Source organism: Coregonus clupeaformis, chromosome 27, assembly GCF_020615455.1.
Source record: "Coregonus clupeaformis isolate EN_2021a chromosome 27, ASM2061545v1, whole genome shotgun sequence".
Lineage (NCBI taxonomy): Eukaryota > Metazoa > Chordata > Actinopteri > Salmoniformes > Salmonidae > Coregonus > Coregonus clupeaformis.
Window position 1 is genome coordinate 38,543,499 of NC_059218.1, and position 141,877 is coordinate 38,685,375.

The following is a 141,877-nucleotide window of genomic DNA, read 5'->3' on the forward strand; positions in this document are numbered from 1 at the left end:
GGTAGGGGAGGGAATGGCTGGCAGGGATGTAGCTCAGTTGATAGTGGGTTCGATTCCCACAGGGGGTATGAAAAAATAAATAATGTATGCACTAACTAACTGTAAATCGCTTTGGATAAGAGCGTCTGCTAAATGACTAAAATGTAAAATGTAAATGTAAGTGTTGCAAAGCAATCACTAGCCTGCTATTCAGTGGAGTGGGTGTGTGGTCCAAGGTTTAAGGGTCTCTTTTCCAAGCATAAAAGGATAAACACTCAACACCATGGGCCAGAAAAGTTTGAATACATTGGCCATGCTGTCAATCCAGTATGACTAAAGTAAATTCAAGACATCTGGGAACTCGGAAAAAACGAGCTCCGACTGGGAAAATACGTTTTGAATGGTCATCTAACTCATAATTCCAAGTCTGGAACTCGGGCCTCTTTCTAGAGCTCCGACCTGAAGATCACTGATGTCATGATTCGACCTTGTGTTTTTCCGAGTTCCCAGTTGTCTTGAAAGCGCCATAAATCCAGAGAATGCCAGACTTTGATGACAAAGTTTGATAACAAAATTTGCCAACAAGGACCGCCGTGCCACCTTTCTGTTCAAGTGAGTACAGCACAACAAGGTGAGTCCAAAAATGTATTGTATGTTACTGCATAAATTATGTAATATACCAGAGAGATATGTATACTGTAGCTAAGAAAGTAATACTAAGTGTATGTTGTGTAGTAAACTGTTAGTAGCCCATGTGCCTCACCCTAATAATTTGGTCCCTTTCCCCCTCATAACTTAGCCTACTGTTCTGACTTGGTGGTGCACATGTAGCCTATAGCCTGTTTTAGAGAAATGTAATCAGCGAATATTGTAAGAGCTTTCATTGTCTGCTTATATGCCCCCTTTATTTATCCTACAGTTCTGACTTGGTGTACAGGGAGAATACTGTAAGAATGGCCCATTTTCTGAATTCTGTCGCTGTACATTTCAAAAGTGCTGAACAAATAGTTATATTGACGACGTCCGTCCTAGCTCGCTCATGAATGTCTTAATCTAAATTACGGATTGCCTCTTATCCGCTCGTCATACCCTTATGCCATAGTTTGTACATCTCAATTGTCAGTAAAAAAAACACATTTGTTTAGGCAAGTCAGCCATATCAGCTATGTTTTTTTTTTAAGGCAGTAAATGAGGCTGAATGAACTATTTCGCTGTCAGACAAGGCTCTGCTGATAGCCAGGTGTAGCAGTTGTAACGATTCACTCCATGGTGCTGAAAAGAAAGCTCTGCTGTTGGGACAGCTTTATGTAGGCCCTAACACAGGGGTGTCAAACGTACGGCCCGCGGGCCGGATCAGGCCCGCAAACGGGTTTAATCCGGCCCGCGAGATGATTAAAAATAAAAAATATTTTTCTATAAAATAAACTGCTGTTCCAATTGCGTCCACTGGATGGCGCAATAGCAATTGTGATAAGCAAGCAAACTGTTTATACCGGGGCAGAGCAAGTAGGTCAAGCACGTGCAGCCAATGAGCTACTTTGTTTTGCCCGCGATATTTATTACGGCTTCTACTTTTAACATTATGTGCTTTGGCACCCTCATTGCCCCAATATGTCTCTGTCAAAAAAGAGAAACGTGGACGCAGAGTGTTCCAAGAAAAATGGTCATCCTATTTAATCACGGAATTGAATGGGAAAGCTGTATGTTTGGTGTGTTCAGAGCATGTTGCAGTGCTGAAAGAATATAACCTTCGTCGCCACTATGTGAGTCTTCATGCCGACAAATATGACAACTTTCAAGGACAGCGGAGATGAGAGAAGGTGAATGAACTGTTGGCGGGTCTGAAGAAACAGCAGTCTGTGTTTACTCACAGCCGAGACATCAGTGACGCTGCAGTGAAAGCTAGCTACCTCATTGCTAATGAAATCGCAGTGGCTTCAAAACCATTTAGTGAGGGTGAATTTGTAAAAACATGCATGATGAAGGCAGCGGAGATTGTGTGCCCTGAAAAGCGGCAGGCTTTTTGCAAATATCAGCCTGACAAGAAACACAGTTGCAGACAGGATTTCCGATCTTTCAGTGGATTTGGACAGCCAGTTGAAGCAAAAAGTAAAGTCATTTATTGCGTTTGGTTGCAATTGATGAAAGCACGGACATTACAGATGTTGCACAACTGGCCATTTTTTCATCCGCGGAGTTGATGACACATTGACCGTCACCGAGGAGTTCGTGGAGTTGGTGCCGATGACAGATACAACGACAGCAGCTGATATTTTTACCGCACTCGTCGGCGCGCTGGACAGGGTCGGAGTGGACTGGTCCCGCGCTGTCAGCCTGGCTACAGATGGTGCGCCCTCAATGATCTGGAAAAAAGCAGGCGTTGTGACAAAGTTCAGAGAGAAAGTGCAATCTGCAAATGGAGGACGTGATTTTTTTACTTTTCACTGTATTTTGCACCAGGAGGCTTTGTGTTGCAAGTCATTAAAGCTGGATAACGTCATGAAGGTGGTCATCCAAACTGTTAATTTCATCCGATCCAGAAGCCTGAATCACCGTCAGTTTGACAGCCTTCTCAGAGAGAAAGACCACATCTATGGCCTGCCATACCACACTGAGGTAAGATGGTTAAGCCGAGGTGCTGTGCTGAGGCGTTTCTTTGATTTACGAAAGAAATTGAACAGTTCATGGAAGAAAAGGGCAAACCAGTGTTAGAATTTCATTCCGCAGAATGGATGCCGGACCTTGCATTTATGGTGGATGTTACAGAGCACCTGAATAACTTGAACAAACAGCTGCAAGGGCGCAACAAAGTTGTCACGCAGTATTATGACAGCATACGTTCTTTCAAGTTGAAGCTGTCATTGTGGGAGACGCAACTTGCCGGTGGTGATGCAGCTCACTTCCCCTGTCTGAAAAATGTTTGCGCGACCCAACATGTGGCAGACATGAAGCGGTTCAAAGATAAAATAACGGGACTGTTACGGGAGTTTGAGCAACGCTTTCAGATTTATGTTTATATGTTTTTATGTTGATGTGCTATTGTTTTTAATTGATTTTATTTTATTTGTATATTTAACCTATTCTTGACTCTGTGGTTCTTGCACTTGTTTGGGGAACAGGATTTCATTATTTTTATCTACATTTCTGCCTGAGAAATGACACCCTGATATAGTTCTGTGATCTGTGAAACAGTTCTGTTAATCACTGAGGCATTGTGTGTTTGTGTGTTCTTTTTCTTCAGAATTTTCAAATAAACTTGACATGTTTTATGATTAATAGTGATGTTGTGCTTGTACTATTTTGGACACACTGTCCTCGGGCTCCAGCTTTATGTTGTATGTTGATCGTATTAAAACAAAGAAAACAATCTGAAGTTGTTGTTTTTAAGTTATATATACCATGATTTTTCCGGTCCGGCCCACTTGGGAATAGATTTTCCTCCCTGTGGCCCCTGAGCTAAAATGAGTTTGACACCCCTGCCCTAACAGTTTGTGGGCACCGTTTGTCACCGCTATAGTGCAATTAATGTATTGTTTAGTGTTGTGTAGTGGCTTTGCTGGCATCTTACATTTTTGAGGGGAGTTTGCCCCACCAAGATTTACATGCTAAAATCGCCACTGGTGGTAAGTAGGCATAGTAGAGTTCAGGGAAAAACCTGGGGGAATTCATGTTCAAAGAGACCAGAAGAAGATAAGTCATTAATTATGAACATGGATGGTCATGATTAGAGTTGGGCGTTATTTTTCGAGTCATGGGTAACTGCATAAACGGAGTGTGTCTGAAAGTGGCCGTGTCAGTAGATGTGGGAGGATCAAGAGAAGTGGGTGTATGGAAAGCGAATCAGCTAATTGGGCAGATTTGTTGCCACTCAAGACCGTTTTGCGTGTCTGATTGGGCTGCAATTCTAATCAATTGTTGAAAACTGTAGCATGTTTTGCAAATCCTGACCTTAAACTCATTATCCTAACCTACCGCCTTAATTATCCTAACCTGCTACGTTAGTTCTTAACCTGCTATGTAAACATTAAGCTACCAATCGCTGTTGATCCACCCACTTCTTTTGCAACGCCCACTTTCAGACACACTCCAAGCAAAGATTTTTTATAACTAACCTCATTGTTCAATCTGTGCTCCAAGTATCCTGTTACCCATACTTGTCAATTTCAGCAGATCTGGGCCACGAGCGCTGACTGCGCACTACGCAGCATTGATGTACTCGAACATGGCAGCTGTGGGGCACGCGCTTTTACGACAGCATACGACAGATTTGACTCCCATACGGCATTTACATTGCACGTGTGTTTCTAGCTAGTTTATAGTCAAAATGGCTAAGTCAAAAACTGCACGAAAGAGTGGAGAAACTATGAAGATGACAAGGTTTGTGCACTGAACTCACCTTTTCAATAACTCGGGTCTCAATTTATATTCTTTACAGTGCGACTAATTACTTGAAATGGAAGGTCGAGAGCCACAGATGGTGCCACATACACCAAATTACGTTAGCTAGCTAACATTAGCGGTCAAGCTAGCTACCTAGCTGACCAAAGTAATCGTGACTTATTTCTTACGTTACATGACCAAAAGTATGTGGAGACCTGCACGTCGAACATCTCATTCCAAAATCATGGTCGTTAATGTGGAGTTGGTCCCCTTGCTGCTATAACAGCCTCCACTCTTATGGGAAGACTTTCCACTAGATGTTGGAATATTGCTGCGGGTGTTTCCATTAAGCCAATGAGCATTTGTGAAGTCGGGCGATTAGGCCCGGCTCGCAGTCGGCGTTCCACTTCATCACAAATGTGTTTGATGGGGTTGATGTCAGGGCTCTGTGCAGACCGGTCAAGTTCTTCCACACCGATCTCGACAAATCATTTCTGGATGGACCTCGCTTTGTGCACAATGGCATTGTCATGCTGAAACAGGAAAGGGCCTTCCCCAAACTGTTGCCACAAAGTTGGAAGCACAGAATCATCTAGAATGTTATTGTATGCTGTAGCGTTAAGATTTCCCTTCACTGGAACTAAGGGGCGAAGCCCGAACCATTATTCTTCCTCCACCAAACTTTACAGTTGGTACTATGCATTGGGGCAGGTAGCGTTTTCCTGGCATCCACCAAACCCAGATTAGTCAGTTGGACTGCCAGATGGTGAAAGGTGATTCTCTACCAGCTGAGCTACAGAGGACCGGGGCACCCATACACAAAAATGCAGGGCAGAAATTTTACTGAATTGTTGTAAAGGTGGCATCATATGACAGTGCCACGTTGAAAGTCACAGAGCTCTTCAGTAAGGCCGTTCTACTGCCAATGTTTGACTATGGAGATTTGCGTGGCTGTGTGGTCGATTTTATACACGTGTCCGGAACGGGTATGGCTGAAATAGCCACATCCACTAATTTAAAGGGGTGTCCACATACTTTTGTGTGTGTATATGTATCTAGAGTGGGGAGAACAAGTATTTGATACACTGCCGATTTTGCAGGTTGTCCTACTTACAAAGCATGTAGAGGTCTGTCATTTTTATCATAGGTACACTTCAACTGTGAGAGACTGAATCTAAAACAAAAATCCAGAAAATCACATTGTATGATTTTTAAGTAATTAATTTGCATTTTATTGCATGACATAAGTATTTGATACATCAGAAAAGCAGAACTTAAGATTTGGTACAGAAACCTTTGTTTGCAATTACAGAGATCATACGTTTCCTGTAGGTCTTGACCAGGTTTGCACACACTGCAGCAGGGATTTTGGCCCACTCCTCTATACAGACCTTCTCCAGATCCTTCAGGTTTCGGGGCTGTCGCTGGGCAATACGGAATTTCAGCTCCCTCCAAAGATTTTCTATTGGGTTCAGGTCTGGAGACTGGCTAGGCCACTCCAGGACCTTGAGATGCTTCTTACGGAGCCACTCCTTAGTTGCCCTGGCTGTGTGTTTCGGGTCGTTGTCATGCTGGAAGACCCAGCCACGACCCATCTTCAATGCTCTTACTGAGGGAAGGAGGTTGTTGGCCAAGATCTCGCGATACATGGCCCCATCCATCCTCCCCTCAATACGGTGCAGTCGTCCTGTCCCCTTTGCAGAAAAGCATCCCCAAAGAGTGATGTTTCCACCTCCATGCTTCACGGTTGGGATGGTGTTCTTGGGGTTGTACTCATCCTTCTTCTTCCTCCGAACACGGCGAGTGGAGTTTAGACCAAAAAGCTATATTTTTGTCTCATCAGACCACATGACCATCTCCCATTCATCCTCTGGATCATCCAGATGGTCATTGGCAAACTTCAGACGGGCCTGGACATGCGCTGGCTTGAGCAGGGGGACCTTGCGTGCGCTGCAGGATTTTAATCCATGACGGCGTAGTGTGTTACTAATGGTTTTCTTTGAGACTGTGGTCCCAGCTCTCTTCAGGTCATTGACCAGGTCCTGCCGTGTAGTTCTGGGCTGATCCCTCACCTTCCTCATGATCATTGATGCCCCACGAGGTGAGATCTTGCATGGAGCCCCAGGCCGAGGGTGATTGACCGTCATCTTGAACTTATTCCATTTTCTAATAATTGCGCCAACAGTTGTTGCCTTCTCACCAAGCTGTTTGCCTATTGTCCTGTAGCCCATCCCAGCCTTGTGCAGGTCTACAATTTTATCCCTGATGTCCTTACACAGCTCTCTGGTCTTGGCCATTGTGGAGAGGTTGGAGTCTGTTTGATTGAGTGTGTGGACAGGTGTCTTTTATACAGGTAACGAGTTCAAACGGGTGCAGTTAATACAGATAATGAGTGGAGAACAGGAGGGCTTCTTAAAGAAAAACTAACAGGTCTGTGAGAGCCGGAATTCTTACTGGTTGGTAGGTGATCAAATACTTATGTCATGCAATAAAATGCAAATTAATTACTTAAAAATCATACAATGTGATTTTCTGGATTTTTGTTTCAGATTCCGTCTCTCACAGTTGAAGTGTACCTATGATAAAAATTACAGACCTCTACATGCTTTGCCGATTTTGCAGGTTTTCCTACTTACAGTGTATCAAATACTTGTTCTCCCCACTGTGTGTGTATGTGTGTATGTATGTATATATATATATATATGACAGTTGGCCAACTAGCTAACTACTACACGTTGCACAGAACTCCAGGGCTAATGTTGATGGAATAAAAGGTAACTAAGTGCAAAGTAACAGGAAGCTCTTTTGTCCCCCACTCCAGTTCCCGTGAGACGGTGGTCCAGGGGATGGATGACGAGGATGAAGTGGAGCTTCATCAAGCACTGGCTGATGACAATATTAGTGCTAGTGAGGATGAGGTGGGATACACACACACGTGCAGTAATTATCTTGAGCAATAATAAGACGGTAGCATATCTGTCTATTTGGAATTTTAGAAACATGCAGGAGGCGGTCACTATATTGAGAATCTGTATGAGCTGACTTCTCAAAGCACATTCATTACGGATTGTTTTTACACGTGTGCGTCCAGGTAATTTTTCTAGACGCACTGGTGCTCCTAAATACAAATTCCAGGTCGCACAGCAAAATATTTAGGCTCATATGCGAGTAAAATGGATGCACTGTAGAGCCCTGATGTGTGTTTTGTCTGATACAGGGAGGCAGCGATGACGAGAGGAAACACTGCAAACTGCTGGAGGCCATCAGCTCGCTCGGGGGGAAGAAGAGGTGAGAGATGTAGCAACATTGCTCCTATAGTACCTTCCTAGATGAGTGGGGCTTCTGGAGTTATACAGGAGAAATGAGGACTGGAGAACTTGGCCCACCAATTCATTTTATTCACCAGTATTTAATGTTACATTTTTACTTGTTGCTTTTGTGGTCATGTATGTTTGATCTGTTTTTTGTCAATGTGCATTATTCTAACGATCAGGAAGAAGCTTACTGAACGGTCTGAAGCAAGCATTCAGGTGTCAGAATTCACAGTCAATGCAGAAGGTAAATGATGCTAAATGTACCTGATTTACTCCTATGAAAATGCCTTGTGCTTTTATCAAGATATTTTGCCAGTTAATTAGTGAAAAGTGTTGCTAAATGTCTGTAATGACAGGATCCAGGAACAGTGATGGAAATCCAAAATGTGATTTGACAATAAGCTGAGTCTGAACTGTATGTCTGTCTGCGTGTCATGACTGACAGGTGAAGGAGACAAAATAAATATGTCTGACCTCATTGGAACCTTGGATAAGACCCCCAGTGCCTTAATGAAGATGAAAAAGCAGCTGAAGAACCTTCAACATAACCAGAGCACCCTGGAGACACCCCTGACCAGGAAGGAGACAGAAAGGGTAAGAACACCGACGGGGGCAGGATGTCTAGTCAGGCCACTGTTCACGACTCAAGAGGATTTAACAAATTTCCTTTTACAGATCCAAAGAGAAGTGGCTTTTGAGAAAACGTCAAAAGAGGTGTCTCGCTGGCAGAGTGTGGTCCTACAGAACCAGAAGGCGGAGCAGCTGGTCTTCCCACTGAACCAGGAGCCCTCTGGACCCAAACGCATGGAGCAGGTGGTAGCTGGATGGAAGGTGGGTGTAAAAAGATCCTTTGGATTTTTCTGTGTGTTCCACGATTATAAACTAATTTCAGATGCATATTTTATGTTCAAGGCTCAAACCCCCCTAGAACAGGAGATATTCAGCCTCCTACGCATGAACAAGCAGCCTCTCCATGACCCTGTCCTGACACCCACTGAGGAGGCCTCTCTGAGGGCCATGAGTCTGGAGGAGGTGAGTCCCCGCCTCAAGCATGACATCCGGCATGTGGTGAAATGCATAAAATAAGCTGAATATGGTGTGTTAGTGCTGGGCAAGGACACAGGCCTGCACACACTACTGGTCTTGACTTCATTCTGTATGTGGACAAAAAGGACAATGTACAAATTGGGGAGTTTTTCTAAATGTTTCTTGGTTGACTCGCATATCTACAATCAATATATAATACATTATTATTAAATTTTTTTGCAGGCCAAGATCCGTCGTGCAGAACTTCAAAAAGCCAGAGTACTACAGTCTTATTATGAAGCGAAAGCCAAAAGGGAAAGAAAAATAAAAAGCAAGAAGTGAGTGTTTGATATCCTTACAATATAGTTCCCTATATTAAGGAGGGTTTGAGATATCCTTACAATATACAGTGGGGAAAAAAAGTATTTAGTCAGCCACCAATTGTGCAAGTTCTCCCACTTAAAAAGTTGAGAGAGGCCTGTAATTTTCATCATAGGTACACATCAATTATGACAGACAAATTGGAAGAAAAAAATTCCAGAAAATCACATTGTAGGATTTTTTATGAATTTATTTGCAGATTATGGTGGAAAATAAGTATTTGGTCACCTACAAACAAGCAAGATTTCTGGCTCTCACAGACCTGTAACTTCTTTTTTAAGAGGCTCCTCTGTCCTCCACTCGTTACCTTTATTAATGGCACCTGTTTGAACTTGTTATCAGTATAAAAGACACCTGTCCACATCCTCAAACAGTCACACTCCAAACTCCACTATGGCCAAGACCAAAGAGCTGTCAAAGGACACCAGAAACAAAATTGTAGACCTGCACCAGGCTGGGAAGACTGAATCTGCAATCGGTAAGCAGCTTGGTTTGAAGAAATCAACTGTGGGAGCAATTATTAGGAAATGGAAGACATAAAAGACCACTGATAATCTCCCTCGATCTGGGGCTCCACGCAAGATCTCACCCCGTGGGGTCAAAATGATCACAAGAACGGTGAGCAAAAATCCCAGAACCACACAGGGGGACCTAGTGAATGACCTGCAGAGAGCTGGGACCAAAGCAACAAAGCCTACCATCAGTAACACACTACGCCGCCAGGGACTCAAATCCTGCAGTGCAAGACGTGTCCCCCTGCTTAAGCCAGTACATGTCCAGGCCCGTCTGAAGTTTGCTAGAGTGCATTTGGATGATCCAGAAGAGGATTGGGAGAATGTCATATGGTCAGATGAAACCAAAATCTAACTTTTTGTTAAAAACTCAACTCGTCGTGTTTGGAGGACAAAGAATGCTGAGTTGCATCCAAAGAACACCATACCTACTGTGAAGCATGGGGGTGGAAACATCATGCTTTGGGGCTGTTTTTCTGCAAAGGGACCAGGACGACTGATCCGTGTAAAGGAAAGAATGAATGGGGCCATGTATTGTGAGATTTTGAGTGAAAACCTCCTTCCATCAGCAAGGGCATTGAAGATGAAACGTGGCTGGGTCTTTCAGCATGACAATGATCCCAAACACACCGCCCGGGCAACGAAGGAGTGGCTTCATAAGAAGCATTTCAAGGTCCTGGAGTGGCCTAGCCAGTCTCCAGATCTCAACCCCATAGAAAATCTTTGGAGGGAGTTGAAAGTCTGTGTTGCCCAGCGACAGCCCCAAAACATCACTGCTCTAGAGGAGATCTGCATGGAGGAATGGGCCAAAATACCAGCAACAGTGTGTGAAAACCTTGTGAAAACTTACAGAAAACGTTTGACCTGTGTCATTGCCAACAAAGGGTATATAACAAAGTATTGAGAAACTTGTGTTATTGACCAAATACTTATTTTCCACCATAATTTGCAAATAAATTAATAAAACATCCTACAATGTGATTTTCTGGATTTTTTTTTCTAATTTTGTCTGTCATAGTTGACGTGTACCTATGATGAAAATTACAGGCCTCTCTCATCTTTTTAAGTGGGAGAACTTGCACAATTGGTGGCTGACTAAATACTTTTTTCCCCCACTGTAGTTCCCTATATTAAGGAGGGTTTGAGATATCTTTACAATATAGTTCCCTATATTAAGGCGGGTTTGAGATATCCTTACAATATAGTTCCCTATATTAAGGCGGGTTTGAGATATCCTTACAATATAGTTCCCTATATTAAGGCGGGTTTGAGATATCCTTACAATATAGTTCCCTATATTAAGGCGGGTTTGAGATATCCTTACAATATAGTTCCCTATATTAAGGCGGGTTTGAGATATCCTTACAATATAGTTCCCTATATTAAGGCGGGTTTGAGATATCCTTACAATATAGTTCCCTATATTAAGGCGGGTTTGAGATATACTTACAATATAGTTCCCTATATTAAGGCGGGTTTGAGATATCCTTACAATATAGTTCCCTATATTAAGGCGGGTTTGAGATATCCTTACAATATAGTTCCTTATATTAAGGAGGGTTTGAGATATCCTTACAATATAGTTCCCTATATTAAGGAGGGTTTGATACTTATTTGACACTTTATTTATTTTGCACTACAAAAATGAACTGTTGTATTGATATTCCTCAAGTTTGCGGTGAGAAGAAATTCCTGACTTGTGTAGCTGTAAATTCTGCTGGAGGATGAGTAATGCAAAGTAAAAGGAAATTCGATGATCCAGGAGGAGGTTGATTAACTGAGATGGTGGAAGGAAGGTGGCATGTGAATGGTGTAACATCACTGCAAGGAAACATCAGAGGCACTACTTGATGAATAACATTCCCATTTCTTCCCCAGATACCACAGGGTACAGAAGAAAGTGATGCGTAAGGAGTATCTGAAACAGTTTGATGAAATGGTTAAGACAGACCCTGCTGCTGCCTTGGAGGAACTGAAGAAGATGGAACTGTCAAGAATGAAGGTAATAGGCTTTGTGAGACCTTTACATGAAAGGAGAGATTGATAGAAACAACTTGAAAGAACCTAAGAATAAATTGTGATTATTAGCATTAAACCTGCTTATTTTTTCTGTTTCATCTCTATTCCCACAGGAACGAATGTCTCTGAAGCACCAGAACAGTGGCAAATGGGCCAAGTCCAAGGCCATCATGGCAAAATATGATGATGGGGTAATGTGCTTTTTAACTGTTTTTAGATGTTGTTTGTTTTAAAGGATATTAAGCTACCAGTCACAATAATTTATGTGCAAATATATTTGAAATGTATTGGCCTGGCAGTTTGAGAGAACCAGTGTTTTCAGAAAAGAGAGCGGTATCATATGGAGATAGAAATCTATCAATGTTTAAAATATATAAGTAGTGAGTCACGAAGATACCAATATTTTTTTAAAGACTAAAATAAATTACAATCTGCAAATGATAATGCAAAGTTGGTGTACATGTAAATGTGATGACTATGGTCTGAATCCAAAATATAAAATGGTAATACTGTTTATACTACTCTTTATCAGTCTTACATAATGTAATCAGTCACCAAGGTTGATGTCAATTTAATTTCTAGTTTAAAATGATGTCGTTTTTTTAATTAAGAAGTGGGACCCTGTGTGTGTGAGGGCTGACCTGTCAAAGATGGAGCCCACTCCACCGCTGTGGACACTGCTTTAGCCAGGAGGATCCCACCTGAGGAAGCCCTAATATGGATGCCGTGCTTTTAATCTGCACAAAATGAGCCGTAAAATGCAATTCACAAATATGGGATGGCAGTCGAATGTAATGCAAGGCACAAATATGTATAATGCAGGTGACAAAATTAATCTGTGGAGTCACAAATGTCACATTCACAAAAACATATTAGACCGCTTGTCTTTGCAAAGTAAGAAATATGTTGGCAAAATGTGCTGTGTTAACCAGAAAAAAACAATCATCTGTTTTCGTTAATGATGACTCCTTTGCTTTTGGATCATGACATACTGTATGTTTTTGAAACTACACTGAACAAAAATATAAACACAACATGTAAAGTGTTGGTCCCATGTTTCATGGGCTAAAATAAAAGATAGCTTAGTGGTTAAGAGCGTTGTGCCAGTAACCGAAAGGTCGCTGGTTCTAATCCCCGAGCCGACTAGGTGAAAAATCTGTCGATGTGCCCTTGAGCAAGGCACTTAACCCTAATTGCTCATGTAAGTCGCTCTGGATAAGAGCGTCTGCTAAATGACTAAAAAAGAAATTAATTTTTTATTTTTTTATAAATATAAAAGTATAATTTATATTTAGTATAATTTATATTTTTCATACACACACAAAGCTTAATTTTCTCAAATGGTGTGCGCAAATTAATTTACATCCCTGTTTGTGAGTATTTCTCCATTGCCAAGATAATCCATCCACCTGATAGGTGTGGCATATCAAGAAGCTGATTAAACAGCATGATCATTACACAGGTGCACCTTGAGCTGGGGACAATTAAAGGCCACTCTAAACACAATACGACAGATGTTTTAAGGGAGCATGCAATTGGCATGGTGACTGCAGGAATGTCCACCAGAGCTGTTAAAGTTGCCTCCAACGTCGTTTTATAGAATTGAGTAGAATGTCCAACCGGCCTCACAACCGCAGACCACGTGTATGGCGTTGTGTGGGCGAGCGGTTTGCTAATTTCAACATTGTGAACAAAGTGCCCCATGATGGCGGTGGGGTTATGGTATGGGCAGGCATAAGCTACGGACAACGAACACAATTGCATTATATCGATGGCAATTTGAATGCACAGCAATACCGTGACGAGATCCTGAGGCCCATTGTCATGCCATTCATCCGCCGCCATCACCTCTTGTTTCAGCATAATAATGCACGGCCCCATATCGCAAGGATCTGTACACAATTCCTGAAAACTGAAAATGTCCCAGTTCTTCCATGGCCTGCATGCTCACCAGACATGTCACCCATTGAACATGTTTGGGATGCTCTGGATCTACGTGTACGACAGCGTGTTCCAGTTCCCACCAATATCCAGCAATATCGCACAGCCATTGAAGAGGAGTGGGACAACATTCCACAGGCCACAATATCTTGTTTCAAAAAAGTATAAAAAATAAATAACTGAGAAGTGGTGCGTGCATATGTATTCACCCCCTTTGCTATAAAGCCGCTAAATAAGATCTGGTGCAACCAATTACCTTCAGAAGTCACATAATTAGTTAGATTGCACACAGTTGGACATTATTTAAGTGTCACATGATCTCAGTGTATATATACACCTGTTCTGAAAGGCCCCAGAGTCTGCAACACCACTAAGCAAGGTGTACCACCAAGCAATCGGCACCATGAAGACCAAGGAGCTCTCCAAACAGGTCAGGGACAAAGTTGTGGAGAAGTACAGATCAGGGTTGGGTTATAAAAAAATATCAGAAACTTTGAACATCCCACGGAGCACCATTTTAAAATCCATTATTAAAAAATGGAAAGAATATAGCACCACAACAAACATGCCAAGAGAGGGCCGCCCACCAAAACTCACGGACCAGGCAAGGAGGGCATTAATCAGAGGCAACAAAGAGACCAAATAACCCTGAAGGAGCTGCAAAGCTCTACAGCGTAGATTGGAGTATCTGTCCGTAGGACCACATTAAGCTGGACACTCCACAGAGCTGGCCTTTACGGAAGAGTGGCCAGAAAAAAGATATTGCTTAATGAAAAAAATAAGCAAACACGTTTGGTGTTCGCCAAAAGGCATGTGGGAGACTCCCCAAACATATGGAAGAAGGTACTCTGGTCAGGTGAGACTAAAATTGAGCATTTTGGCCATCAAGGAAAACGCTATGTCTGGTGCAAACCCAACACCTCTCATCACCCCGAGAACACCATCCCCACAGTGAAGCATGGTGGTGGCAGCGTCATGCTGTGGGGATGTTTTTCATTAGCAGGGACTGGGAAACTGGTCAGAATTGAAGGAATGGTGGATGGCGCTAAATACAAGGAAATTCATGGTTTAAGGGGAAGCATTTAAATGTCTTGGAATGGCCTAGTCAAAGCCCAGACCTCAATCCAATTGAGAATCTGTGGTATGACTTAAAGATTGCTGTACATCAGCCGAACCCATCCAACTTGAAGGAGCTGGAGCAGTTTTGCCTTGAAGAATGGACAAAAATCCCAGTGGCTAGATGTGCCAAGCTTATAGAGACATACCCCAAAAGACTTGCAGCTGTAATTGCTGCAAAAGGTGGCTCTACAAAGTATTGACTTTGGGGGGGGTGAATAGTTATGCACACTCAGGTTTTCCGTTTTTTTGTCTTATTTCTTGTTTGTTTCACAATAAAAAAATATGTTGCGTGTTCAAAGTGGTAGGCATGTTGTGTAAATCAAATGATACATATCCCCAAAAAAATCCATTTTAATTTCAGGTTGTAAGGCAACAAAATAGGAAAAATGCCAAGGGGGTGAATACTTTCACAAGCCACTGTACATTTGCACAACACTTTTTTGTTTGTGACTCGCTACATACATTTCTATCAAATGTTTCAAATATATCGCCATAGGTATGTGTCATGAGACCCCATGCCTGAAATAAATTGATGGAGACTAATTTGGTTTCTCTTGGTCCCCAGGCTCGCAAAGCCATGCAGACGCAGCTGGAAGTGAACAAAGATCTGACCCAGAAGTTGGTAATACCTGCTGACGAAGATGAGGAGGAGGATGAAGAGGATTCAGCAGAGACCTTGCCAGACTTTGTGAATGACGCAGAGCCCATACTGGACCAGGTGAATCCATGGATGAGAGGCAAGCTTTCTACAGAGCCTACGGTGCAGGAGGAAAGCAGCTGTATACAGTCTCCTGTTGTTGGTCACGGAGAAGTGGGAAAACCAGGAGAAGGACAGGATGACCAAGAGGAGGATGAGGACCAGATGGAGGAAACCGAAGAAGATGCACTTTTAAGAGGGTTTGAGGAGAGGCGGAAATTGCGTCAAACTGAAGATGTTGAGGTTGCACCCATGTCTATGGTGGAGAATGACGGTAAGATCAAGATATTGATGTAGGGTCACGTCTTTGCAGATTAGTTTCATACTCATGATCAGGAGTGAAATGTAAAGTTCCCAGTTTTGTGTTTGTGTTGTCTCTCACAAAGTACAACAACTCCTTTTCCACTCAAACTCCAGATGGGAAGAAAGCTGAGACTGGAGAGATCTCTGACGATGATGAGGAGGCTGGGCTCTCAGAGTTCACCAGCCTGTTCCATGGGCTAGTGAAGAACCACGTGGAGCCTCCAGCTGACCAACCCAAGGCAGCGGCAGGTGTAGGCCAGGGGGAGAGCCCTGCCCTGCTGGAGGAGGGCCTGGTGCGGGTTAGGACCCTGGAGGATGTGGAGCTGCTCAGTCAGGACGTCTCTGCCAATGACCCAGCACCTCTAATCACCCAGACTCCAAGCACAGAGGAAACAGACCCTCAGTCTGCAACTCAACAGACAAAGAGAAAGAGAAAGAGAGTGATTGATCCAAATGAGGTTCTGACCAAGGAGGCGAAGGTCATCAAAGTGCCGTTGGCTCCAACAGCTGTCGAGGATGTTGAGGTAAGGGACACAGTACAAGACAAATACATGTATTTTTCAAGGCGCATCTGAAACGAGTGCCCTTTAATCTGCAGGAGGCTTCAATGCGCCAATCAGCACACCTGCCTGCAAAAAGATCTTTATGTATTCTATGCTGTTATCTGGGAAATTAAACTCTGCCTTTTCTGTCATGTAATGTATGGCCATCTCAGGACAAGGAGGAACAGAGGGTCATCATTAAAGAGGCCTTTGCAGGGGATGATGTCATCTCCGACTTCCTGAAGGACAAAAGGAAACAGGAGGAAGCAGGAAGGCCGAAGGTTATTGACCTGACTTTGCCTGGATGGGGAGAGTGGGGAGGCCTCGGTCTCCAACCCTCTCGTAGCAAACGCAAGAGGTAGGTAGATGGCAATGGCATCGAATTGTGGTCATTTGACAAACTGCTCTAAGTAGTATCATGCAGGTTTAGTGGAGGTATTTTTGAGTTTGTGCCCCTAATATGGTTTGCTTTTTTGTCTTACTGAAGATTCCGGGTAAAAGTTGCTCCTCCTCCACCAAGGCAAGACCAAAAGCTCCCTAACATCATCATCTCAGAGAAGCGGGATTCCTCCATTGCTGCACACCAGGTGACCTAGCTCAGTGACTTGCATACTATTTTACTAGAAAGATATGACTTTGTCATATGGGGGTGGAGGTGGAGGAAGCCCCCCCACCCCAAAAAAAGAAACAAGTATGACATTGTGTTATGGTTTGACTTCTTCTTTCTTCATCTCTTGCAGGTGAGTCAGTTACCATTCCCATTTGAGAACCCCACACAGTTTGAGCGCACCATCCGTTCTCCTGTTGGCCGCACCTGGAACACCCAAAACACAGTGCAGAAGATCACGGCGCCAAAGGTCGTCACCCAGTTAGGTGCCATCATTGAGCCAATTGCTCGGGAGGACTTAATAAAGGACAACAGACAGGCAGTCACAGGGAAAGGGCCCAATATAAACCTGGAGTCAGACCAAGGCGCTCAGAAGAAAAGACGCTCGCAGCAAAAGAAGAAACACAAACACAAAAAGAACTGATGGTCCTACGGGTTGTCATCACTGAAATGTCTGAGACTGTTGATAAGAACTCTTTCTGTTCATTAGGTTAGGGGCTCGATACAATCCGTATCCCTGAAGTTCAGCGCTATTGTGCGATTAAATATAAAGGTAATTTCCGATTTGAGCTGACGTATGCAGCATTTCCAGTGAATGCCGTCTCCGCGAACGCAGAAACATTGCCTTTTAAATGTCAAGCACGCTGTAACGCTGATATTCAGCGCTACAGATTGAATCGAGCCCTCCGGTTGTATTTCAGTGTTGAGGGTTCTGTGTCTACTGGTTGTCTGTCTATTTTAGTGACTGATTCAGATGAGAGGAAACCAAGCTGTGTGCTTTCTGGGCAATTGTGACTATTTACCATTACCTGCCTCTGTAAGGATTGTCAGTTGGCCTGTTGGTTCTTAGGGAGTTGTGCACTCCTGATTTAAAATAGAAGCTCAAATGAGACCATGACCTCATGAAATTATATTGTGAATCTTTGATGATATGTCAACAAAAATCAGGTAATCAGAGGATATAAAAGTAAACTTTCATGTAAATGTATTTTTATGTAATTGTTTTGTTGGTTTCAAGTGCTTAATAAAACAAATGAAACCTAATAAACCTCACTGTCTGGCACCTTCAGGACTATTCTGTATGAGGTGCTGTTTTCTTTTTTTTACTGTTATGCTTAACGTTTTGCTACGTGGAGTGCTTTTGCTGGAAAGAGTTGATTCTTGAGAAATATTTCACTAGTAGGAATATTATTTTTCTACTCATCCAGAGCAATGGTCAGTAATCCATAGATTAGAGCCTTTCCTCATCATGGTGTAAATGCTTGCTGTTGATGACATGACTTGGAGATAAAACATTGCACAATAACTTTCCATTGCAGTTCGGAGAATCTGACATCAAGGCACGAGTCTGGTGAGAATAATTGTCATTTTTCACGGCTGTGTGTGGAGAAGAAAGAGTTGCATTGTTTTGCCATGAAACGGCAAGAGGATAAACATATTTTGGGGGAAATGGAACAGGGGACTGTTGCTTGCGCATGGTAAAGGGTTCACCTGACACCCCTGTTGGTGCACGGGCATGTGCACGAGTCTGGTGAGAATAATTGTAATTTTTCACAGCTGTGTGGATAAAGAGTTGCTTTGTTTTGCCATAAAAAGAGAAGAGGGAGAATAGAATATGGGGACTTGCTCTTGCGCATGTCAAGGGCTCACCCTTGTTAGTGCACAGGCATGTGCATGAGTGACTCAGCAGTAATTTGCTTCAAAAGACCCTCTTCATTCAAGGCTCCCATTTCACTCTTCCCCCACCTGCCCTCTGTACATAGTGCTGCTGTGCTGGATTATTTTGATTTGACCTGATGGAGCTGTTGTTTGGTTTGGTCCTACTACAAGTGCTCTCTCCCTGCTTTGGCTTTCCCAATGGTGCACCCACCTCTGCCTGTGATGACATGGTCCCTCGCCACTCTGGGGTGCAGCCACAGCCCACCCCAGCACCCTACACCATCCTTACCAGCACCAGGACCCTTCAGACTGGCCAGCCCATTACAGGTAAGATGTTGGACATCCTACCCACACCTTACAGCTTTGGACATGTCCAAGGAACTAGGTGTGTTTTCTGATTTGATCGGACCAGTAACACTTGTCTGCTGACGTTATGAAATAACCCTAACAAATAGTTCACAAATTAGAAAAATGTGTTGTCTTAAAAATACAGTTCATAATTCATAGTGGCAGGCCAATGACGGCCACAACTAGGCACTTTTCGGTGTGTCTGAGGCCTCTTACATTTTCTGTTTTACCATGCCTTAGCATTGATTCAAGATACTACCTTTCTGCAGATGAAGGGGAACGCAATGGCACATCTGTATCACCCTGTACTGTTTGTTGGTGTATTTCCCCATAAGTGACCATAACTGGAGCAAACTACAGAGGCGTGCTTCTGGAGGCCCGATCAGCAGCCAGCACTAATGCTTTAGGAAGTTGGCAACTTCCTCCTCCAGATACCAAATTCCTGCAGGTATGTTCCTAGCTTCCCATCCTTAACCTAATTGGGGTTTGGCATGCACCCAAGGGTCAGAATTCCAAGAGTAAACTAAACATTTTAGAAAGAGGCTGACAACTATGATTGTGTCTCCAAGTGCTCAGGAAATGCACAAGGTGCCATCACCCATGCCAATACTAACTTGAAAGACGGCACTACTGTGTTTACCTGGATGCCACCCAACAACACCAGCACTATCTACTTCATGTAAGAACGTGAACGTCAAGGGCTCTATTCAATCTGTATAGCCACCAATCTGTATCGCTATGGGCGGGCCATAGGGGGCCGGGCCCGCCCCCAAAAATGCTTGTGCCCCCCCACTTGACGGAATTTATTATTAAATATATGTACTGTAGGCTAATAACAATTGTGCCCTGCCCTCCCATGCATTTCATATGCCCCCCTTAAGACTGAGGTCTGGCGACGGGTCTGTGTATAGCTGAAGTTCAGCTTTACGTAATTGATACAATTTAGAGCCTCATTACCCTTACTACACTTTTCGTAAAAATACAGTCGACTACACACATTACTCAAATGTAAACTTGCGTATTTGCTACGTCTCGACCGCTACCTCCAGAGGCAATGTTAAAAGCAATGTTCCGGCGTTAGCGAAGACTGCATTCACGGGAAACACTGCATATGTATGCTCAATCGGGAATAAGCTTTACATTTCCAGTGCGCAATCTTTAGGCTTCAGCGATACAGATTGACTAGAGCCCCAAATCTAATCTTGAACCCTTTGTGAGTCTATAAAACTAGATTATCAATTTTCCTCCGCACGTATTACACAAATTATATGACAATGTTAACTAATGTAATGTATTATAAGAATTCTAAGAATAAAGGTACATTTACCATTAAATTCTAATGATGTGCCAATTTAAGTTAAAAGTCAGCAAAAAAAATATGTTTCCCTCACACAGCTTGAATAACAGCACTTTGACAGGCAAGCTTTCATTAATCTGCATTGCACTTTTTTTCAGGGCCACTGTAGCCCAACAGCGCACTGTCTACTGGTTGAATATCAGGTCAGGAATTTTGACCAAAGGTGGGTGTGAATGTACTATGGTAAATTAGATTATGACCCATCTCACTTTCTCTGCGCTGAGCTCTTTCTATTGTGTCTTGTGTCTCAGGATCAGAGGGCATTGGTCTGGCTGCAGGTGGAAATCCAGGGATGGCCAGTAAAGGATTTCTGCTGCTTCTTGCCCCATGTCTGCTGGTTTCACAGATGCTCCCAAGATAGTAGTTACATTCCATTTTGATACTACCGAAGCAGCTGGCAACACCCGCTTTCATTGGGAAAAATATTTTGATTGCATAATTAACACATTGTATTAGAAAAAAGTACTTTTCATATAGTTTTACTGATTAATAAAAGGTACAGTATCATGCAGCTATTTGTGATACATTTGTTTTGCCCTGATTCAATTTGGCCACTAAATCCATCCTAATTATTTTACCTCAATATAGCCTCGTTTATACGTGCTGCTAACATGCGTTCTTTGTCCTGATCTTGTCCAAATTCTGATTGTGCCCATATTTTCAGAAATGTCTACACTTTATTAAAATGTAATATCTGTCCACTGACACATTGACCAGTTTTCCTGGTTCCTCCCTGTATGCAAATTATTTGACAGCTATTTATTTTAAGACACATTGATGCCATAAGCCAATGGTGCCACCAGTCAATCACTTGTTTTAAGGCAGATAATTATTTAAATGGTTTACTGTCCAGATCAGTCTACACAATGACTGACTAGCTACGGAAGATCTGATCAATGTCTTTTAATCGTCTACACCAGTCTAAAAATGTGAGCACACAATGTGGACAAGATCAGGACAAAGGACACGGAACCAGGTATAAATGGGGCTTAATTGGAAACTGGACAATGTAGGAGTTTGTGTTTACTCTGACAACTAGAGGGCATACTTTGTCTACCATAAGTAGGCCAACTACACCAGATTTCCCACCAGTGTAGACTACTCCATTAGAACTGAAGAAAAGTATCCCATAAAATGTAGACAGGAGTTCAACTACATTCCAACTGTAGAAAAAAAAAAAAATGGGAGCTGTGTGAGCTGTCACAAGCCAAAATGGAATGTGCTGGGATCATATAACACGCCTATGGCAAGACTAGCCAACAAGGCATCTGACACCATTGGCACGAAGTAAATATTATGTTAAGACTGTTCAAACTTGTCAGCAACTATATTTCACTTCTTGGATCATTACGCCATAACTCAACCCAGAACAGTTTATTACATGCTAAAATGATAAATTGTAGTAGACTACAACCATAACCGTGGCCACAATGCAGAGGCTAAGTAGGAGATTAGCACATGTAAATATAGCAGTAAGTGGTGTAATCCACTTCATGCATTTGATTATCCAATCAGTGCTCATTTCCCAAAATCTCTGAATCCCAGACATTCAACAAACCTGCATACCAATAGTACAGTTTATTTAACAGCCCCCACAAAAAGAAAACACCATTGACAACCTTCCAGGGTAGGTTTGTCCATTATAATGAATTTATTCAAGTGGTGGTTAGAAACATACCCGCTGGAGGACAGGAGTAGTATTTGAGGTTTCTTATACAGGAATGACATTGGTAAATGAGAATGGAACGTTTGAATGATAAAATGCACAACTTACAGCAGCCGCCGCCCTCAACTAGTAGAATACCACTAGCTGGTTCACATAAATAAGGCAGAATGCAGGATCCATAGGAGTGGAAAGTAAAGTTACATTTAGCCATTTAATGTAAATTCAACAGTGATGTTAAAAAATAATAATTTAAAGGACTTTCTTTAGCTCATCGTACAAGACCAGCACAAAGGCACCACCCATGCCTCGGAGAACATTGGACCAGGCTCCCTTGAAGAAGGCCTTGCCACCCTCATCACGAGCGATCTTCTTCCAGCAGTCAATGGTCCCAGAGTACATGATATCAGCTGGAGAAAAAGGTCACGCAAGTTAGGACGTAATGCCAATTTAGTATTTGGAATAGCATGTTGCTACTACAGTCTTCCAGATGTGCAATTTCTCCCTAATCATTTAAACGTGATAACACTAAATGGTTTGGGAGACAGGAAAAACTCACCTCCTTTACGGCCAGACTGCATCATCATACGACGACGGACAGTGTCGAAGGGGTAGGAGGTCAGGCCGGCCACAGCAGTTACAGACTGAGCGATTGCCCAGCTCACTAAGATGGAAGACTTCTGGGAGTCTGGCAGCATACCTGTTACATACCACACAGAATATTACATATGCATATCCACAAATGTCCAGAAACCAACAGCTTTCAGTGAAAATGTTATCAGTGTTTAAAAAAGAATATACCTTTAGCTGTGTCATAAATGCCGAAGTAGGAAGCTCTGTAGATGATGATGCCCTGGACAGACACTGCGAAGCCCTGGTACAGACCCCTCATACCGTCAGACCTGAACGTCTTCGCCAAGCAGTCTGCCAGACCATTGTACTCTCTCGCGCCAGCCTTTCCGACATCAGCTCCCAGACGGGTTCTGGCGAAATCAAGAGGGTAGACAAAGCAAAGGGAGGTGGCTCCTGCAGCACCGCCAGAGGCCAGGTTGCCAGCGAAGTACCTCCAGAACTGCTTGCGCTTGTCTACGCCGTCAAGGAAGATATTCTTGTACTTGTCTTTGAAGGCAAAGTTGAGGGCCTGGGTGGGGAAGTATCTTATGACATTGGCCAGGTTACCTCTCCAGAAGGCAAGGAAGCCCTGCTCCTTGGGAATGCGGGTAACACAATCTATGATACCCTTGTACTGCATTTCTTTGCTGATCTGCTTGCTGGCATGTTGGACCTGTGAAGAATAGGAGAAAACTTGAATAACATTTATCAGTTGATAAACTATATAAACCCTTAAATGGCAAGCTGGTACAACTGACGTAAGCCCTTCAGCCATCCCTGAGCTCTGCTCGTCTCGACCTTGCCACCTGCTTAAATCCGGTCTTTCTGATTGCTATCGATTTTCATCAACTATCTAATTGAACAAGACAGACCAATACTTGGTGGGTAATGTTTGCCGGTCAAATTACCCTGCAGACTTTCAATGCCAACCAGGTAGCTAGTTTAACCTCAGTTCTACCACCGTGGCTACCTACCTAACAGCTCGATTGTTCAATTCGTGATAATGGACATTTCACCGGTATGATTTACTACTAAACCAAGCTAGTTAGTTGAGTAACGTAGCTAAATTGTTACGACATGTTAGTGAGTTGTGTAGCTAACTATATCAGGTGCCAGACAGAAAGATGAATTGCCCAATGTCATAGACTGGCCCTGGCTTTGTTAGCTAGCTAACGTTAGCATTGTGTGGCCGAGCTAGCCAACCTGTTCTAATGATGACTGCGTTAGCCAACCGGCTAGCTCGGCTCGTGTGTAGGTCATTTGAAACATCTCATGACCTCGAATTATGGCAACCAACAGAAGATGCTAAACACCCATCCTGCGTTTATTAAACAGATATCAATATAACAGTCTTAATACACTGAAAAGAAAACATAGCTAGCTACACTTAAGTTACCGCAAGGGTGATAATAAGCAGCGTACATTTCTCTAGCCAGTAAAAACAGCTAGCTTGCTAAGTTAGCTAGCTGATGCTTCGCATGTAGCAGCGGCGGCATAACGTTAGCTAGCTATGGACCAATAGCTACCTGAAGGAGAAGCTTGACTCTCTCGATGGGAGCAACCGCCGTTTTGGAGATGGCAGCAGAGATGCCACCAGCCAAGAAATCCTTGGCAAATGAAACTGCGGTCTCATTCATTGTGCGAAGTTGTAAATTGACTTGCAGACAGAAGAACACAGCGATAACCCCACTTGCCCTGCAACAGCGGATGGCCTACCACGAAATGGCCGATTTTATAGACGTGTAGGAATTTTATGAATTCAGAAGATCGCGAGACACAGCGGGAACTCATATTTCATTGTCATCTGACGATAGGGGCAGGGGAGAAGTTATCCGCAATCACAGATCTAGGGTCGTCGCTAGTTACCACAAGCACAAAGTCATAATGATGTCTTAAAATCTGATTTTAAACCTAACCACGCTGCTAACTTTATGCCTAACCCTGACCTTAAATTAAGACCAAAAAGCAACATTTTGTTTTCATGAATTTTTACGATTTTTACAACTTTGTGGCTGTGGTAACTGGTGACAACCCAGATCTAGGATCAGATCATCATACCCATCCTTAATCTCAACAATCAACGGGACCCAGAATATATCTGACCGACACTGTATCAGTGGAAGTTACAACTTCTTCCTACTCTGAATGCCTATGTAATAAGGGGTTTATTCAGTGGGGCGCAAGCATTTTAAACGTTGCAGATAAAATGCAACATGTTTTCCTATTATAATCTAAACCCCATAAAATAAAATTGAATATGCCTAGTCAACATTGTCATAGTGCCCTTCAAAATGTAACAAATGTCAAATGAGAAGTCTATCATGACCTGATGGTTCATCACCACCACTTCACATGCAATTGTTGGACATAGCCAAAATTTGAATTTAGATTATTGCTGCATTTTTATTGGCTGGTCCTCACTACATGTTCGTCGTCAAACCCACTGGCTCCAGGCCATCTATAAATCACTGCTAGGCAAATCCCCGCCTTATCTTAGCTCATTGGTCATCATAGCAGCACCCACCCGTAGTCTGCGCTCCAGCAGGTATATCTCACTGGTCATTGCCAAAGCCGACACCTCCTTTGGCCGCCATTCCTTCCAGTTCTCTGCTGCCAAAGACTGGAACGAATTGCAAAAATCTCTGAAGCTGGAGACTCTTATCTCCCTCAATAACTTTAAGCATCCGTTGTCAGAGCACCTTACCGATCACTGCACCTGTACACAGCCCATCTGAAATTATCCCACCCAACTACCTCATCCCTATATTGTTATTTACTTTGCTCTTTTGCACCCCAGTATCTCTATTTGCACATAATATCTTGCACATCTAGCATTCCAGTGTTAATACTATTGTAATTATTTTGCACTATAGCCTATTTATTGCCTTACCTCCATAACTTGCTACATTTGCACACACTGTATATATATTTTCTGTTGTATTTTTGACATTATGTTTTTTACCCCATATGTAACTCTGTGTTGTTTTTATTGCACTGCTTTGCTTTATCTTGGCCAGGTCGCAGTTGTAAATGAGAACCTGTTCTCAACTGGCTTACCTGGTTAAATAAAGGTAAAAAATAAAAATAAAAAAAGAAAAAAATAAAATAAAGTGCATTGTCAGAAAAAAATTCAGCGTAATAAAGCAAGGCCTCAAACACTGCTGTGATTACAAACTACGCTACGCATAGTCAAAATGGTTGATGGTCACAGATTACAAAAAAATAGTAGAGCCCAGGTCAGGATTTAGTTTAATGTAAAGAGAGGTGATAGTATACAGCATTATATTATATTATACCTTGCTACTCTGTGCCAGAATGTCAGAAGATAGTTTGAATCTAATCTACATGATGACATATTTGTATCAAGTCATATTTTTAATAGAAAAAGTGGTATCAACACAGTGTTTGAAATGGCTTCTGGCAAAGAAATGACATTCTATATATTTACAATATGACAAAGCAAGATGGGGCCTGTCCTAACGCTGACAATTATGGGGAATCTGGACAATGGAATGATGCAATTGAGAATGTCCATGATCAATGCATGAGTAAAAATCATCATTCTAGTGTGATTACATTTGTATTTTAGGCTACACACCATTGAAACAACTTAAGAAGCAGTTAGATTGGAATCTCTGTCTTGATTCCAATCACTTCACTTGAAATGGACATTTCATATCCAATTTTTCCTTACAAGAAATCAAAGTTGTCTAGCCATGGTCATTTTCTTTTTACAAAAAGTAAGAACTAGCCATGGAGCCGCAGTGTTCTGTTTTTTTCAGTCCTTGTGCTCTTCCCCACGCCCCACCATATCCTCTGGGTCATCCTTGTCCTCTTTACTGCGTTTGCTTTTCTTGTGCTTGTGTCTGCGATGCACCTCCCCCTCATCATCATGCTGCTTGCTGTAAGGAAATTAATAATATAATATAATTCTGTTTTTATTTTTTGTAAGTGTTTATCTTAAGTCTTAAAGTGAGTAACCACACGTTGCTAGTTTATAAGAACCACAAGCTCATCAATGGAGCTTATGTCCATCAATCTCATAAATGTAGGCCAGTAAAGTAAAAACTAACCAGTGTGCACAATATATTTGCATTAAATCACAAATTGTCTGTCCTACTGTATTTTCCTTTTTCTCAATCTGACAATACTAACTTTCCCTCACCGTTTGGAAGACTTGTGTTTACCACTCTCCTCCTTGTCACGATGGCGTCTGTCTCGCTGATGCTCCTCCCTCTCCCTGCTACGTTCACCGCTGCTGTCGTGAACATGAAGGTAACTGCGCTCAAATTCTCGCTCACTCTCTCGATCATGGCTGTAGTAGTGGTAACGGTCATCCTCACTAGGCCAGATATCAGGACAGATGGGAGAAAGTTAAGGCATGCGAAAGGTTAAAGTTCCCACAAAACATCATAAGCAAATGGATCAGTATCTACACTGTTTAACATTTTATTTGTTTTGTTTACACACTTATATTCGCTGGTGGTTGGAGTATGATCTCTCTCTTGATCCCTCTCTCTGTCTCTTTCTCTATGACCTCCTTGGTACTCCCAATGCCCTCGCCCTCCGTCTTCCCCACCCCCCTTCTCCAGCACAGAGCCCCACGGCATGTGTGATGATGAGACTGGAGGGTAGTTAATGAAGCTTGGCTCTGAAAGAAAATACACTGCATTAACTGCAATACAAGGGGAAGTTATTTGATGTGTGGAGCATAAGGCATGACAATTGTATTTTTAACCTGCAAGGTAACCACCATACATACCTCCACTGTTGTATCCGAAAGGAAGAGGGGCTCTACTGCTGTAATTCAGGGAAGAAATTATGAAACAGAAGTTCTCTGAGTCTGATGCCTCCCTGCAGTCAGCAGGAAGATGTTTGGGGGTGGGGGTGCTGCAATTTGTTTCTGAAATATTTTTTAGCTTGCGCTACAGACTGCTATATTGGTCTGCTAATACAGGACTATTAAAGGCCCAGTGCACTACTTTTGTGAGACATTTTTTTTCAGGTGGTGCTGCAGCACCCTCAGCACCCCTACTTCCTGCAGCTATGGTTGATAGCACAGCAGAGGTACCTGATCTATCATCAAAAGAGTGGCCAGGCAAACCGGTTTGTGGACATTTTTGAGTTGGGCGTGACTTTAGAGCAGCGTCTGAACATATTGCCTTATTAATGCGTTAGTACATTTTAATTAGTCTATTGACTCTCACGTACCTATCCACTGGTGGCATCATCAAGGTAGGGGGAGGAGCAAGGGGAGGTGGGAACAGGCCTAGGGGAAAAGCAGTATGTAATCATCACTAACAACAAATATTTGTATAACTATGTAACATACAAATTCAGATTACAATTCTAGATTCATGGTTATGTATGTTTACAGCCATTTCAAAGCATGTTGTATAATATTATCATACTACAATTAAATGCATTTCTCTTGCATCCTCTGAGAAACTAAGGATTACACAGAGTTCTATATCGTGGAGCTCCGCCCCATAGGGGAGCTCTGCTCCTAGTGGTTTACCCTCTGCCCTAAGGCAGCAACAGCCTGAGACAAAATTATGCACACACCTGCAGCCAATAGGAGCACAGGTGTCCCTATAAGAGGGGATGCCTCCCCTCAATCAGCCTCCCTTTTTCTTCAGCGACTGGATGACTAGACTGAAGAGCCAAGAAAAGACGAAGCACGAAGACTCAGGACGAAAACGCCGTTGATATTCCAGTCATCAACGTCGTCTAAATGAGCACACCGGGAGATTTCCCACCCCCAAAAGCTCTTTTCAGAGCTCAGTGCAGATGCACTTCTATGGCGGCCGGTGACCACCACGACCTGTGTTTCGTGTGTTTGGGATCCCAGCATGCCAAGGAAGGCGTCTGCAGTCTCCCGAATTGCGCCTCCTGCGCCCTCCTTTCTTTAAAGGAGAGGAAGCAGCGTTGGGCGTTTTTTAGGGAGGACATCCCCCTTGAGGACGTGCTGTCGATACTAGCCTCTGCTTCAGAGGCGTCGTCCGACGGCGCAGACTCGGGGTAGGATAGGGATTTTGAGGAGGAGTCCGGCGTTCCGATGGAACAGTCAGACCCCATCCCTCATATTTTCAAGCCCCCCTTTCCCTTGGAAAGCGAGAGGGCTTGTAGTCCCTATAGCGAAGGGGACACAAGCTCTGAGAGATCAGAAGCCCTGTCCTTCGCTGCAGCCTCTCTGAGAGCGGATTTTCCGGGTCTTATTGAGAGAGCTGCGCAACGTCTGGAGATAAGGCTGCCCCCTCTTCCCTCCGCACCGGAGGTTGATATGATGGAGGGCGGTCCTTATTCCAGGCCGAGAAGGTGGCAGAGCCAGTGGCTCCTGCCATGCCTTCTTTGGCCAGGTACGTTGAGGGCTTGTGGGAGGCACCTTTAGCGGCGCGTTCGCCAGTGAAAGCGTACCTCCCATTCACGAGAGTGGAAGGAAGGTTCCAGGGCAAGGGAATCCCCAGGTTAGAGAGCGCCATGGCGGCGTATCTTGTACCGGGTTCGAGCCCTTGGCCCTCTTCCAAGAAGGCCACATTGCCATCCCAGAAGGACCGACTCACAGCGTCGCTGTTAGAGAAGTCCTTTGGGGTTGGGAGCCCAAGCTGTAGCAGCAGCTAATAACATTGGCCTCTTGGCGGCCGCTCTGTCCCGTTTAACCACGGGCAAGACAGAGCTGGCACCGGAGGAGGTGGAGGAGGCGTCCAGAATTTCTGGCGCCATACTCCACCTAACACAGGCGTCCGCAGTCTGCGCGGGGAGGTCCATGGCCACTTCGGTGGTCGGGGAGCGACACCTCTGGTTGTCATTGACTTCCATGAAAGAGGCAGACAGGACGTCTCTCTTGAACGCCCCCCTCTCTGACGACGGCCTCTTTGGGGTCGCAGTCAAGGAGGCGACGGAGCGTTTTTCCAAACTGGAGGAGGAGAAGAAACAGCTGGCCAAGCACCTGCCGTTGGCAGGACGACTCGGCCCCGCTCCGTCCCAGAGGCCATCTACCTTGGCCCCTCAAAGTAGACCGGGGTCTACAGCGAGGCGGCGTAATCGGCGTCATCCGGCGGCAGCGAGCAGCAAGGGAACGGGCCCCGCCCTTCCAGCAGCTACAGTAGCCCCACTTCAGCCGGCGAGGGAGGTGACGAGGACGCCGACCTGGCCCTCCAAGGGAGGCAAAAGGAGGCGTACGTGACGGGACGCGGGGGAGTGGATGGAGGACGCGTCGATGGTGTCGAACGTGCCCACTGTTCCCCCCCACCCTTCGGTTGAAGGGATGGGTGTTGATGTAAATGCCTTTGTTGATGTGTTTAATAAAGAGTTGGCTCCACCTGACTTTGTCAAAAAGAGCCTCTTTTCCATAATACGTCCGAGAGCGTTCAAATCTCACCCTCTCTTCCTTACCACTCTAAGAGCCGTTCAGCCCACCGAGGTGCGTTGCTGAACAGGCACTTAGAGTAGGTATCCATAAGACCTCAATCAGGTCGTCACATCACACTTCACGTATAAGAAGTGCTTTACATAGCAGGCAGCAGTCTCTGTCAGATTCTGACATGAGGACGCAGCCGCTATTTGGGGATGGCGCACTAGCACAGACTAAGGTCTCTGCTAGTACGAGCCAGACCCATGCTGCGTTCACGGAGGGCCCGATTACCGCGGTCACGAAGGTGTCCAGAGTATCGGCGCCCCCAGGCATTGTAACACAGCAGCTATCTGGGGACGGCGCATTATCGCAGACCAAGGTCTCGGTTAATGCGATTCAGAACCATGCTACGTTCACGGAGGGCCGGATTACTAGGGTTATGGGTATAACCAACGTATCGGCTCCCCTGACAGAACGAGCTAGTACTCACCACACTGAGTGTGAATCAACCCACCAGGGGTGCAGAGTTGAACACACACAGAAGGTGAAAGTTAAGAAGGTATCAAGGCGCCGCCTTGTTTTACCTCATAGAGACCTCATACTACAGACTTCTATGAGTACTGTAGTGAAGGGCTCTGATAGCGAATTGCAGTCACCTAAGATGATGCAATCGCTTGCTGGGGATGGTGCCCTGCCGCAGGCTGTGACCTCGGTCAGCGCAATTCAGACCCGCGATGCGTTCAAGGAGGGCAGGAATACGACGGTTACGAGTTTAACCGACGTCCCTGCTCCTCTTTCTCTCTCAGAACGCATTGATGGTTCCACACCCTTTCACGGGAGGCCCACCTTGGGCTGTTCCACCACTTCAATGTTGGGGAACAGTGGCGGTAAGGGCCATAGAGGAATACAGGTCCTTCCTACTGGATGCACCACAGCTTCGTGCTCAGCCGCTTTCTCTGCATTGCTGGCAGTGGCGAAGAAGCTGCACCCTCTCACGCTGGCTAGAACAGACGTTGCAGAAGGGTTATGCTCTCCAATTCCACCGGACCCCACCCCCGTTCAGGGGAGTGGTGGAGACGGTGATGAAAACGCCAGACAAAGTGGCCGCTCTGATGACAGAGATTACGGAACTTTTGGCGAAGGAGGCGGTGACAGTAGTTCCCCGGGAGCAAAGGAACAAAGGGCTATATTCGCCTTATTTCCTAGTGCCCAAAAAGACAGGGGGAGTGAGGCCGATTTTGGACTTACGCATTCTCAACGAGAGCATAACCAAACGGCCCTTCCGAATGCTAACGACAAAACGCCTGCTGGAATGTGTCCAGAGAAGGGACTTTTGTACGAGCATAGACCTAAAGGACGCGTACTTTCATGTGCCGGTTCAGCCGCGTCACAGGAAGTTTCTGCGGTTCGCCTTTCAAGGGGTGGCGTACGAATACACGAGGATGCCATTTGGATACGCCCTGGCACCTCGCACATTTTCCAAGTGTGTGGAGGCGGCATTGGAACCGTTGCGTCGTCAGGGAATACGGCTACTAGCCTACCTGGACGATCTACTGGTTCTCGCCCCGTCAGCAGAGCTGGCGATCACTCACACAACACAGACAGTGATGCATCTCACAAGTCTGGGGTTTGCTGTGAATTGGAAAAAGAGCGCGCCCTGGCCCACTCATCAGATTGACTACCTGGGGATACAGCTAGACACTGTGAGGATGAGGGCTCGAATTTCGGACCCCCGAAAGGTAGCCTTGTTGCTAGCCCTGAGGAAGTGTCGTCCGAATCACACGGTGACGGCGCTGTCGATCATGTCACTTTTGGGTCTCATGTCGTCAGCCCACTCTGTGGTTCCGCTGGGACTCCTGCATATGCGCAGGATGCAGCGATGGTTCGCCCAACTAAGACTAGACCCATTGCATCAACGTCATCGGTTGGTGGTGGTTCCCCTCTCGCTCAGTGCAGATCTGAACTATTGGAGAAACCCGCGCATTCTCACGCATGGAGTCCCGATAGGAAAGGTGTCCTCTCACATCCCAGTATTCACGGATGCGTCCCTGACGGGATGGGGAGGGACATGTCAGACCCAAGCGATAGGAGGTGTGTGGCCTCAATCAGGTCGTCATATCAACCTCTTGGAGTTGGAAACGGTTAGACTGGTTCTGACCCACTTCGCGTCTACCCTTCGGGGTCGCGATGTGCTGGTCTGGTCAGACAACCGGACCACAGTAGCTCACATAAATCGCCAGGGAGGAGTCAGGTCTCCTGCTCTCCATCGGGCGGCAGAGGAATTGTGGCTGTGGGCTTACGAGCACCTTCACTCATTGAGAGCAGCACACATTCCGGGCTACTTGAACGTAGGAGCAGACCTCATGTCAAGAGGGGGTCCTCGAGACGACGAGTGGTGTCTGCATCCGGACATTGTTCTTCAGATTTGGGAACAATTCGGGAGAGCCGAGGTGGACCTATTCGCGTCACGCGTGAACGCGCAATGTCCTCTGTGGTTCTCTCTGAGGGAACAGGACGAACCGCCACTGGGAAGGGACGCCTTTGCGCACCAACCGTGGCCGAGAGTTCTCCTGTATGCATTCCCTCCGCTGTCCTGCATTCTCCCACTGCTAGCCAGGGTGAGGTCAGGGGGGCTGTCAGTGATACTGAGAGCGCCCGATCGCCTGGGGGCTCCTTGGTTTGCGGAGATGAGTCAGATGTTGATTGCGCCACCTTGGCCAATTCCACATCGACGGGACGCGTTGTCTCAGGCGGGAGGCACGATAGGGAAATTGCCCATAATCGGCCAACCACTGAAGGCCTGGCTGCTGAGAGGGACAGGCTAGAGCGCCGTGGGTTATCTGATGCAGTGATCAGGACCATACAGGGTTCACGTGCCAGTTCCACTTCTAAGATGTATGCCAGTAGATGGAACGTGTTTTCACGATGGTGTGTCACACAAGGTGTAGACCCCATGAGCTGTCAGGTGGAGAGTATTCTCTCTTTTCTACAGCTCATGTTTGATAAGCAAAAATCGCCTGCCACTATTAGGGTGTTTGCAGCAGCGATTTCAGCTTGTCATGAGGGGTTTGGCAGAGACAATGTCTTTAGCCACCCTCTAGTGAAACGCTTCCTATTAGGAACGCGGCGACTTAGGCCAACACCTAGACTCACGCTTCCTCAGTGGGATTTGGCTTTGGTACTCGAAGCGCTATGTAAGTCGCCGTTCGAGCCATTGAATCAAATGCCCCTCAAGATGCTGTCTATTAAGACAGCACTGTTGCTCGCTTTGACTACAGCTAAGCGGGTCAGTGATTTGTGTGCTCTTTCGACGAGACCTGACTGCCTGGCCATCAATGGTGACCTGAGCAGAGCAGTGTTACGTCCTAACCCGGCATTTGTGCCGAAGGTTATTAAGAGTTCATATAGGTCACAGACCGTGGAGCTGTGGGCTTTTTCTCCTCCTCCTCATTGAGAGAGGAGTGAGGAAAAGCTCCATCGCCTGTGCCCGGTACGCTCTTTGGCGTGTTACGTCGAGCGCACAGCAGCGATTAGGTCATCGCCTCAGTTGTTTGTGTGTCACGGTGCGGCTGCACTAGGTAGACCACTTTCAAAACAGCGGTTGTCTCACTGGCTTTGTGAAGGCATTGAGACAGCTTATGAGGCAGCGGGCGGCAATTGCCTCAGGGTATCAGAGCTCACTCCACTCGTGGAGTAGCGGCTTCTACTGCCCTTTTCAGAGGAACAGGGGTAGAGGATATCTGTAGAGCAGCATCCTGGTCGACGCCGTCTCCATTTATCTGTTTCTATCTCTTAGATATGTCTTCTAACTCTCTGGCTCGATCTGTACTCAGCATGGCTGAAGGGAGATCTTGAGCAAGAAAGAGAGGAGAAGCAGGACTGTGGACACAGGTTTCCATCAGGTCCGCTTTGGTTAGGAAGACGTGTTTTTGACAGATGTGTTTTCTAACTCTTTGGCTCGGTCTGTACTCAGCATAACTGAAGGGAGATCTTGAGCTAGGAAGAGAGGAAAAAGCAGGACTATGGACAAGGTTTCCATCAGGTCCGCTTTGGATAAGAAAACATATTTTGTGGCATGACTCCTGACTGACAGGTACAGTACAGTAGAGGCATGTGTTGATTGACAGAATGTGAGGTAATCTATCTGCTTGTTCAGTTTAGTATGACCCATGTTTTGTTCCTGCCCACTAATCTCTGGGATTCCATTGAGTGAGTGAGGCGGTCTACCGCGTTCACAATGTAGAGTGACACTTGGTGTCATTCCATTAGTGGTCGGTAGTGTTTTCACAGGATATTGAGGCACATCTATCTGCTAGTACAGATTAGTATGGCTTCTATTCTGGTGATCTGCCCACTAGTCATTGGCATTGCCATTGGACTAGGTGGGGCGGGTCTTTAACCGATGACGCGGTATATTGTGACGCCCGTAGGGGTTTTTAGTTGCAGTACTGCAGGACTTGGTTGCAGCCATTGCTAGGCCTGACCTTTTCGTTTCGATGGGAAGTGTTAGGCTCGGCAGGGAGTACATTTTGGAGCGCTACGCTCCGCCTTAAACCACTAGGAGCAGAGCTCCCCTATGGGGCGGAGCTCCACGATATAGAACGATTAGTTACCGGAGTGTAACTCCAGTTCTATGAGTGGAGCGGAGCCCCATAGGACAAGGCCCCTGCCGACCCTCTCTAGTCTCGCTGAAGATAAATATCTCGGGAGGCTGATTGAGGGGAGGCATCCCCTCTTATAGGGACACCTGTGCTCCTATTGGCTGCAGGTGTGTGCATAATTTTGTCTCAGGCTGTTGCTGCCTTAGGGCAGAGGGTAAACCACTAGGAGCAGAGCTCCCCTATGGGGCTCCGCTCCACTCATAGAACTGGAGTTACACTCCGGTAACTAATCGTTTTGTGGTCCAGCTATAAATACTTACCTGTAATGGAAGGTGGGGGTATACCTGAGAATGAGACCAAACATGTAAAGGTATTATAAACATTATGTTATAGTCAGTTTCTCCTGGCTCTCCTTATCATATCTCAAGACTATGCATTTGGTATGCTTTCATTCATGGTGTGGATAAAGGATGATACCTTACCTGGGGGGTGAAGAGGTGGGGGCATACCAGATACTGGTGGAGGAGGATGCAGGAAGTGTGGGGGGGGCATACCCATTGGAAGAGGAAGAGGAGGGGGAGGTCCTGCTGGTGGAACCAAGGGTTGTATCTTGTTACCATGGTCTCCAAGCACCTGCAGAGTTGTTGAGAACATTGAATGATGCAGAACAATAGGTGTGTGTTTTACACTCCTTAGCCTGCAGCCTGACTTCATCAAATAAAATCACTGAATGTGTGAACAGATTAACCTGGATGGGATTCTGTTCCTGCATTTCCCTCCTTCGACCTTCAACCCGGCGAATGGCTCCTGTCTGTCCACCAATCACATCAATAGTTCCACCCAATTTCCTACAGAAAGAGATGACAGCCATCTGTACTCTCACTGCAGTCAGGAGCCATTTAGAGCCGCCAATTGATAGCTTCACATGCTTTCTCTACCAAGTGTAAAATAAGTATTTAAAAAACGTAACTAATTACAATCCAGTTCTTTTGAGGGAAATGTTGTACCAGATCTGAGTTAGTCTCGGAAATCCCAGACCTAGGGCAGCAACAGCTCTTGGTCTGGGATTAATGACGGATGACAAAAAAAAAAAAAAGCCAACAAATCACGAGGCAGGTATGCCAGAACGTCGCCATTCGAAACCAATGTTTGCAGGCAAAACCTTTGCAGTGGTTTTAGTGAAGGTAGTTGATGCAAACTATCCACTTGCGAAATGCACTCATTAAAAATAACCTCTGTGATCTCCATCTTGCTAGCTACTATTTTGTGTCCGGGAATGTTTATGCTAGGGCAACAAGTGGATAAGGCAATGATGTAAGAAAACCGGATGTCCCAACTCCTCTATGCCAAACTGACATTGTATACGTACAGACATGTTAAGCTGGAACATTGTAACATTGTGGGAGACAAGACTGAGTTGGTGTGATGCTTGAACAGGTAAAAAGGTTATTACTTCCATATTTAAGCATACCTTTATTCACAGGTATTCTTAATCCCTCTTACATGTTTACCTGTTAGGTGGGGGTCCTGCCTTTAGTCTGTTGGCGGCGAGGGCCAGGACTGAAGCAGGGGGAAAGTCTGGCTTGTAATCAGGCTTGATGGAAGACGGTTCTGTATCCTTTTCTAAAGTGGTTACCCTTCCCTGCTGAACCTCGAAAATAAAACAATTATCCAATTATTTCCCACCCGCAAAATATCACTGTTAATATAATTGAATCTATGTTAGTACTGTATCACATTTAGAGATAAGATAAACCATTATTTTATATGAACATTTATAATAGTATTATCAATGGAATTATTAATGTATTATTTGACTTGGGGCCAAATCCAGAGAGGTCTGGCCTTGATTTAAGTGTGGAATGAGAAATCTGACACAGGAAAAAGCAGCTTTTCCTTGTCTGTGGCCAGTCTATATTATTTCAGTTCACATAAATAAACGTTGTCAATTTCCTGTCTCTCTAATATGGTATGATTTGGTCAAAAGTTTTAGAACACCTACTCATTCAAGGGTTTTTCATTGTTTTAAAAATGTTCTAATAGTGAAGACATCAAAACTATTAAATAACACATATGAAATCATGTAGTAACCAAAAAAGTGTTAAACAAATTTAAATATATTTTATATTTGAGATTCTTCAAATAGCCACCCTTTGCCTTGGTGACAGCTTAGCACACTCTTTCTTCAAGTGCAGTCGCAACCATCAAGGCTATGATGAAACTGGCTCTCATGAGGACCGCCACAGGAATGGAAGACCCAGAGTTACCTCTGCTGCAGAGGATAAGTTCATTAGCATATCAGAAGCTTCTAAAGCCATGACATCATTTTCTGGATTTTTCCAAGCTGTTTAAAGGCACAGTCAATTTAGTGTATGTAAACTTCTGACCCACTGGAATTGTGATACAGTGAATTATAAGGAAAATGATCTGTCTGTAAACAATTGTTGGAAAAATTGCACAAAGTAGATGTCCTAACCGACTTGCCAAAACTATAGTTTGTTAATGAGAAATTTGTGGAGTGGTTGAAAAATGAGTTTTAATGACTCCAACCTAAGTGTATGTAAACTTCCGACTTCAACTGTACGTCAGAATACTGTTCATTGGCTATAGCTCATCTGTCACGCTCTGGCTCCGGGACTGTGTAGTTTGAGCCAGGGTGTATTCATTTGGTTGTGTTGGGTATAGGGTGTGTTCATTTGGTTGTGTTTGGTTTTGGTTGTAGTGTCTTGTCTCGTCATGTGACTCCCAATCGGAGGTAACGAGTGTCAGCTGTCGGCTCGTTATCTCTGATTGGGAGCCATATTTAAACTGTCAGTGTTCACCTTAGGGTTGTGGGTTTTTGTTCCGTGTTCCTTGTCAGTCTTTATCACTGAGGACTTCATGATCGTTGTTTATTGTTTTGTGTCGTGTTCAGTACGAATAAAGTATGTACGCTTATCACGCTGCGCCTTGGTCCGCTTCCTCTATTAACGACGATCGTGACAGAAAAACCCACCGTACCAGGACCAAGCAGCGTGTCCAGGAGCCAAGGGTCTGGACATGGGAGGAGATTTTGGAAGGTAAAGGGTCTTGGACTTGGGAGGAAATCCTGGATGGGATGGATCGACGGCCATGGAGTGAAACAGTGGAGAGGCGACTGAGAGAGGAGCAACGGCGTCAGCAGGGCCATCGTCGGAGGGACGAGAGGCAACCCCCAAAAATTTTTTGGGGGGGGCACATGGCTTGGGCGGCTGGGCAGCAGGAGGCTGCCACACGGAGACGTGGAGAGAGGGCTACCGGATTACGGGAGCCATTGGCGAGTAGAGGGAGGGAAGTAGTTGAGGCACGGCGTAAGAGACTGAGGTGTGTTACCAGTCCGGTCCGGCCCGTTCCTGATCCCCGGTTAAGGCCAGTGGTGTGTGTTCCCAGTACGGACCGGCCTGTTCCTACTCCACGCATCAAGCCCACGGTGTGCGTCGCCAGTCCAGCCCGGCCGGTTCCTGTTCCACGTACAAAGCCTACGGTGTGCGTGGCCAGCCCAGCCCGGCCTGTTCCTGCTCAACGCACAAAGCCTACGGTGTGCGTCGCCAGCCCAGCCCGGCCTGTTCCTGCTCAACACACAAAGCCTATGGTGTGCGTCGCCAGCCCAGCCCGGCCTGTTCCTGCTCCACGCACAAAACCTACGGTGTGCGTCGCCAGCCCAGCCCGGCCTGTTCCTGCTCAACGCACAAAACCTACGGTGTGCGTCGCCAGCCCAGCCCGGCCTGTTCCTGCTCCACGTACCAAGTCTACGGTGCGCGTCGTCAGCCCGACCCGGCCTGTTCCTGCCACTCGCACCAAACCTACGGTGCGTGTCGCCAGCCCGGTCCGGCCTGTTCCTGCCACCCGCACCAAGTCTACGGTGCGCGTCGCCAGCCCGACCCGGCCTGTTCCTGCCACTCGCACCAAACCTACGGTGCGCGTCGCCAGCCCGGTCCGGCCTGTTCCTGCCACCCGCACCAAGTCTACGGTGCGCGTCGCCAGCCCAGCCCGGCCTGTTCCTGCTCCACGTACGAAGCCTACGGTGTGCATCGCCAGCCCAGTCCGGCCCATTCCTGCTCCCCGCATCAAGTCTGTGGTGCGTCTCGTCAGTCCGGCACGGCCCGTGCCTGCTCTCCGCACCAAGTCTATGGTGCGTTTCGTCAGCCCTGTCCGGCCCGTTCCTGCTACTCGCACCAAGCCAAGGGTGCGAGTCGTCAGCCTGGTCCAGCCCGTTCCTGCTACTCGCACCAAGCCAGGGGTACGAGTCGTCGGCCTGGTCCAGCCCGTTCCTGCTACTCGCACCAAGCCAGGGTACGAGTCGTCGGCCTGGTCCAGCCGTTCCTGCTACTCGCACCAAGCCAAGGGTGCGAGTCGTCAGCCTGGTTCAGCTCGTCCCTGCTACTCGCACCAAGCCAAGGGTGCGAGCCGTCAGCCTGATCCAGCCCATTCCTGCTACTCGCACCAAGCCAGGGATGCGAGTTTTCAGCCTGGTGAGGCCTGTTCCGGCTCCACGCACCAGGCAAAGGGGTGCGTATCGTCTGCCAGTTCCGGGTCCATTCCTACCTCACGCGCCAAGCCAGGGGGTGCGCGTCGGAGGTCCTAATCCAGCAAGCTGGGTCAGATCGGACCGGGGCACTACAGGGGAGTGAAGTGGGGTGGTGGTCAAGCCCGAGCCGGAGCCGCCTCCGAGGAGCAACACCCACCCAGCCCTCCCCTATTTTGGGGGTGTAGGCGCGGTCGGAGTCCGCGCCTTTAGGGGGGTACTGTCACGCTCTGGCTCCGGGACTGTGTAGTTTGAGCCAGGGTGTATTCATTTGGTTGTGTTGGGTATAGGGTGTGTTCATTTGGTTGTGTTTGGTTTTGGTTGTAGTGTCTTGTCTCGTCATGTGACTCCCAATCGGAGGTAACGAGTGTCAGCTGTCGGCTCGTTATCTCTGATTGGGAGCCATATTTAAACTGTCAGTGTTCACCTTAGGGTTGTGGGTTTTTGTTCCGTGTTCCTTGTCAGTCTTTATCACTGAGGACTTCATGATCGTTGTTTATTGTTTTGTGTCGTGTTCAGTACGAATAAAGTATGTACGCTTATCACGCTGCGCCTTGGTCCGCTTCCTCTATTAACGACGATCGTGACATCATCCTTCAACACCATAGTACCCTCCGAGCTCATCATTAAGCTTGGGGCCCTGGGTCTGAACCCCACCCTGTGCAACTGGGTCCTGGACTTCCTGACAGGCTGCCCCCAGGTGGAGAAGGTAGGAAACAACACCTCCACTTCGCTGATTCTCAACACAGGGGCCCCACAAGGGTGCGTGCTCAGCCCTCTCCTGGCCACGCACGCCTCCAACTCAATCATCAAGTTTGCAGACGACACAACAGTAGTAGGCCTGACTACCAACAATGACGAGACAGCCTACAGGGAGGAGGTGAGGGCCCTGGTGGAGTGGTGCCAGGAAAATAACATCTCCCTCAACGTCAAAAAACAAAGGAGCTGATCGTGGACTTCAGGAAACAGCAGAGGGAGCACGCCCCTATCCACATAAATGGAACCGCAGTGGAGAAGGTGGAAAGCTTCAAGTTCCTCGGCGTACACATCACTGACAATCTGAAATGGTCCACCCACATAGACAGTGTGGTGAAGAAGGCGCAACAGTGCCTCTTCAACTTCAGGAGGCAGAAGAAATTCGGCTTGGCCCCTAAGACCCTCAGAAACTTTTACAGATGCACAATTGAGAGCATCCTGTCGGGCTGTATCACCGCCTGGTACGCCAACTGCACCGCCCGCAACCGCAGGGCTCTCCAGTGGGTGGTACAGTCTGCCCAACGCATCACCGGGGGCACACTGCCTGCCCTCTAGGACACCTACAGCACCCGATGTCACAGGAAGGCCAAAAAGATCATCAAGGACATCAACCACCTGAGCCACGGCCTGTTCACCCCGCTATCATCCAGAAGGCGAGGTCAGTACAGGTGCATCAAAGCTGGGACCGAGAGACTGAAAAGCAGCTTCTATCTCAAGGCCATCAGACTGTTAAATAGCCATCACTAGCCGGCTACCACCCGGTTACTCAACCCTGCACCTTAGAGGCTGCTGCCCTATATACAGTGGGGAGAACAAGTATTTGATACACTGCCGATTTTGCAGGTTTTCCTACTTACAAAGCATGTAGAGGTCTGTAATTTTTATCATAGGTACACTTCAACTGTGAGAGACGGAATCTAAAACAAAAATCCAGAAAATCACATTGTATGATTTTTAAGTAATTAATTTGCATTTTATTGCATGACATAAGTATTTGATACATCAGAAAAGCAGAACTTAATATTTGGTACAGAAACCTTTGTTTGCAATTACAGAGATCATACGTTTCCTGTAGGTCTTGACCAGGTTTGCACACACTGCAGCAGGGATTTTGGCCCACTCCTCCATACAGACCTTCTCCAGATCCTTCAGGTTTTGGGGTTGTCGCTGGGCAATACGGACTTTCAGCTCCCTCCAAAGATTTTCTATTGGGTTCAGGTCAGGAGACTGGCTAGGCCACTCCAGGACCTTGAGATGCTTCTTACGGAGCCACTCCTTAGTTGACCTGGCTGTGTGTTTCGGGTCGTTGTCATGCTGGAAGACCCAGCCACGACCCATCTTCAATGCTCTTACTGACGGAAGGAGGTTGTAGGCCAAGATCTTGCGATACATGGCCCCATCCATCCTCCCCTCAATACGGTGCAGTCGTCCTGTCCCCTTTGCAGAAAAGCATCCCCAAAGAATGATGTTTCCACCTCCATGCTTCACGGTTGGGATGGTGTTCTTGGGGTTGTACTCATCCTTCTTCTTCCTCCAAACACGGCGAGTGGAGTTTAGACCAAAAAGCTCTATTTTTGTCTCATCAGACCACATGACCTTCTCCCATTCCTCTTCTGGATCATCCAGATGGTCATTGGCAAACTTCAGATGGGCCTGGACATGCGCTGGCTTGAGCAGGGGGACCTTGCGTGCGCTGCAGGATTGTAATCCATGACGGCGTAGTGTGTTACTAATGGTTTTCTTTGAGACTGTGGTCCCAGCTCTCTTCAGGTCATTGACCAGGTCCTGCCGTGTAGTTCTGGGCTGATCCCTCACCTTCCTCATGATCATTGATGCCCCACGAGGTGAGATCTTGCATGGAGCCCCAGACCGAGGGTGATTGACCGTCATCTTGAACTTCTTCCATTTTCTAATAATTGCTCCAACAGTTGTTGCCTTCTCACCAAGCTGCTTGCCTATTGTCCTGTAGCCCATCCCAGCCTTGTGCAGGTCTACAATTGTATCCCTGATGTCCTTACACAACTCTCTGGTCTTGGCCATTGTGGAGAGGTTGGAGTCTGTTTGATTGAGTGTGTGGGCAAGTGTCTTTTATACAGGTAACGAGTTCAAACAGGTGCAGTTAATACAGGTGATGAGTGGAGAACAGGAGGGCTTCTTAAAGAAAAACTAACAGGTCTGTGAGAGCCTGGAATTCGTACTGGTTGGTAGGTGATCAAATACTTATGTCATGCAATAAAATGCAAATTAATTACTTAAAAATCATACAATGTGATTTTCTGGATTTTTGTTTTAGATTCCATCTCTCACAGTTGAAGTGTACCTATGATAAAAATTACAGACCTCTACATGCTTTGTAAGTAGGAAAACCTGCAAAATCGGCAGTGTATCAAATACTTGTTCTCCCCACTGTATATATATATATATATATATATATATATATATACACATACATATACACATATATACATATAAATACATATATATACATATCCTTAAAAAATATATATTTCCCTTTATTACTTTCCAACCCCTTCCCTAATTGGAGTAAACTAGTGAACAACAATGCTTAGGCCTCTACTTCCAGATTATACATACTATATACATTTTATGGAGACAGTCAGTTTTACAATAATTCTATTTTGTTTGTTTTTACTCCTGAACTTCCTCTACCCTCAACCTCTCCGATCATTTTCATGATGTCCATCCGGTTTGCCATATCTTTCTAACTGTGCTCTTTCACAAAAGCTCTCAACCTATTACCTATATACTTATTATGGACACAGTATGCTTTACATTAGTTATCTTGTTGTTATTAGTTGTTGTTAGTTGTTATTAGTCCCATCCTTCAACTACATTCAACACCACCCATCTATCTCTTAACACCATCCATATTGGATTTCTACTTGCCATATATTTTCAACTGTACTGTGATGTTTTACAAAAGTTCTGAACAGTTCTAGTATCATTGTTTCTACAGATTGTAAATTGAAAATAAACATTTTTGCTAAAAGTATTATTATATTATTGATCGATTGACTATGACTTTTCAGATCACCCAGTAGTGCTATCTGCAGGGTTAGCTCCAGGTAAATATTGCAATCTTTTAGCCATTCCTGGACCTGTGTCCAAAAACAAGCTACAAATGGACAGTACCAAAACAAATGATCTAATGATTCTGTCTCTTCACAGCAAAATCTGCAGAGCTGGGAAGATTGTATCCCCCATATAAATAACATTCTATATTGGTAGCAAGAATTTTGTATAATAATTTAAATAGAAAAATTTGAAGTTTTGAATCCGGCGTCGTTTTGCATATCAGTTCATAAACACAATGCCATGGAATCGGTACATAACATTTTTATTCACAACTATTTTGCAATCTATATGGGACGGCTGTCAATCCTTTAGTCCTTAAATGAAACTGGTATACTTTTTATTTATCACAATTTTCATTAACCAATTATGTTCTTTAATGCAAGGCCGACAGACAAGTTCCTTACTTTTTACCCCTTCCACTTTCCTCTTCCATTTTTGCGGTAATGGTGCAATTATTTGGTTGTAATTTTGGGTAGAGCATTTCCATATGTTTTTGTTAGCTGCGTGTGCGACATAACTCCACCAGTCCTACCGATGATATCATTTACGAAGATTATACATTTTTCAAACAATTTTCATAAAATAATATTTTTTTATCAATTAGTATATTTGAGTTTAACCACAATATTTGTTGCATTATTTGTTCTGTTGTTTCTGGAGGATTAAATTGAAATTGCAACCAACTTTCTATGGCTTGTTTTAGAAATAGTGATATTTGGGAGATGATTTCCTTTTCAAATACTTGAAAGTGAGGGGTTGTAATCTGAATAAAGGGAAAAATACCATTCTTGAACATTGGGTGTGTCACGACTTCCTCCGAAGCTGCCACCTCTCCTTGTTCGGGCAGGCTTTGGCGTTCGTCGTCACCGCCGCTCCTCATCTCATCATTGCATTTGTTTTGTCTTGTTGATTACACACACCTTGTTCATATCCCCTCATTAGTACTTGTATAAGTGTTCCCTCTGCCCCCTTGTCCTTGTGTGTGATTGTTTATTGTGAGGAGAGTGTAGCTTGGTTGAGCTCCGTTTATTTTGTATTGCCGGCGTATTTTTCCCCGTGTGCCTGTTTAGTTCCAGTGCGCCTGTTTTGTGCACTGGACTGTTTGACGCATTTCCGAGTAACTCTGTATTCCGGAATAAATTCTGTATTCTGTGATTTACCCTCCTGCGCCTGACTCCTTCAAATCACTCATCACAGGGTGAGAATCTTACTAATTTGCTAGAGAACCAGTTTGGATTTAAGTATAACTTTTGTATGACTGAAGCGTTTAGTGATAGGTCTAATGCTTTAATATTTAATAATTTCTGTCCTCCGAATTCATATTCTTTATATAAATAGGCCCGTTTAATTTTGTCTGGCATGCCGTTCCAAATAAAATAGAATATTTTTTCTCATATAATTTAAAAATCTGTTCGCTAGGCATAGGCAAGACCATAAGCAAATAGGTAAACTGGGATAATACTAAAGAGTTAATCAGGGTGATTTTTCCACAAATAGACAGGTGTTTACCTTTCCATGGTAGCAAGATCTTATCTATTTTTGCTAACTTTCTATTAAAATGTATTGGAGTGAGATCATTTATTTCATTTGGGATATGTATTCAGAGTATATCCACATCACCATCAGACCATTTTATTGGTAAACTACATGGTAATGTAAAAATTGTATTTTTTAGTGATCCAACACGTAATATAGTACATTTATCATATAATTTGGTTGTAATCCAGAGCGGTTAGAAAATTTATCTAGGTCCTCTATGAGGCTGTGGAGGGATTCAAGTTGTAGATTTAAAAGAAAACATGAATCATCAGCGTACAATGACACCTTTGTTTTTAAGCCCTGGATTTCTAATCCCTTGATATTATTGTTGGATCTGATTTTAATAGCTAACATTTCGATGGCCATAATAAATAGATATGCCGATAGTGGACAACCTTGTTTCACTCCTCTTGACAGTTTAAAACTTTCTGAGAAATAGCCATTATTTACTATTTTACACCTAGGGTTACTATACATGATTTTAACCCATTTCAGAAGAGATTCTCCAAAATTGAAATGCTCCAGGCATTTATATATAAACCCCAGTCGTACTTTATCAAAACCTTTTCAAAGTCTGCTATGAATAGCAGGCCTGTTTTCCCAGATTTTTCATAGTGTTCTATTGTTTCCAGTACTTGCCTTATATTATCTTCAATGTATCGTCCATGTAAAAAACCTGTCTGATTAGAATGAATAATATCAGTCAATACCTTTATAATTATATGCGCTATACATTTTGCTAGAATTTTTGCATCACAACACTGAAGTGTAAGGGGCCTCCAATTTTTTTAATGGACTGGATCTTTATATTTTCCACTTGTATCCTGTTTCAGTAATAATGAAATCAGACCTTCTTCTTGAGTGTCTGATAATCTACTATTTACATAGGAGTGGTTAAAACATGCTAATAACAGTCCTCTGAGTATATCAAAAAAGGTTTGGTATACCTCGACTAGTATGCCTTCCAACCCTGGAGTTTTCCCGGACTTAAAGTCTTTAATTGCATCCAGAAGTTCCTCCTCTGTAATTTCACCTTCACATTAGTCTTTCTGTATGGCTGTTAATTTTACATTATCAATAGAAAAAAAATATCTACAATTAGCTTCAGTTAGAGGAGATGGAGGCGACTAAAACGAAAACATATGCTTAAAGTACTGTGTTTCCTCCTTCAAAATATCATTTGGTGAATCATGGGTGACTCCGTCATTTGTAACCAGTTTCAGTAAATTCTTTTTTGTAGCATTTCTATGTTGATAATTTTAAAATAATTTGGTGCATTTTTCCCCATATTCCATCCAGTTTGCTTATTAAAGGCACATTTAAAAGCATCCCATACAATAAGGGGATTTGCTGTACCTATGTTATGTCTAAAAAAATCTGTTATAAATCCCTCTGTCCTAGTTAAAAACAAGTTATCATCCAATAGGCTTTGATTACATTTCCAATATCCTCGCCAACGTGGAAATTCAGTAAGAGTAATATATATGCCAATTATATGATGGTCCGACCGCATTCTGTCCCCTATCAACACTTTAAACTTTTGGTGCCAACAAGAATGACATAAGAAAGTAGTCAAGACGACTAGCTTGATTGAGCCTCCACCATGTATATCTCACTAGATGAGGATATTTAAGCCTCCATATATCTACTAGTTCCAATATATCCATGACATTCATGATTTCCTTAAGAGCATGAGGGTGATAGTTTGTAGTGTGATTTCCTTTACGGTCCATTGAGCTATTTAAAATGGTATTATAATCTCCCATCATAATAATAGAGTCTTGTATTGCTTGCAGGGTTGATAAGTTACTATAGTTATTATTGTCAAAGAAGTGTGGATCATGATTATTTGGTCCATAAAGGTTAATAATGAGCCATATCTGTTTATGGTCCAATAACATATTTAAAATAATCCATCTACCATGCGGATCTGTTTGGACAATTTGCACATTCGGATCGAAATTACTGCTAATTAATATCACAATGTTTTACAGTAGTGTGATAAGTTGGTATAATTAATCTATGTTTTGAGGACTCACTGTTATCTTGTTTTGAAAACTGAGAGAAGCACTGGGCTCCAGGCCAAGCTGTAGTCTGCGCTGTCTCTCACAGTACCCCTTCCACGTTTCCTCATTAAAACCATAGTTGAAGTAGTCTGAGAGGTCGGCACCTAGAGACAGAACAACATACAAAATAATATGTTGTAACAATCTGCAGCAATTTTATTTCAAAGATTCAAATGATCAGTTCAGTATAAGTAAGCAAAACCCTTACCTGGCTTTCTCCACGGTTTGTCCTCAAATATGTCCATTTCCACCTCCACAACTGGTGCACCATTGAAGGCCCCTAATGTCTCTATATCTATCCCTTTGGGCTGCAGCTTAACTTGTAGCAAAACAGTAAAATAATTAATTAGTCAACAAATACAATAAAACCATTATTGCCCACCTTAAATAAACCCCAAAAACAGGATGAGTTCACTCACTGGCTGCTGCTGAGACATAGCCACGAGCTGGTTTCAAGCTCAGGTTCATGCCCGTTCCACTGCAGAGATTCAGAAAGATTTCTTTAAATCCATCCAGTGGCCTTCATTAGTTGCCCAGATTTTAAATCAAGTGTGATACTGTCTTTATTATTCATTACAGCAGTATACACAGTCCCCTCAGAAAGTATTCACACTCCTTGACTCATTCCAAATGTTGTTGTGTTACAGCCTGATTTCAAAATGTATTAAATCGTTTTTTTCCCTCAACCATCTACACACAATACCCTATAATGACGAAGTGAAAACATGTTTTTAGACATTTTTGCAAATGTATTTAAAATGAAATACTGAAATATCTCATTTACGTAAGTATTCATACCCCTAAATCAATACATGTTAGAATAACCTTTAACAGCGATTACAGCTGTATTTCTGGGTAAGTCTCTAAGAGCTTTGCACACCTGGATTGCACAATTTTGCATTTTATTCTTTTCAAAGTTCTTCAAGCTCTGTCAAGTTGGTTGTTGAGCATTGCTAGACAGCCATTTTAAAGTCTTGCCATAGATTTTCAAGCCGATTTAAGTCAAAACTGTAACTAGGCCACTTTGGAAAATGCAATGTCGTCTTGGTAAGCAACTCAAGTATATTTGGCCTTGTGTTTTAGGTAATTGTCCTGGTGAAAGGTGAATTTGTCTCCTAGTGTCTGTTGGAAAACAGACTGAACCCAGGGTTTCCTCTAGGATTATGCCTGTGCTTAGCTCTATTACATTTTCTTTTTATAAAATAAAACTCCCTAGTCTTTGCCGATGACAAGCATACCCATAACATGATGCAGCCACCACCATGCTTCAAAATATGAAGAGTGGTACTCAGTGATGTGTTGTGTTGGATTTGCCACAAACATAACGCTTTGTATTCAGGACAGTTAATTTCTTTGCCACATTTTTTTGCGGTTTTACTTTAGTGCCTTATTGCAGACAGGATGAATGTTTTGGAATATTTGTTATTCTGTACAGGCTTCTTTCTTTTCACTCTGTCATATAGGTTAGTATTGTGGAATAACTACAATGTTGTAAATCCATCCTCAGTTTTCTCCTATCACAGCCAGTAAACTCTGTACCTGTTTTAAAGTCACCATTGGCCTCATGGTGAAATCCCTGAGTGGTTTCCTTCCTCTCCGGCAACTGAATTAGGAAGGACACCTGTATCTTTGTAGTGACTGGGTGTATTGATACATCATCCAAAGTGTAATTAATAACTTCACCATGCTCAAATGAATATTCAATGTCTGCTTTTTGTTTTACCCATCAATAGGTGTCATTCTTTGCGAGGCATTGGAAAACCTCCCTGGTCTTTGTGGTTGAATCTGTGTTTGAAATTCACTGCTCGACTGAGGGACCTGACAGATAATGATATGTGTGGGGTACAGAGATGAGGTAGTCATTCAAGAAGCATGTTAAACACTATTATATCACACAGAGTGAGTCCATGCAACTTGTTAAGCACATTTTTACTCCTGAACTTATTTAGGCTTGCCATAACAAAGGGGTTGAATACTTATTGACTAAAGACATTTCAGCTTTTCATTTTTAATTAATTTGTAAAAATGTATCAAACATAATTCCACTTTTATGATGGGTGATTTGAAGGAGTCAGGCGCAGGAGGGTAAATCACAGAATAACAGGATTTATTCCGGAATACAGAGTTACGCAGTAAAGTGTCAAAACAGTCCAGTGCACTGGAACCAACAAGGTACACAGGGAAAATAACCCGGCGATACAAAATACAAGCAGCTCAACCCGAGCTTCACTATCCTCACAATAAACAATCACACACAAAGACAAGGGGGACAGAGGGAACACTTATACAGGTACTGATGAGGGGATATGAACCAGATGTGTGTTATAAACAAGACAAAACAAATGGAATGACGAACGCCGAAGCCTGCCAGAACAAGGAGAGGTGGCAGCTTCGGAGGGAGTCGTGACAGTACCGGATGGCGACGGTGGAAATCCCACAATAGGGAGGGATCGAGGATATCCCTCACCGGAACCCAACACCGCTCCTCCAGACCATACCCCTCCCACTCCACGAGGTACTGAAGGCCCCACACCCGACACCTTGAATCCAGAATGGAACAGACGGAGTACGCCGGGGCCCCCTTGATGTCCAGAGGGGGCGGAGGAACCTCCCGCACCTCAGACTCCTGGAGCGGACCAGCCACCACCGGCCTGAGGAGAGACACATGGAATAAGAAGTTAATACGGTAATCTGGAGGGAGTAATAACCTATATGTAACCTTGTTTATCCTCCTCAGGACTTTGAACGGCCCCACAAACAGCGGGCTCAGCTTCCGGTAGGGCAGGCGGAGGGGCAGATTCCGGGTCGAGAGCCAGACCCGATCATCCGGTACAAAGACCGGGGCCTCACTGCAGTGGCGGTCAGCGTTGGCCTTCTGGCGACGCACGGCGCGCTGGAGGTGGACGTGAGCAGCGTTCCACGTCTCTTCCGCTCGCCGAAACCTGTCATCCCAGTCATCCACCGCAGGAGCTTCGGTCTGGCTCTGATGCCACAGTGCCATAACTGACTGATAACCTAAAACACATTGAAAGGGCGATAGGTTACTGGAGGAGTGGCGGAGAGAGTTCTGGGCATATTCTGCCCCTGGCAAGAACACTGACCACTCCCCCAGCCAGTCCTGGCAGTAGAACCGCAGGAACCTACCCACATCCTGATTCACCCGTTCCACCTGCCCATTACTCTCTGGGTGAAAACCAGAGGTCAGGCTGACGAGATCCCCAAACGTTCCATGAATGCCTTCCAGACCCTGGATGTAAACTGGGGATCCTGGTCAGACACTATGTCCTCTGGTACCCCATAGTGCCGGAAGACGGCGTAAACAGGGCCTCCGCCGTCTGCAGGGCCGTGGGGAGACCGGGCAGAGGAAGGAGGCAGCAGGTTTTTGAAAAAGCGGTCCACAACGACCTGGATGGTGGTGTTACCCTGAGAGAGGGGAAGATCAGTGAGAAAGTCAATACATAGGTGGGACCATGGCCGTTGTGGAACTGGTAAGGGCTGTAATTTACCCGCTGGGAGGTGCCTAGGTGCCTTACTCTGGGCGAACACCGAGCAGGAGGAGACATACACCCTCACGTCCTTAGCCAAGGTAGGCCACCAGTACTTTCCGGTCATGGAGCGCACTGTACGACCGATACCTGGGTGACCAGAGGAGGGGGACGTGTGTGTCCAATAGATCAGACGGTCACGGACAAGAGACGGCACGTACTGCAGCCCAGCTGGACACTGAGGTGGAGATTGCTCTGTGCGTAACGCCCGCTCTATGTCCGCGTCCATCGCCCATACTACCGGCACCACAATACAGGAGGCTGGGAGTATGGGGGTGTTGTCTCTGGGCCTCTCCTCTGTGTCGTACAGCCGTGACAGAGCGTCTGCCTTTACGATCTTCGTACCCGGGATGTATGATAGAGTAAAATCAAACCGGGTGAAGAATAGGGCCCACCTGGCCTGGCGAGGGTTCAGCCTCCTCGCTGCCCGGATGTACTCCAGGTTACGGTGGTCCATCCAGAAGAGGAAAGGGTGTGTCGCCCCCTCGAGCCAGTGCCTCCACACAGTCAGAGCTCGGACAACAGCCAACAGCTCCTGATCAACAACGTCATAGTTCTGCTCTGCCGGGCTGAGCTTCTTGGAGAAGAAGGCACATGGGCGGAGCTTGGGTGGCGTGCCCGAGCGTTGAGATAGGACAGCGCCTATCCCTACCTCGGACTCATCCACCTCCACTACGAACAGTAGTGATGGATCGGGATGGGCCAGTACCGGGGCTGAGGTGAACAGAACCCACAGGTTACTGAACGCCATGTCAGACTCAGCGGAGCCGGGACGGCCCACCCTTCAACAGAGATGTGATGGGAGCTGCTACTTTGCCAAAGCCCCGGATAAACCTCTGATAGTAGTTGGCAAAGCCAATAAAGTGCTGCACCTCCTTTACCGTGGTTGGAGTCTGCCAATTACGCACGGCTGAAATGCGATCTCCCTCCATCTCCACACCTGAGGTGGTAATGCGGTATCCGAGGAAGGAGATGGACTGTTGGAAAAATACAGACACTTTTCTGCCTTGGCATAAAGGTCATGTTCCAACAGTCGGGCCAGCACTTTGCGAACCAGGGACACATGCTCGGCCCGCATAGCGGAATACACCAGAATGTCAGCGATGTAGACCACTACACCGCTACCAAGCATGTCCCGAAACACCTCGTTCACAAAGGTCTGGAAGACTGATGGAGCATTCATCAAACAGTAAGGCATCACCAGGTATTCATAATGCCCCGTGGTTGTGCTGAATGCGGTCTTCCACTCGTCCCCCTCTCGGACACACACCAGGTTGTACGCACTCCGGAGATCTAATTTTGTGAAGAAGCGCGCTCCATGCATTGACTCGATCACAGATGGAATGAGGGGTAGAGGATAACTAATGTATTGTCCCCTTGTTCAGTGCTCGGTAATCAATGCAAGGGCGCAGACCTCCATCTTTCTTCTTCACAAAAAAGAAACTCGAGGAGGCGGGCGAAGTGGAGGGACGTATGAACCCCTGATGCAGGGACTCAGAGACGTATGTCTCCATCGCCTCCGTTTCAGGGGATACACATGACTCCTGGGAGGCACAGCGTCTACCCAGAGGTAATCCCCCATCCGATGAGGTGGTAATTTGGTCGCCTGCGTTTTGGAAAACACGTGCGCCAAATCGAGGTATTTGGGGGGAATGCGCACGGTGGAGGTAGTGTCTGGACGTGGTAGCACCAACGGAAACACCTAGACACCTACCCTGACACTCTCGCGAGCACCCCGTGTGAACCCTCTGCGGCCATGAAAAGTTGGAGTTGTGTAGTGCTAACCAGGGAAGACCTAACACAACAGGGAAATCAGGAGACTCAATAATAAAAAAGGTGACTTGCTCTCTATGGGTCTCGTGCACAACCATAGTGACTGGTGCTGTAACTTCCCTAACAAACCCAGACCCTAGTGGTCGACTGTCAAGTGCTCTGATGGAGAGTGGAATGGATAGGGGAACCAATGTAATGCCTAGACAATGTGCAAATGACCTGTCCATAAAGTTCCCAGCTGCGCCTGAATCGACCAGCGCCTTACACTGGGGAACTACTGTGTATTCAGGAAAGTGGATGGGTAGGACACAGTGCGCAGCAGAGGGCTCTGAACGAGTGTGGGTGTTCGATACCTGGGGTGACGCGAGAGTGCCCTGCCTGCCGCCTCCACTATCCCGGATCGCCGCTCCACCCAGCTCCATCAGCTCGTGAACCGGGTTGGGGGGGTGGAACGGGCAGGCCCCTTCCAGGCCCCCTCCTCTAGCAGCCAGCAGGTTGTCCAACCGAATGGCCATGTCCACCAGTTGATTGAAGGACAACATGGTGTTCTGGCAGGCTAGCTCCATTCGGACGTAGATGGCACCGGAAGTGGTCGATGAGGGCCCGCTCGTTCCACCCGGACCCAGCTGCTAGAGTCGAAACGCCAGGGGGAAGTCCTGCGCGGTCCTCGTCCCCTGCCTCAGGTGGTCCAGTTGCCCGCCCGGGTGATCGAAGACGGCCCGAAATAGGCGAGCGAACTCCCCCTAGTTGTCCAACGCGGCTCCTCCTTCACTCCAGACCGCATTGGCCCACTCCAGGGCTTTCCCCGAGAGGCAGGAGACGAGGGCGGACACCTTCTCCCGCTCCGATGGAGCCGGGCTGATGTTTTATTAATATAACTCCAGTTGTAGGAGGAATCCCTGGCAGAGAGCAGCTGTCCCGTCAAAATCCTGTAGTCGGCATATATGGATTCCTCTGGGTGCTGGGGTGTGGGTGGCTGGATCCGGTCGTCCAGCTGGTCCCGACAGATCGGGTCCTCTCCTCTCCAGGCGTTGGACGACCTGGAGTACCCGATCCATCGCTTCTCCCAAGCTGGCTAGCATCGTTGAATGCTCCCGGACCCGTGCCACGTCTCCAGGCATGTGCTCCTCTCCTGCTGACTCCATGGCGGGTGTGTGATTCTGTGATGGGTGATTTGAAGGAGTCAGGCGCAGGAGGGTAAGTCACAGAATAACAGGATTTATTCCGGAATACAGAGTTACGCAGTAATACGTCAAAACAGTCCAGTGCGCAAAACAGGCACACTGGAACCAACAAGGCACACGGGGAAAATAACCCGGCGATACAAAATACAAGGAGCTCAACCAAGCTTCACTATCCTCACAATAAACAATCACACACAAAGACAAGGGGGACAGAGGGAACACTTATACAGGTACTGATGAGGGGATATGAACCAGGTGTGTGTAATAAACAAGACAAAACAAATGGAATGATGAGATGAGGAGCGGCAGTGGCTAGAAGGCCGGTGACGACGAACGCCGAAGCCTGCCCAAACAAGGAGAGGTGGCAGCTTCGGAGGCAGTCGTGACAACTTTGACATTATTGGGTATTGTGTGTAGGCTAGTAACACAAAATCTCAATTTAATCCATTTTAAATTCAGGCTGTAACACAACAAAATGTGGAAAAAGTCAAGGGGTGTGAATACTTTCTGAAGGCACTGTATATACCATTCGGACTTAACACTGTGTTTTGGAAAAGCAACTGTCTCTGGGGATGCGCAAGTACACTTACATGTAGGAAGGTGCACCAGTTTTGATGTTACCAATGGTGACCTTGACGTCATCATCGTCATCACTGTCACTGTCCTCCTCCTCATCACCTTCAGTACCTTTGGCTTCCTGATGAAAACAGAGAGGAGCATAGTAATATTAACCCAATGAGTCGCACATTTTGGACTTCTAACCCCTTTTAAACATTGTGTGTTTGCGCTACAGTGGGTTGTACCATTGGATTACTGGATTGTACCATTGTATTAGTCTATTTCTGCTGCATCCGTAGATACCAACCATTAGTCTGTGTGATTAACGGGGGCTGAGCTACAACGGTGTTTGTGAGACAAGGGCGGATACCGAATGGTCTGAATGGTTTAAGCTACAAACTATTGTCACGTCTCCTCCCGTTGCTCCCCTCTGGCGCTCTGATTCGCCGGTCTACTGAGCCACCGGTCTGAGCGCACCACCTCGGCAACACCGGAATGGAAACCCAACGCACCCTAATCACCTCCAGCGCACCTGCACCTCATCATCTCATCACCACCCCTATATAGCCCTGGACAGTTCAGTGTTGTGTTGTGTGTGATTGTTAGTGTCTTGTACTCGCTCTTTGTTGTTCTCTTGCTCAGTGTTAAGTAAACCTTTACCTTGTTGATTCCTGCGTCTGCGTCCTGCCTCTTTGTATCCTCAGTACTCGTCACAACTATTAAAAGCTATCTATGAAAAGATGAGACTCTCACAAACAAGTATGTTTTGCTCTGTGACGCTAACAAGCTACACAACCCTTACAAAGATTGAAGTTTTGAAACTGCCGTAAAAGTGCAGTAACTGCAGTCGTCGACTGTGGTATTTTGGACGCAGTATTTGTAGCATACTGCAGTTATACTGCACTCCAACTGCAATCTTTTTTCGTAAGGGAAGAGTCGTTAGAAGGTAAGGGGTTTTTCTACATAGAAGATCATAGCAAATCACAGGACATAGTGTCTTTAATACTGTAATAAGCTCACATATAGTTGCTGTCACAAACTCCAAACCCCACACATTTGTCACTGACTAGTTGGATATTCATTTCCCAGTGAGCAAACCATTTCTGTAATTACAGTATTCATATAAATACATTTCTATCAGGTTTTTGCTTTGGCAGACCTTTTTTTTTTTTGACATTTGTCAATAAAACGCATGAATACAACTGTTTATGTCAAATCGTTTTGTGTTCTACTTTTAGCCTTGGTTGTCCTGAAAAGACAATGGTAAAACACTTAATTGTGAGGCTAAATATAAAGTCTGGACATGCAGATAAATGAAAAGCAGATTTTTGCTGGAGTCTCGGGACTGATAGGGTTAACGCTACAAAATGAACGCTCACACCTGCACACCCCATTACCTAAACCAACACACACCTCATTGGTTGCCTATGAGAGGTTCCTATATTTCCATTGGTTGGATCTCATCGCTGTGTTACAGTATGAATGAACCATCAGAGGTTTTGGAATATTCATTTTCTCAGAGAGCAAAACGATGCAACTAATAACACCGGTTGTACTACTATGTAACAACTTACAACAGCTGTTAAGATACAATGGTAACTCTGCCGGGGGTAGCCTACATTGTAAAAACGTTGTAGAACTAACTATTTATCTATGTGATAAGAAATGTAGATGACATTGCCCCATTGCCATGCCTGTGATGCAGCATCCTTCTCCTCTGTATTGCCCATTGAAGTCAGCTGAAGGGAGTCAGCAGGCCTAGTAAGCAGAGGGGGAAATTATTGTAGTTACATTGTAATAGCATGTAAAATAATATTTGGAACATCATGTGCCTTGAGTGAATTTGGCTGAGAGGATCAAGTGAGCAGGAAAGAGACATTCTTACCCAGGCAAACCCTCGGGAGCATTTTGTTTCTTGGTGTTTTCCCCTAAGAAAAGATGACATGATAATTGAAGGTCGATGCAATTATTGCCATCATGGCATAGGATGACAGTCGCCTAGCATTAAAGACAAGAGCGTTTTGGAGCTAATTTGTTTTGGGCTGAGCTGCATACCATACTACAGATTTTGCAGGGGAAAATATACATGATACAATCATTTTATGTGTGCATCCTAAGAGAAATCAAACCACTCCACAAAAAAGACACCACTAGACGTGCACAAATGTGCGATGCGCACAATTCCTATGTGTTTTGGACCAAGCATCATCGGTGAAGCCGGTAGCTGGTGTTGTGCGTTTGTGCACTGTTTCAATTAATCTTGATCAACATCTGAGGGAACTGTTTAGCGCATGCCTTGTGTATCCATGTGGATACATTGTATATTCACCCCCATACAGCCAATGTTCTTCGTCTTCAACCTGATGGGGCTCACTCAACGGGACTGCTGATTCTGAAATGGTGAACTCAGTAGCCATGGTGTAAATTAGATGCGTGGTCTATTTTTCCGTTTTTCGACCTTGTCCGGCCGCCAGTGTTTGCCGAATAGCAAAAGCCTATAGCATATCATGTGCCTGATAACACCTCTGCCATTATCAGGTCATCAAAATCCGCTAATTATCACGAACTGATGATAGAGGTTACTATGACAGACAGCCTCCCTCTTTCCCTACAACACCCGCATTCAAAAGGCAAAACAAAAGTCCTGGGTCCTAGCGCCTTCACAAGTCCTTGTATTTTAATGATCAGGTAGGCTACGTCATACTTCCAAATGATGATAGCCTAAACAGTATACAAACATAAAACATTAATAATAATAATAGTAATATCCACATTATGTTTTCTCATGGCGGCTATTTTTCGGAGATGTGATCAACATGAATGAATGAATCAGTCAATCAATACATTAATTAATTAAGCAATATATCGGTTAGATCGATTTTAATTCCCGCTAATGCAATATACTCTCTCCCACCACCATTCGCTACACCAGTGTTTCTTAATCCTGTTCCTGGGTAGAGGTGTGTACAGCTAGGGCAAAACACAAAGTGCACCCACAGTCATTAACAGAGGTTGTTCGGTGAACAACGCTCTGGTGATTAACTTTGTCTGAGACCTGAAGACTTGTGTTAGCTCCCTGAGATGATGCCTTGCCTTTAGCTCGGCAGACTTGTGGCACACAGGAGACCCTGGTTAGAATCGCAGTCAGTTATATGGTGCTTGACCCAAATGGGCGTCTGCAAGAAAGAGATCAATGGTTGATGTCACAAGGTGTCACTGACCACCTTCCGGAGACACTTGAAACCCTACCTCTTTAAGGAATACCTGGAATAGTATAACAGTAACCCCCCCCCGCCCGTGGCGCTGTCCCACTGGCTATACTAAATTGAATGCACAAATTTGTAAGTCGCTCTGGATAAGAGCGTCTGCTAAATGACTTAAATGTAAAATGTAAATGTAAATGTGTGGGGCCCCAAGATCAAATGTTGCTTTAGGGCCACCAAAAACCTTGATCTGGGGAACAATGATCTGTAGAGCATTAGGCTACATGAGGAGCAAAGGGACGTGATATTAACCTCAGCAAGAAAATGTAATCGACCATTGCAACAGTAAATAAAAGTGTAGGATTTGGCGGAGGGAGACCTCCTGTGGCAGTCGTTGGAGCTTTTTACAGTCTATGTGTTGGAGTCATTCGAAAAAAGTTTCAACGTTTTATTTCAGTGTAACTAGCTAGATATATTTATTTAGCAGAATGTATTTTTATAAAATAAAAAATGTTCTTTCTGTTTGCGTTTGTTGCTGCCCGAATGGGCACTGTCTGCTTTTGGTTAATTTAGCGACGTTTTGGTTAATTTCGCAAAGTTAGGAACGTTGCAAAGTTTGCGTGCTTGAATGCATCTTTGGCTTGGTTGACGTCTACAGAATACATAATGGCGGCTTCCTTGGTGAGACCACGAGTTTCTTTATTATACGATAATTCTGGTGTTAGCCCTCTTTTAAACACGTTTTTGTCAATGGCTAAACGTGATTGTGACTTATCAATGGTGTTGTTTTTGCTTACATTATTCAGGAAGTCGAGGCTATTTCGATAATGACTGGTTCTGATGATTTGAAAACAGAAGATACCGAGGTAACTTAGCTAGCTAACCAATCATGCATGCTGCAGCTCTAGTCCGAATGTGGATATCACCACATTTCAACCAGTTTAGTAAGCCAATCTTAGTCTTTTTCTATCCCTTTCTGTAGGATGAATCGGCAGAGGAACCAAAATATCATTTGAAAACAGAAGATCAAGATTCCGAGGTAATTAACAAACATGCATGCAACTAGGTTATGGCTTCTCCACTCCTAAAGTTAATGTGCTTCGGTATCACCACATTTAATGACAGCCTATTATAGTAGTTTTTTTCTATCATATTCTCCTAGGAAGATGAACCAAGAGAACCAAGGATTCGTGAAACGCCGGAAGACATCAAACTCGACGCAATTGTCAACACATTGGCCTTCCATCCAAAACAAGATATTTTTGCTGCCGGGGATATTGACGGTGATATTTACGTGTAAGAAATATAACCACTTGTGATGCTTATGAACATTTTACATAAATGTAAGTGCCATTGTGGATGTGAACGTCATTGTTTTGCATCCCCAGATACTCCTACTCATGCACAGAGGGGGAGAGCAAGGAGCTATGGTCGTCTGGACATCACCTCAAGTCCTGCAGGGAAGTTGCTTTCTCTCATGATGGACATAGTAAGTGTGATCACTGGTAGGGTTTGGTTGCCTTGAATTTATTTTGCCCGTGATACATTTTTTATCATCATGTTGGTGAACACAACTTGCTGGGCCCTTCAGTCTAATGTTATGTACTAAATGGTTGAACATCAACCAGTAGTTCAATTTCTGTGTCTGTAGAACTGTTCAGCGTTTCAAAAGACAAGTCAGTCCATCTCATGGATGTGGAAGGGGGAAAACTTGTCACACGCATCGCCAAAGCCCACAGGTAAAGTCTCTTCAGGCCATTGATGTCTCAACACTAGTTTAGGGCTCTGTTGATTTTTCTACACCCTTACTTGATCCATGTTCTGTAGCCCAATTGCTTAACTCTGAGACTGTCCAAAGCAGAGAGAGACTAATGGTTGTATTGCATTATTGTGGAATCTCTGTTCCTCACCTTCACACATCTTTGACCACAGTGTCCCTATCAATGCACTGCTGCTGGTGGATGAGAATGTGCTCGCCACAGGGGATGATGGGGGGACACTGAAGGTTTGGGACATGAGGAAGGGCACGTCATTCATGGATCTGAAGCATCATGATGATTACATCAGCGGCATCGCTATTGACCAGGCCAAGAGAATGCTTCTCACCTCGAGGTAAGAGTTCAGTTCAGACACGAGGGATGGGGATGGATAACTTACAGGTAATACGTGTTTTCAATGTCTCTATTCATTGGGACTAGCATGAACAGATGTGACTTGTCAACTGACATGTATGATGTTTTATGTCACAGTGGTGATGGGACGATGGGGGTCTTCAACATCAAGAGGCGGCGATTTGAGCTCCTGTCAGAGTTCCAGAGTGGGGACCTTACCTCTGTGGCGATTATGAAAGTGAGTGTCTCATCCTGTTTAGCCAGTCCTGACCCTTCAGATATACTGGCTGAGACAATTGAAATCCATGCACTATCTAAAAATACATTCGAGTCAATAACTTAAGTTGTCCACTGTTCCACTCTTCCCTGCCTCATCACACAGCGAGGGAAGAAGGTGGTGTGTGGCTCCAGTGAAGGGACTATGTACATCTTCAACTGGAACGGCTTTGGAGCCACCAGTGACCGCTTCGCTGTGAAGGCAGAATCTGTGGACTGCATTGTTCCCATTACAGACAGTATACTGTGTGCTGCCTCCATGGATGGAGTTATACGGTAAGCTTTCAGTTGGATTTTATATAGGATCTAAAGAGTTTAATGGTTTTGGAAACTTTAATTATTGAAAAGAAGAATGTTAAGTTATAGTTGTCATCCGCATTAGATGATAACCTGCAAAGCACAGATTTGAGTGACATTCTTTTACAAAGCTTTGTTCTTCAAAATCTCCTATAGAGGGCAAGAGTATGCCAAACATACTTATGACATGGCTTGATTTTTCCTTAGAAAAATGTTTTGTTTTCAGTGATACAGTACTGAAGTTTATACTTCATTAGATTGTAATTAGTCTTTCTCTCCCTCTTGACAGTGCCATAAACCTCCTGCCCAATCGGGTACTGGGCTGCATAGGGCAGCATGTTGGGGAGCCTATTGAGCAAATTGCCCGCTCTCGCGACTCACGTTTCCTGGCGAGCTGTGCTCACGACCAGATGATCAAGTTCTGGGACATTTCAAGTCTCCGCGACATGACAGTCAGTGACTACCGGAAGCGGAAGAAGAAAGATGGAAACCTCAAGTCCCTCAGCAAGAAAGCCTATGGAGTTGGGGATGATTTCTTTTCTGGACTGATGGAAGAGACTGAGGCAAAAAAGGAAGAGAAAGAAGAAGAAGAGGATGAAGGAGAAAGTGAAAGTGACAGCGATTAAAAGATACTTGTGGAAGTCATGTCCCGTCATAATGTGTTGCCAGAGGTGTTGTGTGCTATTGGTCAAACAACTCCTGACCATTGCACCAATGAAAACTCCTCTCAACCGGCACTGTTGAAACAGGGACATCTTGGCAGAGTGGAAGTGTTAGATGGCGTACGCTTGAGGGATAGCCTTGGAGATGAGAACAGCCTGTTTCATCCACAGCTTGCAGTGTATTTTTCTCCTGAAACATGACTCTTCAAAAGTCAATTTAAATCTGGTGCAATCCCAGGCTAAAATATGTTATGTTGTAAAAAAAAAAAAAACGTATGTTAAATGTAGAGCCCTTGTAAATGAGTCCCATAGATCTGGTTGGAATCTGCCATTGGAGAGCTGAGCTATGGGAACTCAGGATCAAGGAAGAGTCTGGGGCTGCTTATGGGGTCAGAGGTCAAGTGTCACTGTTCAGATTCCTCTTGCAAGAGGAGACCCCTCGGCCTGGTTTGCTGTAATATCTTTGAATGCCTTATTACCAGTCTATTGTAGCATGACATCATGCACATGTATGTAATGTACAGCATAACATCGTTTAAAAAGACATGTACATTTTTACATTCGATTCGATTGATGTCCTGTTTTAAAGTATATCAACACTCATTGGCATCTTGTACAAAATACGATAAAAAATGTCAGGACCAGGTAAAGTGATGGCAGAAGTGTGGTGTTCTGTTGACTGTTGGAGTCCCCAATGGCAATAGTACTAAAGAGAGCAGTGCCAGAACAGAAGATGCATTCCAAGAGCTTTGTCTGTGCAGGTAGACTGAAAACAGACACAACCAGTCCTTAGAGGACACAAACGCAAGGATCTACAGGGCAGCAGCATTTAACAGTCCCATTTATCTCCATAAGGCTCCCTCAATAGAGCGTCTCACAATCTTGGTTTGAATTACATGGCCCAGAATTCGTTTTTTAAGGTGGCATCGTAAATCTAATTTTCAGTTTTGTCTAATCTACACAGCTCCTTCTTTTGAGGGCAGTTACGTTTGACCAATGTTAACTAGAACATATGTTTCTCAAGAATGGGATGTTAAGTGGATACTCTTTTCTCTACCAGTGGTGTAGAGTACTTAAGTAAAAATACTTTAAAGTACTACTTAAGTAGTTTTTGGAGGTATCTGTACTTTACTATTTATATTTGACTACTTTAACTTCCCTACATTCCTGAAGAAAATGTACTTTTTACTCCATACAGAACCCAAAAGTTCTCGTTACATTTTGAATGCTTAGCAGGACAGGAAAATGGTCAAATTCACACACTTATCAAGAGAACACCCCTGGTCATCCCTACTGCCTCTGATCTGGCGGACTCACAAAACACACATGCTTCATTTGTAAATGATGTCTGAGTGTTGGAGTGTGCCTCTGGCTAGCCGTAAATTAAAATAAGAAAATGATGCCATCTGGTTTGCTTAATATAAGGAATTTGAAATGAATTATACTTTTACTTTTGATACTTAAGTACTGTATATTTGAGCAATTCCATTTACTTTTGATACTTAAGTATATTTAAAACCAAAAACGTAGACTTTTACACAAGTAGTATTTTACTGGGTGACTCACTTTTACTTTAGTCATTTTCTATTAAGGTATCTTTACTTTTACTCAAGTATGACAATTGCATACTTTTTCCAGCACTGCTCTACTTCAGACAAAGGGGCACATAAAAGTAGGCTAAGGTAATTACATTTGCCCTGAGGGTGGATGGAGAGCGGGAAGTGAATGAGTAGAGGGCTTTGATGGTGTGTAATGACTCCTAACTTTTCGTGGGTTGGGTTAGCAACGATTTGGGGGAGCTAGGTATGACTTCATCTGACGAGTGGGTGGACCCTTGCCTTGTTTGCTTAGTAACACTGCACAAAGACAGCAGTCATGATGCTGAGGGGGACGGACTAGTGAAAGGGGACAAAATTACCCCGCACCGTAACACGTCAGCACTGAGTCTTAGAATATACTTATTGAACAGCACTAATCGCCACGGTTTCTTAGCCTAAAACTACCGTAATGTGTATGGAATGAGAGACTATGATAGGGCTGTGAGACTATTCCCTTGGCATTTAATAACAAATCAAATGTAGAATAACAGTGAAATGCATACTTACGAGCCCTTCCCAACAATGCAGAAAGAAAAATATCGATAAAAAAAAAAAAGGATATGAAACGGACTGTTTTTTCTCCACCCATCTTAGTTACTCGGTCAGTGCATGTCTGGTCTCAAATTGAGCTGGGTTGTGCCTCATAGGGTTTACGATTACATCATTACGATGAGTGGATTGCTTTTGTGACACTGTTACAAATCCCACTGTATGTTTTTCTATCCTGTTCTGCATTCATACGTCAGTGTGATGGAATTGTATTATCATTGGACTAATAGATTGTAACGTTAGTACACTCCCACCACCTCTCCCAGACAAATCTCATCAAATTCCTTCTGATATGGTTGTCTTTTGCTCAGCGTCATGTTTTGTCTCCAAGGTTTATAAATAATACTCAATATGTGAAAGAATGTGTTTTCATTACATTTGCAAATGTTTGTCACACCCATGTACTAACTAGTGATAGGCAATCAATACCTAGCCTACATGAATTGGATCTCAAATAACAAAATCCTAACCCCTTAGAACTACAAGATTTTTCAGGCACACAATGGCATAACAATGTAATTACCCTGTAATAAATTGTATAATATGAACTTCTGTAAATTGTACCATAGACTGAATGGTTGCGTCTTCTTGAATAAACCAATTTCTGGTAAGCGTCAGTGGGGATGTGATGTCAAAGGAATCTGAAGCGCCCGCCCCCTGTCTGAGATTTAGATAGAAGTCTCACAGTGGCACTCAGCATACCAAACTCTCTTCTCTGGAGCAAGCTTCTACACATCGGACCATCAATACCACAGACCAGCAATCATACCCCTGGAATAAAATAATACGGAATCACTTTAACGTGGTTGATAGTCTCTGAAATAGTTTTATTCGGTTCAGCAGCGCACCCATCAAACACTGGTAAGTGTTTTGTGTTTAACGGGCTAGCTAGTTAGCGAACAAAAAAATACAATAAAAAAAAGCTATCCAAATTGGCTTTGTAACGTTAGCAAGCTAAACACATTGATGATCGAATGGATGGGGTTACATTCATGTAAATAACAGGTCTGGATAAATTATAGGTGGCTGGTGTACAGGCGCAAGTTAGCGAGATACCGTTAGGTAGGTAGGTAACTAGCTAATAACATCGAAGTGCTGGCTCCCACTGAAACGTGTGGCAAGTTTTAAACCCCCTAAATTACCGTGTGGCAAATTTTAAACCCCTACGTCTATACGTTACAGACCACAGTTGGGTCCGGAATTATTGGATCCCTTTATAGATGTTGAAAAAAAAATACTGAGATACAGTAGCTATATTGTATGCTGCAAAAAAGTTATTTTATACTTTACAATACAATTGCTCCGAGAAAGAGATTTTGTTGAACAAGTTTTAAAAAAGTACACCTCAAAGATAGTCTCCCCTGTTCTCAATACTTCAGCACCCTCCACTTGCGAGGACAACCACACTGGCCTTTTTTCTAAAAAGTTTTATGAGATTGGAGAACACATTGGGAGAAATCTTAGACCATTCCTCCATTCAGAATCTTTCCAGATCCTTGATATCCTTCGTCTGCGCATATGGACTGCCCTCTTCAATTCAAACCACAGGTTTTCAATGAGGTTCAAGTCCGGAGACAGATAACCATAGCAAAATATAGATTTTGTGGCCAATTAACCATTCTTTGTAGATTTTGATGTGTGCTTGGGGTTATTGTCTTGCTTGAAGATTCACTTGCGCCAAGTGTCAGCCTCCAGTCCTGGCAGAGGCAACCAGGTTTTTGGCTAAAATGTCCTGGTACTTATGTACAGGTAAAGTTCATGATGTCGTTGACCTTAACAAGGGCCCCAGGACCAGTGGAAACAAAATAGCCCCATAACATCAAAGATCCACCACCATATTTTACAGTAGGGATGAGGTATTTTCTGCATATGCATTCTATTTTCGTGTCATGACCATAGCACCGGTTCCAATCCAAGTGCCAATGCTGTTTAGCAAACTCCAGGCGATGCTATGGTCAGATGATGTGAAAATAGAGCTCTTTGGCCACGCACACAAATGGTGGGTTTGGCCTGTAAAGCTATAAATCCCCCCAGTCCAGCATCAACACAGCAGTAAAGATTACTCACACACCACAAAAAGGGTTCTGATTGTGAAATGCCGTTTTATTCACGGAATAATTTTCTATGGTTGCGTTTGGTCCTCCAGTATCCAGATCTGCTGCTAATCATCCCTCTAAAGATGATTGCCTTTGGTCTGGTTAGTGTGATAACTCTCTGTGATTTACAACTGATAAAGGGCAGCCAGTTGCATATGTTTATACTCATATCTGGCAGATCCTATACGTGGTAAAAGTTGGGAATAATGTGTCTTTTGTATCTAGTGCGGTGGACGGCTAGGGGCCAATTGCGTGTGCATGTGTGCGCACGCTCGTGTGTTGAGTGACGGTAGTCCCAGGGAGTTCCATCTGACCACACTGCACATAGAGCCCTCTGTGATTTAGAGACAGCGTGGCAGCATGGGTAGAGTGAGGGGCAAACTGGCCAAATAGAGGTGGCTTGATTTGCTCAACAGAATGTTCTTATTTATTCCATTGATACCCACTGGGGAATCCAACTCGAAATCTTGAAGCTATTGCCATGAAAAAATCTCTCGGGCCTCCACCCCGGCCGTATTCAGCAGCACCACCTTGTTATAAAATCCTGGGGAGAACCCTGCCAATGCCAACGTTTTTACCTCGAGGCTGGAGCCCTTCTCAATGATGTGCTGGATCCAGACATCCTTGGGAAAGGACAAACTCAAAGGCCATGTGTGCTGGCCTAAAATAAATATTTTCGAGGCTTTCCCTTGGCTATGACCGTGATGCTCCCTCCCTCCTCACAAGGACATTTATCACTTTGTTTATTTAATTATTTAGGTATGTACACTGCAATTCAGCTCATAGATGCCAATGTTGTACACTATGACAAACAAAACTTTACTTACTATTATGGCAAGTTATAAGAAAATGCATATTTGTAATTAACACCCTGCTTGTTAAAGGATGTCAGTAGTGCCAGGAGTTAAAATAAATGACAGACCCATCTGTATTTGCTTAGTTTCTGTTTAATGGAAATGTTGGAATAATAGCGATTTTATCACTCAATCCATTGAAAAAAATAGTATTTAGACCCCCATCTTACGTGATTGTATTTTCTTTCTCGAGAGGGAGAATGGTGGAGGTGAGGAGGATCTGTTGTATTGGGGCTGGCTACGTGGGCGGTCCCACCTGCAGCGTCATCGCCCAGATGTGCCCTGAGGTGACGGTTACCGTGGTGGATGTGAACGAGGACCGCATCCGTGCCTGGAATTCTGATAGCCTTCCCATCTTTGAGGTGAGTCTGAAACGATATTAGTACAAGAAACTATCGTAATAGATCTCAACTTAGTAGAACTTGTCTCAACTGCAGGAAATTACGTAAAATACAATTACTCATTCATGTCCAGGTTTCTCAAGGATCTGTCCTAACTTGTATTGGTCTTTCCAGTATTTCCAGCTACTAGTGTTGCCACGTAAAGTCATTCATTTTGGTCACTTGACTTTTGAGCTCTCATGACACTTTTGACACTTGTGCTCTAACAACATCTCCTTTCATTCTAGCCTGGACTCCAGGAAGTGGTGGACTCATGCCGTGGGGTCAACCTTTTCTTCTCCACAGACATTGATGAGGCCATAAAAAATGCAGACCTGGTCTTCATATCTGTAAATACTCCTTTTCAACACTTTCCTTTCTTATAATGTCAATTGCTTTCCTTGGAAGTATTGTTAAGAAGAATGGGTCTCAGTTTTGCTTTCTTTGAAGGTAATAGTAATAATTTGGTGGTTGCTTATATTTGTCCTATTTCACACATGTACAAGTGTGTATTATATGCATGAATTGGAAATGTTTTTTTTTTGCATATCTCCCCCTAAGACCACCTCGACGAGTGGGGTCACGACCAGGGTCAGCGATTAGGGTTAAGTGCCTTGCTCAAGGGCACAGACAGATTTTCCACCTTGTCGGTTCGGGGATTCGACCTAGCGACCTTTCGTTAACTGGCCAACCACTAGGCTACCTGCCGCCCCAGAGTGATGGATAAAGATCCATGATTGAATCCACCTGAAACATTTCCCCCTTCCTTTGCCAGGTCAATACGCCTACGAAGACATTTGGGATTGGTAAGGGTCGAGCAGCGGACCTGAAGTACATAGAAGCATGTGCCCGGCGCATTGCCGACGTCTCCAGCGGCTGTAAGATTGTTGTGGAGAAAAGCACAGTTCCTGTACGTGCTGCTGAGAGCATCCGCCGCATCTTCAACGCCAACACCAAGAGTAGCCTCAGCTTCCAGGTGATTTCAGGGGACAGGGTTGCATGGGTGGACGGACTGTGTATCAAACGTCTACATTCATCTGCCTGCCATGTCTTCAGGTCTTTAAAAGTATGATCTTGTTCTCCTGCAGGTTCTCTCAAACCCAGAGTTTCTTGCTGAGGGAACAGCCATCACTGATCTGAAGAATCCAGACAGGGTATTGATTGGGGGGGATGAGACTCCTGAGGGCCAACATGCTATTCAGGCCTTGCGGAGCATCTATGAACACTGGGTCCCCAAGAACAAGATCATCACCACCAATACCTGGTCCTCTGAGCTTTCCAAGCTGGTATTTATATGTCCTTCTGTTATATCAGTACAATCTCAGGTCAGCAGCATTACGATCTCAGACACCTCCTGCGACGTTTCCTGCCTTTATTCATTGGCTCACTTCTCTATCCTTGGTTTTTCCTTTTCCATGTTTATAGGCAGCCAATGCCTTTCTGGCCCAACGTATCAGTAGCATCAACTCTATCAGTGCCCTCTGTGAGGTAACCGGTGCTGATGTGGAGGAGGTGGCGCATGCCATCGGGACAGACCAGAGAATAGGCAGCCGCTTCCTGAAGGCCAGCGTGGGTGAGTGGGAGAGAAGCAAGGCTGGAGTGGTTGAGTTGTGGGGCAGTAACAGTTCAGTTGTGGTTGGATGAGACCATTGGATGACTGAGTGGTTGGGTTTCAGTTATGGAAAAGTGGGATTTGAGTGGATGAGTTCCGTCATGATACATTCTGTGTTTGTTTTACAGGATTTGGTGGCAGCTGTTTCCAGAAGGACGTCCTCAATCTTGTGTACCTATGCGAGGCATTGAACTTACCTGAGGTTGCAAGATACTGGCAACAGGTGTGCTTTTTTCATCAACTCATAGTAGTGCAATACAGAACTTGCTTCTCATTTGATAAGACATTCCTGTAACACTTTGTTTTACAGTCAGTAAAATACAGTATCACAATGACAGAAATGTTGAACATCTCATTGTTGCGTCTCCCAGGTTATAGAGATAAATGACTACCAGCGAAAACGATTCTCCTCACGGATAATCAACTGCCTCTTCAACACAGTGACAGACAAGAAGATAGCCTTGCTCGGATTCGCTTTCAAGAAAAACACTGGCGATACAAGGTATGGAAGGGCATTTAAAATATTTATCTGCTTACATCCAAAGCTATGAGCGTATTGTCCTTCTGCCTCCAAGCTTATACACTCAGATATCCTTGTGTGCATTTTGTGTTCAGGGAATCCTCTAGTATCTACATCAGTCGCTACCTGCTGGAGGAGGGAGCCTGTCTACACATCTATGACCCCAAGGTTAAAGCGGAGCAGATCATGCACGACCTGACTCAGCCCACACCCTCAGAAAGACATGACCCCGCCACAGGTAGCCACAGTGTTCTTTGTGTAAATTAATAGAATAGTAAATCACTAAGAAGATTAACATTATTATGTTTATTGAATACATATTGATATTTCAAAGGGGTGTTCTGTTCTCTCTGCGTTAGGTGTTAGTTTCCATACATAACGTGGGAGACTTTTTTTTGCTAATTCTAATGAGATGGGATTAATGTTTGTTGTACAATTGTGTGAAAAAGTTGTATTTGTATGCATGAAGTAACCCTAATTTATACTCGCTCATCCTAGTTTCTCGTCTAGTCACCATCGTCACTGACCCATACAAGGCTTGTGAGAACGCCCATGCAATTGTGATCTGCACAGAGTGGGATGTGTTCACGGTGTGTATTTCATTTTTTAAGCTACTCACTCATCAATTAGACATCAAATAAAAACTGGCAAGGAGATGACTCTGACCACACAGATATTTTGGTGCCACTTATATAATAACATAAAGTAGTTGCATTGGATTGTTCACCGATGAAAGGGATCTCTCAATGTAAACCATGGAGTCCATATTTGTACTGCAGGAGCTGGACTATGAGAGGATCCATAAAGCCATGCTGAAACCTGCCTTCATCTTTGACGGCAGAAGGATCTTGGACAGCTTGCACGACCAACTCCAGCATATTGGCTTCCAGGCGAGTAACCACGGCTACAGTAAAAAGTATATGTTTTATTGTCACATACACCGGATAGGTGCAGTGAAATTTTGTTTTACAGAGTCCGCCATTGTAGTACGGAGCAAATTAGGGATAAGTGCCTTGGTCAGGGGCCTGTCGACAGATGTTTCACCTCGTCGGCTCGGATATTCGAACCAGCGCCTTTTGGTACTGGCCCAATGCTGTAACCGCTAGGCTACCTGCCGTCCTACAGTAAGACACTGAACAATGTCTAGGATTCTGATGAGATTATGAAAACACCCTAGGGCCAAAAAAAAGGTTGTCTTTGCTTTTGGAAGGCTGTGCTGACAAAAAGCCAACGATCCATTTACAGCAGCTCCTCTCAACTGCTTAGTGAGTCCCATTAGTATTTGAAAAGTAATAGACGGTCCAGTAGTTTCCAAAGTAACTGTTTGTCCTTTCCAGGTGGAGACTATTGGGAAAAGAGTTAACCAAAGAATCCCCTTCACTGCCAGTGGCGACAGGTCAGAAATGGACCAACCGCAACAATTGAAGAAGATCAAACTGTGAAGTGTTCTTACGGGACAGGAGCGTCAGAGCCGGCTCCGTGCAGTAATATATTAAACCAAGTTATCATTTTGCTGTAATATATTAAATCAGTTGTTTCAGCACCCGCATCAACTTGATAGGATGACTTCAAACAAATAATGATGTTAGCTACAATGAAAGAAAGGCCTGGATAATGTTTGCGTCAGGGTTGATGACCTTGTTTGTCGTCTACATGCCACAACAATATCCCTTCAACCTTATGCTTCATTTCTTTGTTTTGTGCATGTTGGACAACTACAAGGGTTTGGATGTTTTACTTACACAAGGGGTAAAGCAACTTAAACTGATTTCATATGTTTCTGTATTTGCCCCTTTTCAAGTTTTCTGCCTAAAAGTATTCCTGTATTGAAAGCATTTTTTAGATGACAGATTCCACTTTTCTTACTAAAGATTATGTATTTAGTTTTGATTAATTTCAAAGCAATTTTTATACGAGATGGTGCTGGTTGAATGTGAACTTAAGCGGTGTGAGTGTGAACATGAAACCGATAATGCAATATTATAATTAAATGTATTTTTATGCATGAACTCTGTAAAGGAAAACATTTATCTATAGTTTTTACATGCAGAATAAAAAGCATTTTTAGTATCTGTGAATGTTTTTGTTTTTTTAGCAGGCCCTGAATCAATAGTACTGTACTACAATTATGTTCAAACATAAGTTGTTTTATGTCACTTTCTCTCAAACAGTTTTGTGTACTATGTAGTGGTTGCAAACAACTCAACTCAAGGTTGCCCCCCCCCCCTTCCCTCCTTATTAGTTAGATGTCTTTTGGATGGTTAGACATTTGCACGGTCATTCTGACAGTTAATTCTAGGAAACGGGAAGACTTTCCTCACGGAACTGCATACCTCGGTCGACAGTCTTGACGCACTGCTGGGTTTCCCGTGGAGCAGCCATGGGGCAGTGGCCTTATTTGACACATGAACCTAATCCTCAACATCTGTTCTGCTCTGACAAATGCACTTTCACAACAAGGCCCAAATTATGACACACATGCAGTGCCTTCAGATAGTATTCACACCCCTTGACTTATTCCACATTTTGTTGGTGTTAAAGCCTGAATTCAGAATGGATCAAATATTTAATTTTTTATCACCCATCTACACACTATCCCATTATGACAAAGTGAAAACGTTTTTAGATTTTTTTGCAAATGTATTGAAAATGAAACACACATATCTCATTTACATAAGTATTCACACCCCTTTGCTATGACAATTGCATGGGCATCCAATTTCCTTTGATCATCCTTGGGACTTCACTACAACTTGATTGGAGTCCAATTCAATTGTTTGGACATGATTTAGAAAGAAACACAGCTGTCGGGCGGCAGGTAGCCTCAAGGTTAAAGCGTTGGGCATGTAACCAAAGGTTGTTGGTTCAAATACTGGAGCTGACAAGGTCAAAAATATGTACAATTGGGCACTGTGCCCTTGAGCAAGGCACTTAACCCTAATTGCTCCAGGGGCGCTGTACAATGGCAACCCTTGCTGTGACCCCACTCCCTGCAGGTGTCTCGGGGAGTTGGGAGGCGGCAAAAAAACAACACATTTTGATTACACACTTGGCTGTAACAGGACAAATATAAGCACCCCCCAAATTGTTATATAGAAAGTCACGCGGTTGTCAGAGTAGAAACTATACCATGAAATCCAAGGAACTCTACGTACATCTCCGAGATAGAATTGTGATGAGGCATATCTGTGGAATTTTTTTTTTCAAACTATTTCTAGAGTGTTGAAAGTTCCAAGAGCACAGTGGTCTCCATCATTGGGGAATGGGAAAAAAATATGGAACTACCCAGACTGCCTAGCGCAAGCAGTCCGACCAAACTGCGCAACCGGGCAAGAAGGACCTTGGTCAGGGAGGTGACCAAGAACCCAATGACCACTCTGACAGAACTACAGAGTTCCTTGGCTGAGATGGGAGAACCTGCCAGAAGGACAACTCTCTACAGCACTTCACTAATCTGGGCTTTATGGGAGAGTGGCCAGACGGAAGCCACTCCTGAGAAAAAGGCACATAACAGCACACCAGGAGTTTGCAAAAATGCACGTGAAAGATTCAGAGCATAAGGCAAAAGATGATGTGGTCTGATGAGACAAACATTTAAATATTTGGCCTGAATGCAAAGCACTATGTCTGGAGAAAACCAGGCACAACTCATCACCCATATAACACCATCCCTACTGTGAAGCATGGTGGTGGCAGCATCATGCTATGGGGATGCCTTTCAGCGGCAGGGACTGGGAGACTGGTAAGGATAGAGGGAACAATGAATGGAGCCACATACAGGCAAATCCTTGATGTGAACCTGCTTCAGAGTGCAAACACGATGTCACAGGAAGGCCAAAAATATCATCAAGGACATCAACCACCCGAGCCACTGCCTGTTCACCCCGCTATCATCCAGAAGGCGAGGTTAGTACAGGTGCATCAAAGCCGGGATCGAGAGACTGAAAAACAGATTATATCAAGGCCATCAGACTGTTAAACAGCCATCACTAGCACATTAGAGGCTGCTGCCTATAGACATAACCTAGAAATCACTGGCCACTTTAAGAAATGGGACACTAGCCACTTTAATAATGTTTACATATCTTGCATTACTCATCTCATATGTATATACTGTATTCTATACTATTCTACTGTATCTTAGTCCATGCCGCTCTGACATCGCTCGTCCATATATGTATATATTCTTAATTAATTCCTTACTTAGATTTGTGTGTATTGGGTATATGTTGTGAAATTGTTAGATATTACTTGTTAGATATTACTGCACTGTCGGAGCTAGAAGCACAAGCATTTGGCTACACCCGCAATAACATCTGCTAAACACGTGTATGTGACCAATAACATTTGATTTGATTTGATTTGAAACAACCTTAGATTGGGGCGAAGATTTACGTTCCAACAGGACAATGACCCCAAGCATACAGCCAAAGCAACGCTGGAATGGCTTCAGAACAAGAATGTGAAAGTCCTTGAGTGGCCCAGCCAAAGCCCAGACTTGAATCCCCCATTGAAAATCTGTGGAAAGACTTGAAGATTGCTGTTCACTGCCGCTCCCCATCTAATTTAGCAGAGCTTGAGAAAATCTGCAAGAAAGAATGGGAGAAAATCCCCAAATCCAGATGCGCAAAGCTGATACAGACATACCCAAGAGGACTCAACGCTGTAATCTCCACCAAAGGTGCTTCTACAAAGTGTTGATTTGGGGGTGTGAATAGTTATGTAAATGAGATATTTCTGTATTTCATTTTCAATAAATTTGAAAAAACATGTTTTTCACTTTGTCATTATGGGTATTGTGTGTAGATATGTGGGGAAAAACATTATTTAATCAATTTTTTATTCAGGCTGTAACACAACTAAATGTGGAATAAGTCAAGGGGTATGAATACTTTCTGAAGGCACTGTATGTGCTATCCACTAGTCATAATCGCAAGTACGCCATTTCCTTTCAATTACAGCTGAGAGCGAAAACCATTGATGATCATGCCAAAGCGGATTGATTGCATTGGTAACAGTCACCACAGCTTTCCTTGCTCATGCAAAGAGGGGAGGATTTAAACTTTTATGCAATCACTACCACTACATATTCAGAGACAAACAGCATTTCAATTACATGTAGGCTATTCATGTGATTTGTATTTAGAAATACTCAAAATACATTCCTCATAGGGACTGGGGGTAAAATAACATGTAGCTAGCTAATCTTCCACTATTTCTGGACTCAAGTGAGAGTATTTACACTGATTTTATTAATTTGTGATTTTTTATAGTTGATACAATTATTACAGTTAATTTAAAAAAGAAATTTAATTCACAATTCTATAATCGAATCCTAGGGCTTTTTAATTTGGGGGCTTTTAATTTGAAGATTCTAAGACTTTTATTTTGAAGATTTCATTCCGGATGTTCCGTCAGTACAGAAAACAAATGAACATTTCGTCAATCCCAGAATTTTGGTTCGAACAATGGCCTGCCCTTTTTTACGAGATCCAATAGACATCGGGGCACAAATTGTGAGAAAAACAATACGAACTAAGCGTTTGTTCAAAGACAGACAAAATCCTCTAAGTTTTTCCGAAGAATACATTAATGAGAGGTATCACTTCTCGTCTCATTGTATAGTTTACCTGGCGGATCTGTTGACACCGTCATTGAGAAACGATACACTCCGCAGCTATCCGCTTACAGTAATGCAAACACTGTGCATTGGTTTACATTTTTTCGCGTGTGGAGAATTTATGCATGCAGTCGGTGACGCTGAAAACTTGAGCAAATCTACAGTTTGTCGAGCCATACGGAGAGTATACCTCGCACTGGCGAGAATTCTCCCTGATTTCGTGAAGTTCCCTGGTCATTGCTCTCAACAAGAAGTTAAAGACAGCTTTTATAGAATAGCAGGTTATGTATTCTTTCATAGTAGGCCAATGATTTTGGTAGTACTAGTAAGTTAAACTGTAAAGTAGCTAAATAATTATCAACACCTGTGATTGTTGCAGGACTACCTAATGTAATTGGTGTGGTGGACTGCACTCACATACCCATCAAAGTGCCTTCAGGACCAGAGGCATCTGATTATACAAATCAGAGATCATTTCACAGCATAAATGTGCAGGTAATATTGGGGAAGCTGTAAATGCTTTCTTAACTGTGATAAATAAATTCTACATTAAAAAAAATATTCCTAGAGCAAATCTCATGTGAAAACTCACTGCATGTAAATCTTTTCCAGATGGTTTGTGATTCGCAATGTCTCATCACAAACATTGAGGCAAAGTGGCCTGGATCTGTGAATGACTTCCACATACTCCAAAAGAGTACGCTGTACCATCAGTTTCAGCAAGGTGACAACATTACACAAGCACAATGACAAATGTTACAATTTCCTACAAGTTCTATGATTTCAGCATCTCTCTTACCTCCCCTACTTCTCAGGTATTTTTGATGGGTGGCTTGTGGCTGACAATGAGTATCCCTGTCTTCCATTCATGATGACGCCATACCTGAATCCTAAACCAGGCGCAGAGAGCTGCTTCAACGAGGCACTGTACGAGACAAGAGCATGCATTAAGACAACGTTCACCACGTTAAGGGCCCGATTTGGTTGTTTGAAGGGTCTCTGGGTGTCGCCACAGAGCGCGTGTGACATAATAGTGGCATGCATGGTCCTTCATAACGTTGCCATCATTCGTAAGGAGGCCCCACCCTGTTTTAGTTGGATGCCCCGGAATAAGCCAGAGCCTGTTTACTGTGATCACCAAGATGGTACAGCAATCAGGGATAGCATCGCTGCTCAGCTCTTTGCGTCATGCAGCCAAGTGTTATGACAATTTCACATGATGACATTTTTACCCTAGAAAAAACAGGAGGGTAAGAGAGGACTTTCCCGTAAGTGACAACCACAGTGGCCTTTTCTCAATTGGATTTGCTCAACTCCTGGGTCCCATGTCCTCCGTCCTCTCTGGACTCCTTTTAAAAAAGGTAAAAAGCTAATCGAGGAGAGGAATGAAATGACTCGTCCAATCGTGCGTCATCAGGCAAATGACATTTACAGGGTGGAATCCCAAAATGTATGAAGTGATAAATGTAGCTAGTTGTGCAAGCTATTTTATAGATAAAAGGATAAGTAGCATATTGTTTTTAAATGTTTGCATGCTGTTCTGGTTCAAGAAAACGATAGCTAATTCAAAGGGGGTGTGGCAGATGTCAAAACTATTCTGTGAAGGACTCCAGTAGGATACACTTGTGCTTCCTCGCCAAAAGGAGGCTATCGAGGAGGGGAGGACCGTCTTCCGTTTGCCTACTAACACATGTACACACTCCTTGACCACTTATCAGTTTGTGGGTGACGGAGGAGAGAGGGCGGAGGACAGACTTTTGCCCAAATGAGAAAAGGCCACTGACGACATACAGACACTGTACCACTCCAGATATATGCCCTCCAGAGATCAGTAAATGGTATCGGAAGAAGGAATCTGACATTGTTTTTGGAAAAAGTAACATTTATTCAAAAAGTAAAACTGAAAGATTGCAATAACTGTACATAAGCATGATTAATTTCCGTTCATAGTTCATGACTGCGAAGAAAAGAGAAACGTAAACATGAGCGAAGGTTGACAGATTAAAATTTCATGAATAAATTGGAAATTGGTTAAATTAGAAACATGACAACTGGTTGTTGAAGTGATGTGGATGGTTTTAGGTTAATTTACATTCTGAACAGCTATCCAGTTAGCTTTCCCCAATCCTGGGCCTTATATCACTAAGTTTGACTTTGTTTATGCAAAAGCTCTTAGTTGATTGTTTATTTAACTGTCCTACAATTCTACCAACATGATGCTGCTTGGGTGATATGACATCTTGTAAACATTAAGTTGTGGAACTTACATTTAATTGTTTCTTAAGTAATTTAATCTCCAAGGACATCTTTTGCATTTTTAATCTCCTGTAGTCGATCTCCTGTTGCAAGTATTTCATATACAAGTCCTTCACTTTGACATTTGAGGGCTTTCTTGGTTTGTCCCCCTTAAAAACATTGAGATTTAACAAAATGTGTAATTTTTATTGCCATTACACCCATTCTTTTCTCAATACATTGTATTCATAATGTAGAAATATCAGACCTTATATGGCAAACACTTTTTTGGGGGGTGTAATCACCTTACCTCTCTGTCCCATGTTTTGGAAGTGGATGGGGTGGCCTCGTTTATGCCTGGACCCTATGGAGGCGTAATGTTTAGGCCATTATCTTTATCAATGAGGTCTGATAACTGATTAGGCCACTTCCAGAATACTTTTTCACTTTCTATAATAACAACTGTATACACATCAAATACATTAATTTAACAAATTCCACTTGAACATTTTCCAACCACACAAATCTCTTCTGAATAAACCATATTACACCTACCTCGTGTGTAGAGGAATCCGACGTGATTTCTTCTGCATTGTCAATGTATACGACTGGTACCTGAAACATACGAAGTAGTCAAATTAACTAAAGGTCTGTAGGCTGAGTAACAACTGCTTGAATGTTTTCTATTGCTTTTGACAGCTCACATTATTCAAAGACACTTCTGACCCAGATTCTGCTGCGATCTCCTCTGTCATGTGGTTTGCTAGCACTGCAAATGTATAATGCTCGTGTTAAAACCATGGTGAGGTCAATGCAAGATCTAATAAAAGACGCAGCGATGATCCAAATGGATTAGACTTGCCTCTCACAAAGTTTGAGCGGGAGAGTGTTGACTCGAGCTCTGTGGAAGAGGTTTCCTCTGTGATACTGTCTATAGAGGAACAGAACTTCTGGGTTTCAGCCATCAGGTCCTCTGCAGCAGAAAAGACAGGTTGCAGTGGGCCTTCCTTGATCTTCTGCCTATCTGCTTTTTTGGCTGGAATCAGAGATTACATTGTAAATTAGTATCTTGACAAAACGTCACAGTGGAGTCTATGGGGCAGTGCACAGACTGTGCAGCTCACCTGTTTGTACCATGTTCTTGTATTTCACCTTGACCTGCAGCCAACTTCGTTTTACTCCAGATGGATTAACCCTGTCAGGTAGGTGAAATAGTATCATCTGAATCAATGAGTACACACAACAAACAGTCTATCCAAAATCAGTGAATTGTTTATTTTTTTCATGATGTGTATGTGCAACTTTCATCTCCACTGTTTGACTTGAAATTGCAATATTGTCGCAAGCATTAGGTTAATATCTTGCAATTTCAATGGATAACCACAGATTAGATGGATGAGGGAAAGCAAGTAACGTTAACCTTAACAGTTAACGTTATCTTTAGAAGGTTAACTAGCTAACGTTAGCTATACTAGCTGTTCGAAGATGCTGGTCAGACAGCTAGTTAGCAATATTTGCTATCAGACAGGAATTACAAAGCCATTCATGGTTCCTTGTCAGGCTGTACTGTAACTAGCTAGGTACTGAACGTTGCTAGAGTAACAAGCTAGAAGTACCTAGTTAGTCAGCCCACTTCTTTACCCAGAGAGCTATCAACCAATTCATCACTAGCTAACTTAGTTAGCTAGCTCCACTCACTGGGTAGACTGTATTTCAATGATATGGCAGCTACTTACGCGTTGACTGAATCGGCAATTTTCTGCCATGCTGCCTGTCTCGCTTTACCAGCAGCAGTTGTATTATTTTTGTGATTGAAAATATGTTTTAGGTCCTCAAACCGTTGAAGTATAACTTGCTGCTCTGCAGCAGTGAAAAAGGCTGCTCTATCTCCTTTTTCCATTTTTTTATCACGTGGTGTGGTCGTTGTCATGGATACTTACACATCCTCCTGGCTCAGGCTATTTATTTATCTTTATTTCTTTTTATTATTTGAATATGATGCCCTACCTACACAGATTCGGAAAATGAGAGAAAACTAGATGCATATGATATTGAGAAATTAGATAAGAAGAATTGGTTTCCCTGAGATAGTAGTGACATTATACCCTCTAAGAGGTATTGACCTTTATGGCACACAGGCACAAGTGCAAGCCCTGGCCTGTACAGGGTCAGTCTCTGAAATTTCAAACCTGTAACATTGTTAATGTGGGAGACTAGCTTAGAGGTTAGAGTGTTGGGCCAGTAACCAAAAGGTCGCTGGTTCAAAACTTGAGCTGACAAGGTGAAAAATCTGTCGATGTGCCCTTGAACAATGCATTTAACCCTAATTTGCTCCAGGGGCGCTGTACCACTAAGGCTGACCGTGTAAAACAACACATTTCACTGCACCTATCCAGTGTATGTGAAAACAAAATACATATTTAGTACAGGGTCCCTGGTTTATGGCCCAGGCAGCATATCAGGTGTGTAGTACTGGGCTGGATCAAAAGCCTGCACACAACTTGTTTCAAGCAGACCACCATAGTCCCTGTGCACAAGAACGCCAAGGTAACCTGCTTAAATGACTATAGCCCTGTAGCACTCACATCTATAGCCATGAAATGCTTTGAAAGGCTGGTCATGGTCACGCCCTAACAGATCCACAGATGATGCAAACTCTATTGCACCCCACACTGCCCTCACCCATCTAGACAAAATACCTATGTAAGAATGCTGTTCATTGACTACAGCTCAGGAATTCAACACCATAGTCCCCTCCAAACTCAGGACCCTGGGACTGAACACCTCCTTCTGCAACTGGATCCTAGACTTCCTGGCGGGCCACCCCCAGGCAGTGAGGGTGGGCAACAACACATCCGCCACGCTGACCATCAACACAGGGCCTCTCAGGTGTGTGTGCTTAGTCCCCTACTGCACTCACTGTTCACCCACGACTGTATGGCCACATGACTCCAACACAGGGCCGGCGCCAGAACGAATCAGTTGGACTGGCCTTTGATTTCCATAGGCAGGCACGTTTTTTCACGGGACCTCCTATGTGTACACGCGCTTGCTTGCGGGTTCACCATTTTTTTTTTTTATGCGTGTAATAGTAAAGACCATAGGCAGTTCCTGAGTTTCAAGTTTGTGGAAGCTTACAATTTATCCTACCATTTCTACCAATCTGTGTGCAAGTTATGATTATTTTTATATGCACATTTTCGTGGAACAGTTTCATTTCAATAATAACGATTTTGTTTCTCAAAATCATTGTCACGTGGTTAATCATAAAAATCTGAAGTAAAATGATAAAAATCGAAAAAAGTTCAAATTCAACTAAGGCGAGAGCACCAGCCATTGATACACTGTGATCCATTGGCGGCTAAAGAAATGAGAGCATAGAACTCAGAGATAGCCTATGGCCAATGCAGCAGTAGGGCTATAACTTCTATGGACAACTAAGTAAAATACATAGGCCTAAAGCCAACAAATAAAAACAGTCGAAAATATCCTGATGAAAATACCGGTTCTTTCAATCACGTTCATCTCTCTACTCTGCCTGTCTACCTCCCTTTCTATTTGTCTTGACTTGAGCTATTGCTAGTATAGTGCAACATTGTAGCAAATATGGAAGCTGTCGCTAGCGAACTTGACATTTTTATCAACTAGCCCCTCCATACTCAACCGCAGGTCCCCAAAAAATAAATATATATATACAGTACCAGTCAAAAGTTTGGACACACCTACTCATTCAAGCGTTTTTCTTTATTTGTACTATTTTCGACATTGTAGAATAATAGTGAAGACATACATCAAAACTATGAACTAACACATCATGTAGTAACCCAAAAAGTGTTGAACAAATCAAAATATATTTTATATTTGAGATTCTTCAAATAGCCACCCTTTGCCTTGATGACAGTGTTGCACACTCTTGGCATTCTCTCAACAAGCTTCATGAGGTAGTCACCTGGAATGCATTTAAATTAACAGGTGTGCATTTCAATTAACAGAGAGGGGGTATACAGAAGATAGCCCTATTTGGTAAAAGACCAAGTCCATATTATGACAAGAACAACTCAAATAAGCAAAGAGAAACGACAGTCCATCATTACTTTAAGACATGAAGGTCAGTCAATACGGAAAATGTCAAGAACTTTGAATGTTTCTTCAAGTGCAGTTGCAAAAACCATCAAGCGCTATGATGAAACTGGCTCTCAAGGGGACTGCCACAGGAATGGAAGACCCAGAGTTTAACACTTTTTTGGTTACTACATGATTCCATATGTGTTATTACATAGTTTTGATGTCTTCACTATTATTCTACAATGTAGAAAACTTTTGACTGGTAGTGTATGTCACCAATATGCCTAGTAAATGTACCATTTATCCCCCCTCATTTACATTAATTTATGTTAATTTACCGTTCTCATTCTCAGACTGGAAACTTTACTTGCGGATTTCACAACCTGCTACACTTGTGAGAAACAAGTTTTGGTTTATTTCATAACCATTACCAGTGTTGTCAATTTTTCAAGAGATATAGAAAGGAAGGCAGACAGGCGGAGTAGAGTAATGAATGTGATTGATAGAACCAGCATTTTCATCAGGATATTTTCAACTGTTTTTATTTGTCGGCTTTAGGCCTATGTATTTTACTTAGTCGAAGATGGATCAGTGTATCGATGTGTCCATATGGCAGAGGCTGGTGCTCTTGCCTTAGTTGAATTGTAACTTTTAGATTTTTATAGCTACCTCGTACCCCTGCACAGCGACTCGGTACTGGTACTCCCTGTATATAGCCATGTTATTTTTTTACTCGTCATTGTTATTCGTTATTCACTGTGTATTTATTCCTTGTGTCACTATTTCTATATATGTTTTAATCTTGAACTCTGCATTGTTGAAAAAGGACCCGTAAGTCGACATTTCACTGTTAGTCTACACCTGTTGTTTACAAAGCATTTGACAAATACAATTTCATTTCATTTGAGGACCAGGCTGTAGAAAAAAATAAAAATATGTATGCACTCACTAACTGTAAGTCGCTCTGGATAAGAGCGTCTGCTAAATGACGTAAATGTAAATGTAGGCCTACATGAACCTTTCTTTCCTGCTAGAGTCTAGAGCAGTGATGGGCGACTTTTGAATCGGATCAAAACTTGTGTGGACAAGTCCGGGTCTTAACTTACTGTCGCGAGGTAGAATAGTAGAATACATAAGGTGCAATTTCGAAATTTGATTGTGCATCAACAGTTTTTATCTTATGTCAGTCACTGATAGTCACTCAATTGGCCCATGTCAGCTAACATTTTTTAGATTGGTAAATTAGTCTAGCGGCCAGCTATCTAAATTTGTAGTAATCAAGGTAGAATTAGAGCCTGGGGGACCCCCATTGATTTTGTTAGTCAGTTTCACTCAGATATCATATAAAAAATTGCAAACATTTCTCTCTACACTATGGCAAAATGTGTAGAATTGCAGGAAATTAGCTGTAAAACTGCTAATTTTCCTCTACGCCCCAATGAGTAGAATTGCACGGAATAAACTCTTAACACTTAAATGTGAATTAAATTAGTTATAAATAGTCAATCTTCTCTCCGCCCCATGGCAAAATGTGTAGAATTGCAGCACACTACACAGTAGCAACATTTTCTCTGGCAAAATTTTCAATGGCAAAATGTGTAGGATTTCTTTGTGGCTCCCACCCTCATCAAAGTTACCCATCCTTGATCTAGAGACTTCTACCCACAGAATTACACTGAACAAAAATATAAACGCAACATGCAACAATTTCAAAGATTTTACTGAGTTACAGTTCATATAAGGTAATCGATAAAATGCAACCGGGATTCATCCATGAAGAGCACACTTCTCCAGCATGCCAGTGGCCATCGAAGGTGAGCATTTGCCCACTGAAGTCGGTTACGACACCGAACTGCAGTCAGGTGAAGACCCTGGGGAGGACGAGGAGCACGCAGATGAGCTTACCTGAGACGGTTTCTGACAGTTTGTGCAGAAATTATTTGGTTGTGCAAACCCACAGTTTCATCAGCTGCCGTCTCAGATGATTAAGTGAAGAAGTCGGATGTGGATGTCCTGGGCTGGCATGGTTACACGTGGTCTGCGGTTGTGAGGCCGGTTGGACATACTGCCAAATTCTATAAAACAACGTTGGAGGCTGCTTATGGTAGTTAATGAACATTCAAATCTCTGGTAACAGCTCTGGTGTACATTCCTGCAGTCAACATGCAAATTGCACGCTCCCTCAAAACTTGAGACATCTGTGGCATTGTGTTTTGGGACAAAACTGCACATTTTAGAGTGGCCTTTTATTGTCCCCAGCACAAGCTGCACCTGTGTAATGATCATGCTGTTTAATCACCTTGCTCACTAGCAGGGATGTAAACTAATTTGTGCACAAAATGTAAGAAAAATAAGCTTTTTCTGTTGTGCATATGGAACATTTCTGAGATATTTTATTTCAGCTCATGAAACATGGGACCAAACACTTTACATGTTGCATTTATATTTTTGTTCAGTATAGAATGAGATTCTATTGCTACTTTTGTAATTGTGGTCCTCTGTAGCTCAATTGGTAGAGCATGGCGCTTGTAACGCCAGGGTAGTGGGTTCGATCCCCGGGACCACCCATACGTAAAAATGTATGCGCACATGACTGTAAGTTGCTTTGGATAAAAGCGTCTGCTAAATGGCATATTATTATTATATTATTTTGTGACAGTCTCTAACAAACACAAGACTGCAATTTTTAAAGATTGGACAGCACTGCCTTAAATGGCCTATGTATATTCTTACCATTAGCTCATAACATTACATTGTAAAGCTTTTTGGTTGACACATTTTTGATTTGATGATGATGAGTGATTTTCACTGACAAATCGATGAGTAGGCATATTGCGCAACACGGAAGTGACGTTAGATGTCATGCCATTGGTTGTTTCTTTGGCGACACATTTAAAATCCATTTGTCTACTCTCTTTAGCTACGGATATTGTTGAATCGTAAGTTATTTAGCTAAATATATTATATTATTTATAGTTTGTGGCTAGATAACATAACTAACGTCTTATGTAATCATTATGTGTCATGATGAGTAAACTATAGTAGCTCGCTAATAATCTCTAGCTAGCAAGTTAGCTGCTAGCTAAATAGCTAGACAACAACATAAATAAGTTACAGTATCTATCTATCTAGGTTTAACTGATGTAGGTCTTCTCCTGCTATCATGAAAATATTTTGTTAAAAAACATCATGTGTTTCCCCCCACTTAGCCTACCGATGGATGGTTACAGTTTATCTATGCCTGGCCCCCACTCACCGGACTACCATGCCTCCCCAATGTCAGAACTCGCCAACTGCTTTACGGGACTCAGCGCCTTTCACACAGGGTAAAAGCTATTATCCTCGAACTACATTAGTTGGCTAGCTGATTTTATGTGTGGGTGGCTATCTGACTCCACATCGAGGGAATGGCTACCGGCCATAAGATGAAGCTAGGATTGAGAGTTCAAAATGGCTTGCAGAATTAAACCGCACCCATGGTCTTTATACTACTATATTTACCCATTTTTATCTCATGCATCACCTGCATTACTCAGTGACACTCCTCGGAGATGTCTGGACCTGTCCAACCTCAGCACTGGGAGTGTAGACAATGCTGCTGCACAGGGAACACCACACAAAGGTGAGCAATGCTTTTTACATACTGTAGGCATATTCATTCACAACAACAAAAAATGCAACCCAGGGGGAACCCCAGCAGAAAAAGCGGAGGCGACAATGGCAAGGCAAAACTCCCAAGGTAGGAACCTTGGGAGGAACCAGGCTCCTCTTGGCTGGGTAGAAGTTCAGAGTATGACTATTTATCTATGCTGGTGTGCAATGCATATTCTCTCCACAAACGTAGGTAGGTACTGTAGCAGAGGCTTTGCACTTTCACTTTCAGCAACTTTTTGCACCATTTTAATATTTCAGTTGACACTGCTCTTAAACATTATTCCTGCTGGTTTGCAGACAAGCCTACTTCTCCAGTGGCCTTGGAATCTCCTGCACCAAGGTACCAGACTTATTCTTCTGACCTTCAAGAACACCGTGTTTAGAATAATATAATAATAATAATAATATATGCCATTTAGCAGACACTTTTATCCAAAGTGACTTACGGTCATGTATACATACATTTTACGTATGGATGGCCCCGGGGGTCGAACCCACAATCCTGGCATTGCAAGCCCCATGCTCGAAACATTCTGGAATCTGGAAACACAAATATGATGATGTTATCATTTGTGGAGGGATGAGTACCTGCTCCCCATGGGCCCTGTGGACTGTAAGTCGCTTTGGATAAAAGTGTCTACTAAATGGCATATTATATTATACTGTGTTGCTACCTGCATCATCCAAAGTAATGTTCCCCTTTTTGTTCCAGGAACAATCGCATGAAAAAGTTGCAGTCCTTCCCGGTAAAGAACAGTCTATGGATTTACTCTCAGTATAAATGGGTTTTGTATGATTAGTGTGAGTTTTTAATTAACACACTCTGTCTTCTGTCTCTTAGCCCAGGTTGCTGTGTAGCAGTCCGAAGCTTCACCCCAGTGAACGTCCATTCAGTAACAAGGAGAATGTGAGCGGACGTATTTTCACATTCAGGGTTATGCATGATTAACTTATTCACATGCAAATGCAGTCTAGTTTCTTCTACTACAATACCCTATTTCAATTGTGTCATCAGAGATTGCACCTCTCAAGGGCATAACCACACAAGACCTATGAAATCATCGTGTTTAGGAAGAGCTCAGTGCCCTTTGTGGCTTATTCAATTATGGCCACTAGATGACAGTATGGGATTTGCTCAATCTAGAGAGAATACCTCTTGTAGCATTGTAACAGAGGATTGCATGTGGATGTGTTTTTAAGGAGTTACTCAACGCATTCTCTCTGTATCTCACCTGAATTACAATTACTGCACTGCTGTGGTTTCCCCCTATGTTCAGGTGGCCCCAGGGCAGAGAGTGCAGGGCAAGCCAGAGTGTTTGTTGCCTGCTCCAGATGGTGAGCCCTGTGCCTTGGGGAGCCCCATCTTCCCTGTACATCCCTCCCTAACCCGGCACTCCCCAGGGGATGCAGATGGATTCATGGAAATCCTGGAGCAGGAAGCTGATGAGGTGATTTGGATCTCATAGACTGACGTTTTTACCTCTTGTCCCATTCTGTTAATCTATTTCACTGAATGGTTCATGCAGCGAGGTCTGCACCAGTGTGACTCCTGCTCCTGTATTCAATGCACAGTTCAATCTCAGTTGCTACATCTTTAATGCTTCCTACTACTTCTGTTTTTTCTGTCTTCCAACATGACTCCCTTCTTTATTTTGAATATCTCCACTGCCCTGACCTTTCCTCATGTCCATTCTCTCCCCCAGGGTTCTATTGCTGTCGCCATGTCATGTAGCATGGCACAATTGCTGTCTGAACCCCTCATGAACCAGGAAGTGGATCTCTCCTCTGTAAGTATCCTCTTCTCCCATCATCACTTACATCCACAGACTTGCAATTGGTTTGAACTTTACTGCGCTGCGAGGAGTAACAGGACATGTACCTTCACTAGGTTTCAGTGTGTCGCCAGGGGGGACGACGTCTCTTCCGATCCCCTTCCATGCCAGAGCGGTTGGCACGTCCGCTGAAACGCACCTCCACCTCCCCCTCCCCAGCCAACCCCCGGCCACTCAAACGACACTGCACCTTCTCCGCCGTCTCTGAGGAGGTGGGAGAGGGAGACCAAGGGGCTGGAGTCAACAATGAAAGGAGGGTAAGGGTGGGTCAGGAGTGCTACACTGTATATTGGTAGAAGGTAGTGGTAGGGAGGAGGGTTGTTTCTCTACTGACTAGTATTCCTCTCACAAGCAGCACCTGCATAAGAGGACCCACTCTCTGTGTGACGTGGAGCAGCAGCTGGGTGGGGATGGGATCAATGCAGAACTCATTGGAGACTTCAGCAAGGTAGTATATTGAGACTACAACTAGTTATCCACACTAAAAACATTTTCACAATCACATGGTCCTGTGAATTAAAATGACTGTTGCATTTTTAGGTGCATGCCCTACCCACTGTGACAGGGAGACATCAAGGCTTGAAGTACATCACGGTTCACACAGTAAGTGCAATGAGATATGGTGCGTCAAACGGTGCATGTTACATTTGCAGGAAGAGCAATTATATCAACAACAACAACAACAAACTGAATTCTCTCATTGTCCCAGATGAGTGCTCTTCTGGAAGGGAAGTTCAGCTGCTTGGTTGAGTCTTTTGTCGTGGTGGACTGCCGCTACCCATATGAGTATCAGGGAGGACACATTAAGGTGAGAGATTAACAGAATAGAGTCCCTGGACAGTGCTGACATTTTTTCTATTCAATGTGGAGTGTGTACTGAGTGTGTTCTTCTGAGGTAGTGTTATCCCTGTCTTCACCTGCAGGGGGCGCTGAGCCTGCCCAACACAGACAAGGCTGTGGATCACCTGCTGTCCCAGAGGCTAAAAGCCCACTCTCCTGATAAGAGGCTTGTGCTAGTGCTGCACTGTGAATTCTCCTCTGAAAGAGCACCCAGAACGTGAGACATGCAGACCTTTCAGTCACTTCCTCCTGTGTGTGTGTGTGTGTGTGTGTGTGTGTAAAATCTGCAGGTTGCTTATTATCTGCTTTTGACTCCTGACCAGAAATTAGGTTTCCCTGCATGTATTCCATTTGAGATTAAGTCCCTCATGAGAGTGTCTGTCTCACTCTGTAGGTGTCACCTCCTGCGCAGTGTGGACCGCAGTATGAACGAGTACCCAGCCCTGCACTACCCTGAGCTCTACATCCTGAAGGGTGGCTACAGAGACTTCTATCACTCTCACCAGGTATGGACCTGACAATACTCAAATAGACTGTGGTCTTTGGGCTAGGCTGTAGTCAGTTTATTTCTCACTCCCCTGGTCTCCTCTGTCTGTGTGTGTCTGTCAGGAGCACTGTGAGCCCCAGTCCTACTGCCCCATGCACCACGAGGACCACAGAGAGGAGCTTCTGCGGTGCCGCACACACAGCAGAGCCTCGGCCGAGGAGCGCCGCAGACGCCACCACATCCAAACTCTCGTCAAACTCAAACTCTGAGGCAGTCGTTGGGGGGAGGAGGCCAGGAGAAGAACAGCCACTCAGACGTACAGCTGAGTCCAAACAGTGACCTAGAGATTGTCTGTTTAATTATCTTAGTCACAAGAACCTACTGTACTATGTGATAACAAATTGACCTTTTTGTTGTGTTTGATACCTTTCCAAATATAATATTTTTCATATGCTGCCATGGAAACTATGCATAATGGTGATGTTCACTGCTGCCTAGTTTTGTCTATTTTGTTTGGATGGCCATGAATAATAACAACACTGTCCACTCATATTCATAAATGCCTGCCAGTTGAACAGGATGTGTAATCCACTAATGTCACTGTAGTATCTTTTAATTACAGTAGAGTCCACAGGTTAATGGCTTTAATTTTTCAGCTTTTGAAATTGCTTTAATGTCATTTCCACATTGTAGAGCAGAAAAGGGTGGCATTATTTCCAGTGTAAATCATGGATGTATATTTGTATTATTATTGGGAATGGGAATCATGACTTTATTTTAACTGTTATGAATAACACTGTTTTTTTTTTTTACCAGAGTGAATGGCCTTGGAGTTTAGGTTGAATATTTGTTAAATAACTCAGTTTTAATGTTTTGATTTGTCAGGTAGTTGCAAATGAATTGCTGCATTAACGATGAGATGTATAATTAAAAAACACAACAAAATGTAACTATTTGAATGGGTATCATATGAAATGGTCCCTTGACAGTAGAAATCAAAACATAATGAAGGAGAAAAATCTTGAGTGGTATTTTTGAAGAGGCTTTGTTGTGTGAATATGCTTAGTCCTGATCCCTCCCTGCCAGTGCTGCAGGTGTGTCTAGTTTGCAGCTGTGATTCCTCCTCCAACACAGCTGGGTTAACTCTATGCCCCTCTGTTAAAAAAGTCCCTCCCCCTCTTCTCTGCACAGCAGCTGTAATGCGGAACTGTGGGATTTCACAGGCCCCAGAAAGTGGGATCCGGCTATGCTGAAAGGGGATAGGGTGGGAATGGCTGTGGTTCAGACTTCAGACCTGTCCCAGGAGGAATGAAGTGGTGCTGGCTGTTGCAGTTGATGACCTTTTGGCAGTCAGAGCTTTATGTGGGTTTTTAATGCCACCTATGGGGCTGCCTACATACTCAGATCCCTGATTGCAGCCAAAAGTCACTGGCAACAACAACTCCGAGTCCCAGGCTAGGCAGTGAGAGGACAGGCCATTTTGAGTGGGGAGATGAGGATATTGGTGGAAAGGATTGTGAATGAAGAAATCACGTTATCAACCTTTATGTCCAAGTGGGGGTCTCAAGATGCAGCTTTCGAAAGCCACCTGCTCAAAAAAATCATCCTGTAGGCTACCATGACTGTCTGTCTAATAGTGCTTTCTGGCATAGTGGAATGTTTGGAATATACAGGCTGAGTTCCACTGAGCCAATGGATTTTGAGAGTTGCTTAATCCCTGCTCCACAGGCCCTGTAGTCCAGAATAGAGCAGTAGGGAAAGTGAAATGATCCATTCCATCTTATTTAAGTGGCGTTATTGGTGTGGCGGTGATGGAGAGATTAGTTATTGTCCATCAGCACAATATGCAGGAATCCCAGGTGAAAAGCTCAACTGCTAACAGTGAGAGGAAATCCAACCTCATAGCTGACTACAATTTGCTAGTTTTTGGAGTCCAGTTATTAGCTGCAGGGTCAAATTAAATTTCAGTAGAGAAGGCCATTGTGTGTAATAATTGTAACCGCCCCATATGTAAGATTTTACTATGGCCTCTGCCTAGAGGTTCAAGCCCTGCTCTCGCTGTTACCCCTCAGTCACTACTTGATTGGTGGCAGGGGTGTGATAATCCTGTATGGTCGTTCCACCTCAAAAAGCACAAGAGGATTTCGACACACACCATCTCAGATTGTTCTGAAATTGTTTCTGTTAGAAATCGATAAGATTATCATTCCTGCAACATTATTTTGTTGAAATATAATTTGATCTCTGATAAATTAAGCTAATTGATTGTGCCCAAATTGGCAATTTTAATTTATAGGATTCATATAATATTCAATGAATATAGTACCTAATATCTGATTTGGACCAGACTTTTTTTCTAACAATGAGTTAGACAATCCAGAGGAATCCAAATAAATTGTCAAAATGCTTTGGGTTTGTTTACCTGGTCACTGTTTCAAATGCAAACTGTTTAGCATTTGTCACAAATACAATGGTACCTATATTAGCATTTTCACGCTTCATGTCCATATCATCTTAAAGTATCTAAAAATGTATTGTGTAACTCAATGACGTTACTTATAGATGATTTGGATATGAAGTGCTGAAAATCCTAAAATGGGTACAATTGTCTTTCATTGGATTTGTGCTGCATTTGTAGCATTTGAAACAGTGGCCAGGTAAACAAACCCAAAGCATGGGTTGCTGTCATATCTGGTCCATATCTGGTTGATTAAAAAATAATTAACTTATAGCAGGAACAGCAACATATAGTGGTCAAAACCTGGTAATATCAGGACGTAAGATGGGACATAAACCCAACAACTTCAATGACTAATTTCTCTGAACAGGGGTAATACTGCTAATACATTACATTGGATGAAGAAACAATACTCTGAGCAGCAGCTCCATACTACTTGTCAAACATAGAGAACTGATACTACAGTGAGGGAAAAAAGTATTTGATCCCCTGCTGATTTTGTAAGTTTGCCCACTGACAAAGAAATGATCAGTCTATAATTTTAATGGTAGGTTTATTTGAACAGTGAGAGACAGAATAACAACAAAAAAAATCCAGAAAATCGCATGTCAAAAATGTTGTAAATTGATTTGCATTTTAATTAGGGAAATAAGTATTTGACCCCCTCTCAATCAGAAAGATTTCTGGCTCCCAGGTGTCTTTTATACAGGTAACGAACTGAGATTAGGAGCACACTCTTAAAGGGAGTGCTCCTAATCTCAGTTTGTTACCTGTATAAAAGACACCTGTCCACAAAAGCAATCAATCAATCAGATTCCAAACTCTTCACCATGGCCAAGACCAAAGAGCTCTCCAAGGATGTCAGGGACAAGATTGTAGACCTACACAATGAATGGGCTACAAGACCATCGCCAAGCAGCTTGGTGAGAAGGTGACAACAGTTGGTGCGATTATTCGCAAATGGAAGAAACACAAAAGAACTGTCAATCTCCCTCGGCCTGGGGCTCCATGCAAGATCTCACCTCATGGAGTTGCAATGATCATGAGAACGGTGAGGAATCAGCCCAGAACTACACGGGAGGATCTTGTCAATGATCTCAAGGCAGCTGGGACCATAGTCACCAAGAAAACAATAGGTAACACACTACGCCGTGAAGGACTGAAATCCTGCAGCGCCCGTAAGGTCCCCCTGCTCAAGAAAGCACATATACAGGGCCATCTGAAGTTTGCCAATGAACATCTGAATGATTCAGAGGAGAACTGGGTTAAAGTGTTGTGGTCAGATGAGACCAAAATCAAGCTCTTTGGCATCAACTCAACTCGCCATGTTTGGAGGAGGAGGAATGCTGCCTATGACCCCAAGAACACCATCCCCACCGTCAAACATGGAGGTGGAAACATTATGCTTTGGGGGTGTTTTTCTGCTAAGGGGACAGGACAACTTCACCGCATTAAAGCGACGATGGACGGGGCCATGTACCATCAAATCTTGGGTGAGAACCTCCTTCCCTCAGCCAGGGCATTGAAAATGGGTCGTGGATGGGTATTCCAGCATGACAATGACCCAAAACACACGGCCAAGGCAACAAAGGAGTGGCTCAAGAAGAAGCACATTAAGGTCCTGGAGTGGCCTAGCCAGTCTCCAGACCTTAATCCCATAGAAAATCTGTGGAGGGAGCCGAAGGTTCGAGATGCCAAGAGAAGTGGAGAAGATCTGGAGAAGATCTGCAAAGAGGAGTGGAACAAAATCCCTCCTGAGATGTGTGCAAACCTGGTGGCCAACTACAAGAAACGTCTGACCTCTGTGATTGCCAACAAGGGTTTTGCCACCAAGTACTAAGTAATGTTTTGCAGAGGGGTCAAATACTTATTTCCCTCATTAAAATGCAAATCAATTTACAACATTTTTTACATTAGTTTTTCTGGATTTTTTTGTTGTTATTCTGTCTCTCACTGTTCAAATAAACCTACCATTAAAATTATAGGCTGATCATTTCTTTGTCAGTGGGCAAACGTACAAAATCAGCAGGGGATCAAATACTTTTTTCCCTCACTGTATATACTCGTTGTTTGGGTGGGATTGGTGTGGGGGGTCGTGGATTGCTTTTGACCATTTCTTTGGATTCCTCATGTCTAACTCATTGTTTAAAAAATGTTTAGTCCAAATTGGATGTTAGGGACTATCATTATTGAATATTATATGAATCCTATAAATTAAAATGGCCAATTTGGGTGCAATCAATTAACTTACTTTCTCAGATCAAATTATATTTCAACAAAATAATTTTTCCGGAATGCTTATCTGTTTCTAACTACAGCAACGATTTCAGAACAATCTGAGATGGTGGGTGTCATGGCTTACTGAAATGACATGGAACGACCCTGTGTAGTCTCTCAGTCTGGAAGTATTTGAATTGTGTGAGAATCATGTTCTTCAGTCAGTTAGTGTGTGTGTGTGTGTGCGAGGTGTACATTTGAGGTGTAGTAAACATATATTTTTCCGGCAATTAGTTTTCCAGGCACTGGTTTGCGATTTGTCATATTTAAATTTTACTTTTTTTAAACATACTGTACACAATATGCATGCATGACTGAGGCCTGTGATCGGATGAAAAAATAAAATAATTCCAGCTAATCATGCTGAAGCACATATGTAGCCTACTCCATCCTCTCTGAAGTATGCAGGTACATCTGTTTTCCTCTAGTGTAATTACAGTTATAACTAAATGTGTAGCATTATTGTAAGTAAACACACACAGAGGCCTGCAGCATCATTGTGCATCACGTTGCAACCTGGTCTCAGAGCATTTTGTATTATTCTGTACGTAAATTGAGGGGTTCCATTTAGTATGATATGTTTAGGATGGTATCTATTCATTTGTGGGTGTCCATCACCTATTTCGTATGATATGTTACGAATTACAAGTTGTATTATATGTTACGAATTTGCGAAACGTACAATCATATGATATGTTACAAATTCTAGCTAGGTGGCTAATGATAGCTAGCTAGGCTAGGGGTTAAGGTTAGGGTTAAGGTGAGGGGAAGGGTTAGCTAAAATAGTTAGTGTTAGGGGAAGAGTTTGCTAACATGCTAAGTAGTTGCAAAGTAGCTAAAAAGTAGTACGTAGTTGAACATTTGCTAAAATGCTAAAGTTGTCTGTGATGAGATTCGAAATCGCAACCTTTGGGTTGCTAGATGTTCCCGTTATATGCCCACCCATACAAATTTGATGTCCCGGATTTACATTTACTTTATTACGTCTAGTCTATGAGACCAGGCTGCACATCGTGGTATGGCTATGCACTCATTTTCTGTCTGTGTATTACATTTACTCCGGGGCCAATCGCAACACTGCTTGGTGTTTGAGATGCTCCATGCAGTCTGACTATTCAATTTTCAACTCTTGCAAGCGCAACTAAGGACCGACGACGCAAGTCGACATAAGTGAAATTGAGAATTATTCAAAACTAATTCAAGTGGACTGGCCTCCGTGTCGCTTGACAGCATCTGGAAACTTTGGAGCGACATTTTTCTAAATTGGTGGTGACCGCGGAACGCTTGCAGTGTATTTGGAGTATTCTTGACCACTGCAGGCTAATCAAAATATACATGTAATTTATTTTACTGCCAACCCTCTCTTTGAAAAAGAAAAAAAAACGCGACAACTGCAATTACTGCATTCGTGCGAGTACAGGTTTCGGAATTGTCACACATTTGCAAGTATCCGCTACCTTGTCTCAGTCGAACCTGGGACATACGCGGTGTGGCTGGATGTTGCAGGCGGCGGGTCAGTGAGCGCGAGGACCAAGTGCCTCTACGAAGTCCCCAACTCCCGACCTCTCTTACCTGATGCCGTGCATGATGATTGTCCTTGGAATACTTATGAATGTCCTCAGTCATGGTAAGCGAAATTCGACACACTCATCCACTAATAGTAATTTTTCTCCATCTTGTACTAGTATATTCTGAAGTGAAGAAATATTAGCCAGCGCATTTTGCACTTCAATGTACCACCTAGTTGAGAAAATCCAGTCTCTCATAAACTGTAACGCTGTAAAAGCCTTTAACAACATTTCTGGTTGTCTGTCACTTTCGAATATAAGGGTTCAACCGACGGACAGTCGGTCAGGGGACTTATTTTTTCTAAGGGATCTCCAGCGATCATATTAGCGGTGCTTCTATTTCTAAATGTAGCAGGTCATTGGTTAAGAAAGCACTCATTGGATTAGACAAAAAGTTAAATAGGCTACAATGCTTTTACTTGACTTTTTAACAATGTAGGCCTGGCTAGAATATTGACAATCCTTTATAATAAGACAATATGAATAATTTACAGTAGGCTAGGCCGATTATTAGTCGTATCTAAACCAATATCAATTTAACTTCAGTCCAGCTGCCCGTTGTATTTTTTAACATCAATAAGCTTTCTAATAATCTTTTTAGGAGCAATATGGATAAGTGTTTCATGTTTTTTAAATGAAATTGCAAGTCACTTAAGAATTGCATGCAGTGTTGTCCTTAGTTCCAAGTTCATGATGCCTATACAAAATTCAATTATTGTGCTCATTTTAATATAGCATATTCCATGTCTAGGAAACTCATATATGTATCCTCTCTTTCTATTGCTGACAAATGAGCCATATATTTAATTGATGGTCCTATAAAATGTTATAATCTTTCATACCAAGACTTTGTGCCTGAAACTGAAGCACTTAAATCAAGGCATGCGAGAGCATGAGGAGGGGTGATCTATGGTTATAGATATAGTTATGACCATAGCTCCATGACATCATTTTGAAGGTCTTATCCTGCTCTTATACTTACACGACCAGACAGGAACACGTGTTCTGCCTCTTCCTTTTACAGTTTTACAATGCTTTTATGTCTTGTTTTCATGACGTTGTTTTACTGATCCAGCTGGATATCAACATCATGTACCTACCCTAGTTAATTGTGATGTTATTAGAAAAAGCACTGGCCTGCTCTTCCAAGGCAAATTATCACAAAGGTGTGAGCTAGAAGGCTGGTAATAAGAAAACCCCTATAAAACAATTTAACTGCATTCTGACATGAGAGGCCTGCTCTTATTGTATTGTGACTTAAAGGTAAAGGTGATACCTAGTCAGTTGCACGACATAATGCATTCAACCAAAATCGGAGAGGTGTAAGGGGCTGTCTTAATCGATGTCCACATCATCGGCTCCCAGGAAGCAGTTGTTGGGGTTAACTGCCTTGCTCAAGGGTAGAACGGCAGATTTTTCTACCTTGGGGATTTGAACCAGTAACCTTTCGGTTACTGGCTCTTAACCGCTACGTTACCTGCCACCCCAACACTGACTTATTTTGTAGCCCTGCTATCACACCAGCCGCTAATACAGTACAAGTTGAAAATAGTGTTCAGGCTCTTGCCAGACTGATCGTTTCGATTGTGGCTATTAATATAGCCCTGTGAAGAATACATTGTAATGACCCAATCAATCATCATAAATCAGATCCCTTCAACATTCACATATTTCAATCAGAGTATTCAAATTGCTGTGTTTGTTCAGGACGTTTGTCTTGGAATAATTAAATGTTGTCTTGAACAATGAACCATATAGTCTGATCATTTGGACTCAATGTAATGACACTGGAGGATTCAATCGTCTTTACACTTGTTTTAATGGATCAGAGATTGACAGACGGCCATTTGGCATCGGTGTCTGAGCATTATTCAGAATGGTTCAGACCCCTCAGCTGCAGTGTAGAGTTAACCCTGGCTGTTTCACTATGATGCCCATTTCTATCCCTGTCTGGTACCTACGAATTATATGACAAGGGACATACATAATGTAGTATTACTATCATTGACTCCCTGTCAAGATGAAGGTTCAATAAAAGTACACTGAATAAGGCCACGACAACACTACCACCACAGTACACAGTCAGAATAACACCACGACAACACTACCACCTCAGTACACAGTCAGAATAACACGACAACAACACTACCACCTCAGTACACAGTCAGAATAACACAACAACAACACTACCACCTCAGTACACAGTCAGAATAACACGACAACAACACTACCACCTCAGTACACAGTCAGAATAACACCACAACAACACTACCACCTCAGTACACAGTCGAGATAAAACACGACAACAACACTACCACCTCAGTACATAGTCAGAATAACACCACAACAATACTACCACCTCAGTACACAGTCAGAATAACACCACGACAACACTACCACCTCAGTACACAGTCATAATAACACGACAACAACACTACCACCTCAGTACACAGTCAGAATAACACAACAACAACACTACCACCTCAGTACACAGTCAGAATAACACGACAACAACACTACCACCTCAGTACACAGTCAGAATAACACGACAACAACACTACTACCTCAGTACACAGTCAGAATAACACGACAACAACACTACCACCTCAGTACACAGTCAGAATAATACCACAACAACACTACCACCTCAGTACACAGTCAGAATAACACCACAACAACACTACCACCTCAGTACACAGTCAGAATAACGCCACGACAACACTACCACCTCAGTACACAGTCAGAATAACACCACGACAACACTACCACCTCAGTACACAGTCAGAATAACACCACGACAACACTACCACCTCAGTACACAGTCAGAATAACACAACAACAACACTACCACCTCAGTACTCAGTCAGAATAACACCACAACAACACTAACAACCCAGTACACAGTCAGAATAACGCCACGACAACACTACCACCTCAGTACAGTCAGATAACGCCATGACAACACTACCACCTCAGTACACAGTCAGAATAACACCACAACAACACTACCACCCCAGTACACAGTCAGAAGAACGCCATGACAACACTACCACCTCAGTACAGAGTCAGAATAACACCACAACAACACTATCACCTCAGTACACAGCCAGAAAAACGCCATGACAACACTACCACTTCAGTACACAGTCAGAATAACGCCACAATAACACTACCACCTCAGTACACCATCAGAATAACAGCAAGACAACACTACCACCTCAGTACACAGTCAGAATAACGGCACGACAACACTACCACCTCAGTACACAGTCAGAATAACGCCACAACAACACTACCACCTCAGTACACAGTCAGAATAACACCACGACAACACTACCACCTCAGTACACAGTCAGTATAACGCCACGACAACACTACCACCTCAGTACACAGTCAGAATAACACCATGACAACACTATCACCTCAGAATAACACCACAACAACTCTACCACCTCAGTACACAGTCAGAATAACGCCACGACAACACTACCACCTCAGTACACTGTCAGAATAATGCCACGACAACACTACCACCTCAGTACACAGTCAGAATAACACCACGACAACACTACCACCTCAGTACACTGTCAGAATTATGCCACGACAACACTACCACCTCAGTACACCGTCAGAATAATGCAACGACAACACTACCACCTCAGTACACCGTCAGAATAATGCCACGACAAAACTACCACCTCAGTACACCGCCAGAATAACACCACAACAACATACTGTAAGTGTGTCTTGTCAATATCTCTAAAAGTCAAACCTGTTACAGAATAAAGTGGACACACTGCTGCTGTTGTTGATGCTTATGTTAGTCCATCGTATCCGATGAGGACTTCCTTTGTTTGTATATATTTATTGTTGTTGTTAAACAGTAATCTGTGAGCTCCTTTGGCTGCATTCACACAGGCATGCCAATTCTGATATTCTTTCCACTAATTGGTCTTTTCACCAATCACATCAGCTCTTTTAACATTAGATATTTTTCTGAGCTGATCTGATTGGTCAAAAGACCAATTAGTTAAAAAACATCAGAATTGGGCTGCCTGTCTAAACGCAGCCGTAGTGACAAAACATCCTATCCGTAAACCCCTTTGTCTATCGCAGACAGGACATGGAAAATCTTGGTTTGATGGGGCACACACACACACTGTGATACGATTACTTCACTGCCCGCTACCAGGAACCATGTACAATATGCACTAATCTTTGGAGATTGATACACAGAATGATGTCGCCTTTAAAGAGTGCCATCGGAGACTTCTTGGACACCACTGAGTCACAAACTGGGTGGCAGCTGGCAGTAATGTTGACATGATGTGTAAAACCAATAAACGCAGATGTTTGAAAACGACTTAACCAGTAGAGAGAAAAAGACATACAGTGAGGCAGTCAGGCAGTCAGTCAGTCAGTCGATAGAGAGAACGTTTGCGTGTGTATTTTGTTGATAACCTTGATTTGGAACACACTGTCAGTCTCCAGGAGCAGATGGCACAGAGCTCTATCCATGCTTGGGAGGGTAGCCCAGAGTGGGTGGGTGTGTGTGTCTCTCTGTGTGCCCTGTGTGTGTGTGTGTCTTGCATTTGTATGTGTTTGTGCATCTATGTCAGGTGTTTTCTGAGAGATGTTTTGCCCTCTTTGCGTGTATGTATTTGTGCACATCACACACAGCTCACAGCTTAGGCCTAGGTGAGTATGTGCCAGTATTTGGCTGTGTTCATCAAATTTGTATGGCCCCCCCACAAGATGCACCCCTCATTCCCTGCCCTATCAAGGACCGCTGTACATGTCTTGGCCAGTCTTATTCAAACTACAAGTCTTGTATGTATAACACTTACAAGAGCACAAGACAAACGTCCACAAATCCCAGTAGATGACATGTATTTTCATGTTTATTTCCATCTGACTAATCATTGCATATGTCCTCCCTTTTTTTAGACCGTTAGGAACACAAAGTAAAGGAGTGATTATCCTTTTACCCTTTCTCTTATCTCTATCTCTCTTATCTTCATCCTTCCATCTTTGTTTTGTCGCTGTGAATAAGTAAATAGGCCATCTTGGCTTTGCCTGTAAAATATAAATAATGATCAGTGATTTCAGGACGCTGTTTCTTTTTTTTTTCTCCATTCATTAATATTTCATCGTACTTATGGTTTAGGTCAAAATGACAAAACGATCTACCTTTTGTATATGTGTACAGGCTGTACAGGTTTAATAACTTGGCTTTTCTTTTTGAAACAAAAGAACTCAACACCCTAGATATTTGAAGGCTTGCTATAAGAGGAGGTACTGCTTGTTCTGCTCATTATTGTATTTCTATGTCTTTCCCCATGGCAAGCAGTTGTTTTTGAAACATTATACTGGGCCCACCTTGTAGCTCTGTGGTATGTAAACCCCAGGAGTGGGAACCTCTGAAGTGGACCCACCCAACATGTCTGTCATCATCACCACTTTACAGAGTTCACTGAGGTTGAGCGAATTTATTTCATTTTGTTTCTCTTTCACACTATGTTTGTAGCAGTTATTATCCAATAATCAACCCTCAATTACCTCAGTAAAACAAGGCTGATGTGCCCTGGGTGAGCACTGAGCGTATTAGATCCTGAAACTCCTCCAGCGTTTCCATGTTTCCGAAATGGTTACCAAAACGCCTCTAAGGAATTGTTGTAGACGAGAGAAGCTAGATGGTGGAATTCACGGGTTGCAGAACTACTCACTTTGTGTGATTCTTATCTTTGTGACTAGGCAGTGTAGGGGTTTTGTGTGTTTAACTTATTGTGTATGGGTGAGAATGGATGAATAAATAAATGTGTGTGTACTTTAAATGATGTGGAACAGTGTGTGTGTGAGTCTGTGTGTGTGTTGATATGTGGTTTGTGGCTGCTCTTATGACATTAACCTCAAGCGGGTCACTGAGCTAGAAAGCCATCAGCTTTGCCTCACAAATTCTATAACTCGCCCCACTGAGAAATCAATAGAGCGCATTAAGCCTTACATATCACAGGTATTCATCTCTCCTCCTCACTCTTAAGATGTTCAGTCCTTTCCTTTTACCCCTCCCTCCCTCCACCAATCACACCCCTCCCTCCCTCCCTCCACCAATCACACCCCTCCCGCCCTCCACCAATCACACCCCTCCCTCCCTCCCTCCCTCCCTCTCCCTCCCTCCCTCCCTCCCTCCCTCCACCCATCACACCCCTCCCTTCCTCCCTCCCTCCCTCCCTCCACCCATCACATCCCTCCCTCCCTCCACCAATCACACCCCTCCTGCCCTCCACCAATCACACCCCTCCCTCCCTCCCTCCCTCCACCCATCACACCCCTCCCTCCCTCCACCCATCACACCCCTCCCTCCCTCCCTCCCTCCCTCCCTCCCTCCCTCCCTCCCTCCCTCCCTCCCTCCCCCCTCCCTCCCTCCCTCCACCAATCACACCCCCTCCCTCCACCAATCACAACCCTCCCTCCCTCCACCCATCACACCCCTCCCTCCCTCCACCCATCACACCCCCTCCCTCCCTCCACCAATCACACCCCTCCCTCCCTCCCTCCACCAATCACACCCCTCCCTCCCTCCACCCATCACACCCTCCCTCCCTCCCTCCACCAATCACACCCCTCCCTCCCTCCCTCCACCCATCACACCCCTCCCTCCCTCCACCCATCACACCCCCTCCCTCCCTCCACCCATCACACCCCTCCCTCCCTCCACCCATTTTGTCGTCAGTGAAACTGCTCAATGTAGCGTGGCGACTGTTCATCATCGTGTCTATAAAGAATGCTCAAGACATTACCGTAATTATGACTTCACTGCCTGACAAGATTTAACCGAGCTGGTCTGTACCTGACATGGGTTCTAATGATGTTGTTTGTGTATTAAGATAGGCCCTCTGAAACAAAAGTTGCTGATGGTGTCTATCTTGGTCCTGGTCAGCCTTAGGGAGCGTACATGCTGGAGTGGAGAGTAATGAACAAACCACTGTCCGTAATGGAGATCACTGGCAGGCTGTTTAATTGCACAACCTAAGCCAGGGGCCCCGCCTGCTTTTCTGTGATATGACTTTATTATGAGGTGTCATTGTGTGTGTGTGTGTGTGTGTGTGTGTGTGTGTGTGTGTGTGTGCCACATCTCCTAATACTCCTCATCCACCACACTTTTCTAGGAGACATGAACATGGCGGTAGCTAAAAGACAACAATAACAATGTCTTCTCCAAATTGACGAGTTAAACTCTTTGGGAATTATTGTTCTTCACATTTCAATCAATTCTATAACTTCTCTCTGTAACCAGAGGACTTTGATAAAGGCAGCGCTCTTATCTGTATGAACATGCTGGCTGCCCCATAGGACTCCATATTCCCCAACCTATCAAATGAGCTTAGAATGCATGTGGTTATTCAATTGAATATGCTTAATTAGGATGTATATGGCGTTGTAGATGTTCATAAAAATGCATATTTTGCAGTTAGTTTAATATGAATGTATTTAAGTACTTGGTGTCATTAATGTGATCCGTTATACTTCATCTCATTACCATATAACGTTATATGGCTCATTGTCCTGAATCTTGCTGGGAGCTCCAGAGTTTTTGTGCTTCCCTTGCCAGTCTCGTCTGCTAGGGTCCCCTGCCTACGTTGACGGACCGTATCACTCTGTTTTTGATGTGTCCCCTGCCAGATTGAGATGTGGACCTCATGGGGCGTTTGTGATTGTAACCACGCGCCACTGGAATTTGATTTCAGCTGTGCTGTGCGCTCCCAGCCAGCATGGGCTAAATTGAAGCGTGTGACGATTTAATCAGGATGCCCCTTAGTGCGCGCGTGTGTGTGTGTGTGTATAGGAGTGTGGTTGTATGTGGGCCTATAGGCATATACATTATGTTTGTTTGTTTGCAAGTATGTGTGGGTGTGAGCAAGAGAGAGAAAGAGTCTGAATAACAAACATGTTTAATGGGGATATAGCTGCAAATCCGGATCCCATTTGTAGACGGACACTTAAAACCATCTGGGAAAAAGCTGCATTTGCCACTTGCCAAAAACTATTTCAATGCTACCACGAATGAGCTGAATTGAAGTTCCCCTTAAAACTGAAAATTGACAGTTAATTAAACAACATTAATTAAACAACATTGCTAACCACTCTTTTACTTAACCTCTTCAGTCTGTGATTCTGCCTGGCCTTTATCCTGACAACTGATGGGGCTGCCAGTTCTTCACAGAACATAATCAATACTCTGAAGTGTTATGTACACTGTCACTCGACTCCACCTCTGACATGAGGCTCTTGCTTTTCACCAAATAAGCACTGACGCTCTTTGTCAAACAGGTGCTAACCCACAGAACGATTCTTAAACTGTAAAAATAGCCGGTCAGGACCACAGGTGACCAATTATAATCATGTTCCTCATCCTCCACCTCTTCCAGGCAGCGTGCTGGCAGGCTCCATAGACTGTCAGGAGGCTGAGCGAGGCTGTGTGCAGGATCAGGGCTGCATGGGGGTGTACAGGGTGCTGGAGTACTGTGCTGCTGAGGAGGCCGTGTCGCCCCTGGGCCCAGATGCCCGGGGGGAGTGTCTGGAGGCCCAGAGCGCCCTGCAGCAGTATCGGCCCCTCCAGGCCTGCAAGTGCCAGCGCGGCTCCCGCCGGGAGGAGCTCTGCCTCAGGGTCTACTGGACCGTCAGATTCGCTGGTGAGTTTCACTGTTTGTGTGTTTTTTTGTCTTTTTATGTGTTTCATTTTATCTGTGTGTGTGTGTGAGATGTTTTTCTCTTGAATGTCTCTGTGTTGTTGCTGCAGTGTATGATGAGTACGAGGTGTCTCCGTATGAGGATCTGGAGGTGGAGTTTGTGAGGCACATAGAGATGTCACGCATGGCCTCTATCATGGCAGGTACTGCTCCACTCCCGTCACTACACAGCTCGCTCTTATTGGAGCATAATAATGACTATGACAGTCTGGGATGTCCAGAATCATGTCTTTTATGATTTTGTCTTCCTTTCTCTCTTATTCATTGCCCCTTTTCCCAAAACCCCACCTTCCTCCATTCTTCTCTCTGTTTTCTTCCTCTCCTCACCCTACCACTCCTCCCTCTCCTCCCAGCCTCCTCTCTGCCTCTGGATGGACAGAACCAGTGTCTGAAAGCAGCCCAGGACTGTGGTCTGTATGAGAAGTGTGGTTCTCTGAGGTCGGAGTATGTTGTGGCCTGCACCAAGCGGGCTCCGGGCTCCGACGGCAGCTGTAACAGACAGAAGTGCCACCGGGCGCTGCGTCGCTTCCTGGAGCGGGTACCAGAGGAGTACAGCTTCGCCCTGCTATTCTGTCCCTGCTCCGATGCTCTCTGTGGGGAGCGCCGGCGGAAGACCATCGTACCGTCGTGTTCCTATGAGGAGAGAGACGGCAAACCCAACTGCCTCAGCCTGCAGGGCTACTGTGCCAGGGATGAGCTGTGTAGGTGAGCTGAGCTGGCTGGGGAACATGGTTTCTGGGAGGTGTGACATCAGGCTAAACTTTTCCACTCCACATTAAGTCCTCTATCAAGGCACATTAACAGTTATAATCACAATGCAAAGATTCATAACTAGCGTAATGTTAGAGAGGCAGAGGTGGAGAGGACTGGATGTACCTATTTCATCAACCATTTGAACATTTGCAATCCTCTCAGTGCAAGAGGTTCAGATAAATAGTTACAGTACAAATAGTTCCAAGGTTTGACTTCCCTACAGAGAAGAGGTTGTTCACTAATCTTCATCATTGATAACGTTGATAACATCCATAATAATAAGGACTAATGATATGTCGATAAGGCTCTGTGACGACTCTGACACAGGCTGCAGTGTTTTTATTCCACTGGCTGCTCAGTGGTGTTTTGTATGGATGAGTATGTCTGTGGAGCAGGTGAGAGGTGTTAATGTGACCTACATTGGAATTATGAATACACAACTGGGTTTGACTAGCAGACGCTATGTTCCAGTGTTCTTATCAAGTCAATATTCAGAAAATATTATATATATACAGGAAAAATCGAATATTCAGAATAATATTGCAGCACCTCGAGTCTCATGTTTCGGATGCTTACACAATTCCAAGCTGGAAGGTTCTCTTTCTGTATGCTTTCATGTGCTACGGATTCTGCGTTTCGCTAGGTACTGAATCCAAAAAACATAATTGTAAAGACGCCCTCAGAAATGTACACTGCCAAGTTGCCAACCCAGGATTGGCACCTGTTTACAATGATGTTTTTCTCCCTTTGTGTGTTTGTGTATGGGTGTGTGTTTGTGTGAATGTGTGTGTTGGTGTGTATGTCTATCAGATCTCGTCTGGCTGATTTCCAGCACAACTGCCAGCCCTCGTCCCACTCTCCCTCTGGCTGCATGAGAGAGAGTGGAGCCGTCTGCCTTAAGGCCTACGCAGGACTCATAGGTGAGCTGGAGAGAGAAAGGGAAGAGGGGATGGAAGAGGGATTAACAACACAAGGAAGGAACAATGTTAGAGAAGGAGTGCTGAGTTGACTCCAAGGGCCTTTTAATCAGGTCATTGTTGTTAGCTTTTGCTAACCCCAAGGTGTAGGTAGGCACTCATTTCATTGCCAATTGGCTTGTTTGGCTTTTCATCAAACGCTCCCAGTTCGTATTGAAATCAGGTCTGCTGACACATCTCTATGAACCCAACCTGCTCCTGTGTGTGTCTGTGTGAACCAGGCACCATCATGACCCCCAACTACGCAAACAATCTCAGTATGGACGTGTCCCAGTGGTGCAGCTGTGAGGGAAGTGGGAACCTGTGGCAGGACTGTCTGCACATCCTGCACATGTTCCACAGAAACATCTGTCTGCGTGAGTAATACTCCCTCCCTCAACCCCGCACAATGACACCCCCTACAGGCTGCTGCAGCAATAGCCCTGGTCCTGTGAAGCCCACTTGAAATCAGCAGATTACAGAAATACATTTGCGGGTGCTCTGTAGCCCAGTAGCCCTAGAGATCTGCTTACTTTTTCTGTATGGTTTACTGTAGCTCAGCGCTTAATTACAAATGTTGATGGACAGCGGTGTTAAATGAAATCGTTTCATTCACATCTGATTGACGTATTGAGCATGCAACTGAGGTGAATAACATAATTATTGCCAAGCCTTATTAAAGAGCGACTGCCCCTAAAAAGCAACTTCTAATTTGGAAAAACTGCCTCTGTGGCATCGATATTAGTCAGAAACATTTATTCTAGTGTCAAAATTTACTACAAAGTGTAAATAGGATAACTTTGGTCATAAAGTCAGTCTCGTCCAAAACAGAGATTTACAAGATGATAGGAAAAAATGGTATGTCACTGAATGGAGGGCACCGTAACAGTTTTCCTTGGGCTGGGTTTATTTCAATCCTGCCCACATGCCCACAGCTGGCAGCACCCAAATAATCATCAATTCAGAGCGCAGCTGTACACAACCGGATCATAATGCCCATGGTCATTTGGTTTGACATAAGATATCCCTATGGGGCTGGTTAGGAAATTACACAATGTACAGTGGGGGAAAAAAGTATTTAGTCAGCCACCAATTGTGCAAGTTCTCCCACTTAAAAAGATGAGAGAGGCCTGTAATTTTCATCATAGGTACACGTCAACTATGACAGACAAAATGAGAAAAATAAATCCAGAAAATCACATTGTAGGATTTTTTATGAATTTATTAGCAAATTATGGTGGAAAATAAGTATTTGGTCAATAACAAAAGTTTCTCAATAGTTTGTTATATACCCTTTGTTGGCAATGACACAGGTCAAACGTTTTCTGTAAGTCTTCACAAGGTTTTCACACACCGTTGCTGGTATTTTGGCCCATTCCTCCATGCAGATCTCCTCTAGAGCAGTGATGTTTTGGGGCTGTCGCTGGGCAACACGGACTTTCAACTCCCTCCAAAGATTTTCTATGGGGTTGAGATCTGGAGACTGGCTAGGCCACTCCAGGACCTTGAAATGCTTCTTACGAAGCCACTCCTTCGTTGCCCGGGCGGTGTGTTTGGGATCATTGTCATGCTGAAAGATCCAGCCACGTTTCATCTTCAATGCCCTTGCTGATGGAAGGAGGTTTTCACTCAAAATCTCACGATACATGGCCCCATTCATTCTTTCCATTACACGGATCAGTCGTCCTGGTCCCTTTGCAGAAAAACAGCCCCAAAGCATGATGTTTCCACCCCCATGCTTCACAGTAGGTATGGTGTTCTTTGGATGCAACTCAGCATTCTTTGTCCTCCAAACACGACGAGTTGAGTTTTTACCAAAAAGTTCTATTTTGGTTTCATCTGACCATATGACATTCTCCCAATCCTCTTCTGGATCATCCAAATGCACTCTAGCAAACTTCAGACGGGCCTGGACATGTACTGGCTTAAGCAGGGGGACACGTCTGGCACTGCAGAATTTGAGTCCCTGGCGGCGTAGTGTGTTACTGATGGTAGGCTTTGTTACTTTGGTCCCAGCTCTCTGCAGGTCATTCACTAGGTCCCCCGTGTGGTTCTGGGATTTTTGATCACCGTTCTTGTGATCATTTTGACCCCCACGGGGTGAGATCTTGCGTGGAGCCCCAGATCGAGGGAGATTATCAGTGGTCTTGTATGTCTTCCATTTCCTAATAATTGCTCCCACAGTTGATTTCTTCAAACCAAGCTGCTTACCTATTGCAGATTCAGTCTTCCCAGCCTGGTGCAGGTCTACAATTTTGTTTCTGGTGTCCTTTGACAGCTCTTTGGTCTTGGCCATAGTGGAGTTTGGAGTGTGACTGTTTGAGGTTGTGGACAGGTGTCTTTTATACTGATAACAAGTTCAAACAGGTGCCATTAATACAGGTAACGAGTGGAGGACAGAGGAGCCTCTTAAAGAAGAAGTTACAGGTCTGTGAGAGCCAGAAATCTTGCTTGTTTGTAGGTGACCAAATACTTATTTTCCACCATAATTTGCAAATAAATAAATAAAAAATCCTACAATGTGATTTTCTGGAAAAAAAATTCTCAATTTGTCTGTCATAGTTGACGTGTACCTATGATGAAAACTACAGGCCTCTCTCATCTTTTTAAGTGGGAGAACTTGCACAATTTGTGGCTGACTAAATACTTTTTTTCCCCACTGTCCATGGGACAATATTTGTAAATGTCAATAGCTCAACATTTCAATGAAAACCTCAAACCAACTATAAATTGTAGAAATGTACAGTGGGGAGAACAAGTATTTGATACACTGCCGATTTTGCAGGTTTTACTACTTATAAAGAATGTAGAGGTCTGTATCTTTTATCATAGGTACACTTCAACTGTGAGAGACGGAATCTAAAACAGAAATCCAGAAAATCATGTTGTATGATTTTTAAGTAATTAATTTGCATTTAATTGCATGACATAAGTATTTGATACATCAGAAAAGTAGAACTTCATATTTGGTACAGAAACCTTTGTTTGCAATTACAGAGATTATACGTTTCCTGTAGGTCTTGACCAGGTTTGCACACACTGCAGCAGGGATTTTGGCCCACTCCTCCATACAGACCTTCTCCAGATCCTTCAGGTTTCGGGGCTGTCGCTGGGCAATACGGACTTTCAGCTCCCTCCAAAGATTTTCTATTGGGTTCAGGTCTGGAGACTGCCTAGGCCACTCCAGGACCTTGAGATGCTTCTTACGGAGCCACTCCTTAGTTGCCCTGGCTGTGTGTTTCGGGTCGTTGTCATGTTGGAAGACCCAGCCACGACCCATCTTCAATGCTCTTACTGAGGGAAGGAGGTTGTTGGCCAAGATCTCGCGATACATGGCCCCATCCATCCTCCCCCTCAATATGGTGCAGTCGTCCTGTCCCCTTTGCAGAAAAGCATCCCCAAAGAATGATGTTTCCACCTCCATGCTTCACGGTTGGGATGGTGTTCTTGGGGTTGTACTCATCCTTCTTCTTCCTCCAAACACAGCGAGTGGAGTTTAGACCAAAAAGCTCTATTTTTGTCTCATCAGACCACATGACCTTCTCCCATTCCTCCTCTGGATCATCCAGATGGTCATTGGCAAACTTCAGACGGGCCTGGACATGCGCTGGCTTGAGCAGGGGACCTTGCGTGCGCTACAGGATTTTAATCCATGACGGCGTAGTGTGTTACTAATGGTTTTCTTTGAGACTGTGGTCCCAGCTCTCTTCAGGTCATTGACCAGGTCCTGCCGTGTAGTTCTGGGATGATCCCTCACCTTCCTCATGATCATTGATGCCCCACGAGGTGAGATCTTGCATGGAGCCCCAGACCGAGGGTGATTGACCGTCATCTTGAACTTCTTCCATTTTCTAATAATTGCGCCAACAGTTGTTGCCTTCTCACTAAGCTGCTTGCCTATTGTCCTGTAGCCCATACCAGCCTTGTGCAGGTCTACAATTTTATCCCTGATGTCCTTACACAGCTCTCTGGTCTTGGCCATTGTGGAGAGGTTGGAGTCTGTTTGATTGAGTGTGTGGACAGGTGTCTTTTATACAGGTAACGAGTTCAAACAGGTGCAGTTAATACAGGTAATGAGTGGAGAACAGGAGGGCTTCTTAAAGAAAAACTAACAGGTCTGTGAGAGCCGGAATTCTTACTGGTTAGTAGGTGATCAAATACTTATGTCATGCAATAAAATGCAAATTAATTACTTAAAAATCATACAATGTGATTTTCTGGATTTTTGTTTTAGATTCTGTCTCTCACAGTTGAAGTGTACCTATGATAAAAATTACAGACCTCTACATGCTTTGTAAGTAGGAAAACCTGCAAAATCGGCAGTGTATCAAATACTTGTTCTCCCCACTGTATATACAAATTGTAGCTCTCTTCACGACAACAGACACAGGTTGGTTCCTTGAAACGGGCGTTTATTGCCTTGCACGTCTTTTTCTCCGATGCATCCACGTCACGCCGTGAGAACTATATATTTGAATGAACACAGTAACGTTGATAAATTATACAGTACTGAAACAAAATAATACAAATGGCGCTCGGCGCGACAATACAAATGGCACTTGGCGCGAATATAAACATAGTTCTACAGGTTGAACAAAATACCTTGTTGGCTGCTTGTCCTGAAAAGAGGTTCTTGAATCCTTAAAGTCCCATGAAAGTCCCTTTACTGTCTTTCTTGGCCTCTGCCATCAACAATTATAACTCAGACTAAGATCTGCTTAAGTTAGATTGCACACAGTCAATTAACAAATTCCGTAGCAGTAACACAACAGAGAACCTTAGTTCCTTGATGGAACATAAAAACACAAACAATGGCCTAAAGTTAATTTTACCTGTTACATCACATTTAAAATCTTACCTATACATCAATAAATCATTTATTTATTTAATACATCAAATAAACCATGAATTATGTATTAATCATGCATCGTGAACACAGCATCTATGTAACACCACTTACACTCCCACCAAATCACTCATTAACTTGGAATGTGGGATTTTCTTTTAAACAAACATTATGAAAATAATGAATAAAATGTTTTAAGTCTGAATGAACGTGATGAACGTATGTGATTTAGTTAGCCTCTAGTAAGGTAACTACCTTGTGAATAGGCCTTTCAAGGAGGACTGATCTAGTGTGTGGTTTTCCTGACTAGTAGCTTCAGCTTTCGCACCATGCCGTCTGCACTAGGATGAGCTTCTACAACCCTGACAAGCTTCCACTCGTTTCTTGGTGAGCTGTCATCTTGTAGAATCACAATATCATCTACTTGTGAGTTTCGTGATTTTCTTTGCCATTTCTGTCATTGTTGGAGGTTTAGCAGGTTTTCTCGTTTCCATCTTCGCCAGAATTCATTGGCTAGGAACTGCACTCTTCTCCACCTTTTGCACAGATAGAGGTCTTCTTTGCAGAATTGTCCAGGAGGGGGCAGAATAATTGAAGATTTTATAGTTAGTATGTGGTTAGGAGTGAGAGGTTCTGGACTGTTGGGATCGTGAAGATGTTCAACACTTAGTGGCCTGCTGTTGATTATAGCCATTGTTTCATAAAGGAATGTTCTCAGAGTTGTGGTGTCGAGTCTGCTTGCGGACTTGTCGAGCATAGTAGTCAGAATGCTCCGAATCGTTCGAATTTGGCGCTCCCAGACTCCACCCATGGAACTTGCTGATGGGACGTTCATAACGAATTCACAACCGATTGCTCGTTGACGTTCTTGATCCATTCCCTTGAGCAACTCAAAAAACACTATTTTAGCACCCATGAAATGTGTTCCCCGATCGCATCTCAATTGGCGTACAGGTCCTCTGATAGCTACAAACATTCGAAGTGCATTTATGAAAGCGTCTGTTGTCAAGTCGTCTAGTGTTTCAATATGCACTGCTCTGGAGCATAGGCAGGTAAACAACAATCCATATCGTTTTAATTCCTTTCTTCCTTCCTTTACGATGAAGGGGCCAAAACAATCAAGACCGCAGTAAGTAAAGGGAGGGGATGTCTCTGTTCTCTCACCCGGCAGATCCGCCATTTGTTGAACTTCTGTAGTTCTTCTGTATCTCCTACATTGTACTCACTTGTAAATGTGTGAGGAGACCACATTTCCGCATCCCAAGATCCATATTCCGTTTGCACGCAACTCGTTCATAGTCATGCCTCTTCCTTGGTGGTGTACACACACATGATGATGTTTGACGAGCAGGGCTGACACATGAGATTTCTTCGGAAGTATTGTGGGATGTTTTACATCATGGTGTAATGCTGATTGGGATAGCCGTCCTCCCACCCTGAGGACATTGTTTTTGTCCAAGAAGGCATTCAACTGGTGTAACTTGTTGTGCTTGTTCATGGTATGTTCTTTCTGGAGCTTGATTTTATGGATGTCTTCAGCAAAGGCTTCTTCTTGCACCAGCTTGATAATGAAGATTTCTGCTTTTCTTCTTTCTTCAAGGCTAGTTGCTTCATTCGTTCTTGGTTGAAGTCCTTTGAATTCCCTGACAAAATTTCTGGATCCTGGTGATGGCTCTCACTGCTCTGGACCAGTCAGAAAACTTAATGAAGCGATTCGCTATTGAATTCACTTCTTTCGTCTTGAATGCGTGGACATGGGCCTTGCGAAGCTCAGGGTCGGTTGTTTCTACTTCTCCCACCATTTCCTCTTCACATGGAAGACTCCGCTGCCAAAGAAAGTTGGGTCCTTTCAGCCAGTTAGACTCTTTCAGCTGAACTGCACTCAGCCCTCTTGAGGCATAGTCGGCTGGGTTATTTTCAGAGCTGACATATCGCCATTGTTCAGGGTTTGTGCTTGATCTTATGCGTTGGATCCGGTTTGCTACAAACCTGTGAAACCTCTTGGCGTCGTTGTTCACGTAGCCAAGGACCACCTTTGAGTCCGTCCAGTAACACTCTTGCAGGTTTTCAATCTTGAGCTCTCTTTTGACGACATCACCATTACGGACTGAAGTCACAGCTGACGACAATTTAAGTCTTGGGATAGTCGTTCGTTTGGTAGGGGCTACTCTCTTCCCCATAACAAGTGAGCAACTGATATGTCCTGTTTCACTTATAGCTCGGAGATACGAACATGCACCATATCCATTGAGAATTGCATCTGAAAAGTTGTGAAGCTCATATCGCTTGACCTCGCCAAAGCTTGATGAAAGGTAGCTTCTTGGAATCTTCAGGGCTGCAAGGTGAGGCAAATCCTTAAGCCATGACTCCCATTGTGGCAGAATGTGCTCGGGGAGATCTTCGTCCCAGCTTACTTTGTCTCTGCATAGCGTCTGAAGGATCTGTTTGCCAACTAGTATGAAGGGAGCCACAAACCCCAGCGGATCATAGACGGAAGCGACGGTTGAGAGAACACCTCTCCTTGTCAGTGGATTTTCCTTAACTACGACCCTGAATTGGAATTCATCTGTTTCGACGCACCACTGAACTCCAAGCGCTCGCTCGATGTAAAGTTCTCCAAGGACCATGTCTAGATCCTTGGTTTGGGCACGTTCTGCAAGTGGTATAGCGGTAATCACTTCTTTGTCGTTGGACACGAACTTGTGCAGCCGAAGGTTTCCTGTTTTGCACAAGGCTCTTGACTCTTCCACCAAATGTATGGCTTCAGCAGGTGGCTTTACGCTTATTAAGCCATCGTCGACTTAAAAGCTTCTCTGGATAATCTTGATGGACTCTTCACTGAACCTTCCATGACCCTGCGATGCCAGATGCTTGAGTCCAAAGTTGGAGCAGCCAGGGGATGAAGCTGCCCCAAACAAGTGCACCTTCATTCTGTACACAGAGGGTTTGGAGTCTAGATCGCCTTTGTCCCACCAGAGGAACCTTAGGTAGTCTTGGTGTTCCTTTGCAACGTGAAACTGATGAAACATCTTTTCAACATCACACATTATGACGACTGGACCTTTTCTAAACCGACATAGCACTCCAACTAATGTGTTAGTCAGGTCTGGCCCGGTCAAGAGATGATCGTTTAGGGAGGTCTCTTGACAGCGTGCCGAACAGTCGAAAACCACACGGATCTTCCCAGGTTTGTGGGGGTGGTAGACTCCGTGGTGCGGAATGTACCATGCTGGTTGGTTATCGAGTTCAGGCTGTGGAACCTTCTCAGTATCTCCTCTGGTTATTATGTCATTCATGAAATGGACATAATCCTCATAATACTGCTTATTTATCCTCAGTCGTCGCTCTAATGAGGTGAGCCTATGAACTGCACATCGTTTATTGTCTGGGAGATTAGGTTTGTCCGTCTTGAAAGGAAGTGGGAGTTCATAGTGTCCGTCTTCCTTCTGCCTTATACTTTCTTTCACTTTAAACAAGAAGAGAAGGTCTTCCTGAGAAACTGGGTTGTCATCTGCAGTGTGATCTGTGAAATCAGATTCGAGGACCTTGATTATGTCTGTTGGATTGATCTCTTTGACTTGAGTTTTGCACACAAAGTGTACTTCTCTCTTCAGCTCAACTGATGGCTGCACGGCAGGTGTCACTTGTCGCACTATGATTCTGTGACTGGTTCCTATTGCATCACCGTAGTCACTTGCTTGAGTCGAGCAGCCAACAATGCTCCAGCCAAGATCAGTTCGCTGTGCATATGGATGATTTTCTTCACCGGACAGGATCTCCCTTGGCAGAAGGGCTTGTTGACAGTTATAGCCGATCAGAAGGCCTACTTCGCAATCCAGTGGTGGTGGAATCTTGTCTGCCAATTGTTCCAGATGAGGCCATTTTAGAGCTGTTTCAGCAGTTGGAATGTGCGACCTGTCTGCTGGAATGAATCCTCGTGTGAAAAGTGGTGACAATGGGATACTTTTCTCTAAGTTGTACCCTCTCACTTGTAGACTTGTTAGTTTCTGGCAGGGTATGACTGTTGACCTTGTAGACATTGTGGACAGCTGCAAACTGACATTCTCTTTTTCTTTGTGTTGAGGTCTTGGGCCACTTCATCTAGGATGAAAGTCGTATCGCTTTTGTGTCTAAGAGCGCATAGACGAGAACTTCTTGATCTGGCTGTTTTGTGGACGAGACCCAGACTGGTATGATTGAGGACGTTTGTGTGCTTAGGCCTTCTTGTATGACTCTGTTGGTAATTGCTGCTGCAGCTATTTCTTTGGTGTCTGCTCTGTGCTTTGAGTAGTCGTCTACCTTTGGAGGTGTTGACCTTTGATGTTCCTTGAACTTGTCATCATGCTCTACCAACTGAGCTACATCCCTGCCGGCCATTCTCTCCCATACCCTGGACGACGCTGGGCCAATTGTGCGCCGCCCCATGGGTCTCCCGGTCGCGGCCAGCTACGACATAGCCTGGATTCGAACCAGGATCTCTAGTGGCACAGCTAGCACTGCGATGCAGTGCCTTAGACCACTGCGCCACTCGGGAGAATTGAAGTTATCTTCCTTTCTCTGTTAGGGATCGGGTTCTTTCACTTCTTCGTAGTCTTTCCACTTCTTCTGCAGACTCTGTGTCTGTCGCGTCGGGTTGAGCAGGTGATTTGGTAATTTCACGGCATGTCTCAGTGCTTGTGTCTGACATTTTGAGATGGATGTGGTATATGTGTCTCAACTATTGAGCTTGAATTGGATTTATATTAGGCTATGGGTGAATGTAAGCTACAATAGGCCTAAATGTGATTAGCCAGGAAGGTTAATAACTGTATGAATTCCTTAACTGTGTGAAGACTAGGTGGGTAGCCTAACTTCTAAATATAAACTTCAATATTGCATCAAGATAACTATCAGCATTTAAACTTAGCTAGACTTCAAGTTGACTTCAATTTCAAAATAAGATTGAAAATGACTTTGGTACAAATAAACTTAGTATAAACCTTAATCACAGAATGAATATGCGTATAATGCATTAAATCACGTATCACTTCACATAATAAAATAATTTCACATCAGTGGAGGGACCATTTAAACTTTGCTTAAATTGCCCTTTAAGCTTGGCTAACACCACTTTTCATAAAACACTAATCTTAATTTCAATTTATGATTATCTTTTATCTTTACTCAAAACTTGTTCACTTGCTTATGGAGTTAAGTTTCCCTTTAAATCTAGTAACACCAGCACATTCGATTTATCCCCAAAACATGTAGGCTAAGCACAGTATGTAAGATTCATAGAGCTGAGTCCTTAGTTGCAATTTCCAAGTTGAACCACTTCTCATCCCACCTTAACTTGAATGTTGAGTGCTTTTGGCCTGAAAAGTTGCGCTTTCAACACAGTCCAATCACCGTTGCTTGCAGTCGCTATGCCGAAAATGTCATGGGCTTTGCTTATCTGATCTGCTGGATCTTCGTTGCGTCGTTACCCGCGGCGGTCTTGTTGTCTCTCCTACCCGTGTTGAGCAGGCGAGTTCTCACTGTAGCTCTCTTCACGACAACAGACACAGGTTGGTTCCTTGAAACGGGCGTTTATTGCCAAGCACGTATTTTTCTCCGATGCATCCACGTCACGCGGTGAGAACTATATATTTGAATGAACACAGTAACGTTGATAAAGTATACAGTACTGAAACAAAATAATACAAATGGCGCTCGGCGCGACAATACAAATGGCACTTGGCGCGAATATAAACATAGTTCTACATGTTGAACAAAATACCTCGTTGGCTGCTTGTCCTGAAAAGAGGTTCTTGAATCCTTAAAGTCCCATGAAAGTCCCTTTACTGTCTTTCTTGGCCTCTGCCATCAACAATTATAACTCAGACTAAGATCTGCTTAAGTTAGATTGCACACAGTCAATTAACAAATTCCGTAGCAGTAACACAACAGAGAACCTTAGTTCCTTGATGGAACATAAAAACACAAACAATGGCCTAAAGTTAATTTTACCTGTTACATCACATTTAAATTTTTACCTATACATCAATAAATCATTTATTTATTTACTACATCAAATAAACCATGAATTATGTATTAATCATTAATCGTGAACATAGCATCTATGTAACACCACTTACACAAATATTTAAAGGATTTAAGGAGACAGCTAAAGGATTTGCGACATGAAAATATTGTCTAATTTACATTGACAGTCCCTAACTAGCCCCAGAAATAGACTATCCAATGTTAAACCAACTTTGCCACGGCCACGGTCGCACACCAGCCACCTGAAGCTAATTGGCTAAATAAGTTGGCTATTACTAGCTAGCCTAGGCGTCTTCAAGTTCTCACTGTGTCAGGGATGCTCTGTGAATTGCATGATGCCCAGTTGATTAATTAATTCATGGCTTCATCAGCAGTGGGTAAAATAGAGGAATGATGGTGATGATGATGGTGATGATGTTGACGATGATGATGGTGACGATGATGCTGATGATGGTGACGATGATGCTAATAATGGTGACGATGATGATTGTGGTGATGATGGTGACGATGATGATGACGATGAGGATGGTGACGATGATGATGATGGTGATGAGGATGATAGTGATGATGATGGTGACAAGGTGGTGATGATGGTGACGATGATAATGATGATGGATGGTGATGATGGATGATGGATGGTAATGATGATGTGATGATGGTAACGATAATGAGGATGTCTGTTGTTGTCTCAGGTAATGCTATCAATTATTTGGGTGGCTCTTCCCCTCGCCTCGTGGAGAGCACGACCCTGCCCCCCCGTCGCCACGCATCAGCCACCCCCTCCCCACGCATCTTTCAGGACAAGGACAAGATCAATGTCAACGTCAACATTTTATCAGAACGCAACAGTGTGAGTGTAAGTACTCTTCATTGCCTTACCAAACCCAGACTGCATAAAGGCTGTACGCTAACTTAAAAACAATGGTGGACAAAAAGCTTGTTCCTTGGGTTTTTCTAAAGTGGGTTCTCACTGTGTCAGGGATGCTCTGTGAATTGCATGATGACCCACGGTGTGACATGAGCGACAATGGAGCTGCCTGAGTGTCAAAGCTCACTCACAGACCTGACCTGAGATACACTCCCAACACATCTGACTCAACACAAGGCTCACAGTCACAGGCAACACGTCACTGAGGCATTGAACAGAGACCCAGGATTTCCTCCTTACCTTTTCTCCTCCCTATGTCTCTGGCCCTATCTTCCTCTCACTCCTTCTCTCTCTCACTGTGTGTAAGGATTAGCCAGAGGTGTTTGCAGGAGAGAGCATCAATCCTCTTGAGTTGTTGATATTCATTTATTCACACCCATCTGTCTCCTATCCTCCTTTCTCTCGCCATCCTAATCCCCCTCACTTCCTTTCTCCTCTCCTCCGCTGCACTCCTTTACACCGTTCCAATCCCTCCCTCTCTTCTTTCCTACTAACCTCTAAGTCTCTATTCCCACTACAAGATATGAAGGAGAGTCTGAGGAGCGGGTTTGGCGAAAGATAATTCTACTTTTCAATTCACATTACGTCATTGTCTTACCTTTCATTGTGGCTGGTAACATTCTTGGTCCGCAGCTCAAATTGACCGTAAATATCACAGTAGCCACTAGCCAGTAAGCACAAACTATTCAACAATGACAGAAACTTCTTTTCTAAAACATATTACACTATTGAATAATGCAACCAAACCATATTACACTCTTGAATAATGCAACAAGTCACAAGCATGTATGTGCAGACAATTAAAGGCTTTAGTTTCTCATCTATAGGCTACACTCATTACATTTGAGCTTCAAGACAAAAGCACAGAGTTACTATAACAGTCTTCATCAAGTAACGTTAGCCTATCAAAAATGAATGATTAACCCTCTCACACGAATAGAAAAAGTACAGTAGGCCTACCTTTCAACAAACCAGGCTTCATTTTTATTAATATCATGTAAATCATTACATGTGGGGAAAAGCAAATTGCGACTGAAAACGTAGGTATAAGTGAATTCACCACGACGAGCTGTTTTATATGGAAGCCCATGCCCGCCACCAAAAAGATTAATAAAATAAAATGCTGCATGATTTGCCAACGTGCACAATTAGTCTGTGATTCAGTCTGATAAACTGTAGCCTACTGATAACAACCACAGCTGCAGGTAGCCTGGAGAAGCCTAGGCGCTCTCCCATCTGGGCCTGGCCAGGGGAAACGTAACGTCATGTTTTTATAGCCTAAAATAGGCCCATTTATTTGTATTCTGAGAAAATGTGAATTTGATCAAATGTGGTTTACATTCACACTTCGGGTGGCTAGGCGACCTAGGCCTTTTTAATCCACAATTATTGACTGGAATTAATCAATCGTAAGCTATAAAAACAAAGACAGTCGCTCGCACACTCCATATATATCAACTCCCAGTAATTGATTGGGTAAAACACCAACGTTTCGGCATCACTGTGCCTTCTTCAGGGTAATATCATGAATGCTTGAAGCATGTTATGTAGACAAACAGTGCAAGTAGTGCAACCAATGACAATAGTGAGGGGTGTGTCATAGTTATTAGGTTGAATTAATCAATCAACACAATAGTGATGACATACTGTATGAGTGTCTTTTTAATTACACATGCAAAGACCTAACGATGAAACCCTGCATACAGCCAGCTCAGCCCCGTTCGTTTTTTTGTCAGATCGCAATTGTTGTCTCTTTGTCTGTGTAAAGGGTTTTAATGTTTTCATCCTCCCTAGGACTAGGGAGTTTTTCCAGTAGTAAAAAACAACAACATATGACCTGATTAGAAAAGTAATCTGGTCCCATCATAGCCCATATCATAGCCCATATAAAACGTTTTTTTTTTTTACAGCTGATTTATTACTATGTCATACGATGCAACTGGGGTCCGGAGTTGGTTAGGTTAGCCTACTAACAGATCAGGAAAAACTTTAGGTCCCAGGAAAACAATTTCCCCCCCACCACTCTAGGACCTGTGGTGCCACCTCTGAAATCACCACACAATGTTACAAATGAAAAAACACATCCTATTTGTATGATCTACATTTTACATGTTTTTGGTGGTGGGGATCGGCTTCATAGTTTTATGTGGCTCAGTGCAGCCGGCAGCTACTGCGACAATTTCAGAGATGTAACAGGCTGTTACTGCAATTTCAGGTAAAAACTAAATAAAACAAGTCTCAAATATTAGGAAAATGTCTATACATTTCAGCTGTTTCAAAACCATTGCTCTGCTATTACCATTTATACTGTAGGAGAGTTGGCTCAATGAGACAATAATTTTTACACTGCCCTGCTTCAAGGGGGGCAACTGTCGGGCGAGTGTCGTGCACTACCTCTGGAGGTAGCGGTCGAGACGTAGCAAGTATGCAAGTTTACATTTGAGTAATATGTGTAGCTGACAGTATTTTTACGACTAGTGTATTAAGTGTGAAGAGGCTGTAAGCCTCCCTCCATCTGAGTGCAGGTTCAAGATGATCCTCTGTAACACTTCTCACTCTGTTGATCCAATACCATGACTAAGACTCTCACCATTCTTTCTAATGAAAAATATGCTGACACCTTTGGATTCTGAATTCAACACCTAAGTAAAAAAAAAAAAAAGGTTTAACGCTGAGTTGCTTTTTGTGTCTGTTAGGAAGCTCACTGCTAATAATGTCTCTTCCAAACTTGATTTTCTAATCCAATTTTCTATCACACTTAGTTCTACCAAGCAGATACAGCATGCACAATGTGCGGTAGTTACCTGCAAGTTCTGCTCCCTCTATTTTAAAGTAACTGCCCAGTGTTTCCAGATTTCTATGAAATAGAAATAAGCTTTTCTGTGTTGGAATGTTGTGGGCGTATACCGGTCATTAAAAATATTAATGCGAGTAGAGTGCTGATTGGCCAGCTCATCCTCCTCAGGGAGGTGACATCATGTTCTATGAGGAAATAGCAAGCATTTTTTAAACGGTCAGTTTGAGATACATATTTGAGTTGGGGTTTTTGACGTGTTTTTCTCCAATTTATGCTTTTGCCAGAAATACGAGGATAGGACAAGCATTATTTGGATATGAATTAACAGAATATGAACTTTTAAAAGTGAGATTTTCACTTTAATACCGAATTATTTATTATATTACATCCCCTCTGTCTTTCAGGTGGAGGACAGTGAGGAAGAGGAGGTAGAGGAAGAAAGCCAGGAATTCAACGTTATCCCACTGTATTCTGAGAAGGAGAAGTCTAGTGTGGGCTCCGGGACCCGAGGGGGCCATAGAGGAGCGGCAGGCCACACAGCACCCATGCTGCCCCTGCTGCCGCTGCTGCTGCTGCCTGCTTCTATGCTGGGCTGGGGGTGTCAGGTATAACGAGCCCCCCTACTACCCCGTCTTACACTCAGCTACAGTATCACATTCACTGGGTCACCTCCACCATGGCACTGAGACTGATGAGGAGACTTAAGGCTGAGGGAAGAACGACCACAATGAGGAAATGGACATTCACAGCTTTCTCCTATGGCACTCTGTCTTACATTCGTTTCTTACTTTCTGTTTTCCTTTGTTACTTTCCACCGTTGTTTTTCTCCAACCTCTATCTCTCCTGCTCCGACTACTCATGATCTTTAGTAGTCCTAGCTGCCCATCTCTTAGCTCTTCTCTCTCACATCAGTAGACATGGAGTTGAACAAGCTGTGCAGATAAATAAATAAATGGATGAATTAATAAGGTCTGTCTGGATGAATCGATGTGGCTGTCTGTCCAGTGCCTGCCTCAAGATTGGGTATCCAGCTCCACTCTCCCTCTTCATGAGGAGCCCACATCGCCCAAGGCCAGTAACAGCACCTATCTCAAAGAAAACATGACCAATGATTGGTGGAACCATGATAGTTAGTTACTTTGATTTTTGGGCCATGCCTCACATCTCTCTCCTTCATTATCTTCTCTTATTTCATCATGCTGTGTTCCCTTGGATAGGAGGGTTGTTGGGTAAGCCACTCTGTCTATGTTGTTTTTGCCATAAGCCAATAACTAAAGAAAAGATAGATTGAGGGATGATGTAGTTCGGTAGTTCTGTAGTTTTGTAGTTCTGTAGTTCTGTAGTTTTGTAGTTCTGTAGTTCTGTAGTTCTTCCTCCTATCTCTATGTTTCTCCCCTTGTTTGCTCCCTCTTCACCAGCTCAGACTAGATGCCACTGGCCTATTGTTTCCCCTCTCTAGTTCATACACCACTTATTCTCCACTTAGTTGAGGAGGTCTGAGAAATCCACCACAGGCACAATAATGAGACAAAATTCTAGTAATGACAATGGCATAGGAAAACAACATAAGCAATAAAACATGAAATCAGATGGCTCAGCGGGCAGGTGCTGGGGCCGTCTGGGTTTGGGCTCAGCGGGCAGGTGCTGGGGCCGTCTGGGTTTGGTCTCAGGGGAGAGAGGAACCAATTTACTGCTGTCTGAGGTTCACGAATGCTTTCAGTCCCTAGGTGTTGTTATAGTTTTGGAGAGACAGTATCACACTTAGCCATCCTTTTCCTGACTGTGTTTGATTAGGGAGAGAGTGGGGAGATGGGGAAGGGTACTGTAGCGCCTCTGGCAACTCTGATCATTGAGCATTACATTGAGCCTCTCTCTTTCTCTCTCTCAATCTCTCTCTCTGTCTCTCTCTCTCTCTCTCTCTCTCTCTCTCTCTCACTCTCTCTCTGCCTGATAAATATTTTGCTGATGTTAATGTTTTTTTCTTTCTTGCATCACTAATGTTTTTGTGAACTTGGAAAATTAGCTCCCACCTGAGGGGAAGTAGGTATAATGTTGTTTGTGATGGTTAAAGGGGGACCTACTTTACTGTGGGATTGTGAATGTGATGTTTATTCATCTACATCTTTCCCTTCTAGATGGGGATGTTAGATATGACTCATGTTCTCACAGATAATACATGATGCTTAAAATAGATAAATATTTACTGGGCATATCGGCGCTACAGATATCTACGCCAGCAGCATACCACCCTGCATCCCACTGCTGGCTTGCCTCTGAAGCTAAGCAGGGTTGGTCCCTGGATGGTAGACCAGATATTGCTGGAAGTGGTTTTGGAGGACCAGTAGGGGGCACTCTTTCCTCTGGTCTAAGGAGATCACAATGACCCATGGTAGTGAAGGGAACATTGCCCTGCATATGGTGCCGTCTTTCGGATGGGACGTTAAAACGTTCTGACTCTCTGTGGTCAATGAAGATCCCATGGCACTTATCGTAAGAGTAGGGGTGTTAAGCCCGGTGTCCTGGCTAAATTCCCAATCTCATACCATCATGGCCATCTAATCATCCCCATTACCTGGTCAAATAAGGGTCAATAAATAAATAATTGCATCATTTGCCACCAGTATCTAAGAATGGATGGGACCAGGGTGAGGGGAGTAGCTTTGACTTAATTCTGAGTGTTAATTAAGCAGGCAAGATGGCGTTAGTGCAGCCTAACACCCTCTCCAATCTGGACAGTGACGTTCATGATGACTGTTGTTATTTTTTAATAGGCACTGTCATTTCTCACTGCCTGGCAATGGATCCTTATGCTAGTGATCATCAAAGTGAGTGACAGCACCAGAGGTGATGTGAGAGCGGCAAGCCTTGATTTACACACTGAAACATCCTAAATAAATATGAGCATAAGCCATACAAGCGAACAGCAAGAGGGATCGAGCGTGCCAACTCTAAATTTATAACGTTGGTTTTGTTTGTACAGCTGTACACATATTTCCCTCCCCAGCCCAAACGCTTTTAATAATATCCAAATATGTCTGATTTTGTGTTCGATTACCATACCCAATGCGGAGTCGATATAGTGTTTTTATACTAAAATTAATCTACGGATAAAGGGAGAGGTAGGGGGGATTTGGGAAAGATGGGGAGAGTGACCGACATAGATGCAGAGAGACTTAGAGAGAGAAAGACGGCGCTGGCTCCTAAGGCTCTCAGTAGCATTAGTGTTGTAGTCAAGCCTCTGAGATTTATTTTCGTGCCTGTGGCTATGAGGTGAGTGTCTGTTCCACTGCATTACTGCTGTGCTTTAATTTGCCTTCACCTCAGCTTCTCCTCACAGACAGACAGCACCACTCTCCCATACATACTGTACATTCCCATCACTGTCTGTCACCAGGTCCATTTTAAAATCATCTGCTGCCCCTCACAGACAAAATGCCTCTACATCTACTACTACTCATGTTTTCTTTTCATGTGGAAACAACAAACACTGTACCATCAAATTCCTGCAAAGCTTTTTTTTTTGGGGGGGGGGGGTATGTATACTTTAAACAGCTAATGTATATACATTTGTGTGGTTTGTTTTCTCTTGTCGTTATAATCATTGAGAGTGGGCTGTGCCATATATGGCTGGGTCTTCCCTATTACAGCACATATTGGATCTTATGTAATTCCTCTTGTAAGTGGTTATATGTATGGATTATGGTCAAGCATCTGTCAGTATCTCTGTCTGTTTGTAACAGTGTAACCCTGTTGTTCTGCAGTGTTCCGTTTATGTTGCTGGCGTTGGCACAGGTATAAAACAGTAACGACAGCACCTCCATAGCTTGACCTTGATATCCATGTTGATGGTCATTTTTTGTCGGGTATATGATGATCATCATGTTCCACATTAGAATCAAACTGCTCATTTACTCAGCCGATGCCACCAAGCCCCTCTCAGTCGTGTGAAATAGGATTAGCTGTCTGAATCACACCACTCCTGAGAGTTGTTGCATGAACACTCTGTGGATATGGTGTAAGACCACCTCTTGAACGTGATCCTCAGTTGGCAAGCTGGTTAATACATTCAACTTGAGCAGTTGCCTGCCTCTCTGCCAACCTTCTAAAACAGTTTTGGGCTCTGTCCATTAGTATCAAAATGGTCAACATTTTGAAAATGGACCCCTGTTATTTATGGATGAGGCCAGTGAAATAAATGATACATGTAACATAGTAAAGCGCATTGCTCTGAAGTGCCTATGTAGTCTTCAGTTGGAGCGAGGAACGAAGGACTCTAGGTGGGCTGAGTTGAACATGAAACAGCCGCTGGATTAGCAGAGACATTAATCCTTGTTTTGATAATGAGGTTTTCTAGAACTTCAGAAAGTTCAGCAATGCCAAAATGTCCCAGCCATCAGTGCTGCTTTAAGCCACACAGTGCACTGCTCACCCCTACCTCTGTCACCATCCATCCACCTCCTTGGCCATGAATTCTGCCTAGCCCTATTCATAGCTGGTGATGTGGGTTTAGAAACAGGTGTGAGCTCTGTGTGATTCTTCATCAAGAGTGAGAAATGTACCATGCTGTGTGAAAAAACTACATACAATAATAAAACATCTCTAATTATTGTTTTCTGTGTGCAACTTTTTGCATGTCTACACTTTTTGGGGGATCTGGAGTTCATGATTTCAGCAACATTCCTACCCCTTTCTCTGGAGTATAGATCAACACTGATCTGCAGCTTTATCTGAGCAGATTAAATGTTAGAAGAATTGATGGGTTTGATGACTGGGTGGTGCAGTTTTATTGCAGGTGCATTAGGTAATGCTAATCAGGACAAAGGCAGGGAGGGACCTTGCCAAACCCCAAAATCTATGAATTGAGATATATCATATTTGGAAAAGCTTTATGGACAAATCTCAAGGACATCAGCTTAGATTCATGCATTAAATTATTTCCCACTCACTAAAGAGATACTCTGGAGGATTGAAAACTACCTCGTTATTTTTTAAACCTCCCGTTTTGGACTCGAAGGGTCAATGTATGGCTAATACATGCATAATTAACAATCTACAGTCTTCTCCCAGCAGAAAAAGGCACAGAATCCTTACATTCTAACCTGCCATCATTTAGTGCATGAGATCTACATGCTCGTTCCTGTCATGTAGTGAACACGTGCTCTGAACCAACAGGGATTGCCTGGCTGCATGGGTTTAGGGACAGGTCGAAATTTACTGGGGGGGAGGGGATGGTCCAATTCAAGGTGTCATTTTTTGTTGTTGTTGCAAAAACACTATTCGTTATGTTTCGATGTTTAGCATATGCAAAACTATATAGCCTATTTTGGGGGGGATTTTTAAGCTACTTTCCTAAAACAATAAATGTCCACTTCACGGTTCAGCTGTCAGAGATTTTAGCACTAAATGTATCAGGGCATTGCATACAAAAGCTTATAGGCTTAGATGTCCACTGTATGATAATCATATTTTAATAAATGTACAGTGCCTTCGGAAAGTATTCAGAGCCCTTGACTTTTTCCACTTTTTTTTTTACATTACAGCCTTATACTAAAATTGATTAAAGAAAACATTTCCCTCATCAATCTACACAGAATACCCCATAATGACAAAGCGAAAATAGCCTTTTAGACATTTTTGCAAATGTATTAAAAATTAAAAACAGAAATACCTTATTTACATAAGTATTCAGACCCTTTGCTATGAAACTCGAAATTGAGCTCAGGTGCATCCTGTTTCCATTGATCATCCTTGAGATGTTTCTACAACTTGATTGGAGTCCACCTGTGGTAAATTCAATTGATTGGACATGATTAGGAAAGACACACACACCTCCATATAAGGTCCCACAGCTGGCAGTGCATGTCACAGCAAAAATCAAGCCATGAGGTCGAAGGAATTGTCCGTAGAGCTCAGAGACAGGTTTGTGTCGAGGCACAGATCTGGGGAAGGGTACCAAAAAAATTCTGCAACATTGAGGGTTGAGAATCGGGGGAGAAGGGCCTTGGTCAGGGAGGTGACCAAGAAACCGATGATCACTCTGAGAGAGCTCCAGAGTTCTTCTTGGATATGACGCTACAAGCTTGGCACACCTGTATTTGGGGAGTTTCTCTCATTCTTCTCTGCAGATCCTCTCAAGCTCTGTCAGGTTAGACGGGGAGCGTCGCTGCACAGTTATTTTCAGGTCTCTCCAGAGATGTTTGATCGGGTTCAGGTCCGGGCTCTGGCTGGGCCACTCAAGGACATTCAGAGACTTGTCCCGAAGCCACTCCTGCGTTGTCTTGGCTGTGTGCTTACGGTCGTTGTCCTGTTGGAAGGTGAACCTTCACTCCAGTTTGAGGTCCTTTGCGCTCTGGAGCAGGTTTTCATCAAGGATCTCTCTGTACTTTGCTCCGTTCATCTTTCCCTCGATCCTGACTAGTCTCCCAGTCCCTTCCGCTGAAAAACATCTCCACAGCATGATACTGCCACTACCATGCTTCAACGTAGGGATGGTATTGGCCAGGTGATGAGCGGTGCCTGGTTTCCTCCAGATGTGACACTTGGCATTCAGGTCAAAGAGTTCAATCTTGGTTTCATCGGACCAGAGAATCTTGTTTCTCATGGTCTGAGAGTTCTTTAGGTGCCTTTGGTCAAACTCCCCGCGGGCTATCATGTGCCTTTTACTGAGGAGTGGCTTCCGTCTGGCCACTCTACCATAAATGCCTGCTTGGTGGAGTGCTGCAGAGATGGTTGTCCTTCTGGAAGGTTCTCCCATCTCCACAGAGGAACTCTTGAGCTCTGTCAGAGTGACCAGCGGGATCTTAGTCACCTCCCTGACCAAGGCCCTTCTCCCCCTATTGCTCAGTTTGGCCAGGCAGCCAGCTCTAGGAAGAGTCTTGGTGGTTCCAAACTTCTTCCATTTAAGATGGATGGAGGCCACTGTGTTCTTGGGGACCTTCAATGCTGCAGACATTTTTTGTGCCTCGACACCATCCTGTCTCGGAGCTCTACGGACAATTCCTTCGACCCCATGGCTTGGTTTTTGCTCTGACATGCACTGTCAACTGTGGGACCTTATATAGACAGATGTGTGCCTTTCCAAATCATATCCATCAATTTAATTTACCACAGGTGGACTCCAATCAAGTTGTAGAAACATCTCAAGGATGATCAATGGAAACAGGATGCATCTGAGTTCAATTTCAAGGGTCTGAATACTTATGTAAATGAAGTATTTCTGTTTTTTTATTATTTTGTATAATTTGTTTAAATTTCTAAAAACGTGTTTTCACTTTGTCATTATGGGGTATTGTATGTAGATTGATGAGGATTTTTTAAATTGAATCCATTTTAGAATAAGGCTGTAACGTAACAAAATGTGGAAAAGGTTGAAGGGGTCTGAATACCTTCCCAATGCACTGTATATATATATATACAGTCCCAGTCAAGTTTGGACACACCTACTCATTCAAGGGTTTTTCTTTATTTTTACTATTTTCTACATTGTAGAATAATAGTGAAGACATCAAAACTATGAAATAACACGTATGGAATCATGTAGTAACCAAAAAAGTGTTAAACAAATCAAAATATATACTTGACATTCTTCAAAGTAGCCACCCTTTGCCTTGATGACAGCTTTGCACACTCTTGGCATTCTCTCAACCAGTTTCACCTGGAATGCTTTTCCAACAGTCTTGAAGGAGTTCCCACATATGCGGAGCACGTTTTGGCTGTTCTTCCTTCACTCTACGGTCCAACTCATCCCAAACCATCTCAATTGGGTTGAGTTTGTGTGACTGCGGGGGCCAGGTCATCTCATGCAGCACTCCATCACTCTCTTTCTTGGTCAAATAGCCCTTACACAGCCTGGAGGTGTGTTTTGGGTCATTGTCCTGTTGAAAAACAAATGATAGTCCCACTAACCGCAAACCAGATGGGATGGCATATCGCTGCAGAATGCTGTGGTAGCCATGATGGTTAAGTGTGCCTTGAATTCTAAATAAATCACTGACAGTGTCACCAGCAAAGCACCCCCACACCATCACACCTCCTCCTCCATGCTTCACCGTGGAAACCACACATGTGGAGATCATCCATACACCTACTCTGCATCTCACAAAGACACTGCGGTTGGAACCAAAAATCTCAAATTTGGACTCCAGACCAAAGGACAGATTTCCACCGGTCTAATGTCCATTGCTCGTGTTTCTTGGCCCAAGCAAGTCTCTTCTTCTTATTGGTGTCCTTTAGTAGTGGTTTCTTTGCAGCAATTCGACCATGAAGCCCTGATTCACGCAGTCTCCTCTGAACAGTTGATGTTGAGATGTGTCTGTTACTTGAACTCTGTGAAGCATTTATTTGGGCTGCAATTTCTGAAGCTGGTAACTCTAATGAAGTTATCCTCTGCAGCAGAGGTAACTCTGGGTCTTCCTTTCCTGTGGCGGTCCCCATGAGAGCCAGTTTCATCATAGCGCTTGATGGTTTTTGCGACTGCACTTGAAGAAACTTTCAAAGTTCTTGAAATGTTCCGTATTGATTGACCTTCGTGTCTTAAAGTAATGATGGACTGTCGTTTCTCTTTGCTTATTTGAGCTGTTCTTGCCGTAATATGGACTTGGTCTTTTACCAAATAGGGCTATCTTCTGTATACCACCCCTACCTTGTCACAACACAAATGATTGGCTCAAACACATTAAGAAGGAAATACATTCCACAAATTAACTTTTAACAAGGCACACCTGTTAATTGAAATGCATTCCAAGTGACTACCTCATGAAGTTGGTTGAGAGAATGCCAAGAGTGTGCAAAGCTGTCATCAAGGCAAAGGGTGGCTACTTTGAAGAATCTCAAATATAAAATATATTTGATTTGTTTAACGCTTTTTTGGTTACTACATGATTCCATATGTGTTATTCCATAGTTTTCATGTCTTCACTATTATTATACAATGTAGAAAATAGTAAACATAAAGAAAAACCCTGGAATGAGTAGGTGTGTCAAAACTTTTGACTGGTCCTGTATATATACAGTGCTATGAAAAAGTATTTGCCCCCTTTCTAATTTTCTCTACTTTTGCATATTTGTGATACTGAATGTTATCAGATCTTCAACCAAAACCTAATATTAGATAAAGGGAACATAAGTGAACAAATAACACAACAATTACATACAGTGGGGGAAAAAAGTATTTAGTCAGCCACCAATTGTGCAAGTTCTCCCACTTAAAAAGATGAGAGAGGCCTGTAATTTTCATCATAGGTACACGTCAACTATGACAGACAAAATGAGAAAAAGAAATCCAGAAAATCACATTGTAGGATTTTTTATGAATTTATTTGCAAATTATGGTGGAAAATAAGTATTTGGTCAATAACAAAAGTTTCTCAATACTTTGTTATATACCCTTTGTTGGCAATGACACAGGTCAAACGTTTTCTGTAAGTCTTCACAAGGTTTTCACACACTGTTGCTGGTATTTTGGCCCATTCCTCCATGCAGATCTCCTCTAGAGCAGTGATGTTTTGGGGCTGTCGCTGGGCAACACAGACTTTCAACTCCCTCCAAAGATTTTCTATGGGGTTGAGATCTGGAGACTGGCTAGGCCACTCCAGGACCTTGAAATGCTTCTTACGAAGCCACTCCTTCATTGCCCGGGCGGTGTGTTTGGGATCATTGTCATGCTTAAAGACCCAGCCACGTTTCATCTTCAATGCCCTTGCTGATGGAAGGAGGTTTTCACTCAAAATCTCATGATACATGGCCCCATTCATTCTTTCCTTTACACGGATCAGTCGTCCTGGTCCCTTTGCAGAAAAACAGCCCCAAAGCATGATGTTTCCACCCCCATGCTTCACAGTAGGTATGGTGTTCTTTGGATGCAACTCAGCATTCTTTGTCCTCCAAACACGACAAGTTGAGTTTTTACCAAAAAGTTATATTTTAGTTTCATCTGACCATATGACATTCTCCCAATCCTCTTCTGGATCATCCAAATGCACTCTAGCAAACTTCAGACGGGCCTGAACATGTACTGGCTTAAGCAGGGGGACACGTCTGGCACTGCAGGATTTTAGTCCCTGGCGGCGTAGTGTGTTACTGATGGTAGGCTTTGTTACTTTGGTCCCAGCTCTCTGCAGGTCATTCACTAAGTCCCCCCGTGTGGTTCTGGGATTTTTGCTCACTGTTCTTGTGATCATTTTGACCCCACGGGGTGAGATCTGGCGTGGAGCCCCAGATCGAGGGAGATTATCAGTGGTCTTGTATGTCTTCCATTTCCTAATAATTGCTCCCACAGTTGATTTCTTCAAACCAAGCTGCTTACCTATTGCAGATTCAGTCTTCCCAGCCTGGTGCAGGTCTACTGTCACGATCGTCGACTGAAGACACGGACCAAAGCGCAGCGTGATAAGCGTACATTTTATTTCAGTACACAACACGAACAAAACAACAAAACGAACGATACGTGAAGTCCTGAGGTTACAATACCAAAACAAACCTTACGGAACAAGATCCCACAAAGACTAGTGCAAAACAGGCTGCCTAAGTATGGTCCCCAATCAGAGACAACGAGCTACAGCTGTCTCTGATTAGGAACCACCCTGGCCAACATAGATATAAACGATCTAGAACAAAAAACATAGAAAACTAAACAATGAAAATCCACACCCTGGCTCAACATTTAAGAGTCCCCAGAGCCAGGGCGTGACAGTACCCCCCCCGACCGCGCCACACAAACACAAGAGGGTAGGGGCCGGGTGGGCATTCCGCCTCGGAGGCGGATCCGGCTCCGGGCGTGACCACCACTCTCTCTCCACCCCCCCGTTGCGCCCCTGGTCTGGTCCCGCTGGCCGGAGCTGGACTGGACACCGGTGGAGCGGATTGCTCTGGCTCCGGAGTGGAGCAGCTGACCGGTGCCGTACCAGGCACCGGTGGAACAGGCACGGGCCGTGCCGGACTGGACACACGCACCACTGGCTTGGTGCGGGGAGCAGGAACGGGCCGGACCGGGCTGACGACGCGCACCACTGTCTTGGTGCGGGGAGCAGGAACGGGCCGGACCGGGCTGACGACGCGCACCACTGTCTTGGTGCGGGGAGCAGGAACAGGCCGGACCGGGCTGACGACGCGCACCACTGGCTTGGTGCGGGGAGCAGGAACAGGCCGGACCGGGCTGGCGACGTGCACCACCGGCCTGGTGCGAGGGACAGGAACAGGCCGGACCGGGCTGACGACGCGCACCACTGGCTTGGTGCGAGGGAAAGGAACAGGCCGGACTGGGCTGGCGACGCGCACCACTGGCTTGGTGCGAGGGGCAGGAACAGGCCGGACCGGGCTGGCGACGCGCACCACTGGCTTGGTGCGGGGAGCAGGTACAGGCCGGTCTGGACTGGGAACACGCACCATTGGCTTGGTGTGGGGAGCTGGAATGGGCCGGGCCGGACTGTGGAGGCGGACTGGAGGTCTGGAGCGGAGAGCTGACACAACCCGTCCTGGCTGAATGCCTATTTCCGCACAATATGTGTGAGGCATCAGCACAGGACGTACAGGGCTGTGCACTCGTACTGGCGCTACAGCACGTGGCACTGGCGCAGGATACCCGGGACCGAGGAGGGGTACTGGAGGCCACGAGCGTTGAGCCGGCACACCCCGTCCTGGCTGAATGCCCACCTTAGCACGACATGTGCGTGGTGCTAGCACAGGACGTACAGGACTGTGCCGGAACACTCGCGGCACAGTACGTGGCTCCGCATAACACGGAGCCTGCCCAGTCTCACGCTTCCTAGCCTGAGTACGGGGAGTTGGCTCTGCTCTACCTCTAGGCTCCGCCAACCACCCTTTTAGCCCCCCCCAAAAAAAATCTTGGGGCTGTCTCTCGGGCTTCCTCCTCGGCCGGTACCCTCTGCGTTGCCGCTGCTCCTCTCTGTAGCGCACCTCCACAGTCTCCTCTCCTGCCTGGACATTCACCTTTGCCCATGGCCCTTTCCCCGCGAAGATCTCCTCCCAAGACCACCATTTGCCCACCTGCGACATCGCCATCTTCTCCTCCTGGTTACGCTGCTTGGTCCTCTTATGGTGGGATCTTCTGTCACGATCGTCGACTGAAGACACGGACCAAGGCGCAGCGTGATAAGCGTACATTTTATTTCAGTACACAACACAAACAAAACAACAAAACGAACGATACGTGAAGTCCTGCGGTTACAACACCAAAACAAACCTTACGGAACAAGATCCCACAAAGACTAGTGCAAAACAGGCTGCCTAAGTATGGTCCCCAATCAGAGACAACGAGCTACAGCTGTCTCTGATTGGGAACCACCCTGGCCAACATAGATATAAACGATCTAGAACAAAAAACATAGAAAACTAAACAATGAAAATCCACACCCTGGCTCAACATTTAAGAGTCCCCAGAGCCAGGGCGTGACATCTACAATTTTGTTTCTGGTGTCCTTTGACAGCTCTTTGGTCTTGGCCATAGTGGAGTTTGGAGTGTGACTGTTTGAGGTGTCTTTTATACTGATAACAAGTTCAAACAGGTGCCATTAATACAGGTAACGAGTGGAGGACAGAGGAGCCTCTTAAAGAAGAAGTTACAGGTCTGTGAGAGCCAGAAATCTTGCTTGTTTGTAGGTGACCAAATACTTATTTTCCACCATAATTTGCAAATAAATTCATTAAAAATCCTACAATGTGATTTTCTGGATATTTTTTTCTCAATTTGTCTGTCATAGTTGACGTGTACCTATGATGAAAATTACAGGCCTCTCTCCTCTTTTTAAGTGGGAGAACTTGCACAATTGGTGGCTGACTAAATACTTTCTTTCCCCACTGTATTTATTTCATAAACAAAGTTATGCAACACCCAATTCTCTGTGTGAAATAGTAATTGCCCCCTTACACTCAATAACTGGTTGTGCCACCTTTAGCTGCAATGACTCCAACCAAATGCTTCCTGTAGTTGTTGATCAGTCTCTCACATCGCTGTGGAGGAATTTTGGCCCACTCTTCCATGCAGAACTGCTTTAACTCAGTGACGTGTGGGTTTTCAAGCATGAACTGCTCGTTTCAAGTCCTGCCACAACATCTTAATTGGGATTAGGTCTGGACTTTGACTAGGCCATTCCAAAACTTCCACTTGATTGTTTGTTTTGGATCATTGTCTTGCTGCATGACCCAGCTGCCCTTCAGCTTCAGCTTCAGCTCACAGACAGATGGTCTGACATTCTCCTGTAGAATTCTCTGATACAGAGCAGAATTCATGGTTCCTTCTATTAAGGCAAGTCGTCCAGGTCCTGAGGCAGCAAAGCATCCCCAAACCATCACACCACCACCACCATGCTTGACCTTTGGTATGATGTTCTTACTGTGGAATGCAGTGCTTGGTTTTCGCCAGGCATAATGGGACCCATCTCGTCCAAAAAGTTGACTCAAGTTTGCCAAAAAGCACCTGGATGATCATCAAGACTCTTGGAAGAACGTTCTATGGACAGATGATTCAAAAGTATAACTTTTTGGACGACATGGTTCCAGTAATGCCTGGCGAAAACCAAACTCTGCATTCCACAGTAAGAACATCATACCAAAGGTCAAGCATGGTGGTGGTGGTGTGATGGTTTGGGGATGCTTTGCTGCCTCAGGACCTGGACGACTTGCCTTAACAGAAGGAACCATGAATTCTGCTCTGTATCAGAGAATTCTACAGGAGAATGTCAGACCATCTGTCTGTGAGCTGAAGCTGAAGCGCAGCTGGGTCATGCAGCAAGACAATGATCCAAAACACACAATCAAGTCTACATGAAAATGGCTAAAAAGCAACAAATTGGAAGTTTTGGAATGGCCTAGTCAAATTCCAGACCTAATCCCAATTGAGATGTTGTGGCAGGACTTGAAATGAGTAGTTCATGCGTGAAAACCCACACGTCACTGAGTTAAAGCAGTTCTGCATGGAAGAGTGGGCCAAAATTCCTCCACAGCGACGTGAGAGACTGATCAACAACTACAGGAAGCATTTGGTTGGAGTCATTGCAGCTAAAGGTGGCACAACCAGTTATTGAGTGTAAGGGGGCAATTACTTTTTCACACAGGGGAATTGGGTGTTGCATAACTTTGTTTATAATAATAAATGAAATAAATATGTAATTGTTCTGTTATTTGTTCACTTATGTTCCCTTTATATAATATTAGGTTTTGGTTGAAGATCTGATAACATTCAGTATCACAAATATGCAAAAGTAGAGAAAATTAGAAAGGGGGCAAATACTTTTTCATAGCACTGTATATAAGAGAAGCTTAGGCCTACCCCTGCGAGATAGAGATATGCCGCTGGCATGCTATGACACCGACATGCATTTCTTTATGTCAGATGGCTACTGCGTCTGCTATACACATATAGACGTACAGAAATAGCGTAATTCGTTAATTTTAGATCAGTATTTTGTATAAAGATAAGCATTATATTGTTAGATTATAGGAGTAACTCTGCTAGGCCTGAAACAGTCTTCCTCACCTCAAGTTCAACTGTCGGAGTCAGTTGGAGCGCCGGGGTGCACTGCCTATTTATTGCCTTACCTCCATAACTTACTACATTCGCACACACTGTATATATATTTTCTGTTGTATTTTTGACTTTATGTTTTGTTTACCCCATATGTAACTCTGTGTTGTTGTTTTTATCACACTGCTTTGCTTTATCTTGGCCAGGTCGCAGTTGTAAATTAGAACTTGTTCTCAACTGGCTTACCTGGTTAAATAAAGGTTAAATAAAATAAAAATAAATAAAAAAACTGCCTTCATATCATAGGCCTGCAGTAGCTAAAGCTTAATGATAGCCACACCATACCAAACCTTCACAAACGTTTCTAAACTTTATTAGGGTAATATCAAAAGTAAGTCAAGCCATTGTTTATCGGGAAAATATGAGCAGAAGAGGAAATGTAAACCAGAAAAAAAATAAAACACACACACAACCCTCCCCAAAGCAAAAAAATATGTTTGACAACCCTCCCCTATTTTGGACCACCCCTCCCCCCAGTAAATTTCGACCTGTCCTTACCATTTGTTATTTTGATAACAGCGAAAATACATGAAATATATCAATAAAATCCATTATCAAATCCATGCATCACATGTTAGAAAATATCCAAAATTAGAAGTTAAATCTGTTAGACCTCGGTAGTTGTTTAATTTGTCTCTTTCAATACATTTATCCGGAAACAAAACAGAAAATGATGTGCGCTAAATATGGCATTGTAGCCAGATACTTATTTCCCTCATTAAAATGCAAATCAATTTATAACATTTTTGACATGCATTTTTCCTTGATTTTTTTGTTGTTAATCTGTCTCTCACTGTTCAAATAAACCTACCATTAAAATTATAGACTAATCATTTCTTTGTCAGTGGGCAAACGTACAAAATCAGCAGGGGATCAAATACTTTTTTCCCCTCACTGTATACTGTAAACTTTCACCTGCTTTTGATATAAGAAAAGATCGGCCTACCTTTTTCTGTTTTGTCAACCATCCATCCAAATCAAATAATACCATGTGTCCACTTTTTGTCCTTCTAAACGTTCACACTGGTATTCCATGATATGGGGTAATAATCTGACACTGAAGTTGATTGCCCGCGATTGTCATTCATCACAAAGGCAAATGCTATATATAATCAATACACAACTTTCAAGGAGTAGGAAATTTGATGCAAATGTATAACTTTTCCATTGTATAAAATTACATTATCACAATCGCTTGCGTTCCATACTAGTCTGAAGCAACAACGGGATATAGCCCCAACTGAACATGAAGGACAATATTGATTGGCAAGTGGAATGATGTCCAATGAGTTTGCAAAGTTAAAGTGGGAGGCAGGATGAGATCGGCACAGCATTGTCCAATGAGGTTACAAGGTGAGCCCATCATGCACACCCAATATGCACACCACATTAATTTTTTTCACTGTTATTGTACACACGTTCCTTAGGCTGGAGAGCAATTACGTGATGACGTTGTACACAATTGTCGGGAACCCTTTTTGGCTCTTGGGCACTGATTTCAGAACTACTGGCTAAAAAGTACACAAAACTTCAAAAAATATATATTTAATAGGAATGTATTTAATTTATTACAATTTAATTCAATGCATGAATTGCTTAATTTTCAAGCCTTGAAGGTATTTGGGGAATTTGATACATTGTATCAGAAAGACAAGCAAGTTGTTACTTTCATACATATATTTTTGTACAGGAGAAACTGTTAACATATGTCACATGTTCTTATTTAAGTATTTTTAAAGACTTCATCATTGGCAGTGTACTGGGTAATAGAAAAATTGGGCATCACACAACAGAACACTTAAACTGGAATGACACTCTCAGTAATGGTTGCAAAATAACTGAGTGCAAACCACGCCCCCAAATATTCTAATGAGCCCCCGCCTCTAGCTGGGCTTGGTGTAGGCTAGCCTGTGTGATTGCACCGGACAGCCAGAGAGATGAGCACGGTGAAAAAGAAGATCCAAATGAATTAACAACCATTAGAAACATGGAAATCACTTGCAAACCACTTGAGCAATGAGGCAAGCAATGACATGCTGTAAAATATGCTCTGGCTAAACGGTGGGCGTTTGTTGTTGAATTGCTACATTTAAATACGATTTTCTATATTATTTTTCATTACATGTACATTGAAGTGTTATTTTCAGTTGTCACTATGGAAATGAACACACCCTGAAAGCACAGAATTGTCTGTGTTACCAAGCACCTTATTAATAGGCCTAGAGTGTGCAGTAGGGTGCGTTGATCAGTTGTTTGACATGGGTGTACTGTACATTTCCTCTAGTGTGGATGCTCGCCAACCTTTATAGTTATGTAGGCCTATAGTTTACCGTTGTAGTTATAGTTATAGACCTAGTTATGATAGATCTAAAACACAGTCATAATTACTTGAGCCATATTACATTCAGTTTATGCCTAAAAATATAATACTTTTTTTTGTAATTTAAACTTTAAATGGGCTAAATATCATACATAAGTGATGCAACATTTCAGCCAAACATGTATTTTATTTGGAAGGGCAAGAAGGTACGGTAAGGCAGGTAAGGCCTATCGTACGCTGGGCCTGGTGTGGGCTAGCCTGTGTTGGGCTTGTTGTGGGCTAGCCTGTGTTGGGCTTGTTGTGGGCTAGCCTGTGTTGGGCTTGTTGTGGGCTAGCCTGTGTTGGGCTTGTTGTGGGCTAGCCTGTGTTGGGCTTGTTGTGGGCTAGCCTGTGTTGGGCTTGTTGTGGGCTAGCCTGTGTTGGGCTTGTTGTGGGCTAGCCTGTGTTGGGCTAGTTGTGGGCTAGCCTGTGTTGGGCTTGTTGTGGGCTAGCCTGTGTTGGGCTTGTTGTGGGCTAGCCTGTGTTGGGCTTGTTGTGGGCTAGCCTGTGTTGGGCTTGTTGTGGGCTAGCCTGTTTTGGGCCTGTTGTGGGCGGGTGGTTGTCAGGTGGTTGTCACTAGCTTCTATCAGTGCCTCTTTTGAAATCCCTGCTGAAGACACACTTTTATAAAGATGCTTATAATGTATGATTTCAATGTATGGTTTTAATTAGCTATCTTTTTTTATTCTCATTCCTCCTGTCTTTGTTTCTTTGTTAGTACTTATTTTATTATTTATGATGTGAAGCAGTTTGTTACCTGTATTGAAAAGCACTATACAAATAAAGTTATTATTATTATTAGTGGTTTACAGATGTTTTTTCCCTTGACATGGTCAAATAGCTCAAGCATAGGGGCCTCCCGAGTGGTGCAGCGGCCGTGATCGGGAGTCCCATAGGGCGGCACACAATTGTCCCAGCGTCGTCTGGGTTAGGGGAGGGTTTGGCCAGGGGGGGGCTTTACTTGGCTCATCACACTCTAGCGACTCCTTGTGGCAGGCCGGGTGCCTGCAGGCTGACCTCAATCGTCAGTTGAACAGTGTTTCCTCCGACATACAGTGGAGAAAAAAAGTATTTAGTCAGCCACCAATTGTGCAAGTTCTCCCACTTAAAAAGATGAGAGAGGCCTGTAATTTTCATCATAGGTACACGTCAACTATGACAGACAAAATGAGAAAAAAAAATCCAGAAAATCACATTGTAGGATTTTTAATGAATTTATTTGCAAATTATGGTGGAAAATAAGTATTTGGTCAATAACAAAAGTTTCTCAATACTTTGTTATATACCCTTTGTTGGCAATGACACAGGTCAAACGTTTTCTGTAAGTCTTCACAAGGTTTTCACACACTGTTGCTGGTATTTTGGCCCATTCCTCCATGCAGATCTCCTCTAGAGCAGTGATGTTTTGGGGCTGTCGCTGGGCAACACGGACTTTCAACTCCCTCCAAAGATTTTCTATGGGGTTGAGATCTGGAGACTGGCTAGGCCACTCCAGGACCTTGAAATGCTTCTTACAAAGCCACTCCTTCGTTGCCCGGGCGGTGTGTTTGGGATCATTGTCATGCTGAAAGACCCAGCCACGTTTCATCTTCAATGCCCTTGCTGATGGAAGGAGGTTTTCACTCAAAATCTCACGATACATGGCCCCATTCATTCTTTCCTTTACACGGATCAGTCGTCCTGGTCCCTTTGCAGAAAACAGCCCCAAAGCATGATGTTTCCACCCCCATGCTTCACAGTAGGTATGGTGTTCTTTGGATGCAACTCAGCATTCTTTGTCCTCCAAACACGACAAGTTGAGTTTTTACCAAAAAGTTATATTTTGGTTTCATCTGACCATATGACATTCTCCCAATCCTCTTCTGGATCATCCAAATGCACTCTAGCAAACTTCAGACGGGCCTGGACATGTACTGGCTTAAGCAGGGGGACACGTCTGGCACTGCAGGATTTGAATCCCTGGCGGCGTAGTGTGTTACTGATGGTAGGCTTTGTTACTTTGGTCCCAGCTCTCTGCAGGTCATTCACTAGATCCCCCCCGTGTGGTTCTGGGATTTCTGCTCACCGTTCTTATGATCATTTTGACCCCACGGGGTGAGATCTTGCGTGGAGCCTCAGATCGAGGGAGATTATCAGTGGTCTTGTATGTCTTCCATTTCCTAATAATTGCTCCCACAGTTGATTTCTTCAAACCAAGCTGCTTACCTATTGCAGATTCAGTCTTCCCAGCCTGGTGCAGGTCTACAATTTTGTTTCTGGTGTCCTTTGACAGCTCTTTGGTCTTGGCCATAGTGGAGTTTGGAGTGTGACTGTTTGAGGTTGTGGACAGGTGTCTTTTATACTGATAACAAGTTCAAACAGGTGCCATTAATACAGGTAACGAGTGGAGGGCAGAGGAGCCTCTTAAAGAAGTTGTTACAGGTCTGTGAGAGCCAGAAATCTTGCTTGTTTGTAGGTGACCAAATACTTATTTTCCACCATAATTTTCAAATAAATTCATTAAAAATCCTACAATGTGATTTTCTGGAATTTTTTTTCTCAATTTGTCTGTCATAGTTGACGTGTACCTATGATGAAAATTACAGGCCTCTCTCAACTTTTTAAGTGGGAGAACTTGCACAATTGGTGGCTGACTAAATACTTTTTTTCCGCACTGTATTGGTGTGGCTGGCTTCCAGGTTAAGCAGGTGGGTGTTAAGAAGCGCGGTTTGGCGGGTCATGTTTCGGAGGACACATGACTTGACCTTCGCCTCCCGAGCCTGTTGGGGAGTTGCGGCGATGATTAAAAGATTGTAATCACGAAATTGGGGAGAATGTTTTAAATAATAAGATGGTGCCAATTTGTCTATAGGTGGGATTGGTTAAGAGACGTCTGAGTTATTAATAAATCAGGAAATCTGATTTTATGTTTCCATGAAATCCTTTGTAAATCCACTGCACTATGGCCTATCAACTTGAAACTTTTTAGGATCATCAAATACATTAGCATTATGAACCATGTTAAATTTGGAAAAATAAGGAAACTATTAACAATTCACTGTTTTGACTATGTAATGCTAATGCTTAAAATAAAAGTCAGATTCACTCCAAATTTGGTCTTTGGATTCATCACAATAGTCCCTAAGGAGTTTGAGAAAATAACGTTGATGCATAAAGAAATGGCCACACTATATACCAGTAGATGCACATACGCTAATATGCAAAAAATACTTCAAAAATCTTCTTTTCATGAACCATAGGACCAAATGACATCAAATGTGGAATGTAGGCCCATGGTACATGTCCTAACTTATTTTCAGAAAAGCTAAGAGATTGGTCAAAAGTCAGATTTTATGTGTCCATTTAAACCACTGTAAATCCACTCCACAGTGGCTTATCAACTTAAAACTTGTCATCACTATCATGGACGTCCCTATGATGAACCACCCACACTGAATTTGGTATTGATAGTCTTATGGCTTGGGGGTAGAAGCTGTTAATAAGCCTTTTGGACCTAGACTTGGCGCACCGGTACCGCTTGCCGTGCGGTAGCAGAGTTAACAGTCTATGACTAGGGTGGCTAGAGTCTTTGACAATTTTTAGGGCCTTCCTCTGACACCGCCTGGTATAGACGTCCTGGATGGCAGGAAGCTTGATGTACTGGGCCGTACGCACTACCCTCTGTAGTGCCTTGCGGTCGGAGGCCGAGTAGTTGCTATACCAGGCGGTGATGCAACCAGTCAGGATGCTCTCGATGGTGCAGCTGTAGAAGGTTTTGAGGATCTGAGGACCCATGCCAAATCTTTTCAGTCTCCTGAGGGGGAATAGGCTTTGTCGTGCCCTCTTCACGACTGTCTTGGTGTGTTTGGCTTTGTCATCCCCCCATCTCTCTCTCTCTCTCTCTCTCTCTCTCTCTCTCTCTCTCTCTCTCTCTCTCTCTCTCTCTCTCTCTCTCTCTCTCTCTCTCTCTCTCTCCCTCTCCCTCTCCCTCCATCAGTCTGAGGAGGGTGAAGCTGGTCCGGAGGAGTATGTGTGTGACAGTACTGAACCCAGCAACTCCTGGCCTTAGTTAGCAATGAAATACACCAATGAGATCAACTGGGGCTGTGTGAAACTCCTCAGCCTGAAATGTCCCCACTTCCATGTGTGAGAGCAAATGTGCTTGCCTGTGTGTGTGAGTGTGTCCACAGATTGACCCTGCTGGTACTGTTTTAGGTCCCTTCCCACTGAGAAGCAGACTGAACCACAGGTAGGTGCTATTATCTGCTGTTATCTACTGTCCCTTTAACACATTAACTGTTATATCTACAACATCGTAATGAAATCACTGTCAATTATAAAATGGTAAGTTCATATTATTGTATTTTTTAAACGGAAGCCCATCTTCACTTTACTGAAAAATACATTTAAATAAAAATCAGAAAAGTTGTACTGGAAAATTGCATGATAATTGCAAAAATAATGCCCTCAAGTTTCTATTAAGAGATACACAACTACCTCTTGGATTATTGCTGAACTATGCCTATTTTAGCTTTCCCAAGAGGCTAACATTTATTGATTAGGTCTCTAGGTGCTGAACTTAGGTTGTTATAGTATTTTAACAAGAGGGGCTACTTATAATTTTGTATTTGCTCGCTTGCCTGACTTTTCAAAGAATGAAATCCGTTAAACATTTTATAAAATGTGTATAAAATGAATATAAATTATACTGATCTATTGAATAATGAATGCATTAATAACATATCAACCACAAATTATACTGAAGTGATATTAAGATTTAATTGAAATATGCTCCAAATACAAATTAACATCAGCTAAAGTGTTATTGCGATATGATTATAATGAGAGTAAAACACATGTAGTGCTGTGATAGAAAAATACACAAAAAAAGGACTTAGTGTCCTCGTAGCAAGCGTACATTTCTCACACACTTGCACATTCTGAATCTAGATAAGTTCTGATCATTATAATGCTTGGAAATAAAATACATTGAAACGGTAGAAATAAAAACGTTACAGGCAAGAGGAGAGGGTTTCAATGAGCCAGTTGGGAACTGGGTAAGAGATGGAGATCTGTTGATTCTCTGGCTACAGCTCATCTCTCTCACTAAGCGACTCCTCTAAGAGCTTTATTCAATCATGTATCACTGAAGTAAGCGCTAATGCGCAATATACAGTGCATTTCGGAAAGTATTCAGACCCCTTGACTTTCACATTTTGTTATGTTAGGGCCCTATTCTAAAATGTATTACATTACTTTTTTTGTATTACATTACTTTTTTGGAACCACCAAGACTCTTCCTAGAGTTGGCCGCCCGACCAAACTGAGCAATTGGGGGAGAAGGGCCTTGGTCAGGGAGGTGACAAAGATCCCAATGGTCTCTCTGACAGAGCTCCATAGTTCCTCTGTGGAGATGGGAGAACCTTCCAGAAAGACAACCATCTCTGCAGCACTCCATCAATCAGGCCTTTATGGTAGAGTGGCCAGATGGAAGCCACTTCTCAGTAAAAGGCACGACAGCCCGCTTGGAGATTGCCAAAAGGCACCCAAAGGACTCTCAGACCATGAGAAACAAGATTCTCTGGTCTGATGAAACCAAGATTGATCTCTTTGGCCTGAAGGCCAAGTGTCACGTCTGGAGGAAACCTGGCACCATCCCTACAGTGAAGCATGGTGGTGGCAGCATCATGCTGTGGGGATGTTTTTCAGCGGCAGGGACTGGGAGACTAGTCAGGATCGAGGGAAAGATGAACAGACCAAAGCACAGAAAGATCCTTGATGAAAACCTGCTCCAGAGCGCTCAGGACCTCAGACTGGGGCGAAGGTTCACCTTCCAACAGGACAACGACCCTAAGCACACAGCCAAGACAACGCAGGAGTGGCTTCGGGACAAGTCTCTGAATGTCCTTGAGAGGCCCAGCCAGAGCCCGGACTTGAATCCGATCTAACATCTCTGGAGAGACCTGGAAATAGCTGAGCAGCGACGCTCCTCATCCAACCTGACAGAGCTTGAGAGGATCTGCAGAGAAGAAATGGGAGAAACACCCCAAATACAGGTGTGTCAAGCTTGTAGCGTAATACCCAAGAAGACTTGAGGCTGTAATTGCTGCCAAAGGTGCTTCAACAAAGTACTGAGTAAAGGGTCTGAATACTTATGTAAATGTGATATTTCAGTTTTTTATTTTTAATAGATTTGCAAATTTAATAGATTTTGTTTTGTCGTTATGGGGTATTGTGTGTAGACTGATGAGGGAAAAAATGATTTAATCCATTGTAGAATAAGGCTGTACCGTAAACAAAATGTGAAAAAAGTCAAGGGGTCTGAATACTCTCCGAATGCACTGTACATTTTTATTCAATCATGAAGTAAGCGCTAATGAGCAACATACATTTTAAGGCAACGTTCGGTTCACAGAGACGCCGCATATCTGGGCTCAATCGCAAATTACTTTTAATTGTATATTGCGCATTAGTGCTGAACTACAGATTGAATCGAGCCCTAATTCTTCCAAGGTAGAGTGCGGGCCTTTTCACCAGATAGTATGAATCTGGCCTGGAAACCAGGAGACATGGTGCTGCTAGACTGGTATACATAAGCATCATAGTCTTTTATGTCAGACTGGGTTTCCTTGGAGAAATACGTGGCCCATTGCCATATATCATACTCCATCGTGCCTGTATTTTCGTTGGAGTAGAAGCCAACCCAGGATTTGTTAAACACATTCTTCCAATTACTGAAGGACTTCTTGATGTACAGGCGAGCGCAGGCATAGTTTTTTTAAACAAATAGTTGCAGATTGGCATTATAACCGTTTATATCAACAGGAGACTTACTATCAGCAGGTCTCTGTATTTCCCAGGGTAGAGTACGGGCCATTTCATTGCTATCCAGTATGAATCTAGCCTGGACACCAGCAGACATGGCTTGACCAGACTGGTATACATAAGCATCATAGTCTGGTATGTCAGACTGAATTTCCTTGGAGAAATACTGGGTCCATTTCCATCTATCATACTCCGTGGTGCCTTTATTTTCGTTGGAGTAGAAGCCAACCCAGGATTTCTTAAACACATCCTTCCAATTACTGAAAGACTTCTTGATGTACAGGCGAGCGCAGGCATAGCCTTCACTAACAAATAGTTGCAGACTGGCGTCATAACCGTTTATATCAATGTTTATATTGGCAGGTCTCTGTATTTCCCAGTATGAGGTACGGGCTTTTTCTCCAGATTGTCTCCAGAGTATGAATCTAGCATGGACGCCAGGAGACATGGCCA

The 141,877-nt window shown here is 43.8% G+C and overlaps 9 protein-coding genes across 15 annotated transcripts; 7 read left to right on the forward strand and 2 right to left on the reverse strand.

Annotated features, from left to right (window-relative positions):
- Window positions 1-4,249: 4,249 nt before the first annotated feature.
- si:dkey-251i10.3 (uncharacterized protein LOC553498 homolog) lies at window positions 4,250-17,870 on the forward strand. Its single transcript, XM_041851345.2, has 15 exons — window positions 4,250-4,356; window positions 7,181-7,277; window positions 7,577-7,647; window positions 7,853-7,917; window positions 8,119-8,267; window positions 8,349-8,504; window positions 8,586-8,705; window positions 8,943-9,037; window positions 11,471-11,594; window positions 11,725-11,802; window positions 15,237-15,642; window positions 15,786-16,195; window positions 16,387-16,571; window positions 16,701-16,800; window positions 16,954-17,870. The coding sequence occupies exons 1-15, from the start codon at window positions 4,304-4,306 to the stop codon at window positions 17,242-17,244; spliced, it is 2,400 nt and encodes a 799-aa protein (XP_041707279.1). The 5' UTR covers window positions 4,250-4,303; the 3' UTR covers window positions 17,245-17,870.
- A 660-nt stretch (window positions 17,871-18,530) lies between these two features.
- Window positions 18,531-20,695, forward strand: si:dkey-251i10.2 (uncharacterized protein LOC562682 homolog). The gene is made up of 5 exons (XM_041851347.2): window positions 18,531-18,806; window positions 19,163-19,275; window positions 19,397-19,506; window positions 20,283-20,347; window positions 20,436-20,695. The coding sequence occupies exons 1-5, from the start codon at window positions 18,617-18,619 to the stop codon at window positions 20,543-20,545; spliced, it is 588 nt and encodes a 195-aa protein (XP_041707281.1). The 5' UTR covers window positions 18,531-18,616; the 3' UTR covers window positions 20,546-20,695.
- A 1,117-nt stretch (window positions 20,696-21,812) lies between these two features.
- Window positions 21,813-24,200, reverse strand: si:dkey-251i10.1 (uncharacterized protein LOC100038774 homolog). The gene is made up of 4 exons (XM_041851346.2): window positions 23,986-24,200; window positions 22,649-23,132; window positions 22,407-22,547; window positions 21,813-22,257 (listed from the first exon to the last, which is right to left on the reverse strand). Exons 1-4 carry the CDS (start codon window positions 24,094-24,096, stop codon window positions 22,100-22,102), a joined length of 894 nt encoding a protein of 297 aa, XP_041707280.1. The 5' UTR covers window positions 24,097-24,200; the 3' UTR covers window positions 21,813-22,099.
- A 1,494-nt stretch (window positions 24,201-25,694) lies between these two features.
- Window positions 25,695-56,097, reverse strand: LOC121541946 (pre-mRNA 3'-end-processing factor FIP1). Of its 4 annotated transcripts, none has more exons than XM_041851350.2 (16): window positions 55,804-56,097; window positions 55,360-55,402; window positions 55,169-55,232; window positions 53,507-53,613; window positions 46,834-46,892; window positions 46,623-46,733; window positions 46,388-46,518; window positions 35,926-36,059; window positions 35,163-35,262; window positions 34,897-35,047; window positions 34,735-34,758; window positions 27,671-27,728; window positions 27,222-27,259; window positions 26,930-27,110; window positions 26,625-26,801; window positions 25,695-26,361 (listed from the first exon to the last, which is right to left on the reverse strand). In XM_041851350.2, exons 1-16 carry the CDS (start codon window positions 55,889-55,891, stop codon window positions 26,238-26,240), a joined length of 1,590 nt encoding a protein of 529 aa, XP_041707284.2. In that variant the 5' UTR covers window positions 55,892-56,097; the 3' UTR covers window positions 25,695-26,237. The 4 variants fall into 4 exon arrangements, with proteins under 4 accessions (XP_041707284.2, XP_041707283.2, XP_041707282.2 ...); XM_041851349.2 differs by having other exon boundaries at window positions 27,222-27,256; window positions 35,926-36,065; XM_041851348.2 differs by having other exon boundaries at window positions 35,926-36,065.
- A 1,211-nt stretch (window positions 56,098-57,308) lies between these two features.
- Window positions 57,309-60,581, forward strand: wdr55 (WD repeat domain 55). The gene is made up of 10 exons (XM_041850235.2): window positions 57,309-57,358; window positions 57,484-57,543; window positions 57,660-57,716; window positions 57,840-57,973; window positions 58,066-58,166; window positions 58,329-58,416; window positions 58,610-58,789; window positions 58,927-59,026; window positions 59,171-59,340; window positions 59,651-60,581. Exons 1-10 carry the CDS (start codon window positions 57,344-57,346, stop codon window positions 59,985-59,987), a joined length of 1,242 nt encoding a protein of 413 aa, XP_041706169.2. The 5' UTR covers window positions 57,309-57,343; the 3' UTR covers window positions 59,988-60,581.
- Window positions 60,582-62,828: 2,247 nt separating this feature from the next.
- Window positions 62,829-69,702, forward strand: LOC121541948 (UDP-glucose 6-dehydrogenase). 2 transcript variants are annotated; one of them, XM_041851354.2, is made up of 12 exons: window positions 62,830-63,031; window positions 65,314-65,482; window positions 65,749-65,850; window positions 66,276-66,476; window positions 66,589-66,786; window positions 66,926-67,073; window positions 67,241-67,335; window positions 67,484-67,614; window positions 67,728-67,870; window positions 68,131-68,222; window positions 68,412-68,522; window positions 68,970-69,702. In XM_041851354.2, the coding sequence occupies exons 2-12, from the start codon at window positions 65,321-65,323 to the stop codon at window positions 69,072-69,074; spliced, it is 1,488 nt and encodes a 495-aa protein (XP_041707288.1). In that variant the 5' UTR covers window positions 62,830-63,031; window positions 65,314-65,320; the 3' UTR covers window positions 69,075-69,702. The 2 variants fall into 2 exon arrangements, with proteins under 2 accessions (XP_041707289.1, XP_041707288.1); XM_041851355.2 differs by lacking the exon at window positions 65,749-65,850 and having other exon boundaries at window positions 62,829-63,031.
- Window positions 69,703-73,050: 3,348 nt separating this feature from the next.
- LOC121541949 (putative nuclease HARBI1) lies at window positions 73,051-75,295 on the forward strand. The gene is made up of 4 exons (XM_041851356.1): window positions 73,051-73,533; window positions 73,632-73,747; window positions 73,865-73,976; window positions 74,068-75,295. Exons 1-4 carry the CDS (start codon window positions 73,101-73,103, stop codon window positions 74,457-74,459), a joined length of 1,053 nt encoding a protein of 350 aa, XP_041707290.1. The 5' UTR covers window positions 73,051-73,100; the 3' UTR covers window positions 74,460-75,295.
- Window positions 75,296-82,405: 7,110 nt separating this feature from the next.
- LOC121541254 (M-phase inducer phosphatase 1-B) lies at window positions 82,406-87,641 on the forward strand. 2 transcript variants are annotated; one of them, XM_041850236.2, is made up of 15 exons: window positions 82,406-82,491; window positions 82,762-82,878; window positions 83,089-83,174; window positions 83,504-83,546; window positions 83,919-83,952; window positions 84,048-84,113; window positions 84,484-84,654; window positions 84,910-84,993; window positions 85,095-85,301; window positions 85,394-85,486; window positions 85,579-85,641; window positions 85,748-85,846; window positions 85,962-86,095; window positions 86,273-86,384; window positions 86,488-87,641. In XM_041850236.2, exons 1-15 carry the CDS (start codon window positions 82,415-82,417, stop codon window positions 86,632-86,634), a joined length of 1,533 nt encoding a protein of 510 aa, XP_041706170.1. In that variant the 5' UTR covers window positions 82,406-82,414; the 3' UTR covers window positions 86,635-87,641. The 2 variants fall into 2 exon arrangements, with proteins under 2 accessions (XP_041706170.1, XP_041706171.1); XM_041850237.2 differs by having other exon boundaries at window positions 85,095-85,295; window positions 86,488-87,640.
- Window positions 87,642-92,172: 4,531 nt separating this feature from the next.
- LOC121541950 (GDNF family receptor alpha-4) lies at window positions 92,173-122,328 on the forward strand. Of its 2 annotated transcripts, none has more exons than XM_041851357.2 (8): window positions 92,173-92,727; window positions 101,098-101,361; window positions 101,469-101,561; window positions 101,772-102,123; window positions 102,982-103,091; window positions 103,370-103,504; window positions 114,690-114,853; window positions 118,127-122,328. In XM_041851357.2, exons 1-8 carry the CDS (start codon window positions 92,676-92,678, stop codon window positions 118,331-118,333), a joined length of 1,377 nt encoding a protein of 458 aa, XP_041707291.1. In that variant the 5' UTR covers window positions 92,173-92,675; the 3' UTR covers window positions 118,334-122,328. The 2 variants fall into 2 exon arrangements, with proteins under 2 accessions (XP_041707291.1, XP_041707292.1); XM_041851358.2 differs by having other exon boundaries at window positions 114,690-114,847.
- Window positions 122,329-141,877: the final 19,549 nt, after the last annotated feature.

What these genes read in the sequence shown, in the direction of transcription:
- si:dkey-251i10.3 (XM_041851345.2), top strand. Translation starts at nt 4,304, where the DNA reads ATGGCTAAGTCAAAAACTGCACGAAAGAGTGGAGAAACTATGAAGATG. An exon ending in TGGCAAAATATGATGATGGG is followed by an intron (nt 11,803 to 15,236) that starts GTAATGTGCTTT and finishes CTTGGTCCCCAG; the next exon opens with GCTCGCAAAGCCATGCAGAC. An exon ending in TCTCGTAGCAAACGCAAGAG is followed by an intron (nt 16,572 to 16,700) that starts GTAGGTAGATGG and finishes GTCTTACTGAAG; the next exon opens with ATTCCGGGTAAAAGTTGCTC.
- si:dkey-251i10.2 (XM_041851347.2), top strand. Translation starts at nt 18,617, where the DNA reads ATGGAGCTGTTGTTTGGTTTGGTCCTACTACAAGTGCTCTCTCCCTGC. An exon ending in ACCAGCACTATCTACTTCAT is followed by an intron (nt 19,507 to 20,282) that starts GTAAGAACGTGA and finishes ACTTTTTTTCAG; the next exon opens with GGCCACTGTAGCCCAACAGC. An exon ending in GTCAGGAATTTTGACCAAAG is followed by an intron (nt 20,348 to 20,435) that starts GTGGGTGTGAAT and finishes CTTGTGTCTCAG; the next exon opens with GATCAGAGGGCATTGGTCTG.
- wdr55 (XM_041850235.2), top strand. An exon ending in TTTCTCTCATGATGGACATA is followed by an intron (nt 58,167 to 58,328) that starts GTAAGTGTGATC and finishes CTGTGTCTGTAG; the next exon opens with AACTGTTCAGCGTTTCAAAA. An exon ending in AGAATGCTTCTCACCTCGAG is followed by an intron (nt 58,790 to 58,926) that starts GTAAGAGTTCAG and finishes TTTATGTCACAG; the next exon opens with TGGTGATGGGACGATGGGGG.
- LOC121541946 (XM_041851348.2), bottom strand. Translation starts at nt 55,891, where the DNA reads ATGGCTACTGAGTTCACCATTTCAGAATCAGCAGTCCCGTTGAGTGAG. An exon ending in GCTCCCGAGGGTTTGCCTGG is followed by an intron (nt 55,233 to 55,359) that starts GTAAGAATGTCT and finishes TCTGCTTACTAG; the next exon opens with GCCTGCTGACTCCCTTCAGC. An exon ending in ATGATGCCACCAGTGGATAG is followed by an intron (nt 27,260 to 27,670) that starts GTACGTGAGAGT and finishes CCTGAATTACAG; the next exon opens with CAGTAGAGCCCCTCTTCCTT.
- si:dkey-251i10.1 (XM_041851346.2), bottom strand. Translation starts at nt 24,096, where the DNA reads ATGAATGAGACCGCAGTTTCATTTGCCAAGGATTTCTTGGCTGGTGGC. An exon ending in CATTTATGACACAGCTAAAG is followed by an intron (nt 22,548 to 22,648) that starts GTATATTCTTTT and finishes GGTATGTAACAG; the next exon opens with GTATGCTGCCAGACTCCCAG. An exon ending in GCAGTCTGGCCGTAAAGGAG is followed by an intron (nt 22,258 to 22,406) that starts GTGAGTTTTTCC and finishes CTTTTTCTCCAG; the next exon opens with CTGATATCATGTACTCTGGG.
- LOC121541254 (XM_041850236.2), top strand. Translation starts at nt 82,415, where the DNA reads ATGCCATTGGTTGTTTCTTTGGCGACACATTTAAAATCCATTTGTCTA. An exon ending in ATCAGGGAGGACACATTAAG is followed by an intron (nt 85,847 to 85,961) that starts GTGAGAGATTAA and finishes CTTCACCTGCAG; the next exon opens with GGGGCGCTGAGCCTGCCCAA. An exon ending in ACTTCTATCACTCTCACCAG is followed by an intron (nt 86,385 to 86,487) that starts GTATGGACCTGA and finishes TGTGTCTGTCAG; the next exon opens with GAGCACTGTGAGCCCCAGTC.
- LOC121541950 (XM_041851357.2), top strand. Translation starts at nt 92,676, where the DNA reads ATGCCGTGCATGATGATTGTCCTTGGAATACTTATGAATGTCCTCAGT. An exon ending in CTGGACCGTCAGATTCGCTG is followed by an intron (nt 101,362 to 101,468) that starts GTGAGTTTCACT and finishes TTGTTGCTGCAG; the next exon opens with TGTATGATGAGTACGAGGTG. An exon ending in CCACAGAAACATCTGTCTGC is followed by an intron (nt 103,505 to 114,689) that starts GTGAGTAATACT and finishes TTGTTGTCTCAG; the next exon opens with GTAATGCTATCAATTATTTG.
- LOC121541948 (XM_041851354.2), top strand. Translation starts at nt 65,321, where the DNA reads ATGGTGGAGGTGAGGAGGATCTGTTGTATTGGGGCTGGCTACGTGGGC. An exon ending in CTTCCTGAAGGCCAGCGTGG is followed by an intron (nt 67,074 to 67,240) that starts GTGAGTGGGAGA and finishes TTTGTTTTACAG; the next exon opens with GATTTGGTGGCAGCTGTTTC. An exon ending in TTGCAAGATACTGGCAACAG is followed by an intron (nt 67,336 to 67,483) that starts GTGTGCTTTTTT and finishes TGCGTCTCCCAG; the next exon opens with GTTATAGAGATAAATGACTA.
- LOC121541949 (XM_041851356.1), top strand. Translation starts at nt 73,101, where the DNA reads ATGGCCTGCCCTTTTTTACGAGATCCAATAGACATCGGGGCACAAATT. An exon ending in CAGCTTTTATAGAATAGCAG is followed by an intron (nt 73,534 to 73,631) that starts GTTATGTATTCT and finishes TGATTGTTGCAG; the next exon opens with GACTACCTAATGTAATTGGT. An exon ending in GTACCATCAGTTTCAGCAAG is followed by an intron (nt 73,977 to 74,067) that starts GTGACAACATTA and finishes CCTACTTCTCAG; the next exon opens with GTATTTTTGATGGGTGGCTT.